This window comes from Atractosteus spatula, chromosome 13 (genome assembly GCF_055471065.1).
Source record: "Atractosteus spatula isolate fAtrSpa1 chromosome 13, fAtrSpa1.hap1, whole genome shotgun sequence".
In the NCBI taxonomy this organism is placed as follows: Eukaryota; Metazoa; Chordata; class Actinopteri; order Semionotiformes; family Lepisosteidae; genus Atractosteus; species Atractosteus spatula.
The window spans coordinates 39,920,370-40,051,440 of record NC_142718.1 but is presented as its reverse complement, the minus strand read 5'-3'; the positions used below and the strand labels follow the sequence as shown (position 1 = coordinate 40,051,440).

Sequence of the window (131,071 nt, the reverse complement as noted above, 5' to 3'; positions counted from 1 at the left end):
CTAAATAAAGTAGGCCACAAATTGAAAAACAGTCTGGAAGGAGGTCCACTTTTCTAAAAAAGTGACATTATTTCTTATTGACCATTTTAAACACTTAAGACATACGGTACATACTGTACAGTAAGTACAATAAACCTTAGTGATTTCATACACTGCCACAGACACCTCAGGATGTATGAGGAATGGATTATATGTACTGTAAATTGCTTTGGACAGTGACTTTAGAACACCCTACAAAGCAATTCAGTTACTACAGGTAAATGCCCTGAACTATCTATGCAAGAGGATGCTGGTCAAGGTTTTAAGGTATGAGATATGGGACAGTGCGTCTCCTTGGGGGGAATACTGACCAGGTCACTTGAATATCCCTGTGTGGTTTGGTAATGGACTGCTGGTGTCTGGCCCAAAGTACGGGCACGCCCTGCGCTGCGATCGGCTCCAGGCTGCCCCGCCCCTTGCCAACGAAGCAGGGGTGGCCGGACAGCGGCTGTCTGATAAGGTGGATGGGTGGAGAAATAGCCCCGTTGGCTCACTTTGTTCTGCTGGATCTAGACTCCTTAATTTGCCAAGGCTCACAGTGTCAGTTAGGAGACAGAACCTTTTCAGCAGTAGGCCTCATTTTTGGGGTTTTGGACATTTAACACTCCCTGTCCATGTTAAAAATGCGCCCTCTGTAGATGTTTTTTAGATCTTGCCTTAACTCTTAGATGTCTTTGAAGGCCTTAAATTCATACTCTATTTCTTTCTTTTAATTTCACATCTATACAGGATTTTGTCTTATTTATACAATATGGTTATGTATATGTTCGGCAGCACGTAAAAGTGCTGCGACAATAATCTGCCTTGAAAGTCACTATATAAGAATAGAATTGATTGAGAGATTGATGGATGTCATCCTAGAACTGACTGCCGCTGATCTTGGAAGTGAGCCCTGCACCAGAGCAGCATGGCTCTGAAATATATTAAACAGGGTGGCTCTGCAAAAAGCCCTGATTAATCCTTCCAGCGCACATCACAGCCAGCGCAGACATCAAAGCCACAAAGCCGAGCACGTGACACAGGCTGTGGAAAAGGAATCTGTGTGGGATGCGGAAGGGAAAAAAAAGCAAACTTCAAAGGACTTCTTTGGGCCTCTACAATATATAGAAAGCATTTCTGCAATATTTACATATAACCAGAAAGAGTGAGAAGTGTTTTTTTAAGCCTGTAACCTTTGTAGCCCCACAAAAAGTTGCTTGACATCTATGCTCAGATATCTGGAATTACTGTTACTCAGACTTTACATTATCCCACTGGAAAGACACTCTTGTTAGAAACCTGTGGACGGTATACTGTTACACGGCAGGCACGAAACTGCCAGAGATTCACATGTATCATTACAAGAACAACAATGTATGATACAGTAAACCTCATAAAACGGCTATTGCAAAGGGATTAACTACATCATGAAAAAAAATAATGTGGCAACTCTTTTGCCGATAGCAATGCTTTCGAAACTGTAGTCGTCGTGCACAGCCAAAAGTGGCTCCTAAAACAAAGCACTGCAAAGTAGGGGAAATGAATAAAAAACCTGCTTTTCGCACATAAACAATAGGATATCTAAACAGCAGTTTACTTCACACACCAACGTGTACTATTTTTAGCAGGTGTTTAGAGATTGCAGATCACTGTTCAGCTGATGCTGTGTGGCTTAGGAAATGATTTATGCTTCAATGAACTGTAACATTTTTAGAAGATTAAGCTTTAATCAGTGTTTACTTCAGGCAATGTTGCTGCATGCAGTGTAGGTTAATTCATGTTACTCTTGTGCGCCAAATGATCACCCAGTCTAGACTTCAGTAGTGCTTTAATGGGATTCTTGAAGATTTAGCTAAGCTTGTGGTCAGAACAGGAGCAGCTAACTAGGATATTCTGGCCTATCCTCATGCTGCCCTGGGCCAACTGTATTTTGACAAAATGTATTTTGCATTCTTGTATTTGCAATGAAACTAGCGCAATGAGTGAACTGTGCCTCTAATGTTAATGATGCCATTCCTGAAATGACTCACTCCTGCGAGAGAGTTGGCTTAGGTCTCATTTCAGGTAAATGGCAAACAAAACTGCAGGTTACAGTTTCATATCGTGACCAAATCGAAAATGATATTCTTTGCCTACGCACCTTCTTTCATTCAAACTTCATTACAAGTGAACTTCATTATAAGTGGAAATAAAAATTCATCACAAGAAATTGAATTGCATAGCTTTCCTCCTGAGCAATATGTGGCACGGACTACTGAAACGGAACCGAAATAATTCGGTCCTGAACGCTCAAATGGAAGGGTCCTAAATGTAAGATATGTTACAGTGAAACCTAAAAGGAAAATACAGAGATATGCTTATCCTGTATGTATTCTGGGATGGCCGGCGGCACAGTGGTTAGCATTGCTGTCTCACAGCGCTCGTGGTCAGAGAAAGAGCCCTGCTTTCAATTCCAGCTCTGGGGTGCTATCTGCGTGGAATTCGTACATTTTCCCTTTGTTCATGCAAGTTTCCACCTAGGGCTCCAGCCTCCTCCCACAGACCAACGACACACTGGTACAGTAGGTTAATTGGCTTATAGAAAACTGCCGCTGGTGGGCGTGAGCGCGTGTGTGTCCGTTTGTAAGTTCCCTGTGATGTAAGTCCTGTCTGGGATGTACCCTGCCTTGGCCCGTTCCTTGCCACGACAGGCTCCAACTCCCCTGCAACTCTGACAAAGCAGGTTATAAAAATGGATAGATAGACGTATTCAGACCTGTCAACTCAATATTTTTGTGGAACCACCTTAGGCAGCAGCAGCAGTCTTTCTGGACCAGTCTCTACCAGTTTTGCACCCCAGCTTGTATAATTCGTGCCCTTTCTTTTTGGCAGATTTGGTTGAGTTCTCTCAAATTACTTGGGGATCACTCATGGGCATCAGGCTTATGTCAATTTATCCCTACTTGAAATTCAATATCTGACTGAAGGACCCTACAGAGACAGCCGTATTTATTCTGAAACCATGTAAAACCATTATTACTGCACACAGACAGAGGCCACTCAACTAATGGTGTGGATCGCCAAGATAATTTTGAACACTCAATTTAAATTTGCCACAGCAAAGAGTCTGAATAATTCTGCAATTATCACTTTTCCATTTTTCTATCATATTAACTATATCAGAAATGATAAGACCCGTGTTCAGATATTATAAAACAGGCTGTGATTGGCCAGTTGAGGCAGTCCAGTGTGCACTGTGGGGCCACGTGTTAGACATGTTAGGCATTAGTGACAGGAATTCCAGCAGCTGCCCTTCTGCAGAATGTCTTTCAAAGTCGACCTGGTGAATGCAGTGAGTACCACTGTCAACCGCTGCACTGGAACAAACACTCCCAGCCTCACATAAACCCTGATTCTAAAACCATGGCTGAAAGACTCAGAAATATGTTTGTATCTCTCACCAGTGAGCAGAAAGTGCTGAGTGAATCTGCATTATGATAACATTTTTTTCCCCATGATAACTTTCCAGTGTTGTGGAAAGCACATAATGAAGAACATTTTTTTCTAAAATAAATCTACAGTATGTTAACAGCAACAATAACATTTTCAAAACTGAAGCACTTCTTCCAAATACCCGAGTTACATTACTCTTTATAACAATCTTCTTTTTTTAAGAGGGGAGTAGAAGATTCATTGTCCCAAAATACACGTTTGCCCTCAAAACAGAAGATACCAAACTTTTGATATAACCCTAACCAAGCTACGACAGCGAAGGTGGTGGAAATATAAACGTAAGGAAATTTATGACAAGAACAGGCCTTTCGGCCAAATAGTATAAAAGATTCAATAATAGGATTAAATTTCATTTAAAAGGTACTCCTTGTACTTACTGCTCTCTGTGGTATCACTGCTGAAATCATTACAGCTCTCTATTTGCGCCCTTGCTTGTTGAGCCTAATTCAAAATAACTGGGGAAAAAGTGTCTATTCAAAAATTATTTTACAATTCCAGATACAGTATCTCCTTAGCCATTGTTTAGTTTAGACAGAAGAAACGGTACCTTGCTTTGCAATTAACTCAATTTTGGACGGAAGTACATTTTTTTATAAAAAATAAAAATGCAACAAAAGCAAAAAATGTTTTTTTTTTTAAAAGAATGAATCACAGCAAAACAAACAACCACAATACCAGAATAATACCACAATTCTGGTATTATTATACATTGATAAGCAGCTACAGAATTTACAAGGATTCCTGAAATCTCAGCTACAACGTCTTAAACTTCCAAAACCTGTTTCTTCTTGTCTTTGAGCAAAGAAGCAAGCAGAATTTCTCCACAATGTGAAAGAACCTGGGCATGTTTCCTTTTTCCATTATGGACCAAGACCAACAAACAAACACTCATGAATTGCACTGCACACAGGGCTTATTTCAGACTTAAAGGTCAAGCAATGCTTGAAAGCAGAGATTGGTTGATAACCTCTGCCTATGGGAGTGTGGCGTTGGGAGCCGATCTCTGAAAGGTATGCAGAGTTACAGAGGTCAGAGCTCTCAGGTTTCTTTTTGTTAGGGGAGTCACAGAAGTCACAAGTTCTTATTGGGTTACAACACTCCTCCCTGCACTTGGACGTGGACTTGAAGCCACTTCATGTAAGCACAAAGGATGGAATGCAACACTGTATGAGAAATACAGAGAAAGGGATAGACTTGCAGGTTGGTATGTGACCCCTGGTGTGAAACCATGCAGGTGCCATAGAGCTCTTTTCCACTTCACCCCTGCAGAAATAAAAGGGCTTTTCTGTATCTGGCTTACTGCTCTGTTAATTAAGGGGCTTTACTTGTCTTTTAAGGGGTATACTGTATCTTTTCACTCCACTAAATTACATATCAAAATCATTCTGCAAAACAGAACTCCAAGGTCTTCTGTATAAAGGCTCCTTTTTACCCCTTTTGTTTCCCTGAGGGTCAAACCTTTGGTGATGATCTCCTGACAAAATAGAACAGGAAGAATTAACAAGGTAAACAAGCACCTCACATGCTTCGTGAGTAGAGATAAATATTTATTTCCTTCTTTGGGAAGAGTTCTCTTCAAATAATGATGAGCAGTTGTTTCTAGACCTGATGGTTAGAAAATGATACTTTGGTCATTCTAATATGCTCCATAAGTGTCAATCTGCAGCCTTCTGGGACTGTGCATCTGGATTTTAATTCAGAATCAGAATTTGCCGCTTGCAATAGTAACGGTTAATTTGCAGTGTGAATGCCTTTCTTGTGCTTCACAGTCAGGTTAAAGAGCTAACTAACAAAAAGTGTAGAACATGTACTCCCACATTACTTCTGTGTGATATAGTAACAACATTAAGTCATTACAGCTTCGATACAATTAAACTGAATAAAAAATAGGTGTCAAATACATGTCAGTAATATGAAACAATACTGTTAAGCAAAATAAAAAAACACTGAAAGAAACAAGAGTATTGCACCTTTGCAATAAAAATCAAAAACCAAGTCGGAGTCTTCTTTCCCAAACATACCCCAGCTGTATTATAAACACAGAGGCACACTATATCATCATATTGGTGAGCTTCAGCTAGATCTTTCCAGGATTCAAGTTTTTTTACATCAGAGACACTAAAAAGAAGTTCATTGTTTTCATTCGATTTCATTTTGGCTGGGGGAGAAGGGGTAAAATAAACCCAACAGTGAACAACACATTCATCCAATATCAAAATGCTACTTATTCCTGGTGAGAGTCTTAGCACACTGAAATGTATCCCTGAAGCACAGGGCACAAGGCCTGCCTCCAGCCTGTCCTTCACAGCGCAGACACACACGGACTATTTTGAGACACCGATTAACCCAGCCAGCGTGACATCAGAGGGAAATCATAGACCCAGACCCAAACTCAAACACGCAAACTCCTCGCAAAAGACTCCCCAGTCAGGAACCAAACTCAGGACCCACGCGACGGATCTGGGAAACCTCCACATTCAAAAATCAAATGAACGGAGGCCTTCACTCCGAAGTATTTATGGGCTGAGCAAACGTGCCGTGGGTGCAGTCCGGAAATCCTGGAGGACGTCCCAGACCACAGTAGCCTATTCTCATGAATATTACTTTGTCAAAAATATATGTAAAAATACATTTTTAATATGACCATGATAATATTATATTATCAGCTATCTGAAATATGTCTCATTCTATATGATATACAGTACCAATACACAGTAGAAAGGGGTCCTGTGTTTGTCTGAAGATATTATTAATAGACATGAAACTCCAATGTAAACTTTTCTCATGTCTTTAACAGCTTTTTACACAGTTCCGTGCACCAGAGAGGACTATTTTTTCACAGTTTAAACTTTATGACTAATTGTTGTCTTTCTCTTCGGGGAAGCTCCACGCCTAAATCATTACATGTTGCCAACGACGCTGGGTGTTGAGAGATGATACAAGCCCAATCAATAAAAACACATGTCCCTTCCAAAACCCCAAACAGCTGTGTATCAGAGGTGCCAGGAGTAGTGTAACGTATTTGCTCTTCAAGAAAGAGGAAGAAGATGACACTTGAAAAAAAAAAAGACCAGGACAGCATTCTTTAAAACCCATAAACCTCAGAGAGCAGATGTTCAAGTGGCATCTTTTCTCCCAAGTCCTTGATGTTTTAAAATACAAAACTGCTGTGCAGCTGACTTAACAATGCAGGCAGCTGGATGTTTGTGTGAGGGAGAGACCAGGTGTAGATCTTACTGACACACACGTTGGCTCAGCCCCCATTTGTACAGCACAAAAACAGAAACAGACAGAGAGTGAGTCACAGTTCACCGTGGACGGGTGACCTTTTCACCTGAAAGGAGAGAGAAGGGAATTTCGCCTTACGTGTTAAAATGATAAGACAATGGTGACAAGTAAGAGGAGGCCATGCAGCCCACATAGCTTGTTTGTAGCTAATCTAGGAGCTCGTCTATTTCCTACAAGACGCCAGGGTATGAGCTTCAACATCATGGCTGGCTTGTTCCTTACTCCCAGAACCCTTAGGATAAAGAAGTGCCTTCTGTTCACAGCTTTAATGCACTTCTACATAGTTTCTACTTGTGTCCTCTTGTCTGCGTTTCACAATTTATTCTAAAAAAAATCCACTGCGTTGACTTTGGCAGTGCTTTGAGGATTTCGAATCCTTGATTGACTCACCTTGTTGGACTAAAGACTTCTCGTCATTAAGCAGATGCCCACTTGGAAATGGATTGATATCGATTATGCAAATACTAGCGACCAAGTGATGAAATGGGTGGTTTCCTCTTACTTGAAACTTTCTTGGGTTCCTAAGTCCGGTTTGGTTTGGGCACTAAAGCAAGACGCAGTCTTCCAAGAAACTAATGCCTTGCAGTTGGCCAAAAACGAAAAAAAAGCAGGGGTAACTGCAAGTAAAACTAGTTAATTCCAAACAGATTTTAGACTCAACAGGATACAAGCATATGCAAATGTTAATACCAAAGGGTATCTTTGTGGCCAAAGAGGAAATGCAGCTGGTCAACCCACCTCTAAACAAAGAGAGTTAAAAAAAAAACTTTTTTCTGCAACAAAAAAAATGTTTTCTACTAAAGGTTTTCAGTAGCTTTAAAGATAATGAACCATCACAATGAGATATATATATATAGTCCAGGAATGTACTTCATGTATTTTTTTTTCTCTTTGTGCATTTTTACAGCTGTCGTAAAAGTTACCTCTGGTATGCAATGGCCAAGGGACAGGAAAACGAGGAATAAAATGAAAGCATATGGAAAGATAGATTCACAAACAGAAAAAAACTGCAAGTATTTTAATTAATGTAATGTAATATCCAGAGTATATGATCTGTCGGACAGGATGGCCTGGGACAGGGTGTTGCATGTTTCTTCTGCAATTTAAAGCCATTCTTGCTTTTACTCAAATGAAATTAGCCTAATTTTTATGGGCTCAAAAAAAGTCCAGTTTCGGTGCCCTCTTTTGCACTGGGTAAATCAAGTCTTTATAGCACCATACATGGCAGAGTTAAATGGCATCAAGAGGTACTCAGGCCATTTTACTTCCATTCCATCGCAAGTCTTTTCTCCTCCAGTGAATGTATACGAATTGAGCTTGCAATCGTCATTTGCTTCTCCTTTTTAAAACCTCCTGTTTGAAATCACCGATGATCATTAAGCTAGGATCCCCCTTTCCCGTCAGCAGAGGCTCCCCCTCTCCGGTGCTGCGTGTCCCACTGTGCCTGCAGGAGAGCGAGCATCGGGTGGAGACCTGACCCAGCTCCTGCCCCACAGCGCAAACTGCCAGGGTCAGGCCTGAGGCGCTGAGCACTCCTTCGCCACATTAATCCTAACCGACCCCAGTGGCTCTCGACCGGCTGCACTCTGCTGCTTGCGGAACCGCAGTCTCATGGCACAGACTAGACCAGTGAAGTCTGGACTACAGGCTTCAACAGGGTCTGCAAACCACTGACCTGACTAGCCGAGTGCCCCCGGAGTGCTGGCTGAATTTCCATCAAGCTTGGAAATTCAACAAGCCAGCGTGGACCCAGGATCGGGACTGCAGCACTCACAGCAGCAGCTTTACCAGCTTGAGGCCTTGTCTCAGATCTCAGATCTCAGAAGCCAAGCATGTATGGCCTGGTCCAGCCTCCCTGGGATGGGAAACATCCAGTGAACACAAAACGATTTCCAGATCAAAGCCCAGGGATGGCGACTGGGGACACTGTGCCGCAGGAAGCCGATATGTCAATCCGAGACCCAGGCTACAGTGCGCGTTCATTGAAAACCCCGTAGCACTTTCCAAAAAAGTAGGAATCTAAACCCCAGAGTCCTGATGAAGTTCCCTCGTATTCTACTAGTGAAGCAGTTTCTCTCTTCTCCGCCGGACCTGCTGTGCCGTAAGGCCGCTGTGTGTCACCCAGGTGGGGGCTGGACTTCAGTGGGTCCCTGCTTTGAGATCCCTCGGGATGAAGAAAGCCATACCAACGCTAGAAAATCATTCCGATTAGAATTATACCGTTCTACAGCTTCCTTCCCTTCCCAGAGCCCTTCCTTCAGCTACTCATAACCAACTCAAAATGGGTTTCCTTGGCCCCGGCACTGGCCTTGTAGCAACAATGCTAAATGGAAATATCTGCAGCCGGCAAATTTGAGTGCAGCTGACTACAGGGCCTTTGGCTTTTAGCTGATGTGACATGTAAGATAAGAGGCTGAGGAGCGTGTCTGAGGTCTTCTAGGTCTCGTCCTGACATCACTCTTCCCTGGACTAGTTCCAGGTACTGCAAATAAAGAAAAAAAAAAAGACAGCAACATTTGAAAATTATAATTGGAACATCAACTGCACAGCGTTTTCACAGAGGTTGGCTTCCCAGGGGAAAGCAGGGGATCTGTGCTGATGGATTCTGACAGGCAGTGCCGTCTCACCATTGTTAGAGACACGAATGAGAACAGAGATGCTCAGTGACACAAAGCAGAGGCAGCCTTGGGGCAGATCAGGGCACCTCTTTCTGTCAAGACCGGGGAGATATCTGACTTTGCTAAGGATACTATTGCCACAGATGGGTTCACCCCCACCACAGCCCCCCCTCTCCCTCACGGGGGAAGCCTGCTGTATCCACTTGCCTGTTGGCTGTGTTTTAGGTTTCTGAGCACATCCTTGTAAAATTCGACAGTCATTAAACTCATTTAGCAGCAATATTTAATTAAAACCAATTAACTAGTAAAATCATACTATCTTTTGAATTTTTCATAACTGCCAGCGAAAAAAGCAGATTTTCTTTAATCAGACATTCAGTACTCTACCTGCCCCTACTGTGCATTTCACCATTTTTAGTCCTATATTTAAAAAAATAAATGCACCTAAATTAAACTCTCTCGCCGTTTCCAAGTCCATAAAGGTTTCTCTTACCATCTCCACTCCATGCAACGGGCACTAAGAATTGTAAAAATAAATTTGTCAGGTAAAGCACGCAGGTGGGCTGATGGGGAAACTGTCCCGAGTCTCTCTTGGAGCAACACTCCAGCACCACCCAGCCATCTTGTTCCCAAGTGCTCAGGAATAAATCAGACACTGAGAACAGCACGTTAGTGCACTGAGGGGCAAGGGGGCCACTTGTAGAATATGAGATGCAGGTTAAAGGTTAGTGACTCTCTTGTCAGAGCACACTTTACAAAGAGCCCAAAAGCTGAGCATGGAATCTGAAGGGCTGGAAGAGCAAAGCCGTAATTTATACACCTGCCAACAAAAAGCACATAGAAGCAGAGGTCATGCAGCAATTTGTTCAGTCATTGGGGATGGAGAACATTAGTCTCAAGGTGCAGAATGATATCTTTTTATTTCAGTCTCCTTTTCCCCCAGTCAGCGAAGTTAAAATCAGGAGACTTCACGCAGACTGCTTTTTTGGTTCATTGACAGCAAATGTGACGAGCAACAACATTGAGCGAGTTTGATTTTGCAGCTTTTAAAGCACTTTCAATGTAAAGTTTAAAAGCGCCTAAGAAGAGAGAAAGTAAAAATAGAAGAAATGGAAAAAAAACAACAAAAAAAGGTAATGAATCTCAGTTCAGCTCTTTAACTCTCAACAAAATGATTCCAGGATTCAGGTGTGCCTATACCTGCCTTAATACCTAATGAGATCTTGAAGTAATTCAGTTCATATGTGTACATTATTATCTTGGAGTTTATTTTGAGGATATTATGAACAGAGCATTAAATTTTGAAAATCATCTATTGCTTGATAGCAATAATAATTTTTAAAGCTCTTTAGTGCCCTCTGGTGTTCATGTTCCTTATCTGTAAAATGGCCACAATCTTCTGTACTTTCATTGACAACCTGTTTCATGAGGGAAGAGAGGCCAGTTTCATGTACGAACTGCAGGACGTAAGTGTGATTACACAAACTAGATTTAAACACAGAACTGTAATTCAACTCTTGATTAAAATACGAACGCAGGAGAGTTCCAGGTCACCATCCAACTTCAAAGGACATTTTTTTCAAATAAAAAAAGCACTGGTATGTCATTAGTGGGGAGATAAAAAGGCCACTCCGCATGCTTTTACACAGACCGTGTTAGCACGACAGCATCAGGATGGGCCACACGGGTTTAACTTGGAGAAAACTCAAGGATGTGGAACACAGCAAATAACGTGGTAGCAGTTAATTTAATTTTAGACTTTTGCTGATGCACAGCAAGCATTTTATTGCTACCTGTTGCATAAAAAGCATCTGGGTTTCTCCACTGAGGCCTCAAATCATATTAAGTGAAGGGTTTGCATCCTCCCTGTGAGGAAAAGCATGCTCTGATTCACTTCCGCTGGTGGCGCTCAGATGCCTTTGAAGTGGTCTTCGCCTGTATACAGCGCCAAGCTCCCATGTCACACAGTGCGTTTGCAGATAGCCACCTGCAGACTGCTCAGGAAACTGGTTGGAATCAATTTGAAGGCTTTTTCAGACCCAGGGCTCTTTGTGATACCATCTACTGTAACTGTTTGCAAACATATTTAAAGGACGTCTAGACGGGGGTTTCCAAGAGCAGCAGCTACTCATAAGAAACATCAACAATCAAAGGAGAGTCTGAGTAGATTTAAACTTGTTTTGCACATCCATAGGGCCCACACTTAAGAGCTGCAGTTCTCGTAAAACACCAGAACACACTGACACAAAGAAAAATGCTATATTTTATATTGAGTTAAAGCACTGTGAACACTCTAAATATTATTAAACACAGCAGATCATGGAAGAGAAATCATGACAAAGAACTATGGGTTCTATCCCTGTGACCTTTTTCACTATGATTTTGACATCTGAGTTACTTACAAGTCTTAAGCATGTAATGGCCTTTCACAAAAATGAGAGAAATTACCTGAAGGAGAGAGAGCTCCCTCTGTTGGGCCATAGGCACTTCTGTGTCTTCATGAGCTCTTGAGGTCATTATGCCTCAGAGTCACCAATGAGCCAGCAGGCGATGTTAACTCGTGTGTATACACGTGCAAGTGCACACAAAGGGACAAGTGAAATCCGGCTGTATAAGACTCCAGACCTGGGGTCCCTCAAACTTATTGACTGCTGCCAGAAGACATGCTTTATGTCAGTCAGCTTCCCTTAGGAGCCCCAGCTATAGATGAACTTCTGCTCACGTGAGACGGGATGAGTTGCACAGCCAGGAACCAAGGTTAAAGTATTAAGTCTTGGGACAGACTAGCTATTAAGAATCTTTTACACAGTTTTTCAGTCAAACCCAAATAAGAAAAGAAGAATCTGCAAAATGTAATTTCTTCCATGTTGAAAAAGAAACCCTTAAAACATGTTGCTTATATACAAATACACGCATGAAGTAAAGTTTGGAAACACCATGTACAGTACAAGGAATCTGGGCAGAGAGAAAAATGTTGTTCATTCTTTTGTGCTATAATCCCATTCATGTCCATCTTTTGTACAAAGACTTTTGAGTAAAATTTAAAAATATCTGTGCTTAAATAAAGGATAATCTCATGATAAACTGTTCTTATCATGTACTAAGGTATTAATGACCCTGGCGTTCAGCTGCATCAGGGTTAAAGCGGCTGTACGAGGGTTTCTTCTGAACCCAGCTTCTCATGACCTGCTGCAGACTCACAATAGCTTGCGGAAGATCTCCCACTGTTATATGCAATACCATTTACGCAGAGCGGAGCACAATAAGGAAGGCAGCACTAGGAGACCTGTCTTTATCACTTTGATTTAATCCTCTTTTTCTAAAAACAACCTCACAGTGGCAGAGAACACTGAAAAGTTTCCCAGCAGAACCTGAGCCCGCCATGTGGTCAAATAAGACAACGCAATGAGGGAATGAGAGAATACAATGATTTAAAAAAAAAGATCACAAGTTTAATTAACTCTGCACGGCACCTGAAAACATACCCTCCTGAAGATTTTGCACTTAATGTTTTTGTGTGCACATTTCACAACTGCCAAAGCCAGCTTTAGAATAGTTGCGGTTCTGAAATCTGCACTTTTTGCATGTTTTGCAAAAATGGCCTTAAAATGCATAGTGCATAGTTTGCATTGCAGTTATATACATTTTGAAAAATGCAGGGTAGGAGGGCCTCTGTTTTCTGCAAGAGCAGCCAAGGCTATCAGGGTAGAAGCACAACAGCAACAGAATTGTGGCTTAAGAGAAAAAACATTTTAAAAAAGTTGATAAATTGTCTGAACTGCTTGTAATTAAAGTATAAATAATAAAATGCCATTTTCGCCCAAAAACAAGCTTATTGATTTCATATCATTCATAAGAGAAGGGAATTCAGAAGCATCATCTCCTTTTCAACTCATTAAATGAATGTTAATAAAACTGTAACACAATGGGTACTCTTTACTCTAATATACAGAATTGTGTTTTGCACAGTAAACTTTGAACAAATGTATTTGTATGTAGAGTGTGTTAGTCAAACCTTTCCACCACAGAGAGCCTCTTTGTTGGAGACACTTGCGTCAACTATGCTTGTCCAAGCACTCAGAGCATCTCAGATTCCGAAAAAAAAAATTGTCTCTGTCCCTTAATGCTTACAGAGCTTGTAAGTGATGAAGATAAACCACTTAAAAATTCCTTTAATTCTGGGAGTAAAGGCTTCCCAGAATTGCTAAATCATATCTGGTGTAAACTCCAGGAGGTTTAATAAAATCATTATTACAGTACAGTACATCCCTTACTGTATAGGGGTCAAGCAAAACAAGCCCTTTGGTTCATGAGAAAGGTGTGTGCTGACTCAGAATAACCATTTTAGACTTCAGAGAGGCTGAGCAGCTGGCCCTGGGCTGTCCAGGAGACTCTGAAGATGGATGGCATGTTGCACAAGACACGCAGTGACTCACCTCACACCTGACTCGGGTTAGACACCACAGCTTCTTCTGCCACTTGACGAGACTCGGCTTCCTTGTGAACAGAAAGCAGCACTGTCGAAAGGAAATAAAACCACCATGAGAACATTCTCAAGACAAAACTCAGTTGAAAAAATAACAATTGGCTGTCACAACTATTTAGAAGGTCTGAAACAAGCCTGCATAAACACGCCATTGTGTGTGTATATATCACGGCATTCAGCTCGGAAAGTTAATAAACAAAAACGATCTCTAAAACGTTTCCATAGCACAGGAAAAACATCATAAATAACAGTTTATAAATACCGACGATGACTAATGTTATGAATAATATGATAATACAATTTTATTTATGAATGCTTTAGCAAACTCAAAGTGCTGTAATTAGGCTTATTAGGCCAAATATCACACAATATATGGCCTGACTAATGCTTGCTGACAATATAAATGGTTCATATACTGTATATAAGCATGTTATTATAAAATAATTAACACGATGGAAACGAGTAAATAAAGATTTGACCATTAATGAGAAAATATTCTCAGATCTACAATAGATTATGATTGCATTTTTCATATTAATTCATGGCATAGCAAGCTATTGGTATCGGATGCATTTGGAAAAACACTTGAGTTGAATTTTCTGTCCTACTAACACTTATGCCCCAGAATCCCTCAAATGTGCTTTGATGTGCTCCTAAGCTTTGATGAGCAACACAAAAAGTCATAGTGAAAACAGTGGGGCTGAATGAAACACTGGTTCAGACACATGTGCTGAAGCAGAGGGCAGAGGAGGAGAGGAACAAAACTGACCGAGACCTGGTCAGAGCCAGCACTGCAGTGAGGCCATCCTGACTCCGACATAAGAAATCTCTAAAAGCAGAAGAGCTCACAAGTGAAATCCTTCACGGCAAACTCCTAGCTGTCTGTAACCCTGATAACTGTGTTCCTCGCAGACTGTCCACAGAGAGCTATCAGACACTGCGTATCATGACAGGACTAGCACAGCTATCCCCACAAGTCCCAACCACCTCTGGCTCAGATCCAGCGCTAGAACATTTGTAAACAGACGGCATTTTGCGATCTGTGGGAACTCCGTGGCTTGTGAATGAATAGATGACTGCAGTTTTTGCATATCCCTTTCACTGTTCCGAGAATTCCACTAACTTCATCAAATCACAGAATGACAGTGTGGCTGAATTGTCCACCTGGTTTTGTTTAGCCCTAATCAGCTTCAATGTAAAAAACAACAAAATACATAATGTGCTCTAAATATATGAAAGTATTTTCTTTTATCCATGTCCAGCTGATGGTGTAGATAATTTAGCTCCACCTACAGGACTGAACAATGGTTTCATTTACTGAATTCAGATGCAATCCTTCAAATATTCCACGTTCCGATTCAGAACACTTTTTATTTGTGGCTCTCCAGCCCGCCTTAAGAGTGGAGAAGAACCCCGAAGAACACATTTCTAACCTTTCTTAAGTTTTTATGTGGGAGATATTGAATGTAAGATAGCAATGTGTTCATGGAATCTAAACCCATGTTGCGTAAGGCTGTGCTATAGGGGTGTGGTCTAATAGGGTTTAGTACTTCGGTGGGGCGATATATTGTATATCACAGCAGAGCAGCAAATACAGAGCTGTAATAACCTCTGGAGGTCCGGAACTGCAAAAGATGCGTGAAGGTGCACAGCCTCCCACACAGAACAGGTCAAATAAACCAGGAAAATCCTGAAAATCAGTATTTCAGACCTGTTGTCCATCTAATGGTTGCCTGATGTTTCCTATAGGGCAGTGCAATTTTGAACTCCTGCATGTCCGATCTGGGAAAAGGAGCAATGCCACTGGAGGTCGCTGCAGGGCACCTGGCTGCACATCTTTCTTTATTTCCCACAGCACATTGACCGCACCGGGGACTCTACCTGGGATGGTCACTTCTCAGAGAAGCCCCCCCACACAGGGGGTCATGCCAGACCGAGCCTTCACACATCTTCAATGCATGATGATGACACGTCCAATACTCGCCTGCCTTGCAGGCAGGTGCCCTGCTCTGAGGAACGGACCAGGAGCCAGGCACTGTGGGCGTCAGCTGCTACAGCCCATAATCTTCAACCAGTCTTTCATCCAAGGTCCAGGCCAGTCGGTGTCATTTTGGGCTTTTATCTTACAGTATCAATTTCTTCATTCTCCCCCCACGTCAAAACTGCTTTGGAGAATGTCTTAGCATTTAACTGGGAGGAGGACTTGGGCAGCTGCGAGGACATAATTATGGCGGACATCCATCAGTTATTAGGAAATAATTAAGGCTGGGATAGAGTAGCTGAGATGCACTAAAATATCTCTTCAGGCAGAGTATGCATTTAAATAAACACATAGCGGATATACTGTAAATGAATGGGGGAATGCTATGGATATTGAAGGTCACGCAGTTTGTGCTATGAAGATAATATTGCACGAAGGGGTAATTTATAAATCCCTTGTAAGAACTGTAACTGTCCTTCCAAATAAGCACAGAGGAAGCAGATGAGGAATTCTCAGAGTAATAAAAGCTATACCAACATGTTCTCTCATGATTGGAAATGCACACACCTTGCTTCAGCTAATGTCACAGGAGTCACCTTTAAAAATCTGGTTGTGTCATGGAACCAACCCATGCTGAAGAAAAAGCTCTCCACACCTCTATAGAGGTGTGTCTGGTGTCTGGTGATGCTGCTGTACACTCTGCAGAGGGTCTGGTTGTAAAGAACCGGTGAAGATATTCCTCTGTGTGATCCCTCAGGTCTTAAAGGGGGCAGAATTTAGGGGACTGTCCTATACATGTGATGTGATATACTGTAGGTCTACACTGTGAGAACATGTTCCAACCAACCTGCTCCTCGATGACGTACTCCAGTATGTTGGCATTAATCATCTCATCATCACAGTTACACTTGTGTCCTCACTACAGCCCCACACAACACACACACTTGTGTCCTCACTACAGCCCCGCACAACACACACCAGTCCCTCTTACATAGTACAAAACCAGCAGGATTTGGAAAGGGATCTGCAAAAGACAATAAACGTTGGTGTGAGCGCCAAATAATCAGAATTAAAAAAAAAACTTATCCAAAAATGATTTGGTATTTTATATTTTGTATTCAGTGATATTAGAATAACGTTTTGAGGAATATTTTGTTAAAGTTCAGAGAGGCACTATCTTCTAATACTCGAAGTCAGAACTAGTTTGCCATTCGGCGTCACAGAAGGTGCTTTTCCACCAGTTACCACAAGGTGGCGTACGTGCACCGGTATATTATTGTAACTGCAATGTAAGTGTACTGTACAAGCACTATCTTCTTGCCTCTGCGTGCACCATGTTAACATGGTTTTTAATTAAACCAATGTATTTTCAAAAAACAAATAAATTGAAATAAAGGAATAAATGCAGCTGATGCTGTTTGTAAGGTGTTCTAAACACAAACATTAACAAATAAGGATCTGATACAACTATTCAAAGTTCTCAAGGGCACACACAAAGTGAGCTCAGTGGATTCCTTCAGAAAGAACAGCAAAACAGAGCGCACAAGAAGAAATTATGTGGAAGAGTATTTAAAAACGAGAATATGAGGCACCTGATCTGAGATACCTTGGTTTCTTTAAAGAGATGGCTGAATGCGACCATCACATCAGTTAACTACTAACTATCCAGCAGGCTAGATGAGTGAAATGACCTTCTCTTGTTTGTACTGTAACGATTCTAATGTTCTTACGCTAGTTTTATATGTTAAAGTACTAAAGGTGTGACAGCTGATATGCTATAAGTATATCATATTCTGTACATGTGGAAAACATGCAGTGAAGGTACATATAATCACACGGATTGTTTTCTTATTCGCAAATACTAACCGGATGGCACAACTGAAACAAAACACACCTGATGGACAGCCAAGCTTTGAGAAACATGTCATCAGAGTGTTTGCAAAGATGCAGAAAACATCCCTCTATATCTTCTCTTCAGCAGAAACGCCTGGTAACACATCTAACATTCTGTATATCAATTCAGTTTGGTGGACACTCGATCCAATGAGCAAGTAGGAGATTTACGCTGTGCACCTGTGCAAAGGATCAGGTGTTTTTCTTTACTTTTGTCTGTTCCATGCATGGCACATACAGTAACTGAAAAGAGTTAGCAGAAAACATAACTGCTGTATCCTGATTCAGAGAGAAATCCTGCCAGTCTACACAATGGGAAGGCTCAGGAAATAAGTACCTGTATGAGCACGTTATTTTGGAAATCAAGCTTATGGTGTCTGTGTTTGAAGATGTGCTCATCTGCTGCTTTTGAGGAGGTAAAACACAAGTAAACTTTATCATGCAGATGCAGTTGTTACAGTAAATTTTTTGTTTCTAAACATCTAGCCTCTATGAGGAAAAGTAAAAAGAAAAAGAATAAAATGTTTTTAAGAAATAATTTTAATTTAGAACCCTTTTTTTATTTCCAGAGAGTAATGATTAGTATCTGTATTATTCATTTACTTTTACTGCATTAGGCTCGGTCTGGGGGTAGTTTGCTCTTTAAAGAATGTAGGAGAAAGTCTGGAAAATCTTAAAGCTATGATCTCACAACTAAAATTAGGAGAGGCTATTAGTGTTTCTCGGCTTTCTTCTGTGACCACGCCCCACATCCCAAATCCCCCCTCAAAAGGCTGAGCTTTTTACGAACAGGTCTGAAACTTGCTCGTTAAAATTCCTGTTTTTAGGATCTACTGGCACAGGAACAAAAAAAAGCCCTGACGTTAGTATACAAGCCTTTAAAAACAAGCATGAGAATAAAAAAAACTCCATGAACAACACACATTTGAGAGTTTGGTCCTTCTGGCCTCTCCAGTTTTTTTAAACATTAATATTGGAGAACGTTAATCTCATCCTTAAAGTCCTTGCTGCATTGAACAACGCATAGCGCTGATGAAACTTTACAAAATGTTTTGAAAGTTACTAAACCTTATATATTTAATGAGCCCTTTTCTCTTTGCGGGCATTTTCTTATTGCTAGGTAATCATCCAGGGGGGAAAACACAACCAAGATTAATGAGGAGCTTAAGCATTGCATAATTTAGGCGTGTTTCCGTTCACTTTAAAAACAACATTACTGACATGGCAACAAAAAACTAATAACAGATGTGACAAGTACAGGAAAGAAGAATTCCTCAGCAGACAAAATGTGGAAGATAGGGGTAATAGGCGTGATTATGAATATTATAGATTTTGCAATGCACTTGTAAGGAAGTATTTTGACTACTGTGTTCAGTTAAGGACATCCTAATGGAAAAAAAAAATGCTACTCTGGAAAACCAGGTATATTCCCAGGCTCCAGCGAACCAAATCTTTTTAGCTTTGAACACAAGGGAACCCAATTCAAGCATTCACAATCCTCAAAGGCACTGACAACATACACCCACAAGACTTCTTCAGAGGCAGCAGTGGAAACCAAGAAGAGGTGTGTTTAAAACAGAGAACAGGAGGCACTTCTTCCCCTGCCGTACTGGGCAAAGCTACCTTTGAAAAAGAATCTATTTTAGCTACAGGTTGCTTGTGTTAATAAGAATGTGGGGCAAAATTATTTTAATAGGTAATGTATTGCTGCACATATTAACTGTACAGTTCATACATTATATAGATCACTGTAACCGATGAGCTTTTAAAATTATATTCCCCGATGCCTAGTTAATTTTATAAAGCAATCCCTTACACGAGTAACTTGATCGGTCAAATGGCCTCCTCTCATGTGTAGCCTCTCTTATTTACATGTTCTTCCATACTCGAGAGTCACCTCCAGCTAACATTCCATAATATGACTAAACACAACCAGCATGCAGGTCACATTCTTACAAAACCATCACATTTAATTATGATCATGAAGAACATTGTAAGCAATTTTATTAAATTGTCATTATTGCATGATTCTCATGGGAATAAAACAATTCTTTATTAAAAAAATCCATGTGACGTTCAGATTGCTTTTAACGTGAAATATTTAACTTACTGAATTACACAACGACAAAAACTGATTCATGGGATTCCCAGTCCTGGCCCTGAACAAACACTCTCTCCTCTGGGTTTAGCTCCAGTTGAGTCTTTAATCACAGGCTCATTGATTTCAGTTTTCTGTCTGGGGCATATTTGGGGATTTGTTTTCAGCTCTTAAAAAGTCTAATGGCAATTTTAATTGGTATCAACCCTGGACCAATTTCTGAGTTTCAGGACTGCCCTCATTCAGGTGTGCAGCCTGATAAGAAACCAATTGGACCTGCAGAAGAAAGAGACGCTTGAGAAACACAAGCATCCGATATAAAGTCATTCCCACCTGCTTCTGTTCAACATTGATTGATCAATTAGTAAGAGCTGCTTAAGCAGACATAACACCAAGCAGTTTGAGAAAAGGCTGTGTAAAGTTATAAATACCCAACTTCAAGGGTACACGTAACACTCAGAAACAAATTCTATAAAAATCTAAACAAGCAAGCAGACTGATTAAGACATCAATCAGCACTTGAGAATTTAAGCCTGCAGAGACGGTCCTGCTCCTCCAGGACCAGGGATGGGAACCTGTTTTCACTTTTATTTAGTCATTTTATACATGCCATTGTCGCAGTATTCCGGCAGATGTCGCCGTTTCTAATTAAATTAACTTTTAGTTTTCAGCATTTCTTTCCAAAGCAAGTATTGGGAGAGATTCGTAACGTACGAGTCAGTCCTCACTTGTAACTTTGACTTTGTTTTTCGCTGCTGTGTTATCTTTAGGAAAATGAACAGACAATAAATCGGTTGAGAAAGGCTCAACCACTGAAACTGAGGAAAAATACGAATAGATGAGCACCGCAGTATCGCAGCAAAGTGAGGAAACAATATCAACAGGGTTTTTTGAACACCTCTATTATGAGCTACTGCACGAATTTAATTTTGGAATACATTAATCACTCCTCTAAAAGCTCGGAACAGTCCTCATTTCTCTGAACAGGTTCCTAGCACACACACAGAAAAAAGCGGAGCCACCATAGTTAAATTTGATACATTAATTTGTTAAACTAGAACATACAATTTCATACATTAGACTATAGCCTACATTTATAATGTAAAAGTCTATAATGTAGGAATTTGTTTTTTTTTCAATTCTAAAGAAACCATACCTTTTTATTCATACATTTAGGCTTTTGATACTCTTTTCAGACGTTCTGCTTGAACGACCAATGAAGTTCGCAGGACAAAAGGCACATTCATAACAAACATTTAATCCTTTATTTTAATTTACATTTGCTTGAGTTATTGTTTTTCTGAATTATAAATAGACATAAAATGCTGTATAAAACTAAATTAATGACTTCAGAAACACAAACTGTTATTTCTGTTAACTGTTAGTTCTTAAAACAAAAAATATTTCGTTTCACTCTGCCTTGTGAATTTGCACTTTTGTCTTTTTTTCCCCCATGTGGGAAAAAAATCGGCTCTCAACTTCTCATAGGGAACATTTTAGCCGATGTAAAATTGCGTTTCATCTTAACCGCTTTTCAGTATTGCACTGCAATAAAACGATGTTATGCCGTTTAAGAATTCAGTTTTAGTTAGGAATTATGTGAAGCAAAAGCGAATAAAAACTTGTAAGAATGACGTGGTCCTATATTCAGATATCCGTGCTATTATTATTACACAGGCAATCCTACAAATCTGTTTTTTTTCCCTCGCAATCATTACGTCCACTTTCCTACATACTTTGGAATGTAGTAATTAAAGGAAACGGTCTCACCAAGGACTTGGTCAAAACAACAGAGCCTAGCAGTTCTCTGCACTTGGAATTTGTGTATTTGAAAATTTTGCTTGACAATGAACAGAAGGTTAAAATTATCAATGCAATCTTGTTGCAATGTGGAATCCGGAAACAGTTGTGCTATAAATTGCATTATAATATTGTAGCTACACAGTCGGGTTTTTTTAGGGTATCGGTTCTAAATTTCACTAAACGTGACGGAAAACGGAGTTGCTTAACCATTAAACATGCTTGAAATAGCTCTGTTGTTTTTTTGAAGACGAGCCACCCTTCAGGACGGGGGCATCGCGTTCCCGTTTGCCTTTTTTTTTTGGAAAAATAAGAACAATAAAAACTTTCCTCTAACTTCACTGCATGATTCAGCAAGCCCATCCCATCTGGTGTAGCAAATGGTGGAACTCACCAGGGAAGTAGAGAGGAGTGAGATAGAGAGAGGGAGAGAGGGGGTCAGACTGAAAACAGATCGGGCTGGAGATTTCTGTACTGGAACTCGTGTGAGAACAAGCGACAGACAGAAGTCTTCTCCGATACACACTGCTCCATACTTTATAGCCTGTAAAACATACAATGCGAAGCCTTGTTTTTAAAGAAAAGGATTAGAAAACTTTGCCTAGTCGAGATGATGGACTGTGGGATGTAACAGCAGTACTCTTCTCCCTTAACTTTATGAATGATCCTGAGAAGCAAAGTTACACTGAACTTTCTCAAATCTTTCTTTCACCTTATCCCGAGTCCCCCGTTGCTCTGATATGAGGTAGATGGATTTTCTCGGCACATTAAACGGGACTTGCATCTTGTTACTTTCTGACCTACAGAGTATCCCGTAAAAGTAACTACTCGATCGCATTTAGATTGAAGATTTAATTGGACAAACTTAATTCTGCGACACCGGGGTCAAATCACCACCGACATTACACACCATCCTTGAGGTAGGTAAATGTAACGATTTCCTCTTGGTTTTATTAACGTTAATAGTTTAACATTTAAAAATTACCAACTAGTCTAAACTTGTTTTCATGTGATATTTTAAAAAGTTAAATGTAATCAAACGTAATGTAAAGGGTGTACTTGTTTAAGTGTATGCGAGGTGTCTCGTGTTGTCCTTTCAGCAATTGTATCCACATTTTCTGCAGTTCTACAGTTACTGTTGTTTGTATTCAACAAAAATGCATCAACAAACACAAAAGGCGATATAGCACCGACGTTACTTTTCAAATCTTATTTGCACTGTCCACTTATTTGGCACTGGAATCTCAAAAATGCGCTCTAGCAATGCAAGCCATATGTGAAGTGATTTGATCAAAAACGTCTTGGGCGCCAATCTCATTAGCGGGTCGTACTACAGAAGTTTTCAGAGTGATCAGATGGATTCAGACCTTCTCGCAGGTAATCGCGAAACTAAAACAAACGTTCCTCTTAGAAATCTTTCCTCGATTTCCTTTTAATTTCCCATATATCCGGTGTACACAGTGTGTAGAGATAAAGTATCGGTAACTCCGGCTGCTTGGCGAATCTCTGATACAGATCACATGGTGCTTCAGTGTGCAGCGCGTTAGCATGTTTGTCCTACCTGTTCGGAATCAAGCCCGCCTGCCTGCGCACACCAGTTTCAGATCCAACACAGAGGACCTGCCCGGTTAGCTCTTAAGAAGATCTTGAAGCGCAACTTTCAAACAGCCAAAAAGTGCATCGTAATTAACTGAAATGAGTCGTTTTTGCATGGGCAGGCTTGGAAAAAAAACCCCAACGCATTTGGCATTTCACATTAATCGTTGCAGAAAACGTATTGTATTTCTGATTTCGTTAAAGACTTTCTGGATGAATGTACTGGTCTCCTGTTGCAGTTTCTTACACTTTAAATACCAGATAAACGTCCCGTAACCCCCACATCGCAGTTTAAGCATTATTTAACAAGACATGTTTATGCCTTGTTACAGGGCATGTGAAGGGAACCGTGCACTTGCTGAATATGATAGGAGAGGCCAGGATAGTGTTTGACCACTTGCGGAATAGAGACTGACACAATTACGCCTGAAGTACTGCAGTTAAGGCCAATAAAAGCCGTACGCTAAATCTCTCAGGTCAGGAAGATAGCAGGCTGATTGTTGAAAGTTGTTGAGCTTGCTGCTGGTTTGCTGTTTGCATTCCAGACCGTAAAACCAACAAACACTCGTGCTTTTTGTGTCGTTCAAGCACTGCCGTGTTTACTGGAGGTTTACTTTTTTCAAAACAGAGTAATGAATTGTAATGATTGTACCCTTGAGAAGAGTAACAAAGTCTAGCCACCCTTTAGCCTGGTACAGACCTTCAGAAGACAGCCGGAGAGGTATCTTTTGAATGTAGAGACGCTCAGTTTATTTTCATTTCACTTTTATTTGTGGGGGGGTGACTGGATGGGACTGGCTAATGAAGCACTTCAGTGCACTAATGCTGAAATTTCCAACATCCTGCTTTCATATGCCAATTTTGTAGACCAAGTTACAAGAGCTCTGGGTCATTAAAACTAGTGTACTTATGAATTATTAAAGAATTGCAAGTAGCCACAAGCTTGTTACTGCAAATGTTAAGAATAAAACCTATTTCGTTAAGATTACTTCAGAAAAAAAAGGGGAAATCTCTTGAGCATAAGCAGAGGTTTCAAAGATTAAAAAATGCGGAGGAAAGTCCTAAATGGCCAATTTAAGTCCTCAAGAAAGCTAGCTGGTGGGAAGTGTGGTTTTTTTATGTCAGGGCCTGATTGCGGTGATTAGCATAAGAAAAAAAAGTTTTAGTGCATTTACTATTGTGCTCTATGAAGAGTTCCAGCAGTCAGGCAGAAGAGACTGAAAAGACGCAAAGAAATGACGGGCTATTCAGATTATTCAGCAGGCCAGATCTGGTCATCAGACTCCCGGATCTGTGATTAGGATGTTACTTTCATCTCCCCAACCGCCATTCTGCTGCGTTTTTCACACGTTCCTTTTTACTCAGGGGTGTATTGATTGGGTTTTCATCTGTGGAAAATTTAATGAACCAAATGCTGTAAAAGAGACTTTTTAAAACGTGTCAGAAAAGCCGTGTAATACCGATGAAATCTGGCATGCATAAGGAGCCTCCGGGAGGTTTGAATGAAAACTGAGTAGAACTCCCCACTGGGTCAATTCAAAAGTTAAGACAAGAACCGGACTATTTTACCAGACAGACACGAACACGGTACCAATTAAGCTATTTAACATTAGATGTCATTTTTGGCATCCTCCCAGAATGAAATTCCTTGCTGGCCAGACCCGAGCTGGCCAGACTAGCTGACACTGAGTTTATTAAAAGTGCAGGCTGATGACTAGAGTTGCACTTAATAATTTTCCAAAATAGCAGCTGATACATGATTAATCTGAAAGAAATGCCCCAAAGCTTTTACGTGCATAGCAATTTGTCAATAGTATAAACTCTCATTGTTTCCTAGAACTGGAACAGTATAAATGCCAGTATACAGTATGTCAGTATTGAAATATTAAGAAGGCTAGATATATTTTGACACATATTGCAAAACGCTCATCACTTATTAGAGTGGAACTGTGCTCAAGATATGGATAACGGTATTAATACCGTTCCTCTGTTTTGCACTGATTTGAAAAAATATATAATTAGGTAACTTAATGTTATACTTTCTCTTGATTTAACTGTTTGGAGAGACTTCTGTAAAAGAAACACCCTTAACTGGGGTAACATATTTCTCAAGATAATAGCAGTCTGTCTAACTGTTGCCACCTGAAAGCTGCTTTAAATTACGATGCTGCAGTGCCATCCTAAAACTGACCAGATTCTCTCCAGGACCTCATTTATTATTTACTGCATCAGAATGAGAGACACTTGCTGTTCTGAAGGTTGCACGCAGAACCTCTGAGCAATCCCCCTTTCCCCTCCATCCCTTCTCTGGCGCAAGTTCGGCTTTGAAGCCCGGCTTTACGGCCTCTATAAAACAATGCCCCATTCAGCATTAATTTCGCATTTAATGAGAGGAACCTCTTCTTCAAATCGAAGGAGTTCCAGATCCACAGACAAAAAAAAAAATAGAGAAGAAAATGATCCCACTCCCATGTCCCATTCATCTCATTCCTGAGCCTTAACGAACACTGAAGACAACACACCCGTGATATAAAGCGTCTTGAAACAAGAGCCCCGCAGCAACTCGATTCTGTATGTACTGTAGAGGACGCAGGAGGACCGATACTGTAGAGGGAAAAGAGCATCATTCCTGAAGTGCACAGTAACCTCTTCATAGGGCTCATCTGCAGTGGCTCTTTGTGTGGCAAACAATGCAATATGTCAGACGGGACCTTTCTGTCTCTGTCCATGAAGAACTGTAAGAGCGGCTGAAGTACACTTGTGTTAGGTTGAATTGATTGAAATTTAATGGCTATTAGGGATTGTGAAAGGCAGCGATGTTCAGGCTTGTCTTGGGGTGCTCAACTTGAGTAAAACCCGGCAGTGGCAGTGGCAGTGCTCTTCTGCAGTTTCAAAGGTTGCTGTTTGAGACGCGTCTCCTCTGTGACTAGAAACGATTCCTGCGTTTCCCATCTAGCGCTGCATACTCCGGCTATCCTTTTCATTCTCACTGCAGTCTTTGAGGTTAATCAGAAGCACTTCATATTCAGTTCAGAAAGGCCTTTGGACAGAAGAAAAAAAAATCTCATTTTTATCTTATTATAGACTGGATGTAGTTTTTTAAAAGGAAGTTGTGTCAAAGGGGTAATATTAATGCCTCTGTAAACCAAGAGAATGTGAATTTTACTGAGGTAAACAGAGACGCATATTAAATTAAAAAGAAATTAAAAAATATACACCAGTATCGCAAGGGTGATTGTAGACTTGACTTCTGATCTCATTAGCCCTTAGAGCCCTCATGAGCCCAAGCTCACTAAAAAAACAATGCAATTAAGAAATAAATCTGCCAATCAGCTTCTCAAGAGGAGTCGTGTTACAGTTTGTTTTTCCTTCAAGGAGAAAATGTTCTTGTTAATCTAATTCAAGATTAATATTTCCCTCAGAATTAAAAAGTACACTGTAGTCTGCTCATGAAGCAAAAAGATCTTTACTTACTTAAGTATCCTTCAGAGCACTAATATTTTTGTTTTCTGATAACTTCCCAAATCCCACCACTTACTGACTCCACGCTGAGAATATTTTCTTAAGACGTTGTGCACAGCTGCACTTTCTAAGAACATGTGCTGACAGTGATGTACAATTACAAGCTGACCATCACAACTCAAGTATAAACAGCTCCATTTTCAAACCAAACATTATAGTTCAAAGATCTATTATATCATAATATTATAATTCTGTAGTGCAGATTTTTGTTACAGATGTAACATTAAATTGGTAAGTTTGAAAAAATGTGGAACAAAAACGCTTGTTACATCTTCTAGCTCAATTGTTTGGTTGTGCTTAGGTACATTGAGGTATTAACAGCAGCTAATAAGTTATGTATCAGTAATTCACAGTAGGAAGCCCAATAATGGTCTGATAAGATAACAGGCATGTTTCTAACATTCTGTCAATAAAATAATCAACCAAGTTTTGGGACTTTTCATTTAGGTAAAGTTAAATTATTTTAGAGCTGGCTTTTTTAAAGCTAATTCTTCTTTTTAAAATAATTTCCATGTCCATATTTTAAAATTGATTTGTCTGTTTGGATTCAATCACCTTGAAATACAGTAGCAGATTTTCAGATTTAGGTTAAAGAAAGGGTTAGAGGCGACAGGCCCCACAGTGAACAGTTAAAACTGAATGTACTCTTTAAAGTCTTTCTTTTGAATCCAAACTAGTACGCACTAATTGTGACAGACATAACTCTCTTCGGGCACGTGAAGGTAATCCAGATCTAGCACATCTTTTGACTTGTAACTTGAATTAAAATCGAAAGATTTTCATAGCTTCTCTTTATAGGGATGGCAGTTGATCATAGAAAAAAAAAGATTAAAATCACTTAATGGGGAAAAAGCATTTCCATTTCAGTATTCTTTGCCTCCTGTTAAACTGCCCTCTGTCAGAATTTTATCCTCAATTTTAGAAGTTCATTCCTTCCAAAATAATTGCTATACATGGGAGTGTTTTCTTTCTGACCAGTGTCCTGCCAAAATATGAATCTTTTTAATGACTAGAAACATGATGGCGAACAGAAGCAGCACCTGAACCAAATCTCAGGTTTCATTCTCAGATATAGGGCAGCGGTATGCAGATGCTTGTGTTTGTGAAGGAAGTGTAATTATTTATGTTAATCTCAAGAACTGTAGGCAAGGCAAGGGCCATGTGATTCATGGACAGATTAGAATCAAGAGCCATATCTCTACAGTGTGGAGAAAAGCAGATGGCGTGGAAAAAGATGATCAGGGTGTTTCTTGTCAACCTACATTCACTTTGTGTTCGGCTGATGCCAAAAATTTGGCCAAGGCTCAGGACTCACTGTGTTAGTCCCTCAATTTTTCAAATTCATGTAAACTATAGTGAAACATTTTAGCTAAGTTTGAAATACTGCAGCTTAGGTTGGAAGTAAAATAAAGATGAATGGTCCTTTTTCATTCCAGCTATTGAGAAAACTCATTTTTTGACTTTTGATTTTATAAAGGATTATAAAGACTTGTTATTGACAGGGTTAAGGGATGCTTCTGGCTTAGGTAAATGTATTTTGAAACACTTAGAAAAAAGTAATTCTGTTTGTGATTGTAACTATATTATTTTCCTAATGATGCAATTTTCTGATGATGGGACAGTGTGTTAGTCAAGGAAACTGTAGACTGTGGACAGTGAATGGATGTGGAGAGGCTATTGTAATCGGGTAAAGTTTGTATAGTGAGGTCACAAAGGGACAAAGTGGATTTATATTAAATATAGTATTGATTGCAACTTCTATCTAAGAAAAAAATTAAATATGCTCAAACAGTAAGACACATTTACAGTACAAGCTGATACATTCTGTGAACAAAGCACACCTACAGTATCTGCTTTTTATGGATTCAGCAGGAGTGTACTGTTCTACAAAATCTAAGCATTAAGTACTAAGTATCTAAGTATTTTGTAAAGATTTTGTAAAGAGAATGTAAAGCCATTCTCTTTGATAACCAAAGTTTTCTTTTACAGGGATACTGAGTTAAGTTTCTTATGATCTCTCATGCAAATAACTATTAATGTGATTTCTGTTATATTTAGGTGATTTATATTGTATAATTGGCAGTCTTGTAATGCATTAAGAAAATAATCACAATGTATAGATTACTAACACACTGTATTTCTGGCCTCCAGCAAAAATTAGAAATAAAATTCCAAATGCCTTTTCATAAAATCATGTTTTCCAGTTCCTCATAACTGTTGCTGAATATTTCATGCATTAATGAAAATAACAGCTTCGATGCTATTGGTTCTGGATAGTAAAATAAGGGAAAGAGACTGAAGAGGAAGAATTTGAGATGTGAAAATCTAACATCTAACATCTAATATCTTTGGCACAGAAGAATTTGACAGAAATGGTTAGATTTAGATAAACACAGTCACAGTCTTGTATAGTAGGTTTAATTGGTGAATTTAGCCACAATCCAATACACTGGTGTCAGAGTTCCACAATACTTGTCTTTAACAGTGATTTATAAGGTCATGGGGTTATAAGAACAGTTCATTGAGCGTAGACTTGGGTTTATTTCATTTGCTAATCTAAAATAAACAATGGCTAGCATTCCAGTGTGTTTTTCTCCCCCACTACAGAAGAGGAGTTGCAGATGTCCGCTCAGTGGACTAAACCTAAATGCCTTAGTGGTGACTGTGAAACCACAAGGCTGTGTCCTCGGCCACGTTTCTGCATCTCTACAGCAGACATCAGGCTCTGCTGTCGTACAGTCTACGTTAAAGTTCAGTCAAGTTAGGCTCCCAATCCAAATCAATAAATAAAGCATGAATTATGGAGCCAGTCTCTGCTCTTGCCTCACATTATTCTTTATATAGCGCCGAGTAAGTAAATACGATCAAGACCTCAGAGTTAGAAAATCAGACACTTAGAGAATCCAAGACTAGGTGTCTGCGAAATTGCTTTCAGCTGATAGGAAAAGACAGGGAAAGAGTGAGAGACCTATCTAGCATCATAAAGTAGAAAGGAACCTAGACTTATAGGTACACTACTTGGAGTCTGTTAGATGTGCCCTTCAGAGGCTCAAAGGTCTGTTCCGTTTTGCTCTACTGCAGCAAACTGTCTGTCAAGGATCCTCAGTTTTGGCCTTAGAGGGCCTGTGTATCTGCAGGTTTTCTACAGTGGGCCTCTTTAGAGCACGAGCACCTGGAGAGGAGAGACGTGCTGAACTGGAGCAGTGAAGACAGTGAGACCTGAGTTGACGTGAAATCTGCCCTGCCGAATGGCTTATGGTCACTTTCAGCAGTCTGAGACTTGATATTTACAGTAATTCATCTCCTGAAGACCTTCCTCACACTTTAATTCAGTGATCGACAATCACATCTCGAGAGTAATGTTAGGGTAAAAATTATTTCCCTTATTGTTATCTTTAACTCTAAAAGTAATCACAGCCTTATTTTCATCAGTAATGAATTATAGACAGTTTTTTTTAATTCCAGTGTTTGTTCCGTTCTTCCTAGTTTAACAATTGTTTATTACTGACACCCTTTGATGGGCAGAAATACAATTGCTGAGAATGCAATAAATAGATGAAACCAATCACAGTAATGAAATATTTACTTCTTTAAGACCTAACTATTGGTAGGAAAACCTCAGCAATGAAACGGTACTTTCTGAGCTGTAACAGGCCTCGTGTACTCGCAGAAGAATCATGTGGTCCTGTTGCATTGTGCTCGTTCTGAGAGATATGTTCTTCATTACGTCCATACGTTATGATGAAATTGAAAAGCAGTGAAATGCTGCCAGACCACAGACTCCTTACTGACAGACTAGAAGACGAGCCTAACATGTGGTACTCCAGCACCATGTGTTAGTCTTTAGCAATCAACCCCCCCACACACCCCATCAACAGAACAGCCTACACAGAACACACTACAGGTCAGAGCACTGACGAAGCCAGTTCTGCACTCCTCACTCAGTGGAAAGTGGGGGCTTATTAGCTGTGATTGCAGTCTTCATTTTCTAGTCCATCAGAGTTTTCTGGTACCTTATAACTCAAGCTCATAACCCCAGAAGGTTTTCTACAATGTCTGCTCCTATTAGTACTTCCTTTAAGGAAAATTAAAGTCAGCTGCTGTTTGACAGTTCAGTTTGGTAAACTTGAGAAGTGGTAATGACAAGGGCAGAAAGGCTTTTAAACGCAATCCTTTTGGAAGTACATTTCATAGTACCTTTCCTAAATAGTGCTGAAAAAAGGAGATTAATTGATAGGTTAGGTTTAGCATAAAATGGAAAGATCAGGATGCTTTTGTCATCAAGTTGGAAGACTATAATTTCTTGATGAATAGCTAAACACCTTTTTTACATGTATTGTAGCCTCTGGCTGTCAATTGCTTCACGCGTAAAGAGGTGTTATTTAGAACAGCCTAAATTATTCCATTTCCCTTCGCTAAAGCAAACTTCACAGAGGCCTGAGATTCGAGCCTTACTCCATTATCACCGCTATGGCTGCTGATCTGGTGCAGGAAGCCACTGACACAGAGCTGACTAATGCAATTGACCGCTTACTGCTATTCAAATGCTATTTGAAAGCTTAGCTCAGATTAATAAAAAAAGCTGGCAAATGGTGTTGAGTGCAAAGGACATGCAGCAGTAAGCTCTTGTTGAGACCAGGAGTGACTGGAAAGGTATCCAAACTCCATTTTCACTCTCTGGAATAATACAGTATTGAATGAATTCTGAAAGTATGGTTTTGCTTAATATACGAGAGGCCTCATTCAGAAGTACCTACAGTACCTTCTGGACTTTACTGTGGGAGGGTGACTTCTAGTATGATTAACACTGGAGCTCAAAGCAACAAACAGCTGTAGAGCAGTATACATATAAGAATTCTGTAAAATAGCTCAAAGTAAGCTACTCATTAATTTCAATAGGAATTTAACCAAACTCCATGAAAGTCACATATGAAAGTAGAATAAATCAAACACAAAGTTTAAGTTTAAACACAAAGTAACAAGTTACCCAGCTCTCACACCTGAAGAAGGCTCCACGGCCGAAACGTTGTGTTCTCTTTCTTCTTTTTTTCACCATGGAATAAACCTATTACTTGTTCCTTTGCAGCCTACGCATGCTGACGCAGCTACCCCACCTGAACTACTACAGCTTATTTTGATTACCATTCTAAACTAATCTTAAACTGACAGAACTACAGTACTAGCACATTTGGAAAAAATAGTCTTTTAAGGACATTTTAGTGTAAAACACAAATTTAAAAGTCAGCTTTGAAAATATTGCAATTGTAAACTTCCAGCAAAGTATTCAGTTATTTTTGTTGTAGTGGGCTTTTGGAGCTGGTGGTACAGATATCAGTTTTCAGTCTCTGAAAGGGTTTAGTGACACCTATCCTTTCTGTGGGACTAAGGCGTCATTCCACTCCCAGGAGCCAGTGATCATAAGAAGGAGCTGTATTCTGTGCACCATCATATATAGGTTCATAGGTTCTTTGTTTTTAAGAACCTTGTCACCCTGCTTGCAGAAACGTTTTTCAGGTTTTCTTTAACATGAAACTGAAATAGAATAGATCTCTCAGGATGGGCAGAGCATAAGAAAGGCTGCAAACGAGAAGAACCCATTTTGGTAGTTAGTATGGATTCGGTAGTTAGTTTATTGTTCAGAGGATTGGGTCTAGCTGTTTCCTGAAAGGAGCCAAGGTGTCGGCTTTAACAACATGGCTGGGTAACTTGTTCCAGCCTCCCACTGCTCTTTGGGTAAAGAAGTGCTTCTTGCTCTCCGTTTTAAGTGCTCTTCCCTGCAGTTTGTGATTCCGTCCTTCTGTTTGTGTTTCACTTGTTCTTTCTCGAGTACTCCATCGGGCTGAATCTGTCTGTGCCTTTGAGGATTTCGAACACTGGTTCCGGGACCCCTCGTAGTCTTCCGTGTTTGGACAAAGGTATTTTTAAAAACCTCCGCACGGCAGGAGGCGAGTCCGGAGAAGTGATTCTTCTTCCATGCCCACGCATTTTGTATATGATGAAGCCAGGTTTTCTGACAAGACTGTCTGGCTACTTGTTCCAGCCAAATGGTATCATAAGCCACCCAGAAAACTAGTCTGTGCACCTTGGTGTTCGCCTTTGAAATAAGCACCATTGGAGAGTCAGTATCCAGCAGCTCCCCAATCCTTTGTAACGATATAATTTTGGGGTAGGGTTATGTCCTTTATTTTTAACGGTGCATTTCAGTTTAGTTTGGTCTGACAAGCCAGTTGGCCCATATTTAAAGTAGTTATTGTGCTGGTTTATTCGGGGAGACGGAGTAAATCCAACTGCAAGGGATTTCATTCCACCACTGTGGTGAAAACTGTGAACTTAACATCTGTTTGACATTCGCAGGGCCTGAGGAGATCACCCACAGGATATTACTTGCAGGGGGTGAGCTCATATCCATCGGGCTCCGCCTGCCCTTTACAAACTCCCCTCCTTTCTCATAGAAGCCTGTAAAGCTCGGCCTTCAGGCCTCTCTGGCCTGCTCATCTGGAAAGAAAACCCTAGCGTCTCTTGTCCTGTGGCCTCTCACTTTCATTTCAACTCCAGTCTGCATTCTTTTCAAAGCCTGGATATAGAATACTATGGTTTCTTTATGAATGCACCATTTAAGTATTAGTGTGTTCATTTGGTTGAATACCAGGAGCTTTATCGCCAACAAGTTGAGCTTTGGATGTTTCTTTGCTGATGCCAAACCACTGACTAATCAGGCCTTAGTTTTGCTTCCAGAAACGTAATTCCCTGCAAACACAGAAATTCAGTAATGTAGCATGACAAGACTAACGTTTTATAAAACTAATCACTGCTGGCCACACAGTGTCACTCAGGCTGCAGCTAGCATGCGCTGAGACACTGCCTGATGTTAAGTGGAGTGCCTGCGTGTTGGCAAGGCCTGTAACCAGAGTATTCTATATTCAGAGGAGGATGGCCGGTTCTCAGGAAATTTTGCCGGTTTTTGTACTTCGAAACAAATTATATACGACCTTGTTGTTCTTGTAAAACCACTTGAAGGAAAGGGTGCATGTCGTATTTCGTTAGGCCAAAATTGAAGGGAAACACGATGAATAAGTGCCTGAAACTTAACTGTGGTTTTAACTATGCAAAACACTGCAATCCATTCAAAATAATCCTGTCATCAAAAGGCAGAGGTTGCACTGTTCAACAACATGCTTATGCTGGCTCATATTGTCTTTCTCTGCAGGGAGAGGAACAGTACTGTACGTGTAAGAGTTACAAACTTATACAAGTTTAGTTTAACATTGGAGGCATCAGCTGGATGTATCTGGAATACTGCTAAGTTAAAAAAATGGTTTGTTTTATTGATTTAATTTAAGAAGATCTTAAAAATACTCAGCAGTGTGATATATTCTTTGGCACGAGGAGCTGAACCTCAGTGTAAATTGAAAGAAGATGTTCACATTGAATACCAGTTCTGAGAATGTTCAGTCTTATTGCAGTCTAATACAGTGACAGGCCAAGCCCATGTAATGATTATTTATTAGCAAAGTAAACATAAAATGGTCAACAAGCCAAAAACTTTTTTTCTTATGACTTATGAATATACATTTATGTGAAATGAATACTCCTATGGCTGAAAAGATGTTAGCGCTGTTGTCTCTTAGCCAGACATATCATAGCGTGTCAAAGTGATCCAGGTATCTGATAGATTGTGCTACTGTTTGATATGCTGTAGGATTTACTCATTCATCTTTTTCAATTGCATCCTTGTCTTCCAAAGTAACTTGGAAAGTGAAAATGCCTCATCAAGTAAAGGACATAACATTAGAGCTGGAAAAAACAATCTTCTGTGATGTGTTTATTTTTACTTAAGAAAATGGACAGGTTAACATATTTCTCTAATTTTACTTTGAAGAGTAGGTATTAATTTTTACAGAATTACACTGTCATTCTGGATCATTTTTTGCAAAATGATAACTTGCCCATTATTGTGACACAACATTTCCTAGGGACAAATGTCATTAATATATTCTTAAGCTGTTTCGTTAGTTGAAAAAAAGTGAAGCAAAAATAAAATCTTGTAAGTAAAATTAAAGGTTTGCATGGTACTCTTAAAAGCTGCAGAGGAAGTCTACATTGGTAAAGCCACAGTGGTAAACCTGGCTTTTTGAAACCAGCTGCGTTTTGTCTGAATGAACTGGTTGCTTTTTATACAGGAAATGGGTTGGACTGTGGCTAGTTGAATAGTTCCACTTACTCACACAGCACTGTCTTTAGGGGTATGTGATGGGGAATATCACAGTCCTGCAGATGTCCACCTGCAAATTAAACAGCAGTGACCTTATAATTTTCTATGTGGGGAGTGACTAATAGCCCTTAAAAACATTTTTGTTTTTGCCCAGCGAAGCATTTTTCACCATATATACATAAAAGTTAAGACACAGTTTTTCAGGGCTGTATGTGAATGATTTGTAATCCAGATTGTAAATCTTTGCTGTGATGGCTAATTTTTCACCTCTGTACATGCAACTGAAAAATTCAAGAAATGTACAGCACAGTCTGTCTGAACTGCTTTTTTTATATATTTGAAAAAAAAATATGCCAACAGCAGGAACACTTTCTATTTTGTTGATCTAAAAGTGCCTGCTCTTTTTTTTCTAAATTTAATTTGCATTTTGATCTCTTGCTGCTGTTTTGGTTTTCCCAACATTGCACAGCTTCCAGAGAGGAAGAAAACAAACTGAAAATAAAAAGGACTGGTAATTTCTGGCTCCCCTGCTGTTTATTTGCGTCAAACACATGAAACCCAACGCAATGTGCGTTCTCTATTTTGCAAGCACCAAAGAGTCATCACACTGCTGCACCAGTAGGGCTGGTTGAAGACATTTAAGAGTCACACAAAGAGAGCATGGTTGCTTGGGAATGCTCCCCAGAGCTTTATCTCCAGTACATTGCCCAACTAAATCAAGCCTATTGAACAGCTTCCTGGACTGTATAGGATCATCATTGTGGTCCAGTCATGCGTTTAGGGCTCGTTTGGTAATTGTTGCAGTTTCCAACCACTTCTCAAAGAATGTGGCATTCCTTGCAATACCCTTTTCCTTTCACCCTGTCTAGCAGACAGTAGCTGCTCCAACTGCTGCTGTTTCAGCTTGTAGTGGGGTTACACTGTCAGTATGCTGCAATGTTTGATGGAACTCTAAGTTACTGAAAACGCACAACCGGGTCAACTTTCGTCACGGATAAATCCTTAAGAATGAATTTTCCCCTAAAAATTTTGAAAAGGCATGACACAGCGGGACACTGACATGTCGGAGAACTGCACAGCATATGCTGTTGGTCGTGAAAAGGGGATTAGTCATACACCGATCAGTGTGAATATTTGCACTATACCCCCGTCAATAATGAAGCACGTGGAAACTTCCAGGCATGCGTTTCCTGTGAATTCTTGCTTTTTCAAAGTGATGAATCCCTGAAAAAAGTGAATGTATGTGGTGTACGATAAGCAAAAACATCAGATTTTTCCTTAAAGAATTCTTTAATGTAGCGAGCGTTCACTAATGCTTGTGCAATCCTTAATTCCTGCTAGATCTCCACTAGAGATGATGAGGTTCTCTCCGGATTTCATGACCTAAAAAGTGCTCCATCTCAATCAAATTTACTAAGTTGCTTTTTCATTTCCGAAATGCAAACAGGATCTCATAACTGCACAATCGAAATGTTTGATATGCGATCTATTACAACAAAAGACGAAATGTCTTGTGAAGCTGATCTAGTGGCTACAACAAGGTTGCCATCGAGTGTAAGCATCTTGATTGTTAGCTTTGTGTTTAAGGGACACAGGGGGATTTGAAACTTTACCTTTAGGAAACTACAGGGGATAAGAAAGAATAGACACAGGGAGGCTGAACATCTTCAAACAAGAAGACCCTTTGATATCTGTTTGCATTCCTCAGCTCTGCTGAAAGGCAAGCTGAGGAACAGGATTGGAGGATCCCTTACAATGAAACAAAGTAGCAAAACAAACACGTTTCTTTTTAAATCTGAAGACGAGCAGAGAAGCAGTCTGAAGGGGTGCCCTCAAAAATGGTTTCATAAAGCATTTTGATGTCTGAATGCAAGGTGCTGGCATGCTCAATTTAAACACCATTCATCTTCATAATGATAATGATGGCTTTCTTTAAATTATTCTGATTAAAGGTCATCCCTCAGCAAAGGTTAATCAACATTGGAAAGTACTAGAAATCTCAAGGAAAAAAAGAAAATGAACTTTTTAAAGAAAAGAAAATTGAAAAAGAAAAGAGAAACACACTGCATATTTTGCAGAGCTGTTTACACTTCCACACTTAAAGGTGCTCAAAATGGTGTATTGTTTCAGCATGCATTCATATTCAACTTATTATTGCATTTCAGATTCTCTTGATAAATGAACAGCAGAATGACATTATTTTTTTTGTCATATTGACCTTATTATTAATGTCTTCCAATGCAAGCCTAGGGTTATCTTGAGCTAACTGATAAAAGTGGTTATCCAGATGTAAATAAACAATGCTCATAAAAGTCATCTACACAGAATGTGTTTCTGAAACCTGTTCGAAAGATGGGCTGAAAGAAATGTAGTAGATTTGTCATACATCTATTCTTAAAGCAGTTTTTCACTTTTAAGCCATTCTAATTATATTTCCCCTTAAATAGACCCTTTGCCGCACTGATCAGCAGTTATGCAAGGTAATCAAAAAAGCAGAACAGATTATTCACCAAATAATTCCGTAGCCTACTTTATCATCTTGATCAATTTCTCAAGTCATACACTTCAGGAAGGGTCACCAAAATCCACTGGAACCAAAGGGTGAGTGAAAATCACACTGGTTAAAATGACTGAAGCCTGTAAGTAACATTTCTTTCTCTCCTCTGAAATGGTACTATAATATTAAATTAAATTGCCTGTACCACTTAGGTGTGTTTAACCAACTCAAAATTGTCAAAGAAATAAGGAGTAAACACCTCATTTGCTGAATCGTTTGCTTTGGGAGCCTACATTTAACAAAAAACACCAGAGTGAGAGTTCCAGATAACATATCAGATGAACACAGAAGATAAAGTTTCTAGGCCTCACTGATACTACAAAATAAACTGCTTAGCAAAACAAAAGTCTTTGTTCATCTGTACCCGTGAGGATAGGAATAGGTTTGATTGATCTGCACTGATTTTGTCTCTAATAAATCTGGAAAAATAACTCGAAAATTGCCTATATTGGCTATTCTGATTTTCTTAAAAGAGATCACGCGTATTTCAGAGTCAGACAGAGGTTTTACTTGAAGAGAAATGGGCTTGAATTGGACTACGGTCACATGCTGCATTTATCACATTTGAAGAAGTGTGGATAATTGCTCTCACACCTGTTATGTCACTCTCTTCAAAGCAATTACTACAATAAAGAAAACACTCAAAGCTGTCATGCATTCATATCCCAAATCTTTCTTGAAGAGCAGGTTAACTGGAAGGACCCAGAGTTAATATTTTACAAACTCACGTTCTTGGTGATTTCATGCTGCATTTATGACTTAATGCTAGAAAAATGTAATCATATTTCACCAGGCAAAAATGCCTTGTTGATTAGTCAAAGAAGAGCATGTTAAGAGTTGTAAGGGGAGACATTACAAGAGGCGAAAGGATATTTATAAAAATAAATGGCCTTAATGCACGGAAAAAGGTTGAAACATCTGATTCCAATTTTGTAGAGTATAATTACTCTATCTTTGTGCAGAAAGCAGGAATAGGGGAACCGCTTGGAAAGAGAGGCTTATTTTTCACCTCATATGCATGTCTGTGCAAGGATCTGATTTTTATCTTAAAAATGAGATTTGGCTGTCTGTATTCAGTCTTTTAAGTCTGCCTGTTCTTGTATTTGAAGGTATGCGTTCGTAGTATAAAAGCTCATTCATCTGCCATGTTCGAATCGGAGAGGGTGTCGAGTTTGTGTGTCGGTCGGGGTGTGTGCGTCTGTAGGGGAGGTCGCAGGGGGTATTTGTCTAAACCAGCATCTTAACTAAACTTTTCTTTTGAAAACAAAGCCAGGATGTAATTACTGTTTTGCCAAGATGATCTGATGCAGAAATTGTCCTTGGATATTTTGCGACTTCAAAACCTTTTGCAAGAAAAGAATTAGACTCAAGTCCTGAAGTGTAACTGGAGGAGGGAGGCACAGCGCTGTGCGCGGGGGCAGGAGCTCAATTTCCTTTAATAGCTGCCAGACCTCAGGTTTTTCTTCATTGTTATTCATCCACTAACTTCAAACATTACAGCACTTTACTGTACGAAACGTCTTGAAATTGACTGTGCCAGAAATGTTTTGATTAAGCCTTGTTTAAGTAGAGCCTTCATGTTTATTTACTGAGACTTTCCAGGGGCAGTCTACAGCATTTGCACCTGTCTGTAGTTTCATTTCTCTCCTGGTAAACAACCATTATCTGTGCTCTGCTGCCGTTCTGCAGAGAAACATGTCTGCCATACTGGCTGATTGGACATCCCTACAAAATAAAACAGCTCCTAGGAAGCATCCTAAAAGCATGTACAGTATAGGGGACATTAAGTACTGTAGTCTTGCATCATGTAGAAAGTCCATAACTGAAAATTAAGGTCTTTATCCCATATAAAACTAAAATAGCCCTCTACTTCATTTCCTCTTCTGTTGGAGAAAGCTTTTGGGTTGTTTTTTTTAAAAAAGCAGCTTTGTGAGTCATTAATTTGATTCCCTTGTCCATTTCCTGGCAATCAGCTTTGAAATTTGAGTCTCTTAAAAAGCTATTTTTAATGGAATAGTTACTTACCATGGCAATAATCTATGAAAAAAACACAAAGCCTCACAGTGCACACAAGAGATGAAATAACAGCGAAGCACAGATATACTCTTCTGCTTTCATACCATTGATTTAAGATTTACAGACAATGGGCAAGACTGCATGACAAGGAAAACAGATACATCATGAAAACTGGATGGTTTCTTTAAAGGCATTTTTGCATCTTTTAAACGGGTGTCTGTCCATAAGCATCATGTTTATTCTCACTTTCACAGAATTACATTTTTTTTAAGGATGGACGTCAGATCAGCACAAGAGTGGAGTAAATGTAATGTAACATGTGAATTTGTGTTTGCATTCTCAGTGCAACAACAAAGCAACTAAATTCTCATTTGAAAAAAACACCAAAACGTGACTGGACAGAGCTTCCAAGAGCAATTAGTGGCAAAGGACACCTACTGGAAGTCACCATCCGATTTTGCCTCTTTAATCTTGGTTTTGGACACGTGAACTCTTGACTATGCCCCTCGGTGAGGGAAAGCACACCGGAGCAGGGAGCAGTGGGGATTATCCCGAGAAATCGCCTTGTTCTTCCTCCGAGTCACGTGATCCGGAGACTGATCCCATTCATGCGCCATGCTTGGCAGCTCCGCCGAATGGAGTGCAAAAGTCCTCTCTTGTTGTTTTGTTTGCTTTCTCTACCATCTGTTTGGTGAGCTCCTTGACACCTGTACTGTTCCATCAGTCCCCGGCTCCCTTGTCACCGGCCAGCCTGTCCACCGTCTTTGAGAGCACATTTGTGGCCGCCCCTCAGAGAGGCGTGAGGGGGGGCTGGTTCTGTCACACAACGCTTCCCTACGTGGCTGGCTTTTCTTCGAAGGTGACTGCAGAGTGAAAGATGTCCCCCAGCCTTTGGGGGGGATTGTGGTTCGGTGAACCTCCTAAACAAATACAGCTGTTGCAACACCTGAAGGTTTTACTGACGAGTCCTGAGGTTATTTCAACCAAATGCTTAGTGAGACGCTGTACCTCCTGTATGTCCGAACCACTCCTGTGGTGAAATAACCATCCCTCTCTCCATCACCAATGTAACTAATGCAGAGGCAATCTGTAATGTGTGGCGTGCTGTAGGCAGTAGCCCTGGGGCTTGGATGAAATGAAGGCGAAGAGGCTGTATTTCAGTGTTAGTGAGCCAAGCTGTAATTTAAATATTGTAATTTTAAGTGCTTTTTAAATTACAAATAGGATTTCCAACCAATAAGACAACAAGATGCCTCTTTTGAAGGTAAAAATCATGCGGCATTGGCTTTTTACATGTCGCAGTGCTTGTGGTTTACACCACGTTGCCTTGATAAAAGACGTTTTAGGCATGTACAGTACTGTGACACATTCCGTCAGAAAGTTCATAACAATGACAGGAAACGATCCAGCCTTGCTAAAACAGACCGTGATGTAGATGTCAGAGTGAGAATCTGCAAAAGAACAAGCAGGGGTTAATTCTGTGCTGCGAGGTAGAAAGAAAGAATCACAATATTTTCTTGTTTCTTTCTCCTTTCTAGCAAGGGAATTAACCCCCACTTGTGACTTGGAGCATCAACAACACAACACAACACAACACAAATTGGGGCCTGTTTTGTGACCTCATACAAACGGGGCTCCAGGAGGAGCCTAACTAAATCATAATGACTTCGAAACGCTCAGAGGTGACCGAAGGAGACTAAATGTTTTGTCAAAAAAAGCAGTCTTGGTCATCTTTGAAAAAGTACAGAAAGGGTGCGGCCATCCCTCTCCCTGTCCCAGTTCCATCTTTGTGTGAGCATCGTGGGCAGCAGTATACGGCAGAATGAAGAAGTGCCGTATGACTGTGCTGTGTAACATAAGGGAAGAGTTCGAGGTGTTTCAGCCCATTTTCTTAGCATCTTGTTTGAAGTAAATATTGCGAATTGCGTGCCAGTGACAGAATGGAAAGGACTTCAGTCTTGGCTGTGGAAAAGTGAAACAGATGCCTCCTAACCCTGTTAGCTACCCACTTCTAATCGGCTTACCTTGGCAGGAGTACGGGCGACTGGCTTCACAGAGAGGGTGTCAGGACTGCTCCTCCTCTGCGTTTCAGCCAGGCTGCAGTACTGCGTGAACAGCACATTTTGAGTAATATGGTGATAGCTTCTGCATAAATGTGTGTTCATTTGTGTGGCCATGCAACCTCGGAATGCTAAGCTTTAGGAGGGAAAATCACGCTACCATTGAAAAGCAAGTTTAGGCACAAGTTAGATGACTGTAGGGCTGTCGGGTGTTAAATGATTGTACATTATAAGTTATAATGTATTAAACATTATAATGATAACTTATCTTTTTGTGAAAGGAACATGTTTAGAAGTGACCCAGTTACACAGTTACTTCAGTTTTTGAGAGAAAAACACAACAAAACCTTGAACACTGGACTGTTGCATGTGAAATGTTTACTTTCAAACTAAGGATTTAGTTCTTAAGAGTAAAGCAAAGCTTAACGCTTCAAACTTTTGATATGACATACTGTATTAAACACACCTAGTCCTGTCCCACACTGATGGGTTTCCCACGCCGGTGTCCGGCAGCAGAACCAGAGCAGTCCCGGCCTATGTTTAAAATAACCTTGTCATCTCTCTTGTAATGTCAATTAGCTCTCCAAACTCGCCTGCGAGCCGTCTGAAGTAGCGAATGTATGACCCTACGTCCTCAGGATTACTTACGCAAAACATCACACACCTAAAATGTCACTTAAAAAAATAAAAGGGAAATGTCTAGGAAGCGTTACTTCATTCAAAACGCTCGCCTAACACGATAAAATCCTACTGTAGTTTTGTCAGATGTAAACTTTTTTTTTTTCACCGCTGTACTGTAGATCTTTCTTGTCTCTTATCGTTGCTTTTCTGTCAGGCATGAACATGGTTTTGGGAGTGTAGGTTTCTTTTTTGTGTGTTAAAACTGCGAGCTCCCCAGCGAGTGAAAAGCTGTGCATGGAGGGTAGTTCACAGAGAAGATGCTCGCAGCTGTAACGGCCCGCCGTGGAAATTAGGGTACGTCTTCGTTTTAAAAAATGACTCCCACGTATTACGCACTATTGCGTACGACATACATACTTACCTATGAGTTGGGCAGCAAAGTTCAGCGCGGCTCTCATCTGTACGGTTGGTGTAGAGCTGTCATGAGCCGAGGAGATCCGTCACCTCGCACGCTGCTCCCGCAGGTACAGGGCGCGTCTGAGGCACAACGTCCAACACACACCGCTGACCGCTGCCTTTGTTCAACATATTGGAAAAACACGAATGAACTACGGGTTGGCGAGCGGAATACCAAACGGATAACACGCATTTTAAAGTTTGCGTTTTCTTTTTTTTTTTCCTAATTAAAAAAAGAGCAAAATGATCAGAATTGAATCAACTCTGAACGTACAGTACTGTGCTCAAAGACTTAATCGTCTGACTTCATGGAAGCGCGTGGCTTCAAGGTGCAGATTCACGGAGTAAACGCTCGCGGAAAGGAATGCGCTTGTAGATAAAGCTTTTAATTCATGAATTTCCTTCTGAAATATAACTGATACTGTTCATTGGGAAAGCAGGGGGTTTCGTTTTCCATTGTAAAGCTAAAACTTCACACCACAATCTTCCGCATGTCTGTCTCTGTACCTGTAGCTGTGTTTATACTGAGGACGTTCTGTTTATCCCAACCCTTGACAGCAATACGAGAAAAACTGAAAAACCTGTCAGTTCTGTTGCTTTTATTGCGCTTTATTTCAGGTTATGATCCAAATACAAGCCGTTTTAAACACGCAAAGAGAGAGCGAGGATTCTTCTGAGGTAACAAAATAAGTTTTACTTGCTCCGTGCTGCAGTCTCAATGAAAGGGGGAGAAAACACACAAAGCTGAGAAAATCCACTTAAAGTTATATACAAAACTAAGCCCCCTTTGAAATGAAAAGTAAACGGAGCCTGCAATGCTGGGGTAACAGAACAGGCCCTGGAATGGTGTTTTCTTTCAGGCGAAAACCGCCACTTGTTTGCGCTGCACCAAGGATAATCTTGTACAGTAGGTTCCACAAAGTTAAACAGCCGGCCTGCTGCCAAGTCGGCATCTAGTTAGATGAGGATGCAAACATGTTAATAGACGTGGTGGAAGATCGACAGGCTGGGTCTTGTTCCGTTAATTGCTTTGTGGCATTTTGCACATGCCTTCTTGTTTAATTAAATACCTGGTTGGATCTGGGTTCTCTCAGATATGTCACATTAAAATTGAGCTGAATCGGGGGATGTTGTTTCTCGGGTAATTTTGAATACTAAGGAGTGGGGAGCTTAATGTACTGTAGGAAGTTTCACTTAATGAAAAAATGTTATCTGTTATAAGTGTGCTGTTTTTGCCTGCAAGTTTTAGGTTTTTTTTTGTCCAAAGTTATGTATAGTCTCTTTGTCTCTTTGGTCTCCTAGGGGGTATAATTGATGTTGTTCTAGTATAAGGTTTGGCAGTGTGACTTAAGGAACTGTTTCATTATCTGACTTGTACTTTTAAAACTTGTACTTTTTGCGTCTCCAGGATCTCCTAGCTGATGCAGTAAATGTGAAAATCGTGCAGTTTGTGGATACAATGTCCTTACTTTTCTTTTTCAAAACAATTAAAAACCTTCCAATTACTGTTGCAAAGTACTTTTATATCTGCAGTGGGCAATACAGGTGTGATTTTGGATTTGTACAAAATATTCCTTATTATTACCGAACTCTTCTTTACTCTGGAGTGCTTACCTTTACCATGCTGTCGGTCTGTTAACGTGAAGTCAGTCCCAACACGTTCAAATTGTTTTCATCACAACGGACGATGACATTGGCAGCTCCCTCTACTGGCTCCAGTGAGCAGTTCCTCTTCTCCTCTCTCCTGTGTAAGGAGTCCCAGGCACACTGATGCTCCAAGGCCCTGTTTTCGAACGTGTTCTTTAGGCAGCATTTGAGTAAACCAATTAAAATTGCTTACTTTTAACAAACGCAGATGTCTCTCTTCCTTCCGAAGCTTATTTGCAATGCTGCAAACAAAACCTTAGAGCACTAGTTCCCACTGTTTCGGCCAGCATGTGATTTATCTTCAACTTGGCTATTTCCTTCTGTTTTGTGCAGGTCTTTCTCACTGCTGAGGTATCGTCATCCACGATGGAGACTTCAGCTCCGACTACGGCAGAGAAGAAAGATGCCAAAGGAGCAAGCATAGAAGGAAATGGCTTCCCAGAGCTGAGCAAAAAGCCCTCCCCTTCAGCCATAGCAAGAGGTAAGGTACATCGGTGTCTTAGAACTAGGACTTCTTCCTTTCTGTTTTTAATTTTTTTTCCCCACTTCATTATTTGTGAGGTGTACCAAGGCTCAGAGCAGCTGACCCTTTGCCTGAAGCATGAGTGTCAATGTCATTCACAGGAGGGTTGTGCCTCATAGCCAGCCAGCAAAGACTGTAAAAGAAACGCCAGCTTGATATTTAATGACACAACCTAAATATGTGTAAAAAATACATCCAAATCAGGATGCTCATGCTTTATCTCAGGAGACACTGGCCTGACAGTTGTGCCTTTAAGCAGATGTAGCTTACACTGCAGAACTGATGAGGATTATTATTTATATTAGGTGATAAAGTGGAGCATTGTGCTTAGATTTGCCATTTTTATTTCCAGTCGTCCACAGGCAGTGCCACCAAATTGTTCTGTTCGTTTGCAGTTTTTCAGCGAACTATGTTCACACCACCGTTCGCTTGCTCCAGCAATACCAACTTCCCCTGAACTACAGTACATAAAATGCAAGACTTCACAGTATCTGCCTTCTCCTGCTGATTGTACAGCTGGAATGGACTTGGTTGGGAAACCTCAGCTAAGAGTTCGGGGGGACTGTGGTGGAATGAATAAGTGTTTAAAACAAAAAGTTTGGAGCTGTAACATTTTTAGAGGTGTGTTTATTTTGATACCAATCAAAACTAATTGGCACTTGTCCAATAAGAGTATAAAGACAGATGTTTTATACATCTGTATATAGTTGTATCTGTTGTAGATGTTTAAGAGATGTCAGTGAGTGTATGATGAAAGAATTGTGTAATGAGATTTAAAGACCTTGTTCTTACCTCTGGAGTATAAAAAGTAATAAATTACTTAAAACAGCTAGTAGTGGAGTATGCTGTGGATGGGCACTGACACAGAGTCCTTACAAGATTGACAAAGATGCTGACTGAAGGATACCTTTGAAATGGTAATCTGACTTCTGATATCACGGCCTTTTATAGTTTAATGAAGAGCTTGGTGGCCTGCCATGATATAGTAATAGTCATTAATTGTTTATTAGAGCAGTGGGTGAAATGGGACATCTAGTACTCACACTTATTATACCCAGAAATGAATCTTTCAAAACTTTTTTTAACTGTTCAGTAAAATTCTGTTTTTGTTTGTACACGATCTTTTAATAAAGACAATTAATATGTATACATATTAGAACACTGAATTATTAGTCATACTTGGTGACAGATCAGAGAATCATGCAGGAAGGTCTAATTATTTTTCATTTGTGTACATGGAGGGGCATTAATTACTGCTTGCATGTCATTCTTTATCTGCATCTAATGATCACTGTTCACTTGCTTCAGGATTTCCAGCACCTCTGGATCTACATCAGTTGTAATTATACTGTATGTGTGTAGCTTTCGGACACAGTTCTCAGAAATCAGGATGCAGTGGTGCAATTACAAAAAATTAAAAGTAATAACAAGTGGCTGTAATCTTTTGTAATCTTTTCAGTTATGTTTTTTTATACAAATCTAAAGTTACATTTCCTTTTTTCTACAGAACTTGTGCTTGTCCAGTAAGAGTAAAAAAAAAACAGAGAGAATGCATGTTTAAGAGATGTCAGTGAGTGTATGATGAAAGAATTGTATAATAGGATTTAAAGACCTTGTTCTTACCTCCAGAGTATAAAAAGTAATAAATTACTTAAAACAGCTAGTAGTGGAGTGGACTGTGGGTGAGTGACATGTAGTCCATATGAGATTGATAAAGATGCTGACTGAAGGATACCTTTGAAATGGTAATCTGACTTCTGATATCATGGACTTTTGTAGTTTAATGAAGAGCTTGGTGGCCTGCCATGATATAGTAATAGTCATTAATTGTTTATTAGAGCAGTGGGTGAAATGGGACATCTGTTACCCACACAGGCTACTCATTCCCAAACAATCTTGCAATTTTTCTGGGTGAAATATACTGAGGCATGAATAAAATGCAACGCAAATGGATTTAATCCAGTGCTATAAACATAGATTTTAAACAGCATGACAGGAAACATGAACATAATAACAGATAAAAGAAAGACAGTAAGCTTTTAGCATGAAATGAGACTTAATATCAGAATGAAAACATTCCAAAGCCACTATGGGGAACAATCCAGTTGATCACTGATTGTGGCCGTGTTGAAGCACAGACCTGATCAGCCTCTGGAGAGATGGCTGTGGGATGTTCTGCTACTCGTCCTATGCAGCTGCAGACAGCTGGGGAACGTTGCCCAGTCATACTTGTCTCCTCTCAGTAGCATTAGAGAGCTGGTCCCGGGTGTTCTTGGAAGTTATGCCTCTGCCAAATCATTTCTGGATCTGCCGATCCAGATGCAAAACTGCAGGGTCAAAAGCGCTGTTGGACTTCACCAATGAATTGCTGAGCAGTGAGGAAACCCTCAGTCTGCACCAAACGGACTCTTGTGGTAAAGGAGTTTTCTCTGGTTGGTTTGGACAAAGCAACAGTCAGCATTCTGTCCACAGACAACCTTCCTAAAGGTCTGCCAAGAATAAAATAGCATTGAGCTGCGAATAAAATACTCTCCTCACGTTCTCCGCTGCCACTTCCACACAAAATAAACACAAGAAGGTTTATAAGTGAGAGTAGACAGTTTCGCTCATCCAGCTTGTCTGGTGGCTAGCAGCTGAGGGTTGTGAGGATCTCTTGAAGAAGCCAGGGTTTTTACTGCAACAGCATTTCTGGAAGCTTATCCCAGAGTCCCCAAACCCTCTGATATTCTCTGACCTATACAAAACATTGATTTGTATCACTGAGCTCTTCATCCTCTGAGCATGTTAATGACATTTAGCGCCACCCGTAGGGGAATGCTGGTCACAGTCCACCAGGGACTTGACCCAGACTCGCACCTTTTGACATCTGGATGGTAGAGCCCAGCCTTTACCAGTTGAGCCACTCAGATGGTCCCCGTTCTGTCTCCTTGGATTTTCTCGTGTCGCAGCTCCGGCATCCTGGAAAGCGTCTGGCACGTTGATTGGACAGATATGATGGTCCTGAGCTGGTGTGGTGACCCCTCTGCCTTCCAGGGCATGACCTGCTCTTCACGGTCATGGGTTTCATGGCTTCTCATGTTGTAGCTGAACATCTCATTTCTGGGCAGCTTCTCTTGCAGTCAGGCTGCCTTCAGTCCTGAAGATTGTGTCTCGTACAGGGACAGCGTGTCTTTACGGTAATGCAATTTATACCTCTTCTTATTCACTCACTCCAGACAGTTCTTACTCAATTCAGAAAGAAAACATTGAGCACCTAGCATTTAAAGAGATCCCAAGCCGTGAGCTCAGTACTTCGTCATCCTAAGGAACAATGATACTCCAACCTATTTATTCCTTGTTTAAGATATTATATGAATATATGAATGAAGATATGAATGAATGCTTTGGATATAAAAGGTCCATAAAGTAATGCTTTAATTTGTTCAATAGATTTGCAAAGGTAAATTATTCTATACTTACAAGTTAATATCTGAATCAATTGTATTGAAAATGTAAGTCAGTTTTTCATTCTAACTTATAATAATGGAGATTCTTGTTGTTCTTAATAAATACCATTTTATAGGACTCAAAAATATATTGAATGACTATTGGTTGAAATAAAGAAGTAGTTGAATGGCATGAATTATATTCTTTTTAGAAAGTTAGCTTTTGTTGTGCTTAATTCTTGGAAGATTGTTTTTGTCTCAAGATATGTCAAAACATTTTCACCTGTGGAGTGTTGCAGAATTTTCTTAGGGTTGTTTATTTTGCATGTTATGTTCAAGGTAACAGTTTCTCATGGGGAAAGAGAGAACTGTGGTCCACTTAGAGAGCAGTGTGCGACAATGCATGTAATAAGTGGGAAAGTTAAATAGGACGTCCTACTTTTGAATCACATTGGAGTGGCATTAATCCTTTTTAATGATGACAGTTTCCACCCAAGTCTGCAATTTCTCATAATGAATTTCAACTATAATTATCATTTTTAATAGACAACAGGCCCCAACTTCCCTGTTTTCTTGTAAATAAAATGCACTTTAATTTGAAGTTCAGAAAAAAAAAACTTAGACAGACTGAAGTCTTGGTTTGGTGAAATTAAGACCCTAGCAATGTGTTCTGTAATAAGGAAATGTAGGGAACACTTCAGTGTGCTTATTGTGCAGTGAGGCTGTGTTATGTGCATTGAGGTGTTACCGAAACATGGAGTTTAAGGAAAAAAAGTTAAAATTCAGTACGAATTCTTTTTGTTGTCATCTGTTTTAAATTCTGTATATACTGTAGCAGTTCCTTTTTGCCCAAAGGAGACTTTAATGCCGAGAAAGAAAAGCAGCTGTGAAACATTGTTTTCTCATCCCAAAGCATGTGGAAGTAGCTGCCATTAAAAAAAAAAAATAATCCTAAAGAATTTAGGTAATCTGTGGGATTCTGCAATTGATTTACAGGAATCAGTATTATAAATTCAGTGAGCTTTGCATGCTATTACACTAATCAGAAAAAGAAAGATAAACATGTTTAAATCATATGTCTGAACATGCCAAGTGCCACGGCTTTAAATTAGACTATTGAACCTTCAGTGTCTGAGGAAAGAGCCCTCTATATCAGTTTTAAAACACTAAAATTTAAAAGGCTTTACTGAAAACTTTGTGCTAATGTACTGCAGTACGATACATTTCTAGAGTGCTACTTCTTCGTTGGAGTTTGACAGTCTTGCTTTAAAGTTTATGAAAGCACCTCTCTTCAGCTCTCCACTTTCGTGGCCTGCATTCCACTTCCTTATGGTTTTTACTGTCAAACTGGCAAAGGTTTTACGGTATGAAATTGTCTGTGATATAGATAGCATGGGAGTCTGTCTGTCAAGTACTCGGTGCTAAAGGCAAGCAGCCTGTTCTGTTTTTCATTACAGGGGATGTGTAGGAGACTTATGCAATTGCATGTTGAGATGAAGGAGGTCACAGCAAACATCTGACCCAGGCCAGTTTCACACTGGCATGTGCAGCACACCTAGGGAAGAGATTAGAGCAGAGGGTAACTTCATGTGTTTGTTTGTTTTTTTTATGGAATCCACCAGGAGGAGTTCTTTTCCTAAAGCCCACGCTAAAACTTCTGGTTTCCCTTGTCATCTTAAAAATATCTGGGCTCGCGATGAGAATGAAAAGCTGTCTGCACCAACTATCAAGGAAAGGTGAACTGTAACTGGCTTAACAGGATATGAGTTTTAAAATGTCAAAAAATTCTCTTTTTTTCTGGCAAATATGTGGAAGGAACATTCAATAAACTGTATTTTTGTTTCTAAAATTTATTTTGTAAAGTGCCTTTAAAAGCAATTATATCAATGCACTGTACTCCTTCTGTAGAAGTATATCCATATTCAGAAGTACTACACTATAGCTGACTTAACCATATATTCCAAATATATTAACTTTATTTGGAAAGATACGTACAATCTTTTTCTTTTAACATAAGAATTCTTACAGATGAGAGGAGGCCATTCAGCCCATGTAGTATGCATCTTACGTAGTTAAGCAGTTAATTCATGTTGGGATTATACAGCTGTTTCTTGACAGAAACCAGGCTATCGGCTTCAACAATATGGCTGGTCTGCTTGTTCCACACTCCCACAGCCCTTTGAGTAAAGAATTGCCTCCTATTCTTATTTTTAAATGCACCTCCAAATAGTTTACTTGTGCCCTCTGGTTTGTGTGTCACATCATTCTGAAGAAATCAGTATTATTGCCCTAGAGAAATTTGAATACTTGTATAAATTAATCAGAATAATCTTTTCAATTCAAGACTAAAAAAGATCGGTTCCTTTAGCCTGTCAGGGTAAGACATTTAAGCTCAGGAATGTTTCTGGTGGCTCTTCTCCGGACTGATTCAAGAGCAGAAGTATCTTTTGTATAACATGGTGACCAATCTCATACATAGTATTCAGAATGAGGCCTTACAAGTGCATTATACAATTTTAACATAGCATCTCTCCATTTAAATTTTGTGCTTTCAACTACAGTATATATCATAACATTTTGTTTTTAATTGCTTTGCCAACTTACTGTGTGCGTTACTTTCTTGTTCATTGTTTCGGCTAGCAGCTGGATGATAATTGTGAACCCTTCGGCTTGTTCACACAACAGAACCTAATCATCACCATTTTAGCTCCTACTGGCTGATTGCAAAGCTGTGAAACACAATACTCTGGTAGGACAGGACATACAGTAAAAACCAGAAGGCATTTAATACGCACAGCAGTGAGTGTCGACTAATCAATATCATTTCAAGTGCAGCCTGTGTCATTTTGACAATTGATTATTTCTCTATACAGAAAAAGAAGAAAAAAGACACCAACCAAGACCTTGCTGATGTTTATTGGAACATCACAATCTGGTTTTGTCTAACAGCATCTCCAGAAATGCACATGCACCACTTAATAACATCATCCTAATGGAAAGCGTCTGCCTGAAGATGTAGACAGCGTAATCAGTTCCTACAATAATGCGCATTATTATTCGGCTTAAGCCCGGAGATAGGTGAACATGTGGGATAGGCTGAAGGAAAATGACTGCCTGCTGAAGTGGCAAAGTCCTTGACCTCAGGAAATATGGCAGCAGGTCTAAGCTCTTCACAGCCATTGTTAATATACAGCCCTGTTAGAGTAGTTTATTGTCAGCATGTAGTTTACAATTGGCTCTGGAATTCTGTCACTTAAGTCATGCCCACCGCGGTGAAAACCAGCCAGCTCTATTAAGTCATTGCTATTTTACATTCCTGTCCACTGTTATTTATTTGCAACAATTTCCTCTCTATCAAAGGACACAGCTAATGCAGAGTTTTAATATGTTATTTACACATAAAAACAAGCTATTTACAGCTCTGTATTTGCAGAAAGGAGAATGAATGGGGTGCTGCTTCCTCCGATCTGTTATATCACAGTTTAACAATCTGGATTGCTAATAGAACCATTTATCATGGGGCAGTCATTTATTTTGTGTTAGCAGGCAGGGTCCTGTTCCCAATGGTCTATGGAAATGGAGTGCATATAATGAACTCAAGTAAGTCACTTTGTTTAAAAGTGAAAACAATGTTAGAGTCAATTAAAACGGCACCAGGTGCACGCTGTCTTCCTTTTATCTTTCACAGCTGTATGAAATCCCCCCTTTTTGTATATTCTGTCTTTTCCCTTTGCTTTCCTTTTTTGAGGATGGTGTGAACTGTGCCGCAGAACCGGGACCGTCTAGAACTCTTCCCTGTCGGATCGCACTGATGGGCTGCTAGCTATTAAAAGAGCAGCCAAACACACATGGACTCTCGTGGTGTTAATTAATTTAAATGGGAGCCTTTATTTCTTCTGACAGCGTGCATCTGTCTGACCGGACAGGGTGTAACTGAAAGCCTTGTGTTGGTGCACACTGATACATTTCACAGCGTAAAGGACTTACAAAAGTATTTTATTCAGCCTTTTGAAGACAAAATAAAAGGATTTGTGTTGAATGTCTGCCATTTTGGGCAATAGGGCCGTCGCGCATTTTTGTCTGAATTAAAACAATTCTATCAACTGCAAAAGTTGTACCTGGGAAGCAGAATATATTTTTATCTAAACTTCTCAGTGTCCAGGCCTCTTGCAGAGGCAGCATCACAGCTGTGCAGGTAGCAATATTATCACTTTTATTTCCCCTGTGGTTTTTAAATAGGTGATTTCCAGGAGATCAAGAAGGAAAAGGACCAGTAACATGTATACAATATTTCTCTGTTTTTATTAGAATAAGTGGAGGAGTCTTCTTAAGTTAGATAAAGGGTTAATATTTTATTCTTCCCCTTCTTTCCCAGTAACTAAAATAGGCCAGTGGAGCTGTGTTAGTAATGATTTGATTAACTAGGTTTAGTGGCCCATCACATACATCTTGCTGAAAGTGAGTTTGTCATGCGGTGGTAGATTGATGTTGTGCAGTAAGCGCCGTTGCTTTCTAGAGACAAATTTCAGCTGAGTTTGGCGTTCTCTCCAGGGGGATGCAAGGTACTTAGCACCTCCCAGTCTGCCCCCAGGACAGAGTGAGAGACCTGAAAAGGCTTTATGTTTTAGAGGAAGGGGAGAAAATGGAAAAGGGGATCTTTCACTGTCAGTCTCCTGCTTTCAAGGGTGCAAAGTGACCACACTTGTATAAAAAGGAATACTGTAGGATATTTCTATTGACAAGGCTGGAGCTCTCTGTGAAAACTGTGACTAATAATCATTGGTGCATAACTGTATCTGTGCTGTAAAATCCTGACGTAACCAACAGTTCGGATTAAGTCGTTATTATGAATAGAATTGAATGTGCTGAAAGATGCTTGTGGTCAGTGCACAAGCTTCCTCCTACAATGAACTGGCTGTGCTATGTGTGTTCCCAGTTACTCCACCAATAGCAGGACAGTCTGTTCCTTGCATCAGATTCGATGCCTGGACAATTACAGTGTGAGCAGATGGATGGAGAAGGGACAGTCTGTGTAAATAGATTTTTAAGAGGAGTGAGTTAGCGATAAGGACAGTTTCTTTATCACTCTGATGAAGTCCTCTCAGTGACAGAAAATAATTGATAGGGTTTTGATATGAGCTACACAGCTGCACACGAAAAGCACAGGGAGTGCTCTCGGGGTCAGATGGTGGCAGAGAAAAATGTTCCCAAAAAAGCTCTGCATCCACCATACACTGTACAAGGATTGGGACTAATCTTCCTGAGAACAGATTTTTTTTTCCTCAGTGAGGCCTCTCTCCGCCTAGTTCTGCACGCTGTGGAGAATAAGGCTGTACTTCTCTCAAAGTCAGTGGCTTTGAGGGGGGTGGGGGGTATTTATAGTCCAATAAGCCATTAGGAAATATTAGGAAAACAATAACAAATACAAAAAGGCACTCAGTCAAATGAAGGTTAGTAGAGCTGTAATGTTGGAAAAGTGATGCTTCCTTTTCAAACAAAGAAGATAAATTTAACAAGGTAGTGCAGTTCAGAAAATGTATAAATCCTTGTTGTAATTAATGTGCAATATAATATTACACTTTCCAGTAAATACCGGTAGAACAAAGTAAGTGAACTGTTTTATTGTCTGCTGTTTGTTTAATATCTACTTTTCTGCTGTTTTGGTATATTTATGTCTTTGTCAAAACAAATTGTGTAAAGGTTCCTTACTATGCAGCTATACACTTGTGTTGGTTAAAATATATAGTGTCCATAAAGTTATTTTTGTTATTACTTAATTTGTGAAATTTTCCTCATTGGTATACATTTCTTTATTATTGGTATACATTAATTCTATAGACCACATCGTTTTTTTTAGAAACAGAAAGACCAAACATCAACCTTTTGTTTGCTGCTGTACTCTTATACATACGCTACTTTGAAAAGTCTTAAACACTTTAATCCTGATAGGTATGCACATTGTAGGATATAAACTTGTTTTTAACTATATGGATGTCTAGAGAGAAACACCTTACAATAAGTCAGTTATATCTGAATTGTAAAAAGGATTAGATACTACAACACTTCATACCAGCTATTCAAGAATAGTTTACTAAACTGAGATCTGTTTTCTGAAGAATGAGATCAGTGTGGCTTAAAGATTGTTAAATGACGGGCTGGGTTTCTTCTCACCTAAAGCAGGTTGTGAAAGCACCAGTCAAAGTTGTTGTAATAGTCAAAAACCCTGTGGAGGCTTAGAGTCAGTTGTTGATGTTTCTCTATTTTTTAACACTTTTGCTCAAAAGTGTGTGTCTATATGCTGAAAGGCCACAAATGCTATTAGTTTTTAATACTCATTTGTAGCAGTTTTTAATGCCTCTCAGTGGATATATAATTATAGATATACATTAAACAACACACACACAGCTGGTCATTTCACAGACGTGTCTTCCCTGTAGGTATTCATGGGGGAAATCATTAATTCTATAGACTATCAAATGTTTCATGTCAGTGTATCAATAAATGTCTGTATGAATGGATACTTGAGAACTGTGCTGATTACAGGAAGGCCTATTGACTGAGATGATCTTCCCATCATTAGTACTGCCACACTGTATCTGGAACTGGCTCCTGTCCTGTAACAGGGAGAGAGAGTGTTCCATCTTCCCCACATGGAAACACTCATGAAGCAAGAAATAATATGAGTAATAGGATTCATGCTTATATTAATTTATGCGGCTTTATAAACATTTAGGTTGACAGCTTTCCAAGATGCCCCTTTCTATTCATCTTGGATTTCACTGGCAAACATGACGAGGTTTTTAAGAGGGACGCACAGAAAAATCAGAGCAAAGTTTTCTTCTTAACTCTTTATTTTTAGGTGGCTGATTGCAGCGTAAAGTCAAACTGAAAGTCACTGAAGAACACAGGCTTTGAAGGGAAGTGGCCTAGATACTACCGATTAAAATGAGTCACCTGGGTTTTCATTTTTTGAAGTGAGTTTTTAAAAAAAAGCAGGGTGTTGTTTTAAACATTGTAGTTATCGAGTGACAGTTTACAGAACTGGTGTAAGTAAGGAGATAAGATTATTCTTTTTTTTTAATAAAAAAGTTGCTTTGTGCTAAATAAAGGAGTGTTCTTTAAAAGCATTGAAGGGTATTTTGAGCCATTAAATGAGCTACAGCTGTGAAATAAAATTATATGAAAATGTTTACTTTTCATTATTTCCCCCCAACAAAACGAGCACCTCTTTTCAGACAGAATTATTGTATTAATTTTGGATTAGGAACATTCTATTCTATTGTCCTGTTGGGTATGGTGATGTGTAGTTTTCAAGCGCACATTGCAAAGGATAAAAAAGTGCAGTGAGGACTTATTGTATCTCTAGTTCTTCTGGCAAACAAGTTGCATTTTGTTCATTCAAAATCAGTGAAACAGAAATGCCTTTGAATGTCCAGGACATGCACGATTCCAAAATGTGGATCGCATGACAATAAAATACAAAGAATGTTATCTTTTGCTGTTGGAACTTTCTGGTGAGACTTCAACGCTATGAGTAAGGAAATAATAAAGTAAGCTTTGGGCAATGTCTGAACCATAAATCTCTGAAAACCGGGGGCAATCGTATCTACAGGGCCCAAAAACAACATGTGACATCCTAACGATTTATGAGCACTGTGAGAAAAGCAGAATGCCTTACAAAGATGTTCTGGGACTGGCTAAATGGCTTCCTTCCATATTTTTTTCAACGAACAAAATCTATTCCCATTGCGTCACGCTGCTCTGGCTCATTTTGGGCTTTGAAAGTTAACTTTGAATTCATTGATAGGCTGAAAGACAGCACTGTGGTGGTTTTCGTTTGGACTGTTTCCTTGCTCACCCTTTTCCATATGACTCCAGGTTTGCTTAGTCTTAGGTTCCGGAATAAGAAAGATGGGAGTCTGGGATGTCTGGGTGCCAAGAATCACCATATGGGGCATTGGTTGTTAATACAAGTTACAGTCTTTGACAATGTTAGTTTACAGTCTGATGTTTCAACAACCGGCCTTGTGAAGTTAAATAAGAAATGAGAATGGCACTGAGAAGACAATTTGAAAAATACCATATCACAGTAAAAGAATATATGTACGTTTAAGAACTGTGTACCTCTATGTGTTACATACTGTACACACAAAAAGCGCTCATTGTGTCGTACCCATGTTTTTTAATGAGGTATAGAGAACATGTATTTTTTCCAAGATTATGAAAACACGTAAAGTGTGTATCATTGTAAGATGTGATGCAACGGTCAATGTGATGTAGTTTATCCGTGACAAGACGTGCATGCCTGGAGTAATCAAAGCATTAAATTAGCTTCACGAAAATAGAAAGGACAATATACATCCTGATGCACCATATTGAGCATGTCTTCCAAAGCACAATTAAAATTAAGTGGCTGTGTCCTTTATTGTGTGCAAAAGAATGTAAACACGTTCTGCAGGTCTTTGATATAAACTGTGGCTAAGAAGCAAAAACGTTTTGCTCTGATTTACTTGCACTAATATTTAATTTTCTCGCTTGCTGTGATTGCTTAACATGTATAAAGTGAACCCAAATGCAGATTACGTCAGAATAGAAATTTCGGAGGCTCCCCTTCACTGCTGCTAGTGTGCGTCTTGGGTTTGAAGAACTTTATTATTTGCTAGAACTTGAAACATTAAAAAATGAGCAGCAAACATTAAAAGAAGTTTAGAGATTTTGTTTTTCCTTGCAATCCAACTGCTGAATCTGGCAGAGTTAAGTATGTTGTGGCTTCGTTACATTCAGCAAGAAAATTGATTCCCGTCGACTGCAAAAATCCCCTCAGGGACTTCATTTGCCGGTAATTACAGATCTAAGCTTGGATTAGTAATACAGTCTACCCTACAGTATTGTTTATCAGCAATTAACTTAATTATTGAGAACTAGAAACAACAGCTTTCCAAAGCTAGCCAATTACCAGCACCTGTAGCAAAACGCAGCATACTTCATTATGCTGAAAGCCATTTTCAATACTGGCAAATGATATAATCTTAATAAAATAACATACTCAAAAACCTAATAGCAAAAATTGGTTTTAATTATTACGTCTGCAATCAAACACAATGTAGCTGCTTTGAAAGCAGTGTGAAGCGGAGATCTTGAAAAGTTACAATGCTTCTCACAGACTTGACGTTACTGTGCAATTAGTGAGTTGTGTGGTGCTTGGTTTTAAAGTAGATGGAAGGGTGCTGACCCCAGCAGTCTTCACTGGAAACTCTCCAAGACAGGGCCAGACGCTGGCTGAGAGAGCAAGCATCCAGCAGAATAAGCAAGAAATGTTTAAAGTTTAAAAACGCGTGACCTAGAACAACAAATGAAAGTGTTTATCCACAAATATCATATTGTTCTATGTGAGGTTTATAAAACTTATTTTTAGCCATATTCTTTCACTCTAAGATTTGTCTTCAGAGGTAAATTGAAGCAAAGGAAACAAACTAAAGACTGCTTGTAGCCTGTTAAACCCTGTACTGTACAACTCGTCCTTTAGTACTATAATTAGCATTTTACTCTGCTAGTAAGTACAGTATAATTACTCATTTATTTCCAAATAGGCCCATATAATGTTTAGCAATGCTTCAAGAAACAAGTGAGCAGCATTTAAAAAAATAAACTTACGGCAAATTTCAAGCCTAGGATTTGACAAAAGGATTCACTGAAGGTAGAGGATGGGATTTTAACAGAAAGTTAAATGGGGATTTAACCGCCAAACCATGCATATTCAATAAGACCCTTTCACAGACTTGCAAGTTGATTTTTTTATGCCAGGTTTTTTTTATTTTTTCGAGATGAGCACACCAAGAGAATTTTGACAAAGGCCATTTAGTCTCGCATTCTTAGACATTAAGACTGTCTTAGGTTAGGTATTGCTTGGTAATTAATGGTAACATGTTCTTGGATTTGTATAGTACTTTTCATCCCAAATAATTCCAAAATGCATCAGGCGTGGAATTCATCAATCCAGGCCCCACCTGGGTGACACGTGGTGGCCATTGTGCTCTAGCATTCCCACGCAGCAGGTCAGGTGTAGGTGTGAGAAATGACTTCACCAGCTGAGTTAAGGGGGTGCTTTATTTAGGCAAGATTTTGCAAGCCCAGAGCAGACTTTAGACAGTACACTGGGATTAACACATCTCTTTTGCACAGTGCCCATGAGTTCTTTAATAACTAAGGGCTTTTAATAAGTCAGGGCTTTTGTCTTATGTCTCATTTAAAGGACAGCACTTCCTATGGTGCTGTTTTCTGACATGGGAGATTGGATTGCCGGTACGAACAGCACTTCTAGTAGTGACCTGTTTTTCTTTGGAGTTCTCCGATCCCAGCACTAACTGGACCCGGTCCTGCTTAGCAAGAGCTTTGACAAGATCAGGCTAGATGGCAGTGTTTACATTGACCATTTGTTTTGTTTTTTCAGAGAAAAAAAAACAAGCAAATAGCTTCTACATTATACAGTTAGTGATTTCAAGAAATAGAGTACTGGACAGCTGAGAGAGCATGTTCGGTCTGTCTTGTAAACCTGAAACAACAAGCCTGATTGATCTGGGTGTACACACATTTGTCTTGTCAGCCATCATTAATGAGAAGGGTTCATTCCAGCAGGACTCTGGACAATGCAGTGACAGATTACTGTAATAATACCACACCCACCTTAGTAGATCAACTAAGCACCGCCTCTCTTTCAGCTTAGTGCCTGTTCTCTCATTGTGGGCTAGGGCTTGATCTAAACACTCTTAAAGAGATTCAGATTTAAACTCCTCATATATCCAGGCGATTATGGTGTCATCTTTGGCTCATTGTATGCTAGCTGCACAGGGGTATCATTACACAATGACAAACCATTGCTCACAGCATCTCCAGGCCTGGTAAAAGTTTATAGGTAGACATTTTGAACCCACATGCACTTAGAAGGATTTTGTAAGAGCATGCCATGTGCTTACTTTGTAACTTCTGTGTGGCCTACAAGCGGTTTCGGAGACTAAGCCAGAAACCAATAATCTCTCCTTTAGGAAATTCAGAAAGTATGTACTTTCCAAAAATATGAGATTGAAGCAACATTTTTCCTTCCTGACAAGACTTTTCATGTGATGCCAAATACTTTTACAGTGCTGGCCATTGTTTGCGGTTTTATTATGGACTTGTAATGATTCAGTATACCTAGTGTCCTATAAGCACACATACTAAATAAATTAATATTATAATTAGATAAAAATTAGTTCAGTGGATAAACATAGGATTCTCTGTTCAATACATCTTAGTAGCTGTTAACATCTAAACATATACTGTTAGATCTCCCTTAAGGCCAGCATCAATGCAACGTAAATGATAGGATCTGTTGCAAAGAAATATGGTTTAAACTGAGTTTTACCGCAAATGAAAAGGTGCATGGTAGTGTGAACTAAAACCCAATATTATTATGCAGGCCCTTTTATGTGGTTGGGTAACTCCTTGCAATGCAAAATATGTGTGCGCATTCTTGGCACCAGCTACAAAGATCTGTGGGGATGTCCTGTTGCTGCAGATAGAGACTTGTCCTGCACTACAAATCTGACTTTGTTGACTCCCTGCCAAACAAGCCAACATCTGTCTCTCCTGTTTGTAGGACCCTAGAGCTCCATGCACAAAGTAATACAACCTCCTCGCTTTTTTCTGATCTATGCTTGAGAGAATTTAAATAAAAACAGAACATGATTTAATGAGCTAGGCATTGTTTAACATGCTGAGACATGGAATGGCAAAATATGTCCTTATAAAAAAGAAGTACCTGTGCAATGCTATAAGAGTTTTATAAGATATTCCCTCAATAGTGATGTACAAATCTACAATGTTTTTCTGTTTCCAACTAATCTACAGACTCCACCTCAGGACTGCTGTGTTTTTTCTCAAGGGTCTTTGTAACTACAAATGGGATTTGATTTAGTGTTCAGGAAGTACAGCCTCTTGTTTGAACAAAAAAGGCCTGAAGGGTGTTATTTTATTCCTTGCTCAGAGCTCTCTCCAAGCAGACAGATGCAGTTGTCTCATTACATTAGATACTAGGAAAAACTTTTGAAGGCGGGATTTAGATTAATATAAATGAGAGATTTGAGGTAACATGGAGCACTTAGCTGTTGCATAGTTTTTTCTAAAATATTGTTATAAGATCCAGACAGGGACTTCATTATTCCTAATTGTGTCAATATTTGAGCCAGTACAAAAGTCAGGGCAATGAATGGGCATGTCTGAGAAAAAAATGTTGCAGAGTGAAAAGCTTAAATTCTGGTGTTATTTTTCAGATTTGATATTCACATGGAGGGAACAGCACAGTGGTGGAGTTATTAACAATCCGGTTTAAGATCCAGGGCTTGATTCCAGCATGGGTATCCTTCAGTGTGGAGTTTGCATGTTCGCATCAACCGACATGGGGTTTCTCCTGGTGCTCCTAGATTAATTGCCCTTGTGTGGTTCTGACTAGATTTCCATGCTTCTTGGGCAGAAGGCTGGCCAACCCAGTACTGTAGAGTACTGCAGTGGGTAGGGGCTCTGGACTCCCAATGGAAAAGTCAGGGGCTCACATCCACGGAAGAGTGCTACTGTTCCAAACTTGAGCAAGCTACTTCAAGTGGTGTCAATATAATACACAGCTGTATAAATGCATGCAAATGTTCGTCGCTCTGGATAAAATCATCCAACTAAATGAATACTAATATTCACAAAGCTCACTTGCCGAGCGGCACTTTTTTAGCTTCTGTTCAGTCTCTTTAAACATACACAGTTGCTGGATGCATAACTTTGGTGACTGCCATTTGTCTCATTTAAATTTTTAGAGGAGAAGCTTTCTAAATCCCCATTATTCTGCCCAGCACAATTGTGGTTAAAGGAAAGATTAAGCCGGTGCTGAGATTCCCATGACACAAAAGACTCCTTTTATTTTGCATGAGAACTGGGGGAGAAACAATTGAACTGTAATGTTTTAGTTCAATTTCAACAAAACAATAATTTTGGGTGTACTCGTTTTAAGAGAGCTTATGCAATATTCTCTTGGAAAGGGCACAATCCCTTAATTAATTTTAATAAGTCTGTCTGTATCCTCTGACATATAATAGATGTCTGTTTCCAAAAGGCAGCACTTGCTTCTACCTGAGACTTGTTATTAAACATCCTGCCCTTGCTTGGGAGCTGAGATATGTTTTCACAGGAAATTTCTCACAGTTGTTAGTGACAGCGTGGTAATTCACGTACAGAGGGATGGGCTTTGGTCTTCCCTGAAGTCGGGACTAATTTTTGTTGCCTCTGGAAGCTCTGATGCCTCCTGAGTCAACCATGATACCAGGTCCAGAAACCTCACAGCTGCTAGTCCATCTCACCTAGACTGCATAACCAGCAGCACAGAATCACGCAAACAGGGCTGCCTTCAATATCTGATTGTTGCTTGAACGCTCGCAGAAGTGTTTTATTAACTGGGATGCAGCATGAACTGCATTGTTTGTTTGTGCCAAGCGGTTAACCCTGAAGACACACAGGATGGTGTACAGAGTTAGCCCTGCTTCTTTGCACTCTGTTTATGTGTTTTTTATTTACAGTGATCAATATACAGTACTGTAGATCTTTAACAAACACCTTGATTGGCTATAATAACTGCATAGAACTGCAGACATCCATCCTTAGCTTTGAAGCCTGAGCACAGAATACAGAACCCTGCACAGGTTTCTGTGCACTTTTGTGGTAGAATGTTTTTTTAAGTACGATAGGAATGTTTTCTGTGTTCATTAGTGTTTGGCGGAGAGTCTGGGCAGCAGCCAATTAATGCTATGCTTCAGGTAATATTTCCTTCCGTCCGTTGGGCCTCACCCTGCTCAATGAGACATTGAGGCGTCTGGTGCACCAGTGAGCTCTAGAATGATCTGTAGTTGGCAAGAAAAAAAAAGAAAACCCTTCACGTCTGGCCTAGTCTAGGTGATCAGAAAGGAATCGATTCAGCTACAGTGCACCTCATTCATTCTGACTCCTCTCCCTCACAAACAGTCGTATAGTTTTTTCCATCTTTACGTTAGATGCAATAAGCTAAAAGCAGAACACATTTACCACTGCCAATTGTCAGATATTCCTAAAACTACCATTTTAGTGTATTATAACCATTAAGTTTTAACAAGATGAAGAGAGATCTGAAGTTAGTGAGGAATTAACTAACTCTTCCATCTGGGCATGGGCTAACAAGCCATCAGTGAACTACACAATGACCACCGATTGCAAAGACCGTACCTTTACCTAAAAAACATACATACTGTACATGTACGTTCCTTACCAGTACGTGTAGGGGCACAAAAGAGATTTTAAACGTAGAAACATAGATAACACTGTTTCTCTAGCTTAGGCAGAAACATGGAGTAGCAGAGGTACTGGAACTACATAATCTCCGCTAGAATTGGGAATAAAAAATATGGAATCCAACATCTGCATACTGCATAAAAAAAGGGGAACCTTTTTTTTTTTCAAAAGAATGTTGATCTGCCAGGTCTTACACTTACCGTACAGATTTTCACATGGCAGAGGTCTGGGACATTGTGAAAAGCAGAAACCGAGGAATTTATTAAACACTTCTGCTGGTAATTGACTGAAAGAAGCCAGCTGGCATGAAGTGGGCAGGAGGAAATGTTGGAGAAGCTTCATGTGGGCCTGTTTGTGATTCAGTCTGCCCAGGAGAGGAGAAGAAAGCACCTGAGTGCTGAGAGGGGCAAAGCCTTACCCTTAAAGTGGAGGGACTGGCTGAGTGATGACTGGTCAGTGCCAGTCTGTACTGCCTCGACCAGGGCTCCACAGAGAGATCCCTAACACCTAAATCTATTTAATTCCTGCAGCTTTGGTTGTCCATCATAATGACACATGATTTTCTAAAGGATTTGCTATTAGTTAGCAGCATACAACTTTCTCCCTGGGGTACCAGCTACTCACCGAGAGGAAAATGTAGACTCGGTGTAGCAATTTGTCTTTCTTTATATATTTATTACAAGAACAAATGAGTTATTACAGGTAGATCTGATATTACAATAAATTAGATCCTGCCGCAGCGACACCATTTGGGAACATTTGTTATTTCTAGTCACTGTGTCCATTGCGCAAGGATGAAAATTAAGTGGACTTCAAAGGGTCTTTCTTTGAGTGCACATTTTTGAAACCACTTTCTTCTCTCTTTTTTTCTGCACCAGCATTGCAGGAGCACAGAGAATAAAGCTAACTTTCTAGCAAACAAAAGCAGGTTTGATACAATATTGAAGTTGAAGTGAATGCTACAAAATCTGCCGTTTTTACTGCTCTGTTTTTTCGTTCTTTTAAGCGAGGAGTGTGGTGTGTGACAAAGTCCTTACATCTCTCATTGGTTGAAAACACTGTACACATCTCTGTACAACTTGTTTCACACTGCAAAATGTGCAGTAATAATCTTTTCATCTACAGTGCAGATAGATTATATTAATCTCTTTCTGTGTGATTAACAAGGCAAGAAACTCTTACAGATTGAGAACATTTTGTTAAAATCCCAGCTCATAGGACACTCAGTTATTCTTTGGTCTACTTAAATATTCATCTAACTTCATAAAATACCTCAATTTAACTTTCCTTCTTTTTGTATAGTACACCATAGTGCTGTTTTGCTTGTCATTACTGTTACTCTTTGTGTGTGGGAATGTTCTTCACAACTTGTGTGAGTCAGAATGTGCTTGTGGACCAATTATAGGGTTTGGAAAACAAAATGAAATGCTTACTTGATTACTGACCTATGAGTGTCAAGAACAAGAAAGCTGACCGTCACATAATAAGAAAGATAACTGTTTTTTGATTGTGTGGTCAGCTTCATTACTAATATATTTTTTTAATTTAAAACCACTGTAAGAAAATCATGCCTTCACATGGTTGTCTGTTTATATGCACTTGTTTTACGTACCTAGTGGTTGAAATCATGTAAGGTGACTTTGGTATTCCATCAGTACTTTTATGGACAAAATAGTATTCATTTTTTTTAACATAACCCATTGCCTTTCAAAGAGACTCTCACCTGTATCAGCAGTGTTCCTTGGCACCCTTAAACACTACAGTATTCTGCAAGAGCAGTTTTTTTCCTGTTTGCAATTGTGACGTAAAACCTCCTGAAGGATGTCTGTCTTCATGAAAGCAAAGACGTTAATGATTCCTTAAAAGCAAGTCTTCATTTCATTGTGAGAAGGAAGTGGATTTTTTTTTCCTTTTTGGTAAACGTCACTTGATAAGCTGTATTTGATTTGTTACAGTTTATTGGATTTTGAATTGCTTTGTTGTTATACAGTAGATATGCCTCCTGCCTACTGTATCATTTTAGTCTGACATTTTCTGCAGTGTAGTGCAGCTGGAAATACCTCTGTGATTTCATGTGTTTCTCAGTAGTTTGGAGTTTCACTGACATCTCACTGAAAGGGATCAATAGCTATAGTGTTAGAATACATATAAACCTGTCACTGCTTTGCCAAATGCTTGCCAACTGCCTCTCTTCAAAGAAGTTGACACGTCAGGTCCTACAGGGGTGATCAGTTTGCTGCAAACCACAGACATCTACCAGCCATTCCTTATGAAAGATCTGCTTCTAAAAGAAGCCTTTTGTGCTTTTTCCTTGAGGGACTTGTGTAGTTTGAATCATGATTTTCCATTTGACCGTCTGAGCCCACGTCACTGATGCTAGCACAATTAATTTGTTTTTCAAAAGCACACAACCCTTGCAGCGCTGAGTCCTGAAAGGGTCTGTCATTAACTGGGAAGTACGAATCAAGAGAGGAGCACTAACCCGCTGCCTTCTTCAGTACAATGCTGCGTATGGCACAAGTGGCTCCATCTGAAACCTGAAGCCCAATCATGGAGAAAAAAGGAAGGATTGATCTGTTTGCACACGCAGCTTGGCAACTTCAACAGTGTCCTGAATGAAGCCTGAAAAGTGCCTTTGTATGAACATTAAGCACTCATTTTTAAAGAAGTGAGTGATGTTCCTTTTTTAGTGCCAAGAATGTTTCAGTGTGTGGTGCCCATGGTCCACACTAAAAATTATCCATATAACATCTATAACACATGTATTTTTATAAAGACATTTCTATAAATGTCAGTGCAAAATGGGACAGGACCCTTCTTTGACGTCCACAGAAATGGTACACAATAAAGTACTGTACAATAAACCTAAAGGTAGACTTAATCATTCCACTAATAAGGCATCTCCATCAGATTGTGATCATTTGTGATTGTGATCATTTGTTTAGATCCATTTCTTAAAATTGTCTTTTTGAATCATGAAAAACATCCATTTTCCTATATATATTGCTCTTCATCCCAATGCTCTGTGGTCAGTTGTACCCACTAATGACACAATATCTACAGTATATCTCTGGGGATGGCTGTTTTCAGTAGACTTAAAATAAAATAACAGACCTGTCAGTTCCATATTCTGGAGCTAGGTTTAACAACATATTTCAATGTTCAACACCTGACTTTATTAAAAATCCCATTGAAATCTGTTTTACATTAAAGCAGTTGTCACCAACTTCAGAATTCAGGTGAACTGCTAAGGTCCTCTGTTAGATTATGTGCATTGCAGGCTGACTCTTCTTTAGAAGTCTGCACAGCGAACTGTGTTCATGTTTTTGTATTACAACCATGGGGTTTTGATTCCCAAATTACTGTAATCATTACACTGGGCTGAGCATAATTGTTAGCCTCTATCAAGGCTATAGTTTAGGATTACACACAGCTGAGATTGGGAGTTGTATTTTGAGTCTTAATTAGAAAACCTACACTTTCTCTTTTTAAAAACATTGCTTACATTAAGGCTTTTTTGGGAAGAGATTTGATTACACTTCAATCAATCTTAGTCTTAAGAGCATGGCCTGGTGGAAAAGCTGATCATTGCTGTCTGTTCTTTTCATGTTCCCTTGCATCCAAATAAAACCAAACAATACAAAAAGTCTGTTTCTTGTTTCTTCTGTACTCTGTGATTTAAAGGGCTATTAGCAATGCACAAATTACTGGTGCTATAAACATCTCAGTTGTATTCGGGGAAAAAAAAAGCTTATAATTAAGTAAATCAGGCCATGCCATGAACACGTCAGCAGAAACTGGGGTCAAAATTGGTTTTTAAATTCTGAGAACAATAATTTTCATTTAGCCGTCTACAGTCATTTCTCTAATTGAACTAGGCACTAATGATCTAATTAGTTAATTAATATGTCTAAAATGATGTGTTACTGTATTGTGCTGTAATGAGTCTTAACTTTGCTGAGACACTAAGCATTTATGTGTTCGATTTTCATTGTTAGGCACTGACCATTCTCTTCTGAACAGAAGTAAAACCCAGAAACTAATTTAGTGCAACAGACCGATGACATAAGAGTGCAAAATTAAAATGCAATCCAGTCTGTTCTCTGGAGGTCTCCATTGGACCCAGAACTGGATAACACGGTCATAGTTTTTATTGTAACAGATTTTGTTTTTTAGTGTCTCAAATTCCCTGTGTGATAAACCCAGCAGTCTACACAAAGCCAACCTGCAGCAAAATGCAGTGAAATAAAGATCACATCTTTATTTCACTCTATAATATTGCATCCTTAATTCGCTGCACTGCACTGGAATTTCATTACGTTGTTTTGCACATACAGTAAAATGACATCATGACCCCATTTCAGGCTCCCTCTTTACTAATGTACTGTTAGAAACTCCCGTCTGCAACCTGAGTAGCCTTTCTTAATTGAAGTACCTACCTGCAGTAATTATAAGAAAAGTATGCTGTAACTGGTGGTAAATCATAGTAATGTGCCTATACTGACATCCGTCTCCTACACCTTGATGAATTATACTCGGCTGCAAACCTCCATAGTGCTTGAACCTTTCTGCCTGTTCGGCGCTTTTGGGGAAAGAGGGGGGCGGCAGAGGGAGTCATGTGTCTGATGTATTTCTTTACTCGATGTGTACCGTTTTCTCGGCCGTTTCAAAAGCTGGGGGAAACCTCAGTCCATTCTGCCCAGTAATGAAAGTTGTGGGTTGGAGTTTAATTGTGTACACTGCTGTCATTGTTCGGCAAGCCCTTTCCCCAGCGAGCTCTTTATTATTAAACAGAGCCCTGTTTGCCCGGTTTTGTCTGGGCCCCCAGTTCGCATTCAGCTGCCTGAATTGGAGAGGTCGGGAGGTGCCCTTCTTGGGGAAACGCTCAAGGGCCATCTCGGCAGACTCTCAAGTGGGAAGGAAACGCGGCACAAGTGTTTGTCCAAGCAGCTCAAGTCTCCTTAGGCTCTTTAGGCCACGCTAAGATCAATATTACAGTTTGCTGAGGGGCTCTGGGCGTGTAGGCGCAGTCACATCCCGTCTTGTCTGACATATCCAGGCTTGTGTGCCAAGGAGACTTCAGCTGTGTGTGAACAAGGACGGGGGAGTTCGGAGGCTACCCTTAATGTTTAGAAGACGAAGACACATCTGCAATATGGTCTGGGCACGATTAAAGTAAAAATTACAGCCATGGGTCTACGCTTGATTCACGGCGGTGATGCTCCTAGCATCACACAGAGACCCAAACCAGCACCCATCCAGCATGCTCTCCATGTGGTCACCCGACCCAGTGAGGTCAGCACCTGTCCAGCGGGATGCACCCCAGGCATGTCGTGTCTACAGGTAGTGCCCAAACAGTGTGAGGGTCCTGCATTCACTGCGAAACACAAGTCCTCTACATTTCAGTGACGATGGGCCGCAGTTAATTATGAATCCCCCCTCTGAAATATTCTGGATGGGTGTAATAGTATTGAAGAATATATTTTAATATAGGTCAAGTATAAAACGAGCAGTACCTTACCTTCCTCTTTGTATTTTATGTGTGTTTTTCTCATACTGTTTGTGCTTAATACCAGATTGCACTAAGGCTTCTTTAAGGAGAGATTCCAACCTACTTTGTGGTCCCGAGTGCCGTACCAACAGTTCAGAAGGTACATGCTGAGACTTTGTTACAGATAAGTAGCACAGTAAAGAACATTAAGCACTATATACTGTATGTATGATATGTGATTAGGTGCTAAAGAGGTTAGGTGAAGTCTTTCTTCATTTAAATTAAATCCATGATGCTGCTGATATCAATCAGTGAGTGACAGATATTAGCAGCTTGTAACTGCAGTTGCTATAAATACAAGAGGAATTTATTGAATATTTATGGGTAAATTCTTTGTTTTGTTCTGTTGCTGTCTTTGTGTCTTTTAAGCCTGACTTTCAAATTACAGTAAATTTACAAGTCCACAATTTCTAGAGAATATTTACTGTCTTCATTAGCAGGTCAGATGTGAAATTAATATGCGGTATTTCCATTTTATACATGTTTGTTTATGAATAAAGAACCAGATCAAGACACATATCAATAAAATACTACATTTGGGTGTGTTCCCCCTATCTCACCATTCAGTGTTTTGTAATAATAGTAACTTTTTTGTTCATTCTTACAAGAATGCTGAGAAATGTATTATTCACACCTAGTGCTTTATTTAAATTCAATTCTAATTAATTTATTTAATAGTTGCATGAAAGCAAAGAAAAAAGTAAGATCCCCCTCCTGAATTTACCAAACAGACCCTTACATTTTCACCTAAGAGATGAATAATTAGTTTCTCTGACTTTTCAAAAATGCAGCTAAAGTCTGAAATCATTGCAGTGAAACACCCCTGTGTGTATCAGTTATAGCACACCAACGACGCATGGTGATGCTTCTCTCCCTGTTAATACTGCATCCACTGGTGAAGGACCAGGCTCTAATTAATCACAGGCGCTCATGGATTAATCATGCTGCCCCTTTTGAGAATGAGACCTAAGGGTTTTCTGTCTTATCAATTAAGTCACTTAAACCTCTCAAAAATTAATCCGGTTTCTTGCGTCTTACTCATCGTCCAGAGAAACAACTAGCTCTCTGGAAAGCCATATGCTGTTGTGAGGAAGAGGCACCTGTCTTCCTCAGCAGTAGCTGGGCTGGCGACAGTGTTCCACAGGGGCCCAGTGCAGCAGAGAGCCATCGGGCACTGAAGCAACATATCAGGTTACCTCGTCAGGAAATGGGAGGACCAGGCAGGGGACTATAGAATGACTATTTTTCTTCTCTAACCCCCTTCTCTGAAGAACAGATTTAGAGTGGACTTTGGGAATGGACGTTAATAAATATCCATGCTGAGACTTTATTACACATAATTAGCTCAGTAAATAGCATTAAGCATTATATGTGTATAATATGTGATTAGGGACTAATGAGTTTATAACCTGTTAATGATTCCAGCTTCATATTTTAAAGAAGACTGGTACAAGGTCTTTTTTAGTTAGAAAAAGGTTTATGTGAGAAATCATTTTTGAGATTTATGTACCTCACAGCTATCCTGGCTTAAGCCACACCCTTTCAAGTGAAATCATTTAGAGCAAACAGCAGTATCAGGTATTTAATTTTCTGAGGAGGAATCATGATGACTTCTGCAGAGCAGTTGTCAAATTTCTGACAGCTGTAAAGTCCTCTTGCTCTCCAACTGCAGCTCTGTGGGAGCTCATAGCTTCTGGAGTGATCTTGATGGCACAGAGGCCAAATGTCACTAAGAATGGAAGAATATTAATTAACTAAAAATGTGAGAGGCAGGAAGTTTCAATAATGTTCAAATAGTCTATAAAATGTGACTCATTAATGCTCATTGCATATTTCAAATGAAAGTAAACACCCTCTCCTGTCCTTTGAATGTACTGTGCTTTTATTCTAAATGTTATTGTAGTCTTTAAGAAATAAGGATTTTCCATTATTTATTATTGTTCTCAATGTGTTTAGTTTTCTTACAATTTTCTTTAAAAAAACTGTTCTCAACAGCTGAAAAAATCAGTTTTTTTTAAATTAAATGGCCTAAATAATATTGTTAGTGTGAATTAGACCACTTTAAATACAGAAAGGCATCTTTACTTTGATGTAAAATTTAAGGCTTTATAATTTCAGTAAAATTTAAGAGGGATTCTTAACTTCCAAAATATGCTGTTAATGTACTGGGGCTCTGTTGGATTTAAAGAAACGAGCTTGGTGGTTTTGTGGTTGGAGAATCTAACACCAGCCAAGTAAATGTGTTCCTCTATGAAACAGCTCCACATATTTCAAAAGAAGTGTTTCTTCTGTAAATGAGTACAAGGCATTTACTTATGACTGACTTCTTCTATATAAACTCTGTAGTGTGCAGCCAAAGTGTTAACAGATAAGGTGATTGAAGGGACAGTGACCGACTTGGAGTAACACAGATTCCTATGGAGGCTCAGAAGAATAGGAAATCAACTGCATTTAAATGAGGGTTAAAACTACTACCTGAAACTCTGTTTCTCACGCTGAGGTTAACCTTTTTTTGAAGAGGGTACTTTATAAAAGTTTTACACTTTTAAAAACCAAACCTAAAGCAATTTTTATCGCAAGCTTCCACTCGAATAAAAAGATAAGGCCTTTATGCCTTTCAGCATAACCTTCAGCGCAATGTAAAAAAAGGTTTGACAAGAATTCTAGCTCGCCAAACAGCACCAAGCCCGCAGGCTGCAGAAAGGACCTGTGGTTCTGGCAATTTCCATTCAGGCTGATAAGAGCTTTAAGGGTGAAAGTGTGATGTCAGTTTTACAGCATGTGGAGTAGCCAGGGCTTCCTTGTAATTCAGCAGTGCCAACAGCAGGGGTCCAGCAGCCACCAAGTCCTGCTGGATATCGCCGCAGGTCAATAAGAACGTGGGTTTTGAAGACTGCCTTCTTTAAGATGCCCACACTCATGTAGTTCCACCACATATCAGCTTACATTTTCTCAAATTAGATCACCTGCCAAGCTACACTCAGCTGGCTCCTCTTAAACTTCACTACTGTACTGATGGATATTTGGGGTTGCAAACTGAGACATAACAGGGAAAGCATACAATAAAAGGCATTTAGAGGAGACATGGGGCAATAATATTTTCCCAAATGTGGGCTAAAGGTCTTCCTGAAGTAAATATATGATCTGGGCAATTTGCCAGAGGTGGAAAAAAGTTCCAGCCAGCTCAGTTCTTTTTTTCAGTACTGAGAATCAGTATTCTGGAGCCTGGGATGTTCCTGTATGTAAGACTGATTCTGAACAGTATGTTTCAACGGGGCGAAGAGCAGTGGTTGCTTCGATTTAATCTCTTTTCTTTTTCCTTAACATCCAGGCCTGTTACTGTACTTTGCCTGGCAGCTGTGGAAGTCTGTCCTGCAGTTCGCTCTATTGTCAGTGTTTGCTTCCTCCTCCTCCTCCTCCTCCTCCTCGCCCCCTTCCTCTTTTACCGCGGTCTGTAGTTAAGATGTTTATTTTGCACCACACTGGAGGGGAACCCCTTGGCCCTGCAGAAGTGATTGTGAGGGGATGACAGCAGTCTGATTTAATGATTAGGCACCTGACCCCAGAGCTCCAGGCTGCCTGGGCTACAAAGTTCTTCAGCACAAAGAGTGGGAATGGACTCCTGAAACACTGTTATTGTTAAGGGAAGAAGCTTTGAAAAACTCGGCCATCCCTCCCGGCTTTGTGAAAGCTCCATGCTGGGCTCTGGACACTCAAGTTTCACAGCTCCTTTCTCGTAGACCAATGGAAATCATTGTTTCTAGTGAGTCCTAATTTATAGCATAATCTCCTTAGGGCTGAAGAGTTTAGGAAAGGGATTTTGTTTTTCGCATCCCCAGCAGCTCTGACATATGCTGTGTAATTCGATGCAATTTGAAAATACAATTAAGAAAAAAGATTATTTTGTCTTATTTTCAAAAGCTAAGTGGTCCTGGTACAGCTGCTTTAGAAACAGGCGATCTGACACAAAGTACACAGGTTTATTGATTTCTATAGATCTTTCCATTATAGGTTTCAACATTTTTCAGTGTTGTTTCCAGGTATGCACAATGTCCATAATCACAGTTGAGTTAGCCTTGTTTTGTTTATAGAGGCCCTACCTTTATATGTGCTATAGAAACTACAGAAAATGTAAATGAATCTGAAAAGTATGTGGAGTGCATATACTGTATATATATTCTGTATATTCTCACAAGTATTATAAATGCATAGTATGTGTTATCACCTTCTTAAAAGCATTTCATATTCATAAGGGCTTGTAATACTCCCAATGATGATGGTGATGATTATTACTGAAATCTGTGACTCCTGACTCCTGAAACACTGTTATTGTTAAGGAAAGAAGCTTTGAAAAGCTCGGCTGCCCCTTTCTCTTTCTGTCATTAATTTTTCTTTAGATTAATACAGATAAATCATCATATAGACACAGATATGAATTGGATGAAAGTGAAGAGATACTCACATACTGGGTCTATATAGATTAAACAGTGGCAGGTGATCATCGCTGGTATACTAATAATTATGGGGAAAGATATACAGTAGGAACACACAAGTTTGCAAATGAGAGGGCCATCTAGCTCATGTGATTTTGGTAGACTGCGGTTTTAGCACATAGACATTTTAATTAGGTGCATTTTTAATGTCATTTAATGGCACTGGAGGGTACGGGAAGCTAAAATGCAGAGTACTAAACAGAAATCAGCCAGGCAGGAGGGCCGTGCTGTCTTCGTATTAGCTGGGTCTGGAAACTTAAAAAAAAAATCCGCCAGTTGTCTGAGGGGGAAAAAAAAACACCCGGAGCACAGATATTCTAAAAAACGGGGTGCTTTTCTAAAGCATACATGGTTTACGGGATTTCAAGACAAATTTCAGGGCCTGTAGCAGACAGTCAAGGAGAGGGTTCCCAACTGGGCAGACCGATTTAACAGCACCCCTACAAAGTCTGCAGGAGCCAGAAGCACTGGAGGCTTCGGCACCCTGCAGCTGTTCCTAATTTATGTTTTACAAGAAAGTCCCTGGCGGAGATGGTTTCTCCAGAACTTGTGTTTGCCAGAGCCGAGCGAGGAGAGGGAGGTGCCTTTTCATCTCGCATCCAACCAGCTTAATCTTTTCATCACCGCATTGAAAGGCCACTTTCTCCAGATCGAGGTATAAATCAGAGCAGCGCAGCACTGGTAGTTATATTTACAGCACTGCAATCCTGTAATGGGACTTGACAGTAGATGTTTAACAATATCTTGCAGTATATTATTTCTTCAGCCTCAGCTGTGCTTTCATTACTGTTGCTTTGATAGTGAAACTGTAAGCGGTTCTTCAACCGTTAATTATATAAAAATGGTAAATTTAGAGAAGCTTCACCTCCTTGCAGGACACTGTCTTTCGTGTGGGTCCGCAGGAACGCTCTTCTCTGCACTGTGATGTCTGATGACTCTTGGGTCCACTGGGCGAGGAGAGGGGGAGTGGGTTCCTGCTGTTTCGATCAGATCTCCCTGCTGAGCAGCTTATGAGAAACTTCAAACATCAAAATTCACATTCTTGCAGATACCCCTCCACTGTGCTCATTGACCGCTGTCCTTAAAAGAGAATCGGTTAAAAAAGTAACAGACATAAAATTTCATAATAAACCTCTCTGTGCATGCTGCTCCTCTTTCTTCTCCTTTAATTAGAATTACTGAATATGTTAAATCCATGTTTGAACTCTTTACTGCCTAAAAATGACCTTGTGTTTCTTTTTTTTTTACTGGCTAATCAAAGCTGTACCTCAAAGTCCAAGTAATGCCTGATGTCTGTGAGTCCCTGGCTCTTCTGCTGGCAGAGTTGTGTGAAGTTTAACTGTTCACACATGACGGAATACTCAGTCTTCTTATCCTAGAAGCAGCATGTCTTTCTTTTCGCTTTCTATGTCCATGTAACTAGCATGGCTACACACTGCTGAGATTTATCGCCCGATAAACTTAAACTAAGATATCTTTAAAATTGATTTCCGCACTCCAGTTTCTTCTGCTACTTAATGCTTTGGCCATTTCCTAACTCGGCTAGTTTTGTTTTAAAAGTCTAGTAGTTTTATTGCCGAGAGTGCTGTGGGAGATTAAACTCACACCGCAGACATTTTCAGCAGGACTTTGAGAAAGACGGCCTTTGTACGAAGGGACAGAAATGAGATCAGCTGTGGTGGAGAGGTCAGAGGGCACCCATGGCGGAACATTGGGAAAGCCTGTGGAACAGACCTGAAAGACTTAAGTGATTCGTAAAACATCAGCATGACTCCTTCCTTCAGAAATTTTCACTTTGAATGGAGCTTCAAAATCAGGCCAGAAGTCTTAGAGGGGGTTCCTCTCAAGTCTTGCTCCAGACTTGTCTGCAAATGCACAGCATACAGCTTTGGAGCCGGTGCAGGCAGAGATGAGAGTGGAACACAGGAGTAAAAAGTGAAGTTTCCCATTTTAGGAAGGAGGGCTGAGATTAATGACAGCGGAGGTGTTTTAAAATAAAGTCAGGGAACATCTGCTTTGCATCACATTGAATGTTGAAGTGCACATCGGCTGAAGTTTAAACAAGACCCCTTGCTGGAAAGCTGTGTTATGCTGTCATGTAAATAGAAATCTCTTTGTTCTTTAACATAACGCAGAAGAGTATTTTTCATTTGGAGAGGTAGTTTCCTATCTGCACGAGTTGCACGTTTGAAAAGCATGGCAGCCACAGCCTGTTTTATGGGGGGGTGTGCTCGAGATGTTCCTGGTTCCAGAGGAAAAGGGAGTGTTTTCAAACAGTGGGAGGCAGGAAACCATGGTCATTTTTTGTTTCAAACTCATCAATCATGAAGAAAGTAAAGCAATAAAAAGAGATATTGATGCGATTAAACTTAGTTTTGTTTTGTTTTTTTTGCTAATGGAAGGTTTTTTCGATACCTCCATTTCCTTTGTGCCAAGTTAGAAGAAACAGCCATTTGCAGAGATGGTCGCAGTTTAAAATATTAATTTAAAAGAATTCTACTTGAGCTAAACCTTTCATTTTGCTTCCAAACACACCTGTGGCCCATCCATGATTCTTCTCTAACATCTGGCAGCAAAGGAAGCCAAACTAAACAGAGTCAATATGTACAGTACCTTAAGACTGCGATGTTAAAGAATTAGCGTGCCGCCGACAGATTTGTGGATATTTCTATATTTAAGAGAATGGGAATAAATAATAGAAATAATGTGTTCTTTTATTTGGCAGGTACAGTTCATTGAATTGACATCCATACAGCATTTCACTAGCACAATCAGAAAGGAATGCCGCGGCTTCAGGTACAACATCAGTGCTCCACCAGGGATCTGTCTAGAGCATTAACATCACCCCACCGCTGGCATTAGTTAGTATAGAATATAATATAGCATAGTGCTTAATGAAAAGTCGAGCATGAGTTCAGAATGAAACCAGGCCAATGTTAGCATGTTAGACATAGGGGAATAATCAAACCTTCGCTGTAATGTCTATCCAGACCAATGGTAGTTAATTGCTCATCAAGACCTTTGCGTTGGTGAAGGGAGTTTACAGTGCCCTCTAGAAGTTATATTATATATTATGGCTTCCTCAGGAACTGGCACACTCACCTTATCTGGGTGATGTGACGAGTGATGGCGGCATTGGGCTGAATTCTGAATTTCACAGCAATGTTTTGTCTGCTTGTGTGGAAGAACGTGCTTCTGTGGGTACTGGGCGGGGCTCCACCACACAGTCTGACGGTGACGTACTGTACAGCCTGCAGGAGTAAGGAGTCTGCTGGGTGGAAAATCTTACATAAGCCAAGTCAGCCTCCAAATTTAAATCCCGTTGAGCGTGTATTTTACGCGCTGAAGAAAATACATCACAATACCCCAAGAATGGGCAAACACTCCAAGTGGCAGTAGCAATGCGTCTCAAATAATTACATAAAGAGTTTGGCGAGCTCAGTGGGTCTCAGACGTCATGCTGTTACCGCCTGACTAGGAAGAGAGCACAGTATGTTGTTGTTCTAACTTGAACAATGTAAGAATAGCACTGCCCAAGAATAAAAACTATATATTGTACTTATTTATATTAATCTTCTGATCTCAAATACAAAATTGCTTAATTGTAAAGTAAAAATAACTGACTTTGCTGTCCAAGTACTTTTGGAAAGCTGTGAATACAGCAAAGAACCCACAACATCATCTGATAGTAATTATTCCTGGAGGTTGTGTCGGCTCACTTTTGAACGTGACATTCTCTGCCCACTTAGTGACCATTTCAGAAGAGCAAATCTGTTGGATTGGCTATCACAGTATAGTGACTTGACTCTGATAAGGTGTAGGGAGATCTAAAAAGGAGCATGATTTCTGTGAATTCCACTGCAACCTTACAACCATATTTTCACGTTGAATTAAACCACAAGGAAGATATCCTAAGCACTGGTTTAGTGTGTGAATTTATTTCCAGTGATGTGTTTCCCATGTAATTTTTAATTATGGTGTGTTATATTGTGATATTGAACTGTTCTAAAAGTTTAAATTTAAACATGTGACTTTGTGAATGTGATTTTTTATACTGTACATACTGCATAATACTGAATACTTGTCTTGACTTATGCAAATCTTTTCATCTGAAGACAATTCATCTCTAGTGTAAGTACTGTATATAATTTCAGTGTAACAATACACTTCTAAGGACATTACTACAGTTCTGCTTCATTTGTATGACTGTAACTCACAATATTAATACAGAATAAAATAATATGTTACAGAAGTAGTTGTTTTGTAGTAAAGTTAAATGCCAGTGTTCCCCCTGGAGATGAATGAATGGGCTGTTTTTGCTATAATCTTTCATATTTGGGATGAAGTCGAAGACTAAAGTGTAAAGAAAGTGTGGTTTTAAAGAATACCCTTTCTCTGAGATTGTTGCTCGTCTATGTGCATTTGGAAGAAATCGATGTGACTTCTTATTCAGACATTCAAAGACTGTGCTGCCTTATCTTCTGGAAATGGTTTGGTTTTAAGTTGAGCTTGCGATAGCTGTGGCAGAATAATCTCGCTGTTCAGCCGGCCCTTCAGCTGAGCAGAATTCTAGCAGCCCCCTAGCAAGGGTGCCAACAGGGTAATATGGATGTAACCGCAGGAACAGAACGACAGCACAGGTAACTCTAATTTAATTTATTGTATTTTAATTATTGCTTTCGTTCACTAGATGCAGTTCTAGCCCAGGTTTTCCCGACAGCCAACCTTTTATCATCCTGGTCTTAAAGATAATAAACTTTTTGTTTAAGGTAATTACTTAATCTCGACAAACTCCTGCGTTAAGCAGAGCTATTAACTGAGCTGGCAATAAATCAGCGCATAGCCAGGTGGGTGATTACTCTGAACTGTAATCACTCTTCAGGACCTACGCGAGACCCTTGCAGTCTTAAGTACCCAAATTACACAAACAGCATGCTAACAACAAGCTGTTTGTAGGCAGCACAATGAGGATTGTAGTGAAAGAGCACCCAGTCCATTTTTAATGCCAGCCTGAGCATTTTCATACAGAGCAGAATGATGCATGGAGGTTATTAGCAGGCACCACAAACACAGCTGCTGAAAGCTGATAACTTCCCATGTGCTCTCCCCATACCTATTGCCTTCCTGCTTATTTAAATGATGGTTCATCCTGATCTCTCACTTTCTGTGCAAAGGGTCCAGACTTCACTCCTTTTCCAAGCGGACAAGGTTGACAAAAAGTATAGCTGCATTTTTTAAATATTTTTTTTAATATAATAATATAAAATGGTGAAAATCCAAAAACATGTTATAGACTGAAGTGGATTGATTTTTTTTTAAAAAGCCATGCACCTTGAATGATGTTCAAATACTGAAATGCACTGAAAGAGTTGGGTCTGTTTGATTTCGGATTAAAGAAAATTGCCACAAAGTGAAATTAATGAAAAAAGCAATTGCAGAAAGCAGTCTAACCCAAAACAAAAACATGCTTCACTGTTACACAGTGTTTAGAACCATTTTCCCTGATGCTTATAGCTCTCAATCTCCTCTTAGTAAACCATTCAGGAAGACATTTCAAGATGGTCCACCTTGAAAAAAATATGACTAGCAAATCTAACTTGCTGTATCAGCCACAGCTACTTGTTTTAACATGTCTTGGTACTTTTGTATCCAGTAGTACAATTTGGAATGACTTACAAATGTACAGTATGAACTGGCTGACTCCTGTTCACTGCAGAAGTGAACCAGTCTACCTGTGTCGTAGGCCTTTCGTCCGCACTGACTTGCAAGCAGTTCATATTTCCACAGTGAAGACCAGGCTTACTTCAGCAGTAATTGTTCTAATTCAGGATTAATGTGTACAGCCATGGGTTCGTTCGTTCTCTGCTTTGTGGAATTTGATTCAGCGATGAAGGCGCTAACAGAGGAGAGAAGTAAAAGCAGGGATGTGTATAGTGAGGCTGTTCAGTCATTGCTGGGTTTTTTTTAAATGGCTTTGATTCAGAGATCTGAATGTTTTGCAACTTCATGTTGGATCTCAACCCTGAGGCCTTGATAACCCAGAGGTACGGTATAATGTTGACAAGAAGCAGCTGAGACAGATAAGTCTGCATTGTTCAGAATTATTGTATTTACTATTGTGCTCCAAAAATTGTGGTTTTTCATATGCAATAATGAGGACTGGACAAATAGGGACATTTGATTTGGACCACTGAAAAAAAACAAGCTGGACGTACAGTATTCATATTCCTTGTTGCGAGGCAAACTCGTTTTGGACCTGTTTATGTTGTTGAATGTAGCTGTGGCTCATAAGCACTACACATTAGTCTAGTATTGCATTAGTTAAACTGAGCAGAGTAGAATGGATACACAAGGCATTACCTGGCAGGATAGAAAGCCAAAGATGTTGTGTTTTTAAAGTAGCCTGACTTAAACTTAAAATGTAAATTACATGCTGAAACGTTCTGTATAATATGTTAGGGTTGTGAAGGATATTGGACCAATTAGGCTATAAAGATGGAATGTGTTTGAGCAGAAACCAGCCAGCATTTCCAGCATTTCGGTCCAGCTCTGTAAACATGGACAGGAAAACACTTGTGATACTTGTAGAAGATGTAAAACATCTGGGATTAGAAAAAAAATGACAGTATTTGCTATAAATATAGTAACTTGTCCTTTTTGCTCTCAAATACTGCTTATCTAGCCTAAAAAAGCCATGGTTGAATAAAATCCATTATCTTAGGTACCTGCTAAATGTGTTTAGCAAATAAAAAATGGCTTGATGAACAGCAATTCCAATGTGCACTATAATTATGTGTATAAATAATTGTTCTTCATTGTTGTAATTATCTGGAACACTTCGGTCTTTGGTATTTCCTTTACTTGTACTGTACAATATGTATAAAAATGTTTTAATTAAAAATACTTTAATCCAAATTGAAAAAAGTTAGAGCCATTATTCATTTTCCATTTTCTGTAGTTTAACTTGCTTTTTTACTTATATCCTAGAGAGTAATCCCATCCTTTTAAATTGAATATAAATCCTGTTTAAGATCATTAGAGACTAAATGTAGTCATAGACATTAGTTTCTTAATCCCTTTTAAAACACCTTTGAAGGATAACTACTTTTTCCCAAAGTAGGGAAATTTTAAGAGCTTAACTTGAGGCTTTTCAACACAAGTTTAAGGGAAACCAGGCAGACATTTAGCCACGAAGTGAAGATTTACTTTCTGCAGGTTCAAACAGCTCATTTCTGCAAACTGTCCCTAATGGAACAGTAAAAAAACAACGTGCCTTAACACAGCTTTTACAGCTGTAGAAAATCAAAATGAAAACTGCTAATGTAATATACCCACATTGATCCTTAAAAACTCATACAGTACCTAGAGACATTTGTCTCACAACCAGTAAAAAGAACCTAAACATGTCTGTGTATTTTCTTTAAAAATAAGTAGACTTCTGTTTCAGCTGACTGAAAGTAAAATAGAATTAAAAATATTTCAGAAACAACAACAATGGCAGAGTAAATGTGTTGGGGTAGTTTCTAGTTTTGGGAAGATGTGAAAAATAAAATTAACATGTAGTCTCTGGTGTTGGGCTCTTTTACAGAGCAGTGTGTTATTTCTTCTCGACAGACTATCTCTGAAATTTACAGAGAGTGCCACGTCAAAGTATTCTAGCGTGTTCTGTTTACCTCTATGCTTCACCTGCAACGCCAAACTTACTTTCTAAAGGAGGAGGCCCTAACTTAATCCTCTCAACTTTTGCCTAAAACACCACATCAATTACAAAAAATGTATCGTTTTACAAACCCTTGTGGTATTCAAAGAAAAGATCCGTCCGCTTAATGCCTCCTTTCATTTCACAGTGTGGTTACGCACACTATCTTAAACCATAATCCCTTTGTCGCCACCAATCACAAAAGCCTTAAGTGTATCTCTGCAGACTAAATATGTACCGTATGCAGCTCGTGATGTTGAGGACAGTCAATGATAATGCTGACCTTAGAATCTGATAACAGCTGTAGGTGGTGGTAAGATTCGTAATAAGAAAAAACCTCCCTTTTACAGAAACAAACTGGTACAAATTGTGTGCTACTGAAAGCCCCTGTAACCATCAAACACCACAAGCAGACCTGTCAATCCCTTGACAGTTCAGAGCAGCAGTTGGCATGGATCTGTGTAGTTAGGACAGAAGCCAGCTTATTCTAGAGGAATTTCCTGTCTGATTTTAATTTCCCCCCTCGTTCTCCAAGCTAGACAGAAAAGCTTTTTAATTACACTGCAGAGGGTTAGCCTTTCAGGATATTATTATTGTTATTGAGTACTTCCTCTGAGGATGAGGCACTTCAGTACAAAGTAACAAGGATTTTGGCTAGGTTGCGATATGAAAGGGGAAGTGTTTTTCTGTTGTGTTTAACATTTAGAGTTTCTAATATTTAACACCTGGCGTTGTCTACACAAGGAGATTGAGCTGTAAAGAGTAAAAACTTTCCCATCAGTGACTTCCGGGATATGGTGAACCTACAGTATGTATTAGTAGCAAAGGAGAAGGTTTGAGCAGGATCCTGTTTGATGCTCAGTCCAAATCTTTATTACCAACACTCAGTAAGGTTCATTTCAATTGTTTACTTTCTATTCTTATTAGGAGCAAATGGCATTACTTGAAAAAATATTTTTTGTAGTGCCATTTCGGCAACATTGTTGGAAAAACCACTGATTTAGAAGACAAAATCACAGTAACAGGAAAAACGTCAGAAATCTGTGCTCTTGAAACAGCCTTTTTTTTATCTGTTATGTACTGTACACAATTTGGAGCCCCCCAAGCTGCTGTGTGGCCTCACTGTTTCTTCCAGAAAAGCACAAAAAGCACCAAAACGCTTGCTTTTGTACTGCTAGGAACAGCTCTCTTGAAACAGCCTTTTTTTTATGTTATGTACTGTACACAATTTGGAGCCCCCCAAGCTGCTGTGTGGCCTCACTGTTTCTTCCAGAAAAGCACAAAAAGCACCAAAACGCTTGCTTTTGTACTGCTAGGAACAGCTCCAACAATCCCGTGCAAGTTAGTGGCACTGTGGCAGCAGATGTGAAAGCAAATGTTATCACCTGAAGACTAATAGATGTGAGGGCCTGAGCACGACATTCCAGCGCAGCGTGCCCAGGGGGGATTAGGCCTCGGTAAATCAGGTAAACGCGGCTCTTGAACTCTCTGGAGCGTTCCCCTTTTGTTCTTCCTGTGGCGTGCGAACAATGGAACTGTCTGGGTGATGGAATAAGCTTGCTCGGTCGGTCCCCCCATCGCGGGGTCTGCTGACCAGCCCCGGACGTCCGAGCCATGCCAAAGTGTCCCGGGGGTGCCCGCACAGCACGGCACATATCCACACAGGATGCACCGAGGCGACAGCGGCATCTTAACGCCATGCAACAGCCGTGTGTACAGTATATCGTTCCAGAGGCACCGTGCCGCCTTACACGGGGCAGGAAAGTGGGGAGCGCTACCTTGGCGCTGGTTTTGTCTCGACAGGCCTGCTGCAAGCAGTGTTTCTGTCTGTGTTCTGCTTCTACTACGACTGCTGTGTGTCTGTAGCAGTAGTGCCTGAAAGGTATCATGTAACACGCCCGTGAATACGTAAGTTCTTACTTAGAAAAGAGTTCAGGATCTTCAAAAATCTTTATAATTGCTCAAAGAAGTAGAAGTGGTGTTAGCATGTTGAATTCCTCCCGATTATGTTGTGAAGTTTGAATGTGAAACGTGAATTCCATAAAAAGGCTTCATTGTTCTTTTTAAACCAATCCAGGCTCCTACAGGATGTTTCTATTTCGTCATGCGAAAGGTTTTGTTTTGGTTTTTTTTTCCTGCTGCCTAGATAGTCTTGAACAAATCCTCCCCCCCCCCCCCCAAACAAAAAAACAACCTGTGCCTGTGACTTTCCTAATTTTGCCAGGAAGAAACTCTTCAGCCTGACCGTCTTCCCCTGGAGTCAGAGGGCTTTTCAACTTTTCCAGAGCCGGTTAATATGCAGCGCAGTAGCGCATGACTTCAGTTTAAGAGAATTCCAGTGGTGTTCTGGGCTGATCTGCTCTGTCATGTTTTCATGACCCAGTTCTCGCCGTTCTTTGTCTTAGACCTTCCTCGACCCCTCTTCCCTATTATCCCCTCCGATAATTCACCCTGACCATTATTAATGGTGCATTAACTTCAGCCACGCTTTGAATAAAGCTGTTTTGCTAGCGCCCACTCATCCACCCAGTGCACTTAAACAGTGGGCTATTATACTGGTTACTCCTCATCACCATAAAAAGTGTCAGCTCCCCCAGCATACAAAGAAAGTGCTGGGGGCGGGGGCAACGTCTTTGGGTATGTCATCAGCTACAACATTTAAAGAGATTAAATTATTACATTTTCTATCTGGCAAAGACAGTCCTGCCACTGTTTTCCTGCTTTTCAGCAGCCGCTGTGCACGACAGTGGTTCTGTCTGGGTCCTCCTTACTACGTGTTTTAGATCAATTCAACACAACCCAGGCCTTTTCCAGGATAAACAAGCAAAAGTCAGACATGTCTGCAATAATAAAGCAATAAATGGGTTACCTGTATGATGCGTTTGCACAATTTCATTATTTTTATTCAGTTCTGTTCTGTAGAATAGTAATGAGATTGCTAACAACATGATGAAATGACAAGTATGCTAGTAAGAGATGGGGATGTTTGTGGCTTTTGCTTATACAATTAAAAAGGATAATATCAGAGTAAACTTACTTTATTTCCTACATCATAATATTTTTCTTGCATATGATACTTTTGTATTCAATTCTGAGAAGGAAATGTATTGCAAAAAAGATCTAAATTTAGAGGGGATTTTTTCTAGTTTTTTGTCTTTTGAAATGCAGCTTATCCCTTTTAAAATGCATGTGTCTTTTTCTAGTCTGTAGCTACTAAAATATCGTTTGAATCCTTGCATTATTAAGTGTGAACTAAGAAGTGACAATTTTAAAACATTTAATATAAATATTAAAATTAAAATAGTTATTGTATTATTTCACTAATAAGATTGAAAATTGCTTGCCTGTCTTCTTTAAGTAAAAGTGCTAGTGACCAACATACAGAATATATTTTATCTGCAGGTTGGGGTTTTATTGCAACTCTCTGTTTTCAGATAAACACTAAAACACAAACAGCTTCAAGAGCTGGAATATTGACTTGAGAGCACACAGAATTGCTAACACTTGCCCAGGTATCAAAATGCTAGTCAGACTATTGTGGGTTTGATTGTACATAAAATGTACTTATTAATGAAGAAGTACAGGGAAACAGGCCTGAGTGGCTTCCTCTCGTTGTCAAGCAATAAGTGAAAAGAATTGTGCTGGAATGCTGGCTCACACTGGGCTTCTTTAGCAGTTTTGCGGGCTCTCAACTGCTCAGGTACAGATAATGATCTGAATCCCTGACCCCTGAATTTTTCACTTTCGAGGTCAAAACTGACTCATTGATGCATGTGATGCTGAAAGAATTTTAATACAGTCCAGAAACAATAATTCCTCATCTCTTTTAAAGAAAATGTCACCTAGGTTTATAATTAGAAGCAGTGAAAAAGTAATAACGGGAAATGTTCAGTGTTCAAGGAGGTGAAGAGTTTGAAAAAAGGCTGTGATGGAAATTCTTCAAAACCAGAAAGTTATAGGAGGAAAAGTCTTAATGAGAAGCAAAGTGCAGTTAAAACAATTTCTAAGATGCTTAAGCACACTTCATACAGTTATAAAATGTAGCATAACTTTACTAAGGATCAGTTGCAGTTTCTTGTAATCCCAACAATTAATGAATGCTTGTTGCCATCAAACCGGGGTTTTAATGAGATGTGCAAGGCCAGGCATTTTTTTATAGTTCTATTGTGGGAAGACCTTTTTTTGCTATTCAAATAAAAAAGCCTATCATCTACAAAACATTCACCCAGTATAAATTGAACACTAATTGGCTAGGACCTGTTTAACAGCTTGACTTGGTAAAAGGTTCCAATTACTAAGCCATAAAGCAACTTCAAATAAATACAGCGGTATTTCATTTTAAAAGGGGTCGGAAATATTGACCAAATCTGGCCTGCGCATGGCTGGTGTTAATTATTCCCTCCGTCCTGAGCAATTTGTGTTCTAGGTCTTGTAGGCATTTAGTTTTTTTTGCTGTTAGCCATTAACCGTTGTTTACAAGCTGTTATTGCATTACACTGTTTTTAATAAAAACATGGCTGGATACCCTGGGCGAGTCCATATTCTTTCCTGCACACTTTCCCCTGAAGAGAGATGGTTTGCAGTTGCAGCTCATGATGGAGCAGCTAGAAAAGGATTCTCCCACTGCTGTCAGCTCCTGTTTGCATTCAGGCTGCAGTTTTCCTTGATATTTTCTATCATCTCCCCCAGTTCAAAGACTGTCTAGCTGCAGGTCTTTGTCAAAAGCCCAGTTGGAGATCTTTTATGTTCGAGATGTAGGATTTCTTAGGATGACTTTGATTATTTATTTATTCCACTTCTCTTGTGTGATAGTGCCAATATTTTACACGAAACTGCTCAGCTTGCTCTGAAATTCATGTTGCTTTTATTGTAGCGCTTTTGCCTTTGAAAAAATGTTTTTGAAAGTCCAGCTTTTTTGAAGTCGGTCTCTCTCTTTTCTACTCTGTTCCACAGCTCCACACCACATATTCCCAACATTCCACACCCCTATTCCGATCGACATGCGTCACCATGAGGGACGGTACCATTACGAGCCACATGCTCTGCACGCTATGCATGGGTAAGTCTCAGACTTGTGTTGCTGTTGGTAAGGAGTCTAGTATTTCAGTGAGCTGAAGAGTGACCAAGCAGTCTAAGCATCTGTGGTTGGGTGCTCATCTTTTCTGGAGGCGTAGGTTCAATTCTCACACCCTCACAGCTCAGTATGTCTTAACGTTTTCACATCTGTATCACAGGGTTGTGAAAAGATAGGCACTTCCATTGGAAACGTTTTTTCTACCTTGCCCATTATAGTGGGGGGGGTCGGAGTAAGACGGGCGATTTCCTCTCTGTCTTGCCAGTTCCCCCGTTTATTAACAATAAAATGTTAACATCCACCCCCATGACTCCCATCTCTAACATTGTCCGTGTAGGACAGGTTCATGATCCGGCAGGAAGAGAGGAAGGGATTTGCCCAGTAGAGACCTGTGTTCCATTCATGTTCGTTTCATGAGTTAAGGTTTACAAATCCATTCTTGAGCTTCAGACTAATGTTGAAATATTTTGTAATATTTTATCTTTAGATTATTTGTTGCATTTTTTCTTTGTTCCTTTACCATGCCGCTGATGGTTGTATCCCATTGCTTCTATTAATCTTTACAACATCCTGACAATGTTACGATAGATATCGGTGAACTATTACAGGGGAGCATATAGGGTGAGTTATTAAAATTCTGTTCAACAGATCTTGGCCCGTCTGAGATTCTTTAAGCTGCAGAAAGAAAACAAATCAATACAATTGTGGAACTAGTGCTGTTACATTGAAATTCACATATTTGATGGTGATACATACTGGGTGCCGGGCAAAAGCAGGGCTATTCATCAAAAAGCCTGGAAAGTAGGAAAAATTCTGTCTCTGTACTTCGCCTCGTTGATTAATGTGATTTGATCTTGACAGAGGACCCCTAATTCATCAAGACCTTGATCTAGCTGTCTTTTTCTCTGCCTGTGCCAAATTTATCTAATTACATGAACATTGCACAGCAAATTAAGTGTGGTGTCATTTGTTGTGAGCCAGAAAGGTTTATTATCCACTACCAGCTTCATGTCAAAGGTTTGCTTCTTGATTACTAAACATGACATCTCAGTACATTCCCCTTTATCATTGTTTGCATATAACATAATGAGGGCATGGGTTATTTTGTTATAGCTGTCATAAAAGAAACAGTGAGATGCTTCTTATAACCCTTGGAGTGCTCTCACAGGACAGCTCCTTTATAACTGCAGAGATGACAGGGGACCTCAGATGTAACATGAGATCTGAAGACCATACCTATCATGAATAATCACATCCTCACATTCTGCCCAAAGGCAGGCTTGGGGGAAAAGGATTAGAAACCACGAAGGATCCTTAACCCCTAAATCTGCATGCCCGTTTCACACCATATTGCACAATTGCAAAGTCTTTCATACTGCAAACCTACGTGGCCCAATACATAGTCATGCCTGACATCCCGGACACCTTTTTTTCTGTGTGCTGTTTTGCTTTTTACACTACAAGGATTTGGTTAGAACAAGGATTTATCCTGTTTCCAGACAGCTTTTTTTTTCATTCCAGATGGCATTGAACATCTTTTTCTCACTCTTTTTCCTCATGTACAGGTGGTTCTCAATTAATGTCCTCTTATTTTGTGCATTTATGATTTCACATGACATAAGAATATGCACCACTTATTATTTTAGGACAAATTGCTTTCCCTTTAGCACACTTTGTCCCAGTTAGCAACAGGCTACTTGACGGAATGTGTGAGAAGTGCATGCTGGGATGGATTGCCACCTGGGTGACACACAGGCGGCTGGACGAACTCTGTCACAGTGTTCATCCAACCAGCATTAAAAAATACTTACAAAACCAAAATCGTCATCATTAACATCCAATAAATAATCAAAATAAAATGGTTTACAATTAATAATTCCCTGTCTAAACCCCCGCCTCCTACTAACATGCATTCTTAAAGGAAAGGACATTTTTCAGGAATGTACAGTGTGTAAATTGAGAACTGTATGGATGGAATTCACCACAGCCGAAGATAAGAGAATCTGAGAATTTCGTAAATGGCTTTTTTTGGGTGCTTTGGGTTTTTGGAGGTATAAGTTTTGGAGGTGAGCGTTAGTAATGGAGTTTTTTTTCTTGAACAGTTCCTTCAGTATACAAAGGAAATACAAAAGACCCAATTCAGAATTCAGAGTCAGTCCAATAAATATTGCAAATAAAAATTGGAAGACTATCAGCATTTTAGTAAATCTCCAAACCTATAGCATACGTTTATGAAGTAGACACAGATAGATACTGATTTCTTACTGAAAACAGCGTGCAGTTTAGAGTGATAACTCAAGAGAAGCCACCATAGAGCATATTAGTAAAGAGGATTGTGTCTGCAAAACAGCCTCAGGGCTATATGGGATAGTCGCTGTGATTGGGTCTATTTATATTCCTGTGTTAAACAAAGAAAGTATTCTTTCTGAATGGAGCTTTGAAATGATACTGGGTTTTCAGTAGGTCATTGTTTATTCAGTTCTGTCTGGGACATGTCTATAAATGTTACTCCTTAGCCATGGTTGTCTCAGTGCATTTGCATTGCTTTTACAGTAGCTCGTACAGTGTAACAGAAACAACTGAGAATTAATGTTTTGCTTGATGACCGGCATTACCGTTCTGTCACTATTTCTTTGGACTCCAGAGATAATATTAAACACACATGATAAAAAAGTATTTTGTTACCACATGATATTGTTGCTAGTAGGATTTCCTTTGAGCTGTGTCAAAACTGCAGACTCTGATCATGGCTATATCTTGCCAGTCATGTGCTGCATGAATACCATAAGAGGAGACAGCCACTTTAATTATCATCAACAATAAGAGTAATTCCTTATTTACTGTACGCAGCGTTTTGAATCCCAGTGCTCTACACACATGGAAGGGAACCCTCCCTATTGACCGCTGCATCAAAAGTTCAGCCTCACCAGGATTCTCAGGGGAGGAGTGAGAAACTATCTAGCAGTGTGAACTAAGAGGGAATGAAAAGCAGATCACATTGTTCAAGGCCAGAGTGGATTTTAACCAAGAAACCAGGGTCACCACCCCTGCTCTGTTGAAAAGTGCCATGAGATCTTTAATGACCGAGTAGTCAGGACATCGCAGCCAAAGTACAGCTTCTCCTACAGCACTCACAGCGCCCCCTGTCTGCACACCGCAAGTTGTGATCCAGGGGGAAAAGCGCCACCTACTGGGGTACCAACACCAGTTGCAGCAGCAAGCTGGACCTCCCCAGCAGCCCCAGTCCTGACCAGACCAACCTTACTTGGCTGCTGAGGAGCTCAGACTGTGAAGCAGTGAAGGCGGAGCACTAGTACAGTGTAGTGCTAGTTTATACAATTGCAGTTTACTCTATCAGTAATTATTGAGTATTTTAAACAAACAGAATTAATGGAAAGTTGAAAAGGTTTAATGAATACCCATAGTGGCTCAGCTAACGGAAAACAGACTGTGTAGAACAGAGAGTCTTTATACAGTATGAACTCAGAGTAGGAGTTTTCTTGGGAGGCCCAGCACTTTTGTTTATGTGCTGATTAATGCTCCCCTTTGGACACATACTGACATTTTCTTGAGGAAATTAATGAAAATCTCAAACTTCCCTTGAGCATTGCAGGATTTCAGCTGTGATAATACAGAATATGAAAAAACATTTTCTCACTTTTCATCCAGTTAGCTTGATGTGCAATTGAAAACCTCTCAAGGCTTTTGCACTGTGGTGCAATTTGCTCCTAAATTCATGCAGGTTTGTATCATCTTGTATCACCTGCAGGATCTGAGTTTTTATTAAACATCTTTAGCACGCATCCATTATCAGAATGCCACCTTTCCTGGTAAAGGGTACAGTAACAGCCCATTCTGGGGTCAAGGCAGTCCAACATACCACAAATTAGCCACCCTTACATTCAAATTATAAATAAGTTCATGCATTGTTAGCACTTATCACTTACAATGTATGGAATAATGCATCATATGGAAATACTATGAATCCTATCAAAAGTTCTAAGATTTATTTTCATGTGTGTCTAGTGCTTAGAATTATTTTGAAAACGCCAAAAGGCTTGACAACGACGTAAAACAGTCAGCCCCAATTTGCAGTTCACATGTCATTGTTATTTTAAAATCTGTTTGTCAGTGAATGTTGCTCACATATATTTTCTTTGGTTTATTTGAACATTGTAAACGCAATTCCTATTCAACGATACATATTTATATACTACATTGCAGAGTAGCTTTTGGTCATAAATGCCAAACCACAAGACTCTACATTTAAATTTTGTCTTTTTTAATCTAGGTCACTATGTTGTATTTATGTAACGGAGCACAAAGGTATTGCCTCATAAATTCAAGTCCAGATCATCCATATCTAGGTACCAACCAAAAACCCTGCAACTCGCTTCAGTCTTACTTTATATGACATGATTTATCTGAACCATGGAGTCGCTCAGAGCTAGAGACTAGTCTGTGTCATGATGTAATTCATTTCCACTGTTGTCTGACTGCACTGGGAAGAGCATACCAGAAAGGCAAATACAAACTTGTTGGCAGGCCGAGCAGCAATCCACTTAAGCAATCTTTTGCCTAACCCCAGGAGTTTGGGTTTGCGGGCCCCATCTAGGAGGCTAAAAATTTTCTGCGAATGCTCAGCACAGAGGAGACCACTTCAGAACAAAGAATCGATGAAAGCAGATTCCTGGCAGGGCTGCACTCAGAACAGGTGTAAGAGCTGGTGGATATCGGGGTTTAAAGACATTTACTGCACCCCTGTGTTAGCCGCGTTGCATCCATCTGCTGTGTGCTTCAGTCTGGTCCGAAACTGGAGCATGTTCAGGTGTCTGGTGTTTAAGCCTGGTTAGACAATAGCTCGGTCTTTGCCAGTGGCTTGCAAATAACCTGACAAAATCCTTTTTTCCATCAGTGTAAAAGTGAAAATCTTTTTTTTTTTTACTGGAAGCATTTTGGTGTCAGACATGTTTGTTTGTAATGTAGTACAAACTAGACCTACTGTAGGAATTGGTCCTTCAGTCGTTTGCCATAGACTGTATTTATCTGAAAACTGAAAGTAAATATGTTCATGTGTTTTTCATTGCAAGTCCCTGGGTTGTAAAACATAAAAAAACAGCCTTTCAGAACTGGCTATTACCATACTCACTATTCCCGTGCATCATGGATATCCATGGTGTTTGCTGGCTGTCACGGTACAAGTTGGATTAAAGCTCACTTACTGCTGAGGAGTTGAACACCTGGTAAATAGAGCCTTTGTTATCAGTTTCCTTTGTATCAGACAATGACCTAATAAGCAATGCCTCCGGATTTGATGTTAATGTTACAGGAGGGGATTTTTTTAATCTTAATAAAAAGAAAGTTATTTGAGAGGCTTTTTTTGGTGCTTGCCACCCATGGTGATATGATGGAAGTCGTTGTAATGACAGGTACTGATTAGGGTGCATCTTCCCAAGTTCCTCTGCTGAGAGCCAAGTACTGTGTGTCTTGCCTGTGACGGGTCTGATCTCTAATAGAAGAGTTCAAGTAATATCTTGTCAAAGGGGTGGATCAACTGGGCTTTAATAATAGTATCTGTCAAAGTGGTCTCACATTTGCGGCTCCTACCATAGCGCATTCTGTAATAAATTACAACTGATTGTCTGACACTTCAAACACAGAGCCGTTTCTTTTGTTTTTTCTGAACTTTTAGTTTTGGACTAGAGTGAAAAGGGAATAAACTGTTGCAATATGAGCGTGCCAAGGGTTTTTTTGTAGTTATACTGTAGACTAATTGGTGTTTGCTTTGCCACACATTGCAATCTACATATTTTTTAAACAGAAATCGGCGGGGGGGGAGAAATGGAGGAGCTTTGCAGGGAGAGTGATATGTGATTTTAGTGATTTTCATCACTAACTTGCAACATTATATAAAAACATTAAGATTTGGCCTGAAGAGAACTTTGAAATTAAAATTCAATTTCTTCATTTTAAAGAACATACTTTACTTTAAGCAGTTTGGAAGTAATAAAAGGACGACACCTATGACATATGTCATAAACCCAATGGATAACATTTCAACAGTGTGTAGAAGCACCCCACACATTTAACTTTAGAGACATTCTCAGGACCATTGATTATTCTTAATAATTTTTTTTCTCAAAGAAATCACTCTATGCAAATAATTTTCTTCAGACCTTGGCATTCTTTCATAAGACCACTACAAAAACACACCACAAAATCAGAATAACCACATAAAACGACAAAGAACACCAAAGATTATCTAATGCTGAAAGGGTAATGTTCCCTGTAGCGCAGTTTAATGACTGTCAGAATACCACAGTGACTCATATAAATTTTTTATGCTGAATTTCTTACGTGCACCTACTAGACATGAATATAGAAACTTTCCCCTGCAGTTACAGAAGACAAATTGAAATTAGGTAATGTCTCTCTGTTATTGTAAGCTTCTTCATTTGTGCGGTATGTTATTCAGAAACAGTGTAGTAATTAAAATGAGTTTTGCTGCACTCTGAAGTTTTAGCTAGTCATTCAACTTATTTTTATGTACTCGGACATTACGTAGTGAGTAGACGATATGCACTTCAAACATGTCAGGATATTCAGATCATCCAGACATATGTATCATAAAATGAAAATATACTTTTTAATCTAGCCACACATAAAAGTATACAGCGTATGACTTAAAATATCGGCAAGTAACCTGTAGGTAAGATTTCACAGTTTGACAAAGTGTGAGAAAAACAATACTCCTTACTAGTTGATGTTGCAATACCACTTTTCGTCTCTGCTAAAATTAGTCAGAAGGTCTTTTAAAAACATTAAAAGAAATATAGCCCGATCTCTAATGTGAACCAGGCCTCCTGTTTCTATTGTCAAATCACAAATAGTAGATTTGTTTGCCAGGATTGAAAGTTTGAAAAAAGTATAATTAGATGATACACAAAGCTCTTACTAGTGTTACTGAATGGCTGCCTTCAGCACATAGATAATCATAGATAATCATCATATCGAGTTACCAGCATGCTAAAACTAGAAAAGGCACTTTCCCAACATGACAAGAGGTGAGTAGTGCACCCTGAGAAGTCCATTCTGGACTGATGGGAAGTACAATTATTTAAATTGCATAGTATACTGATGAGTCTAGTAAATCTTGAAACCTATTTTATTTCAGAAAGTTAAACTGCGAGTGTTACGTTACATATTTAGGGATTTTGCTTCTGTTTTTTCAGCTTTTCTAAGCATACTCTGTGACTTTTCTTCTTACTGTGACTCTGCTGGGAGGTTTCAATGTACAGTATATTGGACGTTTAAATACGTGGGTTTAAGTAATACTCTTTACAAATGGTGCACATTGCCATATTTATGCTTTTGCCATGACATTTGCTGTGTTTAAATATACTATTCCATACCTTCACTTAGTGCTGTATTTATGAACAATGTACTGTGCTTCTTTTGCAATGAACCTTCTGGTTAAAGCGCTGTATAACCAGCTCATGTCACGTAAGGGTTTTTATTGTGAAATTAAAGCCAGCTGGAATGACACAGTGAACCACAGAGATGTTAAACGGCAGGATAAAAACTCCAGGAATTCCTCTGAAAACTGCCTGTTTACAGCCAGTAACTGTTTAATAATGTTAGCTTTTTTTATGTCATGCTCTTTTCGGAAGCGTTTTTGTCTGGTCTTGCTACTAAAACAGTGTAAAAGGTGTAAGAAAAAAAACAAGAAAATGTAAAAGCCTGTAAGTGCGTAAGCACTCAGGATGTAGCCGTGTGGATAAGGCCCCCCGTGCAACTGAGTTTAAGCTGAGCCCAGAAGAGCCCATTCCATTGCAACCCCTCTTGCTGTCACTGTGATCTGTTTCCAGAGAGCACAGTCTGAAGCCTGTCAGAGATAAAAGAGCACATGGCCGGAGGGGGGAGGGAAACACCACTGCACGAACAATTTTAGCAATAAATAATTCAGACAGATAAGAGCATTTTGTTGCCTTTTGCAAAATCACAGAGATATTCGTGAAAGACACCCTCTTTTATACAGCCCCCTCTGTAATGAGTGGAAATCGCAGCTTGCTGTGTGTGTGAGGGAGCCTGTTTCTTCTCAGTGTTAAACAGAGATTTCTTTATTGGTCATCCATTTCCGGGTCTGATGGCAGAGAATTGGCCCTTTAACAAGGCTGGTAGTCTACAGCAGTTTACTGGAAACTTAGCATGTGTTGGGTCAAGCGCTGTCTGGCCTCTGGTCGGTGTTTTTTGATAAATGAGAAATTCAGGTTAATCAGACTTTGGTAAATCATCTGGGATTTCATAGCAGCCTTAGCCCCAGAGTGGGTCATAATTAGTTTGCCAAAGGAATATGGTCTTCATTTATTAAATGGCTTTCAGTTAAAAGGGGATAGCATTTAAAAATCCATGCAATTTTTATAGAATTTTTTGTCTCCTGAGGTTTTTGCATAAAATAGAAACAATCCTAGCAAAGTCGCAATTGTTTTGTGGTATATACTGTACTTCATTAAGTGCACTTGCAATATATACTGTAGTAAAATAAGTAGAACGTTCCTTGCTGCTCCACTTCATTTGTTGTATCACAAAAACTGTATTTACATAAATAGAAATGCATTAATGGAAAATAAGTCTGAAATCTTTTGAGTTCTGCACTGTGTTATCAAGGATCTGTTTCTGTGTATAATAGTTGACGTTCAATGCTATGGAAGTCATTAGGAGATCTGAATGACTAATCAGCGTCAGGTTTCCTGCTGGTTTCCTTTTGTATAGTGAGGGGCTCAACCTTTCTCTGCATCTCCGTGAAGTATGTTCCCACAGAACCGACAGAGAAAATATATTGTGGTTTTTACTGCACGCTGTACAGAAGGGAACTCTTCGTTGCAAAATAAAATCAGGAAAAGAATGAGCCCAGTCTGTACTGTCAGCCATTCGCCACCACCAGTGTAGTCAGTCATGTCCCGTCAGAACGCAGCGCAGACCTCTTCTCTTTAAATACCACAAGAAAGAAACAGGGCTGTAAGACCCTGTCTTTCTTGGCGACTGGCAACTCTTCATTAAAACTGTTAGAAGAACAGAGTGCTCCCTTCACCCAGGGCTACTGTGCCTCTGCTGTGGTTCTCTTTAAACATGTCTGTTAGAGTTCAGATTCTGAGCTTTCTCATCTCTGCTGGAAGAAAGTAAATCTCTGATCTCCTTGAAGCTGTATATCTTTCTACACAGCTTTCCCACTGGCTTGTCATCCTTGCGCTGGAAAGCTCCTCTCGGCTCTGTATTAAATGTGACATTAGATACACAGCGCACATCTTCAAAGACTATTGGCAGGGTGCTCGGGGTGTATAGCTCCGCGCTAAAAGCACTAAGGCATGTCACGCACTTTGCGAAGGCGGGTGACTGAAAACAGCCGCCTGGCGGAGTAGTTAGAAAGGCAGGTCAATTACCTGCCAGAGGAGCACAGTTTATCCCTCATCGGGAAATCCCGAGATCCTGTTACGCTCTTTCTCTCGCACAGCGAGGCAGCGAGCTCGGGTTTCTGGATGTGTACTGCTTTGCGCTGTCGTGTTCCACTTAGCAGCTGGACACCCAGAATCTCTTTCTGACCCGGTCTTTCTGTTCATCCTCATCAGTCTTCATAAACCTGTTGCTCGGCACGCCATTGATACGCCATTGTCTGCTGACCGATGAAAAAGGAGTATCGTTTTTTTTTTTACGATGTGAAATTCCCCTGAAATGTAACGTACTGTATTTATTCAGCTTAACGCAAACTTCCAGTATTTCAGAATGAGCAGTTTCTCTGTGTCTCCCTTATTCGAAGTTCACATCCGAACTCAAATACAGTCCAACTTCTCCTGATTTCCAGCCATACTTCTGTTATCCTTATCTTCTTTTAATTGTGTAAATTTATTTCCAGTGCTTAAATGCCTACACCTAGAAATGAACATTGAAAAGCCACATTTAGCATGGAGCACAAGTTTTGAAAGTCTCCCAATAGATCATTGCTTCCATTTGGGGTTGACCTGAAAACAGCCCTAGAACACGGATTGTGCATTTTTAATGTGCGCTTTAAAATCTAATTATTAATTTAGCAGTGACTTGTGTTTGTTCATATGGTTAGCCAACCCAATTGTATTCGGATAAATGAAAGCAGCGGCCTAGCTGTGTTTCTGTAATAAAATCTTGTTGACGGATGCAGAAGACCTGATGTGCTTCACTGCTGAGTGATCACAAAAACATTCAGCCGTGTCCTCAGTCCTGCAGTGTGAGCAGCATTGTTGCTGCGCGGTGTGGGCAGGAAATCAGAAATCAAGAAATGCTACCTGCTTGAGGACCGACGGAGCGTGTACAGATAAAAATCTGAGAAACCAGAACTAGGGTACTCGGAGGTTTAGCCATACCTGAAGCTGCTTTCCTGCATTAATTAAACCCGATTCTAATGTTACTTTTTCCATAGCCTTAGCTACAGTATGAATTGCTCTCTGGGAGGGAAGTGCATGTCTTGAAAACGTGCCATGGGCAAGCAAACAGAGCAGGCCAGACCGGAGGTCTCCTACAAATATGCGACACTGCCCGCGTTCTCTTGCATGTTTGCTTACCTTAAATGAGATGTAAAATCTGGGGACGCTCTAGAGAGTGTGTGCAGGCCCTGTAAGTGCCTCGCTCTTCACTCAGTAGGGTCTGGATTAAATGCCATAAAATGACGCTCTTCTTGCAGAAGAGGAAAAGGGGAAGGGTCCCAGCAGCAATAGGTAATCTTGTGAGCTGCTTCGAAACTCTCGCCTCACGCTGCTGAGCCTCTATGAACAGAAAGGCACATGTTAATGAATGTGATTTTGCATTAACCCCAGTGCATTGTAAATAATATTAATAAAATATGGGTACGTAAATAATAAATCAGATTAATAAAGCGTTGTGTGCATCCTGGGACATATTAATAAGGAATGAGCAATAAAGTTTTGATGGCTTTCTGAAGTAATCTCCCCTCCCTCTTTCTTTCCCCCAGCCCCCCCGGATTAGCAGGTAGCCCTGTCATCTCCGACATCTCGCTGATCCGGCTGTCCCCACACCCGGCAGGCGCGGGGGAGTCTCCCTTCAACCCCCCGCACCCCTACGTCAACCCCCACATGGAGCACTACCTGCGCTCCATGCACAGCAGCCCCACGCTGTCCGTCATCTCCGCTGCCCGAGGCCTGAGCCCCGCGGACGGTGAGTAACCGCGGCGGAGCCTGCGTCATCCGGGCCCCCGGCCAGGCAGTCGTGCACGCCGGGTTCAGAATCTGGGGGCAGGGTTGTCCTGAATAAAGAAGGTGTGATGTGTGCATTGCCTCACGCGCTGGTCAGGCAAGGCCCCGGAGCTCCAAGCGTGGCTGTGTCTGGTCTGCACGCTCCCCAGGTGGAGACAGGCGAGTCTCGAAAAGAGAGGCAGGCAGGGACGCTTCGGAGACGTTCTCAAAACTGAATGGTTTAAAATGGTCTATTTGAGCTTGTCTTACTCGTTTTTGAAAATCAAAGAATTATTTTCCCTGGGCACGCAGGGTCTCGGGAAGCATCTATATTTATGTAGGAGACCTGCCTGCCCGACACAGACCTGGGTCCAGCCTTCCCAGAGCTCATCCACAGAGTCCCGCGGTGTGAGGAGCAACCTTCTGTGGGACCACGGCTGCCAGACACTGCACTCTGGAAGGGCACAGGCACTGCTCGTTTATGTCTCTTACCTCTGTGCTCGGTGTCTGCATGCAGTGCCTTGCAAACGTATTCAGAGCCTTTCCATGGTGTCACATTCTGTGAAGTTAAAAAAATGATGCACGCGCGTTTTTAAGCTTAGTTATTCCTTAGTTAAATCATGAGAACCACTATTAATGCACATAGACAGAGACCACTCACCTAATTGTGTAATTTGTTAAGGTAATTTGGTGCGCTTAAATTCATTTTAATTTGTTATATCAAAGAGTTTGAATACTTATACAATCATGACCTTTTTCATATTGATTGTCTATTTACCACTTTTTGTATTTTGTTTTGATTGCATGGAGAAGGTGCGTAACACATATTAATTGCTACTTCAAGGTATTATGACTGCAAGCTTTGAAGAGACAAAATGTGAAAAATGTGCCAGGGGCTGGGTATTTTTGCAAAGCAGTGCACCTACAGTATTATTTCCATCAGCGTTGCTGATTTGTAAACAGCACGACTCTGTGGAAATGGTGTGTGCAGAAAAACCAGGAACTCAATGTCTTGACTTGTTCTTTCTGTTGTTGTTTTTTTGCGGGGTTCAGGAACACACACACACACACACACACACACACACCATCAGTGCAGTAAAAGAAAGGTGGAACACCCCTCCAAATTTTCTGAGATGTGATGAGGCCACTTTCTGCAGAACTGTGTTCCAGTAACAGGTTGGGACAGAGAGGCAAAACGGGAAATAAATCATCTTCTCAGTCTGTCACGAGTAATATGCTCAGGCTTTTAAAGTTAAATAGCCAATGCGGCACTGATCTCACCAACGACAGAGTGGAGGAGGTGAGAAAATGGAGGCTGGCTGAGCCCGAGGTGCTGACGTGCAGAAGCAGCAGGCAGGCTTAGAGCCTGCCATTGGGCTGCAGTTTACCGACGCTCGTTCTTCAGCACATTAAAAAACGAAGACAAAATGTTACTAGCTGCTACCTCCTTATCAAATGCACACCTGCTGTGTACGAAATGATAAGCCGGTGCTGTACATCATAGTAAGTATTCCTTCAAAGAAAAGGTGCAATTTCTTGTTGTGCGACAGGTTTTCTGCCTGTTGTCGGTACCTTTCAGGGGCTGACTCTCGCCGACCAGCAAGAGCCGCCCTGAGGTGCAACTCAGGCGTTGTCTGGAACTGATTTCTGTAAATGTTTCTGAAAAGTGTTGGCCATCCTACCTATAGCTAACAGCCAATAATCTAGCAAAGTATATTAAATTTCCTTATCATATTGCCATAAATTGACGTGAAGTAAGTGCAAGTTTTTTATATGCATCCAACTAACGTCTCCAGTCCTTATCTGGCGTCTGTTGCATGTTTTAAGAAAAGATCTGCTTTCCACTGGGGTTTATCTGCTACTTCCAAGCATGCTACTCGCTGAGCAGATACAAAGTGACTCAATTTAAGTAGCTATATGATACGGGGAAGGAAAAATCTGGTTTGGCCATGAAGCCAATACAAACACAAGCCTGTTCTCTTTTATTGCTTCAGCATGTAATTGTTTCTGAAAGATCACTTAGGCAGTGAAAGGTGACGGAGGCAAGAGAGAAGCACTTCACAGCTGCCCTGCACTGCCGTTAGGCCCTTACCTTAAACAGAACGGACGTTTCCTAAATCCTTTACAGGAGCAGATGGAGAAAGAAGCTGTGCGGGTGGAGTGACTGGCTGTTAAACTTTCGGCCGTGTAGAACAAATTCATATCTCAGCCTTATTGCCTCTGACACGCTCAGAGCGGGTTTAGTGGGTGCAGATGTTAACACCGTTACATCACTGTTGCGGCAGCTCTCCGGATCGCTCCCTGCCGCGGGGCTCCTGCTCCTGCCCTGGAAAAAGCTTTCGAGGGACCTCGTTTGTAAGTTTGAGGAGACGGAGGAATGTGGAGGCCCCAGCTCTGCTCTCCTTTGTCGGCTGAAACAAGGCCCCCAGGAAATCCCATCTGGGAGCTGACGTCAGTGCAGTCGCGGAGCTTCTGACTTGCTAGGGACAGAGCGCTGATTTGTTCCCCTTGCTGTTTTCTACCCGTCCCTGCAGTCACGCATGAGCACCTGAAGGAGCGCGGGCTTTTCGGCCTGCCCCCCCCCCCTCCCGGGGCGAACCCGGCCGAGTACTACCACCTGATGGCCAGCCACCGCAACCCCTACGGGGACATCCTCATGCAGGCCGGGGCGGCCACGGCGCCCGCTCACCTCCCCGACTACATCAACCCCGTGGATGGTGAGTGTCGCCCGCCTGTCCTCGCGGCCCGGGGGTCCCGGCGTGTGTGCCAGGGGCCTGGGCTGTGTCCCGCAGGCAAGATGAGGCTCTGGCTGGCTAGGGGGGAGCGCTACGCCGTCGTATACTTTCACTGAGAGCGTGGTTAGAGTATCCAAGTCTGTCGTGAGAAAGGATGTGTGGAGCTGTCCAGGTTTCGAGATTTTCCTGTTGTAGCGTGTGTGGCTTTACCTTCAGCCAAAACATGGAAAGAGTTGGAGGGGAAGGTGAGAGTTAACGAAACTTTAAAGAAACCTAAAAATACTTTCTTCTTCACAACATTTCTACACTGATATTTTTAGCTTTTATCTACTTCCTGTCAGGGCCGGAATTAATTTTTTTTGTGGGATTTACCCCCTTACGATTGTCTCACAGAACTGCATTTATGAAGTGGTTTTTGATTTTAGGAGAAGTACTTGCAAATGTAGGGTTAGATGTGTTTATTTTGGCCAGAAATGACCTCTATAATCCCCTGCATCCTTTGACATGTTAAAATGTTTGAATTTTGTCCAAAAAGCCACAAATTGTTTTGATATGGGTATTAAAACCTTGTAAATGATTTTTTCGGTCAGCACACTCATCCTGTACTGTACATAAACATATTGCTCAAGCAAAAATATATTTAAATTTAGCATTTAGAGTAAAACCAAATTAAAAACAATTACTGCAATTGGTGAAATGATTCATTTTGAAAAGAAATGACGCCCATTTATTTGGAAATAGAGGCACATGTGGAAATCTACATGATTACCGTAACAAAGGACCCAGAGTCAGTCAGGATTTGTGCTTCTACCTTCAGCTTTTCTGAAGAGATGCTAAGCAAAAGCTGAAGTTGACCGCCACTAGACACAGGTGCAGAGTCCATCCCAGCGCTTGCTTCAGCTTTTTAAAATGGTTAAAAATTAACTTCTCCTTCCTGGGATTTCAATGATCATGAAGCTAAAGAGAGTAGAGCAAGATGGTTTGAAATTCAGATTAAGTACAGTAAAAGTGAATGTCATGGTTCCAACAGAGCTGGCCTTGAATAAATAAGCACCAAGAAAAACAAATTAAGATACAAATTGCTAGAATAAACTAATTGTCAAAGACTGACCTGCTCTGGAGCAAAAGCCAGTTGACCTCTGTAGTACTGCGTTTGGAACAGAGCAGAGCACTGAACTGAGCATAATGTTCAGTTTACTTCTGACTTTCAATCAGACATTCAAACATCCGCTTGCCATCCATCACTGGGGATGTGAAGGCCCTCAGTAATATCTTGTTGGATTCTCGGTAATGTTTAACGCCATGATTTTGGTTGGAAAAACCAGCTCTCCCACACTTGTGTGCTTAGGTAGCCTATGTACAGTTTACTTAAACACCCACAGACACCAAACATACAGCCTTTTTTCTTTGGGGTTGTTATTTTGTTTTTCTCTCGGTTGGTTTGATGTTGTTTGGCACTGGTTTGCTGAAACTGTGGCCCTGGAGTCCTCTGTGAATGCTTGAAACACAGAACGGTTATTGAACAAGCTGCACAGCTAATTGCTTTATAGGGCATCTGGAAAACCTGGAATGAAAGGTTTTATTTATTACGATGAAAGCTACATATGCATGCAGATATTAATTCCTTGGGATTTGTGTATTGATAAATATGTACAGTATGTTTAAAATCACTCTTTCAAATGCAAAGTTACAATATTGACACCTTTTGTACATTTTAAATTACTGTAAGTTACTGTATAATTCAGTGAAATTATTTAGGATAATTTTGATTTGAAATTATGAAATTATTTTATGATAATACTTACTGACATCTAACTAACAATGCAAATTGTCTGCTATATTCAACATGGTTCATACATGGGATCGTACAACTTCTTTATAAGCATACTATAGGGGGAATAAAACACTTTTGATAAACTTTGACATAGTCTTTAAAGTCTAGAGGTCAGTTGGTTAAACTGCTTTTTAAGCGAAATTACAATAAAGAAAACTCTTTGGTTAGAATTTATATTCGTCCCTCTGTTTTGCTTCAGTGCTTAAAATCTTTACTTGCCCTGAGCTAGCTCCAAGGCAATGTTTCAGTTCTCCCCACGAAGTGTGTTATTAACCAGGAAGAATATCCAAAATGATATGAGGAGCCCTGCTGTTAATATAGCCAAGCTTGTCAACAAGCGTTTTTAAAAGCAGTTCTCCAGTTTCATAAAAATTCTGCGTTTCATTTAGCCTTATGGCACTATGCACTGGTTAGTCTTGCGATCTAAAAAAACGCTTTAAATTGAAGAAGCCTTCTACGGCTCTTGCCCATTGCAATGTGCAAAATCATGCAAATAGCACGTTATCACCATTTGACTGTCCTTCTTTCTAAAACGCTTTGTCAGTGATTTATGTAAAAGGAAGAGTAAGAGCTAATATCAGTTTTCCGACCTCAAAATAATAAATGGCAAAATAAAAAATGCATAAATAAATAGGGAATCTGAGATTTACTAGTTCTAGGATCGCTGCACAGGCAGGGTGCTGCTCATTTGAATACCCAGAAGGAAAATGGTGAATATGATAATGTGTTGTCCAGACACCACAACATTTACATAAGGCTTTTCATAGCTTCCCCCCCCCACCCCCCCTCCAATCGAACTAAAAGAAGGCTACCTTGTCTTTCATTAAGAAGCTTAAAGGAACAGGCAAAAAAGTCACTAAATAATCTGTGCCTTGGAGCCTGTGGGAAAACGTCTTGGGTCCCTGGACAATAGCCAGTGCCAGCAAAAATGTCTGACATCCAGGCACTATTGGATTTCTATGCAAGAATAGGGGTTTAGAGAGAGGAGCCCTGTTGTCGTCACATTACCCAAGCAGCTGGCTCAAGTCAGTAGCTGAGGGCTCGGAGTGGATCCAGCACAAGCCCCTTCTAATAAAATTTGCAGTCATGGTATTAGTTAGATTTACCAGAGAAAATAAACATTTCTCTACAGCAGTGTGTTATTTTTCCTTTTATTACTGGCGAACGACCAGGCCAGAGTGCCGTGTGAGCGGGACTCATTCTGATTATTTGCCTTCTGTACAGATATCTTAATGAAGCGCAGTGTGAAAAAAGTAGCTGAGCCCTGGCCCACTTCTTTGTCATTTCTGGGGATGAGCAGCAAAGGACTCTTTCACTCAGGGGAAGGGGTTGTGCTCACATAACTTCTGCAGCAAAAACGACGCATTCTGACAAAAGATGGGATCTGGTGCTTGTATGCATGTGTTTGTGTTTACAGACACACACTTTGAATAGCTCAAACACGTGAGCTACAGTAGGTGGCTGTCACTGAATTCAAAGCTTTTGAAACCAAGATTAGTTTTGTGTTTCTAATTTTTGGACCATGCAACATTCAAAGAAAAGCTTTGATGTCATTATGATAATAAAGTAGATAATATCGCAATAAAACAATATTATTGGAGACTGATCCCGGGCATTTTACCTCGGATGTGAGCGCCTGTGTCTTTCCTCTTGCAACAGTAAAGAAATGAAATGGCCAAAGGACTTATCAATCCCAATTTTTTCAACATCTGTTTCCGGGCTCTCATTGGCCCTGAAGATCTAAATGAAGGCAGCCACTGATAAAATGCGCATTACAGGCTGTGTGCTTGAGTGGTCCCAGGTCAGGGAGACGTGACAGCCCCCAGTAGTTCTTCAGCTGTGGAAACAAAATTTACACCTCCTGAGCAGGCCAGCAGACAATGCACCAATAAACAGAGCCCTGCCTCTGCACGGCACGCCTGTTTCCACCAGCAAATTAATGGGGGCCAATGGCTGAGCAGTCATTGCTGACATAAATCATGGGGGAACCAAGGGAGGAACGAGTACAAGGCTTTGCTTTCTATTTAGTAATTTATCAAGGGAAGTGGCACATTAATAAACAGATCTCCCCTGAGGTGAGGGAGTAACAGAGATAAATAACACTGCCAATTGTGAATGGCTTCTCCCAGTCACAGAAAGAAAACGATTAAAGGAATGCAAATTTGGGTGAAATTCAGTCCAGGTTTTTTTTTCTAGGGTTCTTCATGTTTGTGTATATTCCTGTATGTGCTCGATTTCTTTAAACCCACCGCCTTTGTGTGCTTACAAATGTGTAGAACAAACTAACATTTTTACAAATTCGTCCGTTGTTTTCGGCAAATGTGGATATCTTTCTAGATCATCCAGACCGGAGGGCTGTCAAGTCCCGGACTGGTCACTGTACACTTACGGCACAGCTGGGTTTCAATGCACAACAGTACCTTTAAACACAGAGACCCATGGAGCAAAGATGAGAAACAAGTTTAAAGTCACTGTGACCTACAAGCTCTGTGAGAAAGATAGTAGTCAGAGTCATAAAGCTGGATAACCCCTAATGAAGAGCTAATAACCTACAGAGGAATAGTCTCTGTGCCTTTCGGGTTCTGGCAGACATTTGCTCTGTTGTACTGGCACGACATGTGATGACACAAGTGGATTTCCGGTATCCAGGGCCTTTGTTCATGTCTCTCCCATTCAGCCCCTTTCCTCTGTATGTCACACTCTTCCTCCTCCTGGGTTCCTCTGTCAGCCGGCCTAATGCACAGCACCTGTTGAGCCTGCAGCAGCCGGCGGCCTTCTTCAGCTGCTGCTCTCAGAGGAGCAGCGCGCCCTGGCTGAGCTGGGCTGGGAGATCTCCCTTCGGAAGAAGCTTTCCCTCCTGGGGCCACGAGTTGCCACCCAGGCTACTAATTCAGTCAAACCCCTGACAGCATGCCTTTTTTATCAGAGAACTAAAGTGGGCACCAGATCTTCAACACACTGTTTCCGGTTTGTTATCCCGTAATGGTCTCCCAGGTGAGTTCTCCCCCTTGCCAAGTTTATCCCGACGCTGTCAACACAAGAGCATTTTATGCTCAGTGACGTGCTGCAGCAGGAGCTCAGGAGAGGGTGTACAGTAGCAAAAGAAAGTAAAAGCGTTGCCCCTTTTTTGTCGTCGAGCAGTTTAATTGAATGAAATCCTGAAACCCTGCACATCATCACACAGATAGGAGTATAACTTTCACATATTAAAATAGTGAGGCTGAAAGCAACTTGTGCTGAGGGAGAAGAAAGATTAAAGGGTTGTGTTGTGTGCTGATGGAGCCTAAATAAGTAATTACTAGGTGCTTAAGGTCCAATCAGGAAGAAGCTGCTGTGATGAGGATACTCAGCACAAGTTATTGTCTCAGAGGAATTTACACAGAGGCCATATCACCTAAGCTCTCCGTGCCGAAGGTTTTGTGTTTCTCTTCATTAGATGGATAACTGGGGACTTCCCACTTTGTACTTTTAAAAACAAAGCCCAGAAAATGAAACTATTGTGTATTCCCTTGGCACGACGCCAACTCAATGCGGTGCAGGATACACACGTTTCTGGTGTAATTTATTTATTTGGTAATGACATTTTTATCTCACCGTGGATCCACAGAGGTCCCAGGGACCTGTAGGCAGGCCGCATCTCAATCACGAAGAAATAATGCCAGCTAAAATTTCAAACATGAAAAAAACACATTTTAAAGGCAAGCCGCTGGTCCTTCTCTTACTGCAGTACAAATTATTTACAGACATATAGGATAGAGTGCCTTAGAAATATAGTCTAGACTGTAGATTGTCAGTTTAAGGAAAACAATAAATTGCAGAAAGATTTCATTCTAATCGGGAATATGCACTCCAAAACGTAGACTGCTTCCTGTGTGCAATGAGTGCAAATGCAGATGGCTTTGCTTTTGTATAGTGCATTTCATCCCACAGGATCCCAGAGCTTACTTATAGGAAGGGACCTATTTCCCCTGCCACTGACGTCCCCACCTGGCTGACGCATAGCAGCCATTCTGCACCGGCAGATCAGGTGGTAAAACGAAAACTTCCTTCACTAATTGAATCAAGGGGGTACTTTAGGGAGGACAAGCTCTAACTGGAGGATCACATCTAAAGCAAGCTTCACGCTCACAGCTTGTAAACGTAAAGCATGCTTTATTTCTGGGTTAATTTCAATACAAACAACATTTGTAAAAGTAGAAATAAGGATAGGAGGCAAAAAATACCAGTTAGTAGATTAAAGCAAATTCCCACCCTTTTAAAAATCTAGAAACACACTCCATGAAGGGTTTTGTTGTATTTTTAGTTTATTTCTCTTAATTGTAATCCGCTTACAAAATTACCTCTATTACAGCAATACGCTACTCCATTGCAGAAATACAACAGCTGTAATTAGATTTTTATCACAGTAATTACGACAAATTATTGAGTGCAATTAATTATCCATCGGAAGGTCAAAACTGAGCACAAACGAGGTTTGTGAAAGATCTCAGAGATAGTAAACATATAACGGTAAATGTTACTGGTAAAGAAATAACTTTCAAGTTCACGTGCAACAACAGTACCTTCCTTCTTATCCAGAATGTTTTCCTGTTCTTAGGAGTGTGCGCAGTGAATGTATTTAAAATCTTTTAAGACATCAGAGAATCCCAGAATGGCTTCAGGAAATTCTGGGAATTATATTTTATTCAACGATTTTTAGAATTTTTAGAAAACATTTTTTTTTCCTGGAGAAGTTTTATTGTTGTGTAGCATTATGTAGGCTAGAAGGGCATGGGTGTATCAAGAAACATAACTTTTAACAAGGTAAGAGGCAAATGAACTACACTGGTGTAATGACCTTTTGTGACATTAGTAAAACTTGATTCAGGACTGCAACTACTGTAGGTTTTAAATAAGAGCTCCATGTACATTAAGCCATCAGTATTATGAGTCTGGTTCTAGTTTCCTTCCTATATTAAAGATGTTACCCCAGGTACTGACTGCTGAAAATACCCAGGATATTACCAGAATTGCCCACAGTTCTGCCAATTACAGCTTCTTCAGTTTACACAGTCAGTGTTAGCTTCAAATCAGTCCTGAGCAGTTATTGATAGGTACTGCTGTTGTCAAGAGCTTTGAGTGTCTCACAGACAGCCCGTGAGCATCAATCACACTGTCCCAGCTGGAATATTCCACTAGACTTCTGCCTCCGAAAATAGCCTACTGGTGGGAAGCACTCAGAAGTGACACAATGCTACAGGTGATGTTGCTCCTTAGATTTGTGTTTTAAAAAGGATACGACCCTTTCAGCACGAAGCTCAAGAGGGCTGTGTGCAGCGCTGCAGAGCTTGTCTCTCTCTGTCCTGCAGTGTCGCGGTTCTCCAGCCCCAGGCTGACTCCCCGGCTCAGCCGGAAGAGGGCTCTGTCCATCTCGCCCCTCTCCGACGCCAGCATTGATCTCCAGACCATGATCCGGACATCTCCCAACTCTCTCGTGGCCTACATCAACAACTCCCGCAGCAGCTCCGCGGCCAGCGGCTCCTACGGACACCTCTCCGCCGGGGGGATCAGGTAAGGTGCAGTGTGGGCTTGGCCCGTGTGCTTTCCCAGCATCTGCTTACAGACGGGAGCTGGCCTTTCTGCCCATCTAGCTCTTTGGTAGTAGATAATTGATCCAACTGTCTCATCTGGTGGTTTCTGGAAAGAAACCAGGTTCTCAGCATTAAAAGCAGGGCTGGGTAGCTTGTTCCACACTCCCACCACCCTCTGAGTAAAGAAGTGCCTCTTATTCTCAGTTTTAAAGGCACTTCCATATAACCTCTGGGATGACTTTGTCGATGCCTTTGAGGATTTTGAATACTTGTATCAGATCTCCTTGTAGTCTTCTCTGCTCAAGACTAACAAGGCTCAGGTCCTTCAGCCTGACAGGGCAGGACATTATTCCTTTAAGCCCCAGCATTGATCTGTTTGCTTTTCATTGGAACGACTCCAGAGCAGCAGTATCTTTTCTGTTAAGAGGTGAACTGAGGGAACATCCTGGAGAATCCTCCCAGGACTTTCAACCTGAGTTTCCCCAGTGTCCAGATTCAGTCTCAGCCAGCCCACCTGTCTCGTGTGGCTTTACACAGATGAAAACCTCACTTTAGTTTCCTGCTGTGAGTATCGGAGGAGCCCCAGCTGGGCTGTGGAAGTTTGAGGTGATAGTTGTCTGTCTGACAGTATGTAAACACCTGGTCTCTTCCCCCCTCCCCATCCTTGTCTCTTTCAGTCCTGCCTTTACCTTCCCTCACCCCATCAATCCCATGGCGTACCAACAGATCCTGAGCCAGCAGCGGGGCCTGAGTTCTGCGTTCGGACACACCCCACCTCTCATCCATCCCTCGCCAACATTCGTCCCCCGCCAGCATGCCACGGGCATCCCCTCGCTGCCCACCGCGGTGCACGGCAACAGCACCGCCGAATCCACGCAGGTGAGCCAGGCAGGGACGGCGCTGGCTTGGGGCCCGGGCTTCACCTGAGATGGTCTTTCCCTCCAGAGGCACCAGGCTCGCCTTTGCCCGAAACCCAGTTATTGGCGAAACACCTTCAGGCAAAGCAGTAGCAGGCTAGCACCTCCCATGTGGTCCCTTTATTTAACACGTTGGAATGATCCTGTGGCAAAGTAAACAATGTTTTCTGTATCCTTGCCTCCTTATGAAGTAAAACAAAATGTGAAAGCAGAAACGTTAAGTACTGTGTATGGTCTGGCATTGTAAAAAATACAAAAAGGCAAATTTGCTTTTTCTAACCGACTTTAGATTGTTGGCTCTAAAATATCCTGTCTTCCTTCACTGTTGACATTATATCTGACTTTTGCGGTCATGTGTGTTTATTCTGTTATATACACTATTGTAGTGGTTTTTCGCTGAAGATAAACCCACCCAGGACAAGTATAGGATAAAGTTCTTACCCATTCGTTCCCCTCTGACCCACATACCCCCTTCTCTGTCTGTCTACACACTCCACTGAAGAGTACTTGAAGCCTCTTGCCTGTGATCAGTAACACATTTTGCTGGTTAACAGTCCGCACAGTAAGCATTATTGAAATCAAAAGCTGGAGACCTTGTGTTCCACGCATGGCCAGGGGTCAGGATGTTATACAAATACGAGGGAGCATCTCCCCTGTCTTAAAAATAGCTACTGGGTAATTAAATTCACGGAGAGAGGGCACAGACTGAAAGAATTCATTTAATACTCTATCTGTGACATGCTCTTTGATGTATTGTATATAATACTTATTGCATATTCGGGCTATTCCACATTTGGAGCCTAAACTGTTTAGTCTCTGTGGCAGAGCTCCTCTGAAATACAGGCACTATGAGTTCAGGACAGAGCAATCATGCACCATCAAAGCAAAATATTGATGTTGGTCCTGTTCCAATTGGTTTCATCTGTTTCGTTCCAGAACGCAAGTGGTGACTCAGCTGTGAGCAGCACAGTGAATCCAATGATCACCAAGAGATCCAAGGTGAAGACGGAGGGGGACAGCCCACGGCCCACCTCTCCCCGCTCTCAGGTAGCAGTGAGGAGGGACTATTGAGTATCGATGAATTAGTCTTTCCGTCGGGGCTGATATGGTAGAGCCATGGTCGAACAACACCTGGGCTGGGCTGTACTGGAGTCATTCAGATGCAGGGATACTGCTGAAACACCAGCTACCTTTTCATTCATTCTTTCAAAAATTATGTTCCTGCTGAGAACAAAAACTTTAAAAGAACTGTCAGCACTTGTCCTCTGCCAGCATAAAGACCCAGCAGACCTGGCTAAAAGTGTTTAATATAGCCAGATTTAAACGTACTGCGCCCAAACTGCTGCATGGCAGAGACAGCAATAGTCTAGCAGGAAACAGTTCATCAATAAAGAGTCACCTAGCCTCGAGGGCATCAAAACACTAATTTTGTTACACAGCTTACCTAGGAGTTTGCAAAACTGCATTCAAAAAGAAATTTTGGTGAAAGCGCAATTTGTTTTTTTGTGTATTTTAGTGCAACAGAAGCACTTTTTTGTATGCTTTTTTGGATGCAGTTATATTTTTAGGGACTTTATTAGTTTTTTTTCTCTTGTACAGAAAAAAGGGTGTTTGAACATTTCTGCTAGAGGACCAGCACAAAAAAAAAGCTACAGATACTTAATAGCCAGGTTCTCACGCATCCATGCAGTGTTATCTACTGAGAGTCATTTTTTTATGCATATTTCTTTCTGATCAATGGCACAATATTTGACCCTAGGGAAACGAGAAATCCCCTGACCCCCTTTTTTGTGAGCTCCTGAAAGAAAAACTCCTGGTGATAAGAGCTTTGCATTCATTCATTTTTTTTTTCAACCACTGTAAACTGTGTCGGAGCACTTAATTTTAATGAAATATTGGCTGGTGTTATTGTCATCTGAGGGTTTTTTTTTTATTCTGTCTTTTGACAAATTCCCTGCTCCTCTCAGAATCAGAGGCAGGTTTCAGCATGATGCATGGGGACGGCTGCGAATGGAAACATCTAGGGACCGGAGAATTGATGAAGATAGCATATCAGGGAAAGATAAACATGCTGTAGTCAGCATGTTGGGGGCGAAGAGCTGCATCTCCAGAGCACGGAGCTTAGGTGCACGTCAACAGTTATGAAACCGCACAGCCTGAAAACAATTTTAGCTGCCTCAGGGGGAGGCCTCTATCAAGACAAGTTTTTTTTAAAGAGCCTCCAACAGAACTGCCTTATCGTACCAAGACTTTATGCTGTTTCCATTGGAGCAGATGAATTCCTTTTCATCACAGGCATGAAACACAACTTTGGTTTTAAAGAAGTGAGATAAAACAGTTTCCATTTCTACATTAAGGAGTTTAACTCCTTTTTACCTCAAAACTCTCGGTAGCTGTCTTGATGTTGGTTTCTGTCTGCCAAATCTAACAGAAGGAAAAAAAGCCTTTAAAAGAATGTATGTACTGTATATACAGTATATTCAGAAATTTTCTGAAGCTTTAACAATCATGCAGCCTCATCACACAGCAGTATGGAAAACATGATGCTAGAATGTAGTCTTAAAACCCTAACTCCAAAAATCTCATTCTGTGCATATGAGATGGTGCAATATGCTGGTGAGTCATTTCTGCAGCTCTCTTGTGGTGGATTAGGAGAACTGACCACTGATAGTGGTCACTCCTGTGGCCACTTCACGAGCCAGAACATGATTCCCTCAGCCAGCCTTGCGATTACTGGATTCCTTTTACTGTAGATGACGACTGTTGTGTTTGTTGTCAGGGCATTGTGGTAAAAAAAGGCAGTGATCGTGCTGAATGTTCTTGAACATTAAAAGCTTGGTTTTTGTGGCACTTCTGCATGTTTAACAGGACCATCTAGGTGGAGTTCTGGACCTGAAAGAAGATATGGATAAAGATGAGTGCAAGCAAGAGCCTGAAGTCATCTACGAGACCAACTGCCACTGGGAAGGTTGTTCGAAAGAGTACGATACTCAGGACCAGCTCGTGCATGTAAGTGTGATGCCACTGGCTCCCTGTGACACTCCTGCCGTCCGTGAAACAACAGCCACATTAGAACTGAGGGTACAAACAGAGGTGGAACTAGCTCTGCTCCTCCCTTCAATCTGATGAGCTTTCAAAATGGAACAGTGTCTTAGATTTTTATTAACCTCAAGGCCGCCGTTTTCGTTTTTATTATAGAGTATCCCAATCTGGAATCTCATAGGAATAATCTTGGTGCCCACGTGGGGAGAATGAGGAAGTGTATACAGGCTCCTCCCACCCAATGGAGCCTTCATCTTTTGACTCAGGGCAAGCTCTGTAGTGACAAACAGGGGGCTCAGTGCCAACTGGAGAAGAGAAGTGTCCCTCACTGACATCTCTGCAAGTGCAAATCACTGGGTATCATTGCTTCACATGCTCAAGAGAGCCCTGTCCAGCTCTAGGATCTCCCAGCCACACAGGGTCTTAGCCAGATACAGTATACTATCCACTGCTACAGTACCTGGCAAATCTCAGTCACAATCAGCCGGTGGTGTGGTCCAGGCTTGAGCACGCGATGGCTGGATCACAGAGCCATGAGACTGCACAAGGGAGCAAAACGTTTCACCCCTGAGCCTAGCAGTGTGTACAATCTACACAATCTAGCCCTGGCTGCAGATGGGATCACACTGTGCCGATGAGCATTTCTTAGAATGAACGGTGGCTGCATTTATACTGATTATGTAATTACACTGAATATTCTGTCATTAAATGCGTCTACTCTGGTTGTCATTAGTATACCGAGGAATTCTTTGCTCGGTCTCTTGTTTCATTCAGCCCCCTTGAAGCCTGTAAGCAAAGCCATGCTGATGTCTAAGAAGTTGCAATCAGTAGTCTCTGTGCTCTCTTTTCTCTCTTAAAAAAACACTGCCAACAATGCACAAACAAATGAGTCATTAAAGTTTGTTTTTAGTAATTGGAGATATGTTACTGATGATGATTTTTGTGTTTTGTGAGCCTGTTGACTTTAGTAGTGAGACTTAAACTCTGACACTAGCACAGCTGCATGGGAAAAAAATCTTACTGACCCTTGAACTCTGCAACTGTGACCACCCTGAACTTTAACCTCAAGGGCCCGGTGTAAATCTCACATCATGCAGAGAGTGCTGAATCCCACAGCACCATTGCATTTTAGTTTCAAAAGCTGCCTGATTAACTAGAAAGCTTTTTGGCTGAGACTGACAGAACCAATGTAGCTGGAAGTTTAGGGCTAAACTTCTGAGCCTAAACAGGTCAATATTAAATTTCTTCCAGGAAGATTTAACTAGTGAGAATATGAATGTGTGGAGTCACTTGCACCAATCCTGTTTTATTTTTACTCGCAGCAAGTTATAACCAGTTTTTGTCATGAATGTTATAATCTTTTTTTGTTTTCAAAACATTTAAAAGGATTAAACTTAATGCCAGACTGATGTGGTCTAAGCTAAGCATCAATACTGTGTTGAAACAAATGCCATGAGATTCTGAATGGTAATGAGAAAGTAAAGCCCATCAGGTTGAGTTATTACATTAATAGATATACTGGCGATGACAATAATAATGGTTACAGCCAGGGAGGTTGTTTTTCAAAAGCTCCTGAAAAAGTTATTATGCTGAATGCACATTATTTAATGGACTATAAGAAAGATATTTGGTTCAAAAGATTTTTTACTCTTTGGGTTATGGAAAAAAACACTGACTTTTTGAAAGGTTTTGCATTACGAATGTGCTCTTTTCTTTGGCGTGTGAAAATGTGAATAAGAATGTGGTTGAATGACCTCACAGGACAGCTCTGTTAATTGCAAAATCAAAGATCAAAATGGTTTTGTGGCAAATTTCATTAAAGGTATATGAAATACTTGGTCATCAAAGCCCGTTTATGTGATTTAATCAGACCTGCCTGTTTTTAAGCTTAAATTATTCTTGCTGAGTGATTTTTTTCAGGCATTTCTAAACTAAGTTATAACTTTGAAAGCTGATTAGAGCAAATAACTATGCAGGTTATTTCACTAGGCAGCAGTTTCAGAGAAATACATTGATTAAATCCAAAGTATTAATGTAATTAATGCGTTAATTCCAAACCAGGTCCCTCAGAAGATGAGGCTGTTATGCAAAAGGTTTACCAGCATGAGGTCCGAATTTGCTCAATTCTGTTGTCAGTTGACACAAATGGCCTTCTACCACATAAAGTGTTTGAACTAGTCCCATTTAAAAATGTTAAGAGTGAGTGCTTTTCACTGCACCTAGTAAATAATCCTGCAGGCAGGGGAACAGTAGTTGTTTGGAAGTAATTCATTAATTTGCCAGGCTCTTGCTTGCTCTGGTCCCTTTGATGTCTGGCACCTGAAAGACACAAGAGTTTCACGCAGGGCTTTAACTGACTCGCAGCCTGTCGAGCGTCACTTAAACAGGTCTAGTCTAAAGGGCACCTTTTCTCTGCATTCCAGCAGGTCAGTGAAGCAGAGAAAAATGAATGGGCCTGTGGACTCTTCTGCGGCACTGTCACACCGCGAGTCTCTGTCCCAGGAGCTCCACTGGCATTTTCTTCCCTCTGCTTTTCCTCTGTTTGTGTCCTTCTTTTTTCTACCAGCAATTCAGATGAGCTCTAACTTCGATACCCTTATTTTGTATTGTTGCTGCCCCTAAAGGATTTGTGGTCTTTGCGTTGAGACATTTGCCGTACTCTGTTTAAAAAGGGCACTGTCATGGCGCGACGCAGCAATAATCCGGTTATTGTGTTCGGAAACTTTGTCATTATGGTGTTGCTGGAAATCTCAGGTTTTAATAACAGCGCATGATGTCCTAGCAAAACATTTGAGGTCTTTGATTAGCGGAACGCGGTTAACAGGTTATTAACAGGGTACCACCTGGAGTGCTGTACAAATGTAAAGAAATGGATGTCGAAATGAGTGTGTGAGTGTGTTAAACTACAGAATCTCAGCTCATTATGCCTGAACTTCCTTGGACCCTCTAACCTTTCATGGGATTTCGGGAAGACTAAGGGTGCCAATTAAAGGATCTAAGCCTCTGGTCTGGGTATGAATAATCTTGCCACACTGGCCTTCACTCGGGGCTTGTTCTGCAAGCTGAAACAGGCAGCGCCTGGCAGTTTCTCTAGTTTTGAAGCAAAAGTTTGACATATTGTGGAGTCTTTATTTTTTAATTTCCGATATTAGGTATAGTATTTTCTTAATAGCTTCTTTAAAAAAAAATTACAAACCCAGTGTGACTCATAGGCAACTATCCTGCAACTATAAACAGTCCTTGAGCTAAAGCAGCCTTTCCATTTTGTAAGAGAGATTCCAGGCCATATTGGTGGGGCATGATTGTGTAAGGTATCTGGCACACAAAGCATTTGATCACCAACGAGTTTCCTCAGCTTGACGTTGTATCAATAAGGCCTTTCATTTAGGCACAGGCTCTTAAAATTTTAATACAGAGCAAAAAACAAAATATGGCAATCATAAAATCTTTTGTCAAATAAGTCAGGCTTTCACCTCCTGAGTTGCAAAAAAGAGTAGATTTAAAATCCTTCCATATCACTGAGACTGACAAATTGAAATCTACCAGGAGCTTTGATTGATGGCATTGCCCTTCATATCCAAGATAATTCACTTCTTTGTCAAAACCTCAAATTAAAGGCTGGTTTCCCAAGCCCTTATTAGCCAGAATCTTTGACTGTTCACTGTTACCTTGGCTAAGGCTGTGTTTCTTCCAGCACAAACAGGATTATGAGGAAAAGCACAGTACAATCCAACTCAAGGAAACGTGATTTATAGCGATTTATAACGATTTATAACGTTCAGCACAGCACGTTGTTCTATACCGAAATAGTGCAGGGTTGCGTTATAGCCTGGTGAGGACCTGTGCACTAACTATTTACTGATTTTATTCCCCCTTGGTGGTTTGGGATCTTGCAGCACATCAATAACGACCACATCCATGGGGAGAAGAAGGAGTTTGTGTGCCGGTGGGAGGAGTGCTCCCGGGAGCAGAAGCCCTTCAAGGCACAGTACATGCTGGTGGTGCACATGAGGCGCCACACAGGGGAGAAGCCACACAAGTGCACTGTGAGTCACCAGCCCGTATTGCTCCCCTCACAGCGCAGCGCTGAGCACAGCACCCACACAAACACCCCGCACTGAGCACAGCACCCACACAAACACCCCGCACTGAGCACAGCACCCACACAAGCACCCCGCACTGAGCACAGCACCCACACAAACACCCCGCACTGAGCACAGCACCCACACAAACACCCCGCACTGAGCACAGCACCCACACAAACACCCCGCACTGAGCACAGCACCCACACAAACACCCCGCACTGAGCACAGCACCCACACAAACACCCCGCACTGAGCACAGCACCCCACATAAACACCCCGCACTGAGCACAGCACCCACACAAACACCCCGCACTGAGCACAGCACTCACACAAACACCCCACACTAAGCACAGCACTGAGCACAGCACCCACACAAACACCCCGCACTGAGCAGAGAACTGAGCACAGCACCCACACAAACACCCCGCACTGAGCACAGCACCCACACAAACACCCCGCACTGAGCACAGCACCCACACAAGCACCCCGCACTGAGCACAGCACCCACACAAGCACCCCGCACTGAGCACAGCACCCACACAAACATCCCGCACTGAGCACAGCACCCACACAAACACCCCACACTGAGCACAGCACCCACACAAGCACCCCGCACTGAGCACAGCACCCACACAAACACCCCGCACTGAGCACAGCACCCACACAAGCACCCCACATTGAGCACAGCACCCACACAAGCACCCCGCACTGAGCACAGCACCCACACAAACACCCCACATTGAGCACAGCACCCACACAAACACCCCACACTGAGCTCAGCACCCACACAAACACCCCACACTAAGCACAGCACTGAGCACAGCACCCACACAAACACCCCGCACTGAGCACAGCACCCACACAAACACCCTGCACTGAGCACAGCACCCACACAAACACCCCACATTGAGCACAGCACCCACACAAACACCCCACACTAAGCACAGCACTGAGCACAGCACCCACACAAACACCCTGCACTGAGCACAGCACCCACACAAACACCCCACATTGAGCACAGCACCCACACAAACACCCCACACTAAGCACAGCACGGAGGACAGCAACCACACAAACACCCCGCACTGAGCACAGCACTGAGCACAGCACTCACACAAACACCCCGCACTGAGCACAGCACTCACACAAACACCCCGCACTGAGCAGAGCACTGAGCACAGCACCCACACAAACACCCCACACTAAGCACAGCACGGAGCACAGCAACCACACAAACACCCCGCACTGAGCACAGCACTGAGCACAGCACTCACACAAACACCCCGCACTGAGCACAGCACCCACACAAACACCCCACACAGAGCACAGCACCCACACAAACACCCCGCACAGAGCACAGCACCCACACAAACACCCCGCACAGAGCACAGCACCCACACAAACACCCCACACTAAGCACAGCACCCACACAAACACCCCGCACTGAGCACAGCACTGAGCACAGCACTCACACAAACACCCCGCACTGAGCAGAGCACTGAGCACAGCACCCACACAAACACCCCGCACAGAGCACAGCACCCACACAAACACCCCACACTAAGCACAGCACGGAGCACAGCAACCACACAAACACCCCGCACTGAGCACAGCACTCACACAAACACCCCGCACTGAGCAGAGCACTGAGCACAGCACCCACACAAACACCCCGCACTGAGCAGAGCACTGAGCACAGCACCCACACAAAAACCCACACTGAGCACAGCACTGAGCACAGCACACATACAAACACCCCACATTGAGCAGAGCACTGAGCACAGCACCCACACAAACACCCCGTACTGAGCACAGCACCCACACAAACACCCCGCACTGAGCACAGCACCCACACAAACACCCCACACAGAGCACAGCACCCACACAAACACCCCGCACAGAGCACAGCACCCACACAAACACCCCGCACAGAGCACAGCACCCACACAAACACCCCACACTAAGCACAGCACCCACACAAACACCCCGCACTGAGCACAGCACTGAGCACAGCACTCACACAAACACCCCGCACTGAGCAGAGCACTGAGCACAGCACCCACACAAACACCCCGCACAGAGCACAGCACCCACACAAACACCCCACACTAAGCACAGCACGGAGCACAGCAACCACACAAACACCCCGCACTGAGCACAGCACTCACACAAACACCCCGCACTGAGCAGAGCACTGAGCACAGCACCCACACAAACACCCCGCACTGAGCAGAGCACTGAGCACAGCACCCACACAAAAACCCACACTGAGCACAGCACTGAGCACAGCACACATACAAACACCCCACATTGAGCAGAGCACTGAGCACAGCACCCACACAAACACCCCGTACTGAGCACAGCACCCACACAAACACCCCGCACTGAGCACAGCACCCACACAAACACCCCGCACTGAGCACAGCACCCACACTGAGCACAGAACTCACACAAACACCCTACACTGAGCACAGCACCCACACAAACACCCCACACTGAGCGCAGCACCCACACAAACACCCCACACAGCACCCACACTAAGCACAGCACTGAGCACCCCGCACTGAGTACAGCACAGCACTGAGCACCCCACACTGAACACCCATGCTGTTTGTGGTTTTCCAGTGTGGTGGCCAGGGAGAAGGAGAAAACCCAGCCTTTGGGCAGGTTCATAGGTGGAAACAGTTGAGAATAGAGACAGGGAGTTTAACAGCACTCCCACATACACTCTTTCTATGCTTTCTGCAAAGCTGCTATAGTTGTGCTGGAGACATTCAGGAAATGTTGCAGACAGTATGGTAATAGTGGCAAAGGGCCAGAGAATCTCACACACTCTTTCACCTTGTTTCATATCTTACTGCTGACACACCCCATTTTACTCACTCTGTAAAATTCTCTGTGTTGGTGCTGTTTTCTGCTGAAAGTCTAATCTGCCATGCTAACTTACTTTTCAGTTAAAGCAGCTTCTGAAAGTGTTTCTCAAAGCTGACCGGCAGGGAGTGAGCAGGGGAAACTAATTAGTATTGGAGATCGACCAAACAGTCCATTGGTACTTATTAAGACCAATAGCTGGACTGGCTCTCCCTTATGTACCTCTCCACTTCATTGCCTGCTCGCTCAGATTTGAAAAGTCTTTTTTGAAGACGTTTTTTTGCTCTTATTTCAGCTCGGTGCAATGCTAATTTGCCTACCCTGTACACTGGCTGGTAATTATCTCCTAGGAGTCTTTTTAGAAGTTAGTTTTAAAGGAATACCAAATCATGGCTTATAATAAACTGAGGAAAAACAAAAACAGACTTGCGCACCACTCATGTCATATGACGAGATAAGTAATAAATGAAATACCCGAAGAAGGCTGCTATTGGAAATGGACTGCTGATCAAGCGATGTAGGCCTCGTATTTTTGGGGGTCTACAAGAGGCTTCCAGTTTTTGAGTCTTCCACTCACATCCCTGTTGATTTTCAGTTCGAGGGTTGCTCCAAAGCCTACTCCCGCCTGGAGAATTTAAAGACGCACCTGCGGTCCCATACGGGAGAGAAGCCCTACGTCTGTGAGCACGAGGGCTGCAACAAGGCCTTCTCCAACGCTTCGGATCGCGCCAAGCACCAGAACAGGACCCACTCCAATGAGGTACCCCCCCACCCTTCCCCCTGTGTGTACGGCGTCGGTCTCTGCATAGCTCAGAGAAGGACCAGGCCATGAGCACTCATTCAGCACCCCACACTGAGCACAGAGCACACTGTACACACTACACGGAGCACAGCGCAGACTGTACACCCCCCACTGAACATAGCACCAGAACAGTACCCACTCCAATTAGGTACCTCCCCACCCTTCCCCCTGTGTGTCCAGTGTCGGTCTCTGCACAGCTCAGAGAGGGATCAGGCCATAGGCGTCCTTGGTATTGTGCTGCTCAGAATGAGCTATCACAGCGCAGGACGTCAAATACACCGATGCCTGTTCAGGGCAGGCCTTCTTTGGACACTCCTGCTCACCTAACGCTCAGTTATAAGGCTGTGCATGGTTTGGCACCTCAGTACCTGTCTGAGTCACTATCTTCCTACTCCCCAACTCACAGCCCCCTTTAGTCTAATTCTGGTCTCCTGTCTGTCCTCCGAGCACACCTACACCACTCTAGGGGTGTCGGGGTCTTCTCCTGCTGCGCCCCAAAACTCTGGAATTCGGTTCCTAAGAATATCAGAGTCCCCTTCCCTGAGCTCTTTCACACCCCGACTCCAAACCTTCATTAGAAGGGCTATTACTTACCTGGTTCTGTGTCTATATTGTATATACTGTATTCTGTATACTGTACTATACTGTACTATACTGTAATTGTTTAATTCTGCTGTCTTCTTTCATTGTGTACCTATTTTCTTACTGTAAAGCACTTTGAGATCCAACTTGTAAAGATGTTATATAAATGTATTATTATTATTATTATTGAGGGATGAGGAGCATTTAAATTTCCTGAAGAACCACCAAAGCTAATTACTGTAGTACACAAAACCTATTACTGTATATAATTTTCTCAGTACACTACCATTTACAAGCAGGTGATTCCCAAGAATCATTAACAGACTGTTCATTAACACTCATTGAAATTATGTATTCCATATTATTTCATTTCACAAAAAAGGGGATTCCAGAGAATGTGAATGTGTCTTAATCTGATGAAAACAGGTTCTTGTAGAAGCACTGTTCAGAGGGGGGTATCTTTTACAGTGTTCTGCCACCTCATCCTCACAATTGTATTGCAGAGGTCACATTCTGGCTGTTTTTTTGTTGTGAAGTTTGTTGTAAAGGGGGCAGATGTTCATTCCAGTGGGCCACCAGTCCTTACCAAGTCCTAATGTCTTCAATATGGGACACCTGGGTCTGTGCTGGCAGAGCAGATGGAGGTTTCAGTGACTTAAGGTGCTCAGCTTGCTCTCTATGTGTGCAGGTTCTGTACTCACGAGACACCTTGTTTACTTAAATGCAAATGGAAGCCAATCGCGTCTCCAGAGAGCACACTCTCCGCCACTTCAGACAACATTTGAGCAGCCCTGTGACATGAACTCCTTGCACTGCCCACATGCGCAGTGCTACTGGTTGTAGTGTAGGATCACTTAGCCTGGAGACTACATTAGCCTTCAAACTACAGCTTTCATTTATATACCAAAGGAACTGTTAAATTACATTGGTCAAAGTCTCCAGGTTGAAGGCTTTTTGTGTTTTGTTAGAGGGCAATCAGAGCTTTTAAAGACATTATCCTGCTAACAAGAAACAACTCTGAACTTTGATTGATCGGCTTGAATATTGCTTGTCTTTGCTTTGTAATTAGTAGTCACAGCAGGAGCACAGTGCAGGTCTGCGAGTGATCAATTGCTCCGCTGTCCCAATGTACATTAAAACCCTTACAAATTTCACTTCCAGCTTAGAATCGAATTGTCTACCTCCTTGGGATTTCTCTGGCTCAGTAATTGTTCTTGTGAGTGCTTCTCCTGCCCCATTAAGAAGCGTGTTTTATAAAGAATGAAGCATAGATTTAAAAAGAGTCCTTGGTCCCCAAAAATGCATTAAGAGAGAATCAACTGCACCCCTGTGGTGTTTGGACCACCTGCAGCATGTGAATACATTATCAGACCTGGAAACATTTCAAATCCCCAAATATGCAGGTGGTCTGTGATGCCAAAGAAGTTATCATCAGTGTCTTTAGTAATTACCCCAATGTAGCATGTGTTTTACTTGCACTTAGCTGAAGCTGGTTGTCTTGTGACCTGATTTGCCTGCCCATTCACACCTGTTTTAGGCCCATATAATGATCCATAGGAGCTCCCTCTTCTGCAGTGTCTCTACAGGGATCTGAAATCCATTGTCTATGATCCATAGAACACTACCTCATAGGTGCCAACGTCTCACGTTTTAGGTCATCTGAAAATAGATTCACATTGGCCAAACATTTATGAATGTTTCACTTATAATAATAGGTTATGAAGAACATGTTCTTTGGCATTGAGTTCTTGTTATTGAAGATGTCTTCACTGTCCAGTGAAATGGAATTTCTGAGAATGCAGGGCATAAAAATGCACTTTGTGTTTTTTTTTTCAGAACTTGTCACTGCGCACATGTTTTGTGCGATCATTATTTTCTAGAGGTGGTGACAGTCAGATTACTCTTGATACATTTCCATCACAAGATCTCACCCTTCAAATCCATTCGTGATAAATAATATTGAGCCCCAAGCTTTTGTACAGTATCTTCATTTTTGCAACAAGTCAATCTCTTCTCATCATTAACAATTAACCACATGAGTATCCATATTTTTGCAGTGCTCAGTTTTGCTGCAGTGCTTGTGCTGACCTCCTCACCATCATTAAGCTCAGTGTAATTTTGCTTTCTGTTACTAGGAGAAGTCAAATTAAGTGCAGGTAATGGGTGTGTGGTAATTTGATACATTTGTAGGGCTGGATTTTCAAATGACAAATCTATTTCTGAAATTTACAATAGCCATCCTGCAGAGTTAATGATCAAACAACAGTTACCTATGATTCACAGATAGATAAGTAACAAATCAAATAATTAAATAACAAGTCAGACAAGCTGACTATGGAGTCCAGAACAAGACATAATAGTTACTTAGCACTGTACCATTCACTTCAGAATTCTGCTATGATCTTCCAAACATGCACATAATGGAAATACATTCACCACTGCTGTAACAACAATGTGATTAAAAATATTATGGCACCCGTAGAACTGGCACCAATGCATCGTCTTGGTGATGCTTAAGAAAATATTGTTATATCTGAAACCGATGCCACGACATTACACAATATATCAGAATGCACACATCATTCACACACTGCGTTGCTGCGTTGTTGCTGCAGAAACCCTACGTGTGCAAAATTCCCGGCTGTACAAAGCGCTACACGGACCCCAGCTCTCTCAGGAAGCACGTGAAGACCGTCCACGGGCCGGACGCCCACGTCACGAAGAAGCAGCGCAACGACGGTCACCCCAGGCCTCAGCCGCAGAAGGAGAACGGGGAGAATGAAGCCAGCACCAAGCAGGGCAGCAGGGGCTCGGAGGAAAAGGCAGAAGCCAACAGCACCACAAGAGGCGTGGAGGACTGCCTGCAAGTCAAGTCAATTAAAACGGAGAACTCGGTGGTAAGATTTGTTCATATCAGTAGACCTGTGGCTGAAGCAACGCATGGGCCGCAGTATGCAAATACCAGACAGCAAGCAGGGTTTCACTGCCAGTGCTAGCTCACCGTTACAGGGAAAGAAAGGGAAAGCACTTCCATATGAACAGATTCATTATGACTGGTGATTCAAGGCAGAATCGAATAATAATCTTAACCCTGAGCAGTATGATTATAATCAAAGGCAGGCTGGCTATTTAACATAAGGTGCACATGTGCCTCATATCCTACTGTAGCTACTTTTATTTGCCCTTTTTTAGCTTGAAATGCAGTATGCTGTTGTTTCTAATAGCTTACAGATTTTGCTTGCTAACCTTAACTTAAAATTTGATTTGTTCTAATGAGCATGCTTAAAGTATTGACTTTTCAAATTTCTGTACAATAAAAAAAAACATTTCTTACTATTTCCAAGTTTTGCCTGTTATACTAACACCCATTTGTTGTTCTGTACGTGTCGGTCTTAATTATCTTTTTCTTTTCTATTGTGTCTTCTAACACATTTCTCTGGTTGCTACTTCAATGTCTCTTTTTCTCTTTTAATGTACCTTCCTTAAGGACAGACATTACTAAGGTGAGCACAGCTCTAATCTGGCTTTTCACGCTCTGTAAAATGTTTTTTGGAGTAAAAAACAAGAAATTAAGGGGTTTAATACTGAAATTGTACCTCTGCTTTTGTTAACAGGAGTGTCTGACACCACTTTTTGGGTGATAGAAATGCTTATTCAGAACTTATTACACAAGAGAAGCACTGTATTTTCTGAGATAAAGCACTATAGTTCACTACCTTGTAAGCTTTATCAATTACACATATATAATTTGTCTCCCTGAGAGCACGCCCTGTCAGCTCCATTGTGCTACCATAAAAAGATTAGGAGCAGCACAATGGTAAAAGCCATTAGTGAATTAATATTCAAAAACAGATTATTCTTTCTGTTTAACAGCCATAGTCTTAAGTCAAGAAGTGATCAAGAACTTGATCCTCCTGTTTTTTATTCAGCTCAGGACAGAGTAAATTCTTTTAATCAAAGCTTTGAAAAACGTGAGCTCAGGAGAACTGAAATTCACGTGATTTCTCTGTTGCCTTTAGATCAGTGTCTCTCTGTACTGTACTTCTGCACAGCATCTTAACATGGCTTTAAAAGATGTTTTTCCTTCTGCATTAGAAGTTCTGCTTCATAACCCTGAGCCTGAAAGAATGTAGTTAAGGTTGCGCTACAGTCTGTATAACGATGCATGGTCCTGACATGAAAACGTGTAGCTCACGGTCTGCTCGGCAGGGCTTTGCAGCTGTTCTGTGAAGTTCCTGTGTAGGGAGACCTAACAACTGCAGACAAGTTAATTGCCCTGTTGAGGCGAGAATTCATAGCGTACCAAATAGTACGTTACAGTGTTATAGAAAACTGACTCAGACAAACTGCGCGGCTATTGCCGACAGCCATGTGCAGAACTTCCAGACCATTGACTGTTTCGGACAAGACCTTCCACAGGGGATGGGTTGGGAAGGGCTGGATTTTCCTTTCTTCAACCTTTTTTTTTAGAAAGCAGAACGTACAGAAATGAACACGGATATAGAATCAAGCCGCAGTTAGGTTTTATGGACACGTTATTGTGGGTTTTCCTATTCTAGCCAAGAGACCTGTGTCATGTAATGGAAGGTAAGGCCCTAAAGTAAACCCGGATCTTGTCTCCACACCAGATGTATCAGTCCAGCCCTGGTGGTCAGTCATCATGCAGCAGTGAGCCATCCCCGCTTGGCAGTGCCACCAACAATGACAGTGGAGTAGAGATGAACATGAACAGTGGAGGCAGTCTGGGAGACCTGACTGCCCTGGACGAGCAGCCTGTGGTGGACTCCACCGTTTCCTCGGGAACCTCGACAGTCAGCCTGCAGCTTCGCAAGAACATGTCAGCAACCCACAGACTTGAACAGCTCAAGAAGGAGAAACTGAAGACGGTGAGGGATTCTTGTTCCTGGGCCAACCCAGCTCCTCAAGTGCGAAACACCAAGTTGCCACCCATACCAGCAACTGGTAAGTAAAGACAGGGATACGGTACATGTTGCAGATCCTAAAAATGCATGACTTAGAAAATTCAGGAAGGTCATTTGACTTTAGAATAAGAAAGTACACATTCATGGGTGAATAAAAATCAACTAGTTGTTAAAACTTAAAACCAAACCTACAGCTCCCCAGATGACTGGAACACCAGCTAACAAAGCAAGAAAAGAGCATTTCACAGTGAGACTGCCCCCTTCCCCCCGTTATGCAAGAATTGCTAATAATTTAAAAGAAATGGGAAGAAGCAGGGCCTGTTGTTTTGAACCTTATTCACATATCTGTAGAGCTTGCAAAATTCTGAATTTGTATTTTCACCTGTCTAGGTTCTTTGCTGGAGAGTTCAAGTGTCAGTGGGCCACCGGCTGTGTTCTCCAACCTGAGGATAAGCGAACTGTCTTCCAGCGACGTCACGATCCTCAACCAGCTGAACGAGCGCAGAGACAGCACGACGAGCACCGTCAGCTCGGCCTTCACCCTCAGCCGCAGGTCTTCGGGAATATCGCCCTGCTATTCCAGCCGCCGATCCAGCGAGGCGTCCCAGTTTGGTGGCCGCCTCAACAACGTCAGCTCGGCAGACTCCTATGACCCCATCTCCACAGACCTGTCGCGGCGATCCAGCGAGGCGTCCCAGTGTGGAGGGCTGCCCAGCCTCCTCAACCTGACCCCGGCCCAGCACTACCGGCTGAAGGCCAAGTATGCCGCCGCCACCGGAGGGCCTCCGCCGACCCCTCTGCCCAACATGGACCGCATGGGTCTTAAGACCAGGATGGCCCTGTTCAGGGACGCGCAGGAGTCCTCAGCTCCCTCATTTCCTCTTCCGGCTGTGCCAAGAAGATGCAGTGACACCGGTTACGCTGCATCCAGTATGATGCCTCATGAAGTGCCGGGAAATGTTGTCCGTCGTGCCAGCGATCCCGTCCGCAGGCCAGCAGCCGATCCCCTGTCCCTCTCTAGAGTCCAGCGCTTCAACAGCATGAACAGCATGATCCCCATCCCACCAGCGACAGAGAGGCGGAACTTCAGCCTGCAAAATTACACACGCTCAGACGGCAGTCTTCACAGGCAGCCTTACTCTTCTAGGCCACCCAGCATCTCTGAAAACATTGTTATGGAAACAATGGCTGGAGACATGGACAACAGGAACGTGGAGGATGACATAGTGCTGCCAGATGATGTTGTGCAGTACATCAAATCCCAGAATGATGGATCTTATCAGGACATCAGAGCATCAGGGTACAACAGCCAGGCACAAGGTTTCCAAGGAAATATGGCTTCACAGCAACAGCAGCAATTTTATGGTCAGCGAAGAATGGCTATGGTGGACGCCAACATGAACTCTTCAGGGCCAGTGCTGCCATCATGCCAGCTGAGTCCAGGAAATCAACAGCAGTTCCCTAGTTCACCCAATGTGAACAAAAATAACATGCCCGTCCAGTGGAATGAGGTCAGTTCAGGTACTGGCAATAGCAACGTGACTCCAAGCCAAACAAAGCAGATGTTCGTTCGGGGAAATTTAGCCGTCGTGCAGCAGAAACAAAACTTCGGTCAGTTTCAGAACCTCAGTGCAAATCAGCAAATCATGCAAATGAATCAAAGCATTGCACATGCAGCACACCAGAGTTATATACAGAGGAACTCCAGCTTAAACTCCCAAAGGATGGCTTGTATGCAACAGAGACAACAGGTAATGAACCCTTGTCAAAATCTTAATGAGCAAGTGAGCCCCCAACAGGGGTACAACCAGAACAACTCACTCCTCGTTCCTCATGCCACAGATGGAAATACTGGCCAGCTGTCCTCCTGTAGTACTACGCCAGGCAGTACTCCAGGGATGTTAAATGGAATTAGCAGAGGAACGGCAGCTCAGACTCAGGAACTGAAGACTTACAGGTCTCGGCCCCAGCCTGGAGTAGGTCAGAACCACGTGACGTTTGCCAGTGAGCACGAAAGTTACAGTTCAATGTCTTCCCAGATGAATCCCAACCAGCAGAATTACATCAGACAGCCACAGCCTGCAACAATGAGTCCATCATGTCAAAATTTAAATCGCGGGTTGGTGCAACCTAGGCCACCCTTAGTACCCAATGCCTTGAACAGACAGCTCTCAGGGCAGAGTACAATACAGCAACAAGGATTTTTGACAAGTCCTCATTCTACCTACAGTACAAGCCCAGGCCACACTACATCAGAGGCAAGCCCAAAAAGATCCAATAATATGACCCTCGCAGATAATCAACAGCATGCAAATGAAAACCGGGACAGCAATCTGATGTTCTATACAGGACAGATCCACATGTATGAGCACAATGGGAGCTTTGAGGCCCAGGTTTCCTGTGCTGGGCAGCCCCCACCACCCCAGCAATGCGCCTCATTTACACTGGCCACAGCCATGGCCTCTCCAGGGAGCAATCAAGTGACCAGCACAGTGGACTCGCACGGCATGGAGCACACTCAGATAGATTTTGATGCCATGATGGATGATGGAGACCACTCCAGCTTGATGTCTGGAACCCTGAGCCCCAGTATCCTTCAGAACCTCTCCCAGAACTCCTCCCGACTCACCACACCTCGCAACTCCTTAACATTACCTTCTGTGCCCGCTGGCATTAGCAACATGGCGATTGGAGACATGAGCTCTATGCTGACGGCTCTTGCCGAGGAGAGCAAGTTCCTCAACATGATGTCTTAATCACATGGATGAGAAAAGGATGTCATAACAATAATAATGGACACAGTATCAATAAGAGACAAGAGAGGCTAGAATGTCCCCTCCTGAGTGTGTGAAATGACTGCAACGTTTCTCAGTGGTTGTATAACAGATGTAAGCAGGAGGACTTGACCTCACGCCTGACAGCTTCCCTGAGGAAAAATGTTTTAGTGTTTTTTTCTGAACAAAAAGCACTGATCTTTACCGCACCGTGTGGACCTCGAACCATTTATAACAGCTTCTCCAGAGGCTGAGAGCTGAAATTTAAATTTTATGTCTCCTTCCACATGTGTTTTGTTGCGTATTACCTATTAGCAGACAAATTAAGATTCCAATCTTTTGTTACACAAAAGCCATACTTTACAATTATAGTCAAGTCTTGTGACCGGGGTGTAAATAAGCCACTGCAAAGTATTTACAACGTTGCTCTTTGTGAGTGATAAGTGTGATAAGTGCCTTGCTATAATGTATCTTTGACTATTAGTAAGAGCTTACACATTCTTAACATTAACTTGTAATATACTGCCAGAAATCAAAAGGATTTTTAGAAAGTTTTTTATTGTTATTACAGTACTTTCCTGCTTAATGATATTCAATATACATAATCTAAATTATGTTAAGGATTCTATCATGAATTGTTGCTGGTCATTGCTTGTAAAAAGTACAGAGTAGCAGTTTTTCTACAAAGGGGAGCACCAACATGTCTCTAGAAAGACACACCTGTAAAAGATTCCGAGAGGAGGAACAGCATTTGTTATTTAGTTTGTTTTTACTACAGATGCACTATCAGAGTTCTAATAATCTGGTTTTGATGTTCAAGTTATAGAATTTAAGAAAGGAGAGGCATATCTCATGTCAGGCAGCAAAGTACATGAAATGTGACTGGAAGTAACCTTCACTGATTTTCAAATGAATACTCAAGCGAGTACTCAGTACGGATTCTGTGAAGATTAAAAACCAATTACTCTAGATTGTGAAGTCAAAGGCTTTAAATAATTCTACCACAAAAATGGCACAATACGATATTTTAAAGGACAACATTATAAACTCTTTGGTTTTGTTTGTTGGAATTAAAAACATTTTGTACACTACGAAACGTTTTACTGTTCTGGGTATGTATATAGCTTTTGTACATTTTCTAAAATACAGTAACACTTTTTTTACTTAAATCCTGTGTGGCAAGTTTTTTTAAATCACATGGTTCTTACCCTTGGGATGCATGAAAGCAAGCATCATTATTTTAGGTCTCCAGTAATCCCTAATGAATCCAAGGAGCAAAAAGGAAAATACATTGGATTACACGCACAAGAACATTCATCTTAATCCAAGATTCACTCGTAAGGTATTATGGTTTTGTTATTATGTATTTTTGCGCTCGTCCTGGCAAAACAAAAGCAAGAATGAAGAACTCAAAATTTTATATCGTGGGAACAGTTTCAGCAACACCTTAATGATCTAAAACCGAGAAAATAATTCCAGAAGCCTGATATGTCATAAACATCACAGCTTGGTGCTTAATTTATGTATAAGAATGCAGAAAGAAAATACAGAAAATGCTGTGGATGATATTGAAAACAGAACAAAGAACATTACAGACCTGTTAATCTGCAGGGATTGGTTTTGGGGTTTTGGGTCCCTTTGTACCATGGACAGGAGACTCCATGTGTACAGTATATCTTCTCCCCACTCTGCCTCAGCCCTGTTAACTCCAGAGCTCCTCTTTCATTCTACACAGGATCTCTGCCAAGAGAAACGAACAGAATATTTAACATTATGCTAAGTTCTGCAGCTCTTTCTGTGCTACTCAGTGCTGAATGAAAGAATATTGCCACATTTACCAAGCTTCAACCACACCATCCCCACATATAAGCAGTTAGCCTTTCTCTAGGCACACATGGAGGTACTGTAACAAAACCAGGAACAGCTCCACTGTTGCAAACCGTGAACAGTAATGCCTGCAACTCATCCGGGCATCTGGAGCTTGAATCTTCCAGAATCTCGGTCTGATGTGTAATGATGCTCTCAAACCTACGTCAATATATTAGATGTTTCTTATAATAATTCTTAATGTATCAATGTACTGTAAAAGCCCCCTGAGCTGTTTCAAAGGTTGGTTTAATGGATGTCTGAACTGAAACAGGAACAGGACACTTGACTATTTTCTATCAATCTAGGTTAGAACCGTCAGTTTGCACTGAGTACAGTACCTAGCAATGCAATCAGCTGCACCAAGTTTTAGTTCAGCACTTGTTGATATGCATCTACTGAAGCAGTCTTGATATTGGGGCATCGTATTCTGCAGATATCATAAACAGTGTCTGAGCTAGGGTTTACTTTTTCTCATTTTTCTTAAATGATGCACAAACACCGTGATTTTCTACAACTGCAAACTTTTATCACTGGTTCTTTGTTAAGGGCAGTGTGGTGGGTAAGTCTCTGAATTCATAACTGGTGGGATGTGGGTTTGAGTCCCTGCTGCGGACACAGGTATAGTACTTTACCCCAGTGGCTCCAGTCCGCCCAGCTGTTAGTGGGGCCCAGCATTGCAGGGAGTCATCCCTGTAAATGGCCAGTGTCCTGTCAAGAGGGAAGTCACTTATCTCATCTGCTTAACATTGTGGAAACTAGGATAGGTTCTGTCCTGATGAGCTGCAGTAACTCAAATATGGAAATTACCTTTAACTTTCCAGGATTAGAGCTAATTAGATTTCTCTGGGAAAAACAAAGTTTCTCCATAATGTTGGCAAAGGCTTTATCCCTGATTTTCTTCCCCAGAAAAAAAAACAGATGAAATGAAGGATACTCTAAAAACCAAAATGCAAACACTAAGCAGTTTCTAAAGTTAGCTAGAATGTTGTCCAAAATTAACAATGGCAGATTGGCCCCAAGGAAATGGTTTCTGAAACCACATGAAACAGAGGGTGGCTTTGGGATTCAGCAATTTATTTAAGCAAAGGGAACAAATGATTTTATTTTGACAGTGAATTCAGCAGAGAATGTGTTTGATCCTAATATACTGATTGCTTTTGCCACTAGAATCCCTTATTCTTTCTGAGAAAAGAAGAGGTAGGAAAAAATAGCCCCAGGACAAGTTCTAGAGAGCATTGAACAAAAGGTTAGAATGAGAACTGACTTGTTCAAAAACTTACGAGACTAATGCTAATGGAGCAAAATAAATTAAGATGGTAAAGATACCAATGGCGTGCACGGTGAATAGAGAATATACAAACATTTCTTCAGCCCATTATCCCAGCATTTGAACTGCTAATTTTCAGCAAAACTTAATAGATGAAATGAGGTAGACAGTAAGACTTTGAAAACAATGTAAAACGGTCACTATATATTCCAGGAAATAAAGGTTGCAACCATGATTTTAAAACTCTGTCCTAAATATTTACCATCTCAGACAACGTGGCACACAATGTGGTGTGGTTTTGAATGTGCCTGTATATATTGCATGTTCTGCACATTGTTTTACAAACCACAATTAATGGGTCCAGCATTTATTTACAAGAACACAGTAGCAGTAGGTGAGATCTGTAATGTAGCTGTGTTTGTGGTACCAGAGCATTGGCTCAGAGCGGTAGCATCTAGACATTACTTGAATGTTCATCATCTGTCCATGTTCTAACTGCTTTATCCAATATAGTGTCATGGGGGAGCCAGAGCCTATCCCAGCAAGGAAGGGGCGCAAGGCAGGATACACCCTGGATGGGACGCCAGTCCATCTCAGGTTGCATTCACACCAGGGACATTTTCCTCAGAAGCTGATTAACCTACAGTACCAGCATGTCTTTGGACTCTGTGAGGAAACCGGAGCACCTGGAGGAACATTACTGGAATTTGATTTTTGGAAATCTGAAGATCCAAACCTTTCTGGAAATATAGTACAGTACAGTATGTAACAGAGCATGTGACTTGTAGGGACCTACAGTATAGTATACTACATTACTACACTCAAAAACACATAGGAAGCGGCAGATCTCCTTGTCAGGGACACACACAGTACAATACCATAACTCGGACTGCTGTGGCAGGGTGAATGAAGTGGTACAGTGAAAATAAAGTTAGCCCAATCCTAAAGTTTTTTGTCAACTCAGGGATTTTACCAGCTTCAGGGTTATTCTGATGTCCTTTAACATAATACTACAAAAAAAAACGAATGTATAAAGTGTACGATAGAAAGAATACTAAAGTACTGTATATCTTTTGGAAAAGAGGATTGACTAAGATGTAAGAGGACACCCAAAGT

The 131,071-nt window shown here is 41.1% G+C and overlaps 1 protein-coding gene across 1 annotated transcript; it reads left to right on the top strand.

Moving 5' to 3' along the window:
• The first annotated feature begins 44,707 nt into the window (after window positions 1-44,707).
• gli2a (GLI family zinc finger 2a) lies at window positions 44,708-127,357 on the top strand. Its single transcript, XM_088930410.1, has 13 exons — window positions 44,708-44,842; window positions 85,346-85,451; window positions 96,466-96,668; window positions 99,220-99,402; window positions 106,603-106,804; window positions 107,502-107,703; window positions 108,678-108,788; window positions 110,610-110,750; window positions 114,680-114,829; window positions 118,335-118,499; window positions 121,739-122,020; window positions 123,752-124,085; window positions 124,436-127,357. Exons 1-13 carry the CDS (start codon window positions 44,728-44,730, stop codon window positions 126,799-126,801), a joined length of 4,560 nt encoding a protein of 1,519 aa, XP_088786536.1. The 5' UTR covers window positions 44,708-44,727; the 3' UTR covers window positions 126,802-127,357.
• Window positions 127,358-131,071: the final 3,714 nt, after the last annotated feature.

What these genes read in the sequence shown, in the direction of transcription:
- gli2a (XM_088930410.1), top strand. Translation starts at nt 44,728, where the DNA reads ATGGAGACTTCAGCTCCGACTACGGCAGAGAAGAAAGATGCCAAAGGA. An exon ending in AGGCCTGAGCCCCGCGGACG is followed by an intron (nt 96,669 to 99,219) that starts GTGAGTAACCGC and finishes CCGTCCCTGCAG; the next exon opens with TCACGCATGAGCACCTGAAG. An exon ending in TTAAAACGGAGAACTCGGTG is followed by an intron (nt 122,021 to 123,751) that starts GTAAGATTTGTT and finishes TCTCCACACCAG; the next exon opens with ATGTATCAGTCCAGCCCTGG.